The sequence below is a fragment of the Sphaeramia orbicularis genome, chromosome 13 (assembly GCF_902148855.1).
Source record: "Sphaeramia orbicularis chromosome 13, fSphaOr1.1, whole genome shotgun sequence".
Classification (NCBI taxonomy): Eukaryota; Metazoa; Chordata; class Actinopteri; order Kurtiformes; family Apogonidae; genus Sphaeramia; species Sphaeramia orbicularis.
The window spans coordinates 44,705,670-44,820,646 of NC_043969.1; the positions used below are offsets into that span (position 1 = coordinate 44,705,670).

Sequence of the window (114,977 nt, forward strand, 5' to 3'; positions counted from 1 at the left end):
TCTGTTTACACGACCATAAAAGTCTGATCACTGGGAGTAATCAGATAATTGTACTAATCAGATCTGACGCGTTTATGTACGCTTAAGGAGTGCGATAATCAAAAACCCTGGTTTAGACGCTCCAGTCCATTATCGGATTTCTTTCGGAGTACGAACGCACATAGTGGTGGTAGACTCAAACTTCCTGTTATTGTCTTCGCTCATGTTTGACTAACTTCAGTTTTCTATGATTTTAATTGGTTTTATACATGTTCAGATGTAAAATAATGAAATAAATCAGATTAACCTGTATACATGCATGAAGACGTCAGACATCAGAGTAATGGTGAGAAATCCAGGTGTGTTAATCTGATTACTCATAATCAGATTATCTTGTTTAATCATCCAGCATTCAGATAATGATCAGAGTATCGGTGTGAATGTAAACGGGCTCATTGTTTCTGCTTTGATGTGTTCATCCTCAGTATCAGGATAAAACAAAAGACCTGAAACAGCAGAATCACTATTTCCTGGTTTATCCTTCAGTTTACTGATGGGGACAGTGAACGCATCACCACTGATAGGGACAGTGAATGCATCACCACTGACAGGTTTATTTCATGTGGGTTTAACTGTTTACATGTCATACATGTTCGTCAACTAACCATCACACTGACAAACGGTTTTCTTTGTTCCTTTTACATTTTTTAACTTTGGTAAAAAGGTGAAACAAAAGCTGGATAATAATCATGTTTATTTTTTTCTGTATATTTTATATTTACAAACCAAATTCCATTTGTTAATAAATCACATGACCTGTGCAAAACACATTTTCTTGATGTGTCTTTCTTTAATCCTTAAATTTAATCTCACTGGTTAGTTTTAAATCACGTTTAAAAAAACAAGTTTGATTTGTTGAAAAAGCCAATTTTCATCAGACTATAACACAGGATTCTCATATTTATAGGTAGAATTTCACTTGATTCTACAAAGTAGTGAAATTAAATTGGAAAAGTCATGTAATTTAATTCCATGTGTAGTGAAATTCACAACAGATCAAACCTACAAAATTACATGAAGACACACGGGAGATATTTATAAATTAAGTAAAAATGTCATTAAAAATAAATGCTTTTTCTAATTTCAACAACTTCCAATTTTCAGTTTCATGAAATCTCTGTATTGTTTAATAGTAATAGTGTCTTTTCTCTGCAGGGAAGAAAAAAAAAGTCATTTTATACATGAAGGTGATTCAATGTGCTTTAGATGAATAAAAAATCCACGGGGAAATAAAGAGTTTTAACGATAAAAGATATTTTTAAATATGTAGTTAAGATAAAGTAGATGATAAAATCATCATAAAAGATAACAATTAAAACCTATTAAAGTGATTAAAAGAGCACAGTGTTCTCCAGACATCGGTTCATCCTGGTTTAAAGGGCTGTAATCTCCACTTTAAAGCTGCTTCTCTGTGTTTAGTTTGGACTCTGGACTCGACTAAACCCGGGTCTACAGACCACCTACTCCGTTTGCGTTCCTTAAACATACAGATTCACTCTGAGTGTGAATCATTCAGTGATTTGTCGACAGGTACAAACATCTGTTCTGTAACTGAGTAGAAACCAGAGTAAAGACTTTGGATCTGGTCTAATGTGTTCTGGTCTGTTAGTCCTGGTTCTGAATGATGTAGGGAGTCCTGTTAGATGACCTTTACAGAACTAGATAGATAGATAGATAATTTGTTTACCTAGTCAAATGGAATCAAAGGTTTTGTTCATAAATTCATAAGAAAATCAAGTTCATACAGCAAATAAGTGAAATTCACCACAGACTGAGATGATCCTCATTAAACTGTGTTAACAGTCAGATTTACAGGGTGGGGAAGCAAAATTTACAATATTTTGAGGCAGGGATTGAAAGACAGTGTATGACCAATTAGTTTATTGAAAGTCATGAGAATTTATTTGCCACAAGAAAATGTACATAATAGAAAATGTTTTTATTCTATGTGTCCTCCTTCTTTCTCAATAACTGCCTTCACACGCTTCCTGAAACTTGCGCAAGTGTTCCTCAAATATTCGGGTGACAACTTCTCCCATTCTTCTTTAATAGTATCTTCCAGACTTTCTCGTAATAGTTTTGCTCATAGTCATTCTCTTCTTTCCATTATAAACAGTCTTTATGGACACTCCAACTATTTTTGAAATCTCCTTTGGTGTGACGAGTGCATTGAGCAAATCACACACTCTTTGACGTTTGCTTTCCTGATTACTCATATGGGCAAAAGTTTCTGAAAAGGTATGGATAATAGTGTTAGGTATGATTATGACATCAATATATGTTTGGTTTCAAAACAACTGACGTAGTGCCTGCTGAGAAAAAAACAACTAAATGTTCATTGTAAATTTTGCTTCCCCACCCTGTAGTTTTTCTGAAAACCCAGAATTGGTTGAAGTATTTCTGTAACAGATGACATGACTGTTATTATTCTGAGTATTTTAATTAATTCAGAAAATAACATTATTAGAGGATGGATGATGTTTAATATTGAAGTTGACATGTGTTCAAGTGTTAAAAGGTTTTGAACAATCATGGAAATGATGTCAGTCTTTGTGAAATCAAAATAAGTTTTGTGCTTCTTTCTGTAAAATGTGTTGAACCCTGATTAAAGACCCGTTCTTTTTTATTTTATTTTTATAACCTTTATTTAACCAGGAAAAAAGCTAATTGAGATTAAAAATCTATTTGTCTTTTTCTATCTGCACAGACTTCATCCATGGTCTAGTCTGATCTCAAACACGGACTTTTTTTTTTTTATCTGTAAAACTTAAATTTTGTGACTTTTTTCATCACAGAAACAGGTCACATAACACTTCCATCAGGATTCAAATGTAATTTCAACATATGTTTTATATACATCATTCCTCGAGTGTTTTTACATGTTTTGTTTTTTTGATGTTTACTTCCCAAAAAACCCCTAATTTTTCAGATGTTTAAAACTGCGTTGCAAATACTGACATTTTACAAAATGTAATAAAAAACAAGCTGTAAGAAATAGAACAAACAAACATTTAAAGACATTTCTTTTGTGTAAATCATGTGATTTATTAAAAATGGAATCTGTTTGCAAATATAAAATATACAGCAAAAGAAAAAAACATTTCTTAATTCTTTGGAGACAAAATAACAAATATGTTCACAAATATATCAATTTTAGCATTTATTTCACCTTTTTGACAAAGATTAAAAATATGACAGTAAATGGATGTAGCTGCTGTTCATACATGTACGACATGTAGTTAAACCCACATGAAATAAACCAGTCAAAGGTGATATGTTCACTGTCCCTATCAGTAAACTGAAGGATAAACCAGGAAACAATGATTCTGTTGTTTCAGGTCTTTTGTTTTTAAGGTTCAAGGTTCCTTTATTTATACCTGTGAGTAGATTTGCTTTGCAGAAAACATGATTGCATTTGGCATTCTATTATAAAACACAGACTGAATCTGACAGGCAGGGACTTGATCGAGTGTCAAGATAAAAAACACTCGTTTTATCCTGATAGTGAAGATGAAGACGTCAGAGCAGGAACAGTGAGCCCGTTTACATTCACACCAATACTCTGATCATTATCTGATTTCTGGATTATTAAAGTGATCATATAAACAGTGTAATCTGATTGGTTTTATCAAATAACAGCATGTATATATACAGGTTCATCTGATTTATTTCATTCTTTTACATCTGTGCATGTGTAAAAACAAGTAAAATCTGATAAAACTGAAGTTAAAGTCAAACGTGAGCGGAAGACAATAACAGGAAGTTCTAACGTACCTACTCCAAAAGAAATCTGATAATGGACTGGAGCGTCTAAACCAGGGTTTTTGATTATCACATTTCTTAAAGGAGTGATATTTTGCTTTTTTTTTTAATGGAATTATACATTTTCAAACATTTCCCTGTGAACTACATAAACTGTAAATGCTATACTTGGGTCTGAATTCTTCATTAATTCAACTCCACAGGTCCATCTTCAACCCTATTTCTGAGTAATGACACCAGAAAGGTGGTTTTGAGCACTGGCCCTTTAAAATGCAAATAAGCCACTTCAGGCCCCGCCCCCTCCCCCTATTTGTTGACTTTCTGTCCTGTTCAACCACTCGTGTTCGTTAATACAACCAACAACTAAACATTTTAGGTAATCGCCTCAAAGTCTGGACATATTTTCAGTTTTTCCTACAACCGCTGCTGTTGCACTGGAAAAAAATCTAAATCATACCAAGTGTATTTTTCTCTTTTCTGTCAAAATATCTCATCACATTTAAAATCAGACACAATCACCTACAGAGTAACTTTTCAGTGAGATATAAGAACTTATTTTTAGACAATAGATTTTGAAAAAATTATTTCAAGAAATCTTACCAAGATAATTTTCACTTGTTCCATTGGCAGATTTTTTTTTTTTTTTGCTTAATTCGATTAAATTTTGCTTAATTCGAGTAAAAAAATCTACCAATGAAACAAGTGAAAATTATCTTGGTAAGATTTAGATTTTTTCCAGTGTGATAAACAATTATGGCGTACTCTGAGAAATGTTCGTCGGAAGTCTGGACCTTATATGTGCAAATGTTGTGATGTAACTCGTTATAAAAAATTAAGCAGGAATTAAAACAGGTTGTAGAAATCCACTTGATTTTTGCCCAAATGAATATAAAGATAGCTTTGCAGCACCTGGAGGGTTCAAATTCAAACTGTATGAACTATTAGGGTCCAAATACACAAATAAATGAACCACAGACTAATAAAAGTGGGTTTAGATAAAGATGACCCATTTAAATACATGTAAAGGCGTCAGATCTGATGAATACAGTTATCAGGTTTTTCTAATCATGTAAACAGGCTCAGTGGTTCAATCATGTCACTGGTCGGTTCATGTTTGGTTCTCGTGTCGCAGACAGAAAAACGACACCAAACACACATTCAGAGAAGATCTGGAGAACATTCAGTCACGGAGGAAGTTTTACAAACTGGAAAAATACATTCAACATCGGCCCAAATGATCGTCCATATTAGTGCAAAACTCACAGTAGATCAGACGACACCAGGGTCAGAGTTTAATTCACCTCTGACAGAACCACAGAAGCAGGAATCACACACACACACACACACTCTCACACACACACACACACACACACACACACACTCTCACACACACACAGATGTTTAGGTCTCATCTCTCCTCTGAAGTGCACAGATACGTGTCGTCGTCCTCTTCTTCGGAGTAGACGTCCACGGTCTGGGCGACGTCGGGCACCGCTGGGCTGGTCTGGGCGTCGGCCTGAGGAAAAGGAGAAGACGCCACGTCAGCGTTGACTCACTCATGTGTACAGGACGGTGGGTGGGTGGTAGAGCTGCACAATGTATCGTCTGAGCATCGTCATCACAACGTACGTGTGCGCAATAGTCACATCGCAGGTTCTGCAGTGTAGGAGGCAAATGAACTCAGTGTGTTCTCATCTAAGTTCAGCCTGGGTACCTGACACACACTGCACACAGCGATCCACCAATCACAATCGTTCTTCATCAGTTTGCCGAAGCAGACCACGCCCCTGCACATGGAGTGAGTCGCTGGTAACAACATTGAAAAATGAGCAACGAACAAGAGAAAATCACCGAAAACGAAGACTTGGAGCCGAAAAGAAAAGCAACATCAGTTATCTGGAATTATTTCGGCTACAAGAAGGATGAAACTGAAACGTGTTCTGTCACCACAACGACAGGAAACACAACTCATTTATTCAACCATTTACGTCGGCACCACACAGCTATTTTATCCTCCTGAATAGTTTTTCATATCGCAATATGGTTAATGGTGGTTAGGGTTAAAAAAAAAAAAAAAAAATCACAATATCAGTTTTTTTCCAATATCGTGCAGCCCTAGTGTGTGTGTGTGTGTGTGTGTGTGTGTGTGTGTGTGTGTGTGTGTGTGTGTATTAGGGCTGCACGATTCTTTTGCTTAGAATTGAGATCACGATTCTCTGGCACGATTTTTGTCGCAAAATGTTTCCTGCACCGCTGTCAAGGAAAATGGGTTCTTTTTCCTCTGGTTTGTGTCGTTCATGTCACTCTGCCAGTAGTCTTATGCAGTGTTCGCTGTTTTCTGTTGGTGTGGCTGTGTGTAATGGGGGGGAGGGGTTTGCACGTGCGTGGTTCGGCGGGGGGTGCATGCGTGTGCGTTTCAGCCGGTTACCCGCACGTATGTCGGTTAATAGTGGTACGGGGCGGTGCGGTCCGTGCCCCCACAGAAGTGAAAGTGAAACTTTATGTTCATTTACCTTTTTCCTGCACTTATGGTCCTGGTTGCTAAGCGACATCAGCTGATCTGAGAAAGTTTGCAGCGCAAAGAAATTTGGCAGCAGCACAATAGAATATTTTTAATATAAAATTTTTGTCGAGCACAAGACTTTTGATTCTTGGTTAAAGGCCGAGTCCTCCTCACCCGCAAAGAAAAGAAAAGGAGAAGAAGAACAGCAGCAGAAGTCAGAGAAGTGAAAATGAAAACACACTCGGATCTGGACGACAGAAAACAAGACCGACATGAGATCAACACCGCCGAAAGTGAACCTTAATTGGGCAGAAGTTCAGGTGGGTGACTCCCCACTCCCACTGGGGTTTTCATCCATTTCCCTCTCTTTACCGCAGACGTTCCTCTGCTGTAATTCACTCTTTCTTCACTCACCTGCAGCCGACAGCAGCAGCATGTGTTGTAAAGACGCTTTACCATTGGTTGAGGGAAGAGGTGGAGGCGGTTCTGCGTTTGTGGGCATTTATTTGTGATGCAGCCGTGAAGTAAAAAGCTTAAGAATCGTCCGTGTTTAGAAATGAGATCGCATTCATGTGTGAATCGAGATCGCCATCTTTTAACGATTAATTATGCAGCCCTAGTGTGTGTGTGTGTGTGTGTGTGTGTGTGTGTGTGTGTGTGTGTGTGTGTGTGTGTGTGTGCGTGTGTGTGTGTGTGTGCACTGACCCCCTGCAGCAGCTGCAGTCTCTCCTGGTTCAGCAGGTTGCTCTGTCTCAGCTGGTTCACCGTGTTCTCCAGGCCCAGGAGCTTCTCCAGGTGCCGGCGGTGTCTCTGCTGCAGGACCTTCACCTTCTTCTGCAGCTCCGACACGATGGCCTCCAGCTGACGACGACTCACACTGTTCCTGTGGTAGCTGAGGACGGAACACCAACCGTGAGGAGATACCACTAAGGCATCCACAGTTCAAGTGTTTAACCCAGGCGTGTCCAAAGTCCGGCCCGGGGGCCAATCACGGCCCGCGGTCAGATTTTATACAGCCCACAGCTTGGGTTTTATAATGTATTATTTATGGCCCGCTTGGACTGTTGAACCGAGTACATGAATCATAAAAGGTTCAAAATGCAGTTCCTCCTTTCACCTCATGGTGGCAGCACCACTCTAACTCTATCAGGATCTGTGACTTTGCCGTGACCCTTTTTCGCTAATTTCAAACCACGGCGCCTGTAAATAAAAAAAACGGAAGTTGACAGTGAGGGCCGCCGCTTCCAGGAGAGATGGGAATTACAATTTTTTTTCACTGAAAATCGAGGTGATTGTGTTTCCCTAATTTGTCAACAGACTGTTGTCTTGTTTAAGGAATTCAACGTAAAGAGACACGAGCAGACAAAACATGCTAACGCATACAACAAGCTAGCAGGGAGTGAGCACTCCGAAAAAGTGAAGCAAATTCAAGCTGCTTTAAACTCACAACAGTGGCTCTTCATGTGAACCTGGGAGTTCAATGAATTCACCACCAAGGCAGGATACCAAGTTGCCAGGTTAGTTGCCTATAATTGCTGGTGTTATGTACTTGTAGATGTGACACAAAATATTACTTTCTGAATGATTTTGTGAAAGACAAGAGTAAGAGTCATATGTTTTCATCTTAAACGTTAACAGACTTTGCATTACTGAGTAATATATGAGTAATAATTACTCATATAAGTCATGTTTAAAATGAATGTGGGGTTAAGATTTTTATCAACTTCTTGGACGTTTAAGATACTCCACATGGTTTGTTCTATGTTATCTGACTCCATATGTGAAAGGAAGGCAGAAATGTTTTTTTTTTTTTTTTTTTAATTTGTTCACACCTGAGTGGCTTAGATTTGGTTACATTGCCATTTAAAAAAAATGATATTTTGACAATGAAAATAAAGTTGTTTTTAAAATTATCGCTTTTATATGTAATTTTTACTGTTTAAAAAATGTCCGAAGGGACCACTGGCCCCTGGCAATCTCCACATTATCAGATCTGGCCCTCTTTAAAAAAAGTTTGGACACCCCTGGTTTAACCCTTTATCAGGCAAGTGACTATTTTTGGTCATTTCAGAATGCAGTGCAAGACAGTTCCAGAGAGGACAGTGAGTCAACAATCTCAGGTCCAATGTGGTCTCCAGGGTCTGTAAGGTCCACCTCTACATGAACAGTGAGTGGACCTGCTTTGTTCAGTACCATGAAGTAATGGTACTAATGTAAGGAAGGATGTTCAAAGGGATCATGTGGATGTGGACAGGGGGCGGGATCAGCACTGATGTTGGTCAGATGTTCTAAAATACATGTTCCTTTCACCTTATGTGTTTTTCTTGGATTTTTTAAATATTTACTTCTTGGATTTTTTGTAAGGAATCAAATATGGTAACTTCATTGACCTTGATTTTCTATATAACATAAAGAAAATTTGAAATTTTTCACAAAAGTAATACAGTCTTGTTCTGTCCTCAACAAAATGAAAAAAATGACTAAAAAAAATTCAAGAAACTGATCAAAAATGACTAAAACAATCAGCAAAATGAACAAAACTGATCAAAATAATCAATAAAATAAACAAAATAATCTAGAAACTGAAAACAATGACCAAAATAATCAAGAAAATGACCAAAATTATCAGCAAAATAAACACAAATGATCAAAATAATTAACAAAATAAACAATAAAATGAAGACCCCCCCCCAAAAAAATAATCAGCAAAATGAACAAAAATGATCAAAATAATCAATAAAATAAACAAAATAATCAACAAAATGAAAAGAATTACCAGAACAACCAAGAAAATGACCAAAATAATCAACCAACTGAAACACACCAATAACTCACTAAGGTTGAAGTGTTGAATTTCACAGTATTTCTGTGACTGAACCATAAAGGGTTAAACATGAAAACACTGCAGAACCACTGGTCTGGACTTGGACTGTGGGTCACACTGTGTCTGAACCATCAGGGCTGGTCTGGGTCCATGGTCCTCCATGAACCCGGGTCTGGACTCACCAGTGCTCCTCCAGCTGCCGACCCGGACACTCAAAGCCACTGTCCTCCTCCTCTTCCTCCTCCTCCTCCTCCTCCTCCTCTTCCTCCTCTGCGTCCACTCTCTTCACCTTCATCTTGAGGGACGTGGGTGAAGGTGGGACGTGTTTGGACACGATGGGCAGCGTGGACGTGATGGGCTCGGAGCTCAGGGAAGACGACACCACCGTCTCCGGGGAGAAGACCACCTGCGCTTCACACGGTAACACGTTGGGGATGGTCTCGAAGTAGGCGATGACTCGGGGCCGCTCGTCTGGGTGGGCGGCGGCCAACTCGTCTGCGGTGACATCTTCAGCCGTGGACCCGTGGACCTGCGTTAAAATGGCGGCGGTGATCCCGTCCACCAGCTGGTCCTCCTGTCCTTCAGACATCAGCACCACCTCGTACTCGTCTCCGTCACTGAAATCCTCCACAGTCTGGAATAAAGTCAACGGGAGCTCCGCCTCCATCCAGCGTCCGTCTGCTGACTACAAGTGGAGGAAAATATCAGTTCTGTGATATATCGCGATATTTCATTTCACGATACTGTGTCGATATTTTTATGATTTTTTTGTTTTTTTTCTAACATTCTTTTTATTAAACATTTTCAAAATTATCCAGTCCAGCGCAGTACATACAGGTTGTATGAAATGTAAGGCAGATCCAACATATGTCCACAGCAATGATCTCAAAAGTTCCTATTAAGTCTATTTCAGGTAGTTGCAGTCTGAGTTCCCAGATATTCCAACACTTTTCCCAACTTTGCTGTAAAGACGTCCTTCTGATCGTTAATATAAAATCTTAGTCTTTCCAGAGAAATATAGTCTGATATCAAAGACTTCCACAGATGGATTGAAGGAGGTTCCTCTCCAACCCATTTGGTCAGAACAGCCTTTCGGCCCAACATTAACAAAAACTGAACAGTATACTTATGTTTTCTCAATGATTCAGGGATACATCCAAAGATATTTTTAGGTATTTATTCAAACACAAATATGGAGGGGTTCATTTTTGGGTTTTTTTTGTTTATCATTCTCTTTACTTCTATATTCACATGGGTACTTTACTCTTTTATGTCTATATTTACAGGGGTGTTTTACTCTGTTGTTTGTACTACAGGTAGTAAGATATTGCAGGTCATACATGTGTTTTTTTTTTTTTTTTAATTGCTAACGCTATTTTGTTAAATAACGGTTATTTCAAACTTCCTAAAACCACTTTTTATCGTCTGAAAGAAGCAGATGTTAGTTCAGTTGTTGGAATCACATAAAAATACTGAATATGAACATTTGACCAGGATCTTAAACTATCATGTCTGTAAAACATAATTTTATTTATTCATTTTGTGTTTTTTTGTACAGGTAAAGCTGTATGTTATAGTATTTTTTTATCCAAATCCTGCACTTGAAGTTTTTACAGAGGAAAGTTTTGTGATTAAAGCATTAAATCGTGTTCTGATCAAATAAAAATGTGTTTAGTATTTGTGCATATTTCTGGTGTAATTTAATTTTTCCAGGAAATAATCATTTAAAAAAAGAAACAAAATAAACTAAAATATGGCCTTAACAGTATCGTGATACATCGTATTGGGATTTGTGTGGTATCTCCACATTCTTGCCAGTACACACCCCCACTCCTGACGCCTGGACACAGTCGTCCCACTCTGCTGCTTCACTCGGCTCCAGGAGTCCGGTCGGGTTCTGCTCCGATGGGGCCACGGTGACCTCATACAGGTGGAGCGCCGCCGCCGTCCGGTCATGTGACGCCGTTACGCTTTGGTTCCCGTCGGCCCGGAACCGCTTGGCTTTTCTTTCACCGTGTTCAGACGCTTTTCGTTTCTAGAAGGAAAGAGGAACATGAGGATTAGAGTTCAAGTCCATCAGGTCTGATCCGGATCGGCCTGTGGAGGCAGAGACCCACTTTAAACACAGAGAATCTACAGACCATCACATTCACACATTTATGTTCAGGTTCCACATTCAGCCCAAAAGGATCGATTAACAGGCCGGACCAGAAAAGAAAAACAGGAAAACAAACAAATATTGACAACGTTTTAGTACAAAATAGTAAAATTACATCATGAACAGGTTTAGAATTATAAAGTATTCTTTCACAAAATAAATGTGAACCTCAAATTTCTTCGAACAATATTATGTCTCAGTTTTATCGTTTACACATGTGGATTATAACTCAGATCACAGTGGATCTACAAATACACAAAACATTTAGTAACAGGCAGAATATTGATCAAATTACACTCATTTATCTTTAGAAATTTCAGGTTCATCAGTCGTTTGCATTTTTATTGAAAGGATAGTTTGTAAATGTAAACACTTTCATAATGTGATTTTACTTTTACAATTTTTCACATTAAAACAAAGAGAATAAATTGGATTTATCATTATTTTTATGTTTTTATTTTTTATTTTTTTTTATTTTACTGGTCCAACCTACTGCAGATCCTACTGGTCTGTATTTGGACCCTGAACTTAAACCAGTTCAACATCCTCCACTGTTCATTTCTTCAGCGTCATTGTTTCACTTTGGGACCAAATTGGACCCTTCAATGGGCCGGTTTTGGTCCACAGGCCTTATGTTTGACACCCCTGACATTAAAACCCATCATCAGAAAGTGATATACTGTGTGAAAACTATGAAATAAGAACATTTTTTCATGCAGCTAATCTGATGTTTTCTCACATATTAACATACTCTAATATTAGTTATTACTCACTTTATGAAGATAATATGCAAAAAAAAAAAAAAAAAAAACTTTTAGATTAAGAAAACTGTTAATTACAGTCTAATAACAATCACCAACTGATTTACACTCAAACATGTTAGTGCAGATCAGGTTTATCAAGAACAGCAAATTTGCAGTAATTGTCTGAATTACAGTCTATAGGATGATGCACATGCCTCCACTGTGTCGGCTGAAATGCAAATAAAACAAAACCCATGAATATACAAGAGAACAGCGGGAGAAGAACTGTAGTCACCAGTGTGCACGAAAGGGTTAAAGACAAAGGTACAATTTGTGGCATTTGCTTTAAAATGTGAGTGAATGTGAGTCCAGGGTCCGTGTGTTCAGATCCACATGGGTTGGGTCCAGATGAGGCCTTCTCTGGTCCATGTGTTCCGTTGGGTTCTTACCTCTCCCTCCTGGAAAAGCGTGGGCACGGCGTCGTTCTCCAGGTACCGGATCCCCCATCGCACCTTGAAGCTGGACGGTCCAAAATGTTTGTGGCAGATGTACTGGTGTCGAGACGGGGTCCAGTTCTGGCGGCCCATGTTCCTCAGCCACAGCTGCAGCCGGTCCGGGTCGTGGAGGGGGAACCTGGGACACCGAGACCACATGTGGGACCAGATCAGAGACTGTGGATCCAACACCAAACAACTACACAAGAACTGGACCCGAGTCTGAACTGAATCTACTGAGGGATTTCTGTGACCACATCAGACCTAAACCAGATCAAACAGACCCTGGTGGATTTCCTGGACACCGTGGGTTCAGTCTACGTCACTAAATCTACAGAGAAGCGTTAAATCCAGTTTGTTAAAGCTGAACTCGGAGTCTGTTCTGCGTTCCAGGCGCTTTTATTTCCATAGAAACTGGAGACGCGTCCTGAGCGTCCACAGCCGTCCACCTCCAACCACATCACTCAGGACTCAGGTCAGTTCAGGGTCTGAATCTGAACAGGACCACGGTCTCAGAAACTCAACCAGGTCATGGGTTGGGTTTACTCTGGAGGCTGAGGACCGGTTCTGGAGTCCATCTGAGTCCAGTGGTGGACGTTCATAAACCTGTTAAACCTGTACTTTGTGTCTCTGAACCCGTCCCCGTCCTCAGTCCTGGATTCTGGTTCAGTCTGATCATGAAGCGGTCCTAGAGGATCACATTTAACACAGAAACCTGATCCTGGATCTGTGTTCCATCCAAGGTTCTAATAGTTTTGGATTTTTTATTATAGTTTAGTTTTATTGAGTTTAGAATTTTTTTCTCTAATTAAGTTAGTTTTAATTCATTTTTAGAGCAGGTTTGCTAGTTTTTATTAGCATTTGTTATTTTCTAAATGCTTAGTTTTAGTTTTTTCATGTCTTTTCTCTTCTTCACCGTCGTATTCAAATAAATCCCAGACAGGACTCTGCTGCTTTCTCCCAACTTTAGTCTCATGTTTCCAGGTAGAGTGAGGACCAGAAGACGACTAGAAACGACAAATGACCAGAAGTGACGGACCGTTAAATGTCATATGGTGCCAGCAGCTAAAATTATTCGAGGGAAATAAATCGATTTCATAGCAATCCGATACTGACAAAGATGAAAACGAAGGGACTTTTATCCATAATTTTTATACGTTTTAGTTTTATAAGCACACAATGCAGTTTCAGTTAGTTATCATTTTTTCTTTTAATTATAGTTTTTATTTATTTCAGTTAACAAAAATGTTTTTTACAATACTAGTTTATGTCATTTCGTTAGTTTTCATTAACGATAATAACCTTGGTTCCATCGTGTGAAGGTTAAAATGGAAAAGCATCGACTGTTAAATCTGATGTTTTATCAGGTTCTAAAAACTAAATGTGCTTTTGTCAGAATCAAGATTCAACCAGAATAAACAGAAAACAGAATTAAAGCAAACATTTCAGACCAAAACGTCAAATACGGTTGTGGAAAAAATTATTAGACCATCCTTGTTTTCTTCAATTTCTTGTTCATTTTAATGCCTGGTACAACTAAAGGTACACTTGTTTGGACAAATATAATGATAACAACAAAAATAGCTCATAGTAGTTTAATTTCAGAGCTGATATCTATCCATGTTCCATGTTTTCTTGATAATAACCAAAATCACTTCAGTTCTTACATCAATATCTATGGCATTGTACTGACAAAAACAGTGCTTTTAGGCATTCCATGTTTTCTTTTCTGTCTGTTTTAGTCACATGATACACACAGGAGTTAGTACTGGATTGCATAACTATTGTTTTTGATGACTTTTGATGGTCTAATCATTTTTTCTGCGACTCTATTAACTGTGACCTCCCTCTGAACATGTCTAGACCTGTTTTATTACATTAGATTTACTGGAATAATCCTGTGTTTGTTAAATGTGACACTGAACATTGATTTTTACAGGTAGAAGACATTTAATTCTCATTTTTGTTTTTGGATCTGAATAAAGAGCCTGAGAAATTAATAAATACAAATAAATATATTTATTAAACATTGGACTTAGACTTCTGCTCAGGTCTGTCTGAGTCCGTCTCTACTGTCTTTAATGTTTTTGTCCAGTTTCCAAGTTTAAATTCTGATCATATCACTGGTCAACAACATATTTATTGTTTAAGTTTTTTGAGCTGATTTAGGATAATTTTGGTGTGCTGAATCCAAAAATCACATTAATTTTGCTCAATCAGGTCAACTTTCTGAACTATGCTACATATTGGCTTTTTAACATTTTTGCTTACATTTATGGGCATTTTCACATCATATGATACAAAATTCTTTCATATTTCTCGCAATAAATGAGTTCAGAAGATTTTACTTTTGCCAATTTATGATTAATGTTTTTTTTAATATTACAGGTGAATGAAATGACTTCGACTAGAACAGGGGTGTCAAACTCATTTTAGTTCAGGGGCCACATGCAGCCAAATTTGATCTCCAGTGGGCTGGACCAGTAAAATAATACCATAAAAGCCTATAAATAATGACAACTCCAAATTTTTTAGTGCAAAAAATAACATTAAATGATGAAACTATTTCTATCCAAAACAAAAAAGATGTGAATAACTGAAAAAACCCTGAAATTTCTGAAGAAAAGTAAGTACAATTTGATCAGTATTATGCCTCAACTTATGATTTCTACATGTGCATTACGGATCAGATCTACAAAGACACTAAACAGGCAGAATATTGTTAAAATTACACTTATTTTTCTTTAGACATTTCAGGTTGTTCATATTCGTTCAGGTTATTGACATTTTATTATTAAAAAATATCAGAATTTAATGTTCTTGGCAATAAATCAAAGAGAAAAAAATGGTGTTGCCATTATTTAGAGGCAAAATATCATGATTTTTCTCACATTACACCAAGAAGAACTTTTGGGACTCATTACTTCTAGGTTTTTATGCTGTTATTTTTGAGTTTAATGCCCTTGACTGTTAATATCTTCAGGGTAATTTTTGCATTTTGCACTTTGTAAATTCATCCCGCGGGCCAGATTGGATCCTTTGGCGGGCCAGATTTGGCCCCCGGGCTGCCTGTTTGACACCTGTGGACTAGAAGATCTTGTAAAAATAAGCCTGACATATTCTGCTACATCTGCGGTGAATACACCATTGTACCTAACAGGAATCCTGTTAGAAATTTTTTTTTCTCTTAAAACCTATTTTGGGTGAGAACTACAGGGTGGGGAAGCAAAATTTACAATATTTTGAGGCAGGGATTGAAAGACAGTGTATGACCAATTAGTTTATTGAAAGTCATGAGAATTTATTTGCCACAAGAAAATGTACATAATAGAAAATGTTTTTATTCCATGTGTCCTCCTTCTTTCTCAATAATTGCCTTCACACGCTTCCTGAAACTTGCGCAAGTGTTCCTCAAATATTCGGGTGACAACTTCTCCCATTCTTCTTTAATAGTATCTTTAAGAAAGTCGACATTGCTGTGTGATGTTCTATTGGTAGCATGTTCTAAAACGCCCCAAATAGCAGAATCCAGAGGGTTTAGATCTGGGCTAGAAGGCGGCCATAAACATGATTCCCAAAAATTGCTAAAGTTGGATTTGTTGCTGTTGTCAACAAGTGTTTTGGTGTTCTTGTGTAAGATTTTAACTCCAAATCATATTTTACTGCATTTCTAACGCTCTTGTTGTCTACCTCAAGTTCAATTGCCATTTTTCTCATGGATTTGGTTGGATCCTTTAGGATTTTGGATTTGAGAGCTTTAATAAAAGCTTTGGTGCATTTTTTGTTGCTTCCTCCACTTCCAGACTTTCTCCTAATAGTTTTGCTCATAGTCATTCTCTTCTTTCCATTATAAACAGTCTTTATGGACACTCCAACTATTTCTGAAATCTCCTTTGGTGTGACGAGTGCATTCAGCAAATCACACACTCTTTGACGTTCGCTTTCCTGATTACTCATATGGGCAAAAGTTTCTGAAAAGGTATGGATAATAGTGTTAGGTATGATTATGACATCAATATATGTTTGGTTTCAAAACAACTGACGTAGTGCCTGCTGAGAAAAAACAACTAAAATGTCCACTGTAAATTTTGCTTCCCCACCCTGTATATAAAAAAAATCAACTGATAAAGTCACAAAAATGTAATCAATTTTGTGAGAAGATCAAATTTTTCAAAATCAAATTAGCAAAAAAAAAACCTGACCTGATTGAGAAAAACAGATGTCATTTTTGGATTTAGCGTTGCAAAATGGTCCTAATTCAGTTGAAAAAACCTAGACAACTTGCAAAAAACATTTTTTTGTAACCCAGTGTTTAATAAAACTTTTGTGTCAGTTTTTTTTCTGTTGCTGATTCTCACTGCATAATGAGATCAAGTCAGTCTGTTTTCATGTTCACTGACAAACCATGACTCATCAAAACACTAAATCCAACTCAAATGTGATTCAGATCAGGTTTTGACATTTGATGTAGTGAAATAATTCAGTGTAAATGTGATGTGGGTTCAGTCTGAACCTGGTTTTTTGCTGAAAACTAAAACACGAACTCCTGTCGTCGGTCAAACCTGTAGTAGAAAAGCCTGTTTATGTAAATGTAGTGAACTCCTGCAGACTCAGTTTCATCACAGTTACTTTTCTTACTGATCTTAAACCCTCTTACTTGTAGAAGCTCTTCCTGGTCCCGGTCCCAGATCCGGACCCGGACTCGGTCCTGCAGTTCGGGACACAGCAGTATTTGGGCATGTCGGCTCGGTCTGGTGGATCCTGATGTGGTCTACGGGTCCAGGTAGCTCACAACAAGGTGAAACGCGTGTTTTATTTGTCATCGCTCGGCGCATTACTGACGCGGGGGACGATCAGCTGTTGACAGTGGTGACGTCATATGAGCGCGACGCAGACACGAGGAGGAAATAACACGAGAATTTTTTTTAAAAATCACTTTTTCAGTGATGATATTTTTAGAGCCACATTATGACAGTGTTTTTGGATCACGCTGAGGGACAAACACATGATATTTATGCGATAAAATTGTTGTCGTATAGAACAAAAACGGTCATTCACAAATACTGACACGTTTAAAGCGACTCGGAATTTTGAAGATTCTTGCAATCATTTCCGTAGCTCTTTCGCAATCCCCGACTCTTGTTTACTACTAAAACTTTTAATGGCATAATTACAGCTGATTTCCTGTTTAAACCTAAGCTAAATGTCATCCATGAAAAGCTTCTTTTACGTTTGTGTCAAATGAGTGTTTTGCTTATTATAACAGGAACCCTTATTCAGAGTAAACACTTTCAGACTCAGACTCAGACTTCCTTTATTGTCATTTAATAATGCACCATCAGTACCTTATCAAACAAAATTTCAGGTGCTTAGCTCACTAGTGTAAGTTATAAAAATAAATAAAAACACACTCACGAAATATAAAAATAATTTAAATACTGTAAACACGTCTATATGTATAAAAATTTAGATAAATTCTTTTTTAAAAGACTAAAAGACTAAAAACTAAAGTGCATAGTGCAATAAAGTGTTTCAGATTTATTGCACTAAAGGGGCAGCAGCAGATTTGGAACAAGTCCTGTTTCCTTTGGCTGTTCAACAGTCTGATGGCCAGGGGGAAGAAACTGTCTCTGAATCTTACTTTATTTTTATGACTTTTTTTTCCTCAAGACATTTCAGCTTCATACTTTATACCTATAATAGTTTGACGCTATTCTTATTATGTATATTTGTATTTATATATATATATGTGTATATATATGTGTATATATGTGTATTTTCCCTAAAAAAATCTGTGAGTTTACACACTCACAACATAAAGATATAAAGGATATAAAACAGATCGATAACTTCTGGTCTCGTCCTTATAATGAAATGAGGCCATTTTGATGTTATTTAATGAATATGTGGAAAAATTAAAAAGATGTTAAAGTCAAGTGAAGTTAATATTTAGAGGGTAATTAAAGACAGTGTCATTATGATAAAATTGTGAAATCTTTTTTTGAAATCCCTTTGATCCATGTAAACACAATATTTATATATAGAATAAATTAATTTATCAAATTCTGACATTAAGGTCACTTTAATTTTTCATCACAAAAACTAAAACAAAATTCTTCTTGTCATCATTATTATTATTATTATTATTATTATTATTATTATTATTATTATTATTATTATTATTACTGTTATTATTATTATTATCCACGTCATTTTCATATATAGATGCTCCCTCCTACTGTCGCTTATTTCCAGGATACCGGACCATTCGGTGTTTATTTATTTATTTATTTATTCGTTATAAGATGCACATATGATACTTTTCAGAAGAAACGCATTAATTATAAAATAAATAAATAAATTAATTAATTAAAAAAAAAAAAAAAAAAAGGATATCAACATACACAGAAAAAAATTTACCTGTGCCGTCAATCACGTCATGACCTTTGACCTAAGGTGAGGTCAGGCCCTCGTGGAAGTTTCTCGAAATTTGTAAATTTGACAAATTTCAGCTCGATTAGTTCGTTTTTTTCGTCATTATGTGCGAGAGCGAGTGTTTAGAGTATTTTACGAGACGAAACGAGCTGCTCCTTTGAGTAAAACTGAGCCTTTTGACCTGCGTTTGGACTTTTACTGGTGAGTTTTTCATGAACATTATTCAGATTATTTCAGATGAAGATGTTTTTTATTCGTTTTGTGTAAAAGAGGGCGGTTCAGTTCAATGTAGTTTCAGTTGAGTCTTCTAAACCGTAGATGCACATACTAATTAAAATGTGTGTTTCCTTTTCTAGGTTTTTTTATTCACAAGGAACAACATGAAAGACGTTTAATTTTTCTGTGGTAAGTCATTATTATTGGGAAATATATTGACTACATTGACTTTATGGAGGAACATACTGTAGGTTATTTTAGATGATGCTGCCAATATCTATCTATCTATCTATCTATCTATCTATCTATCTATCTATCTATCTATCTATCTATCTATCTATCTATCTATGTGTAAAAGTTAAGCATTAGGTTTGTTGGTTTAATGAAGTTCTAATCCACACATATGTATTTGTCTCTGTATTAACCCATAAAGACCCAGTACCACTTTAGTGTCAAATGTCCCAAATAAATTTTTCTCTCTAGTTAACCTTTCTTAAGTAATTTATCACCATTTATTACAATATTATCTTCTGTATTTTGCATTTTTTTCAGTCAAAATCAGGTATTCTCCACTATTTAATTTGTTGATCATTAAATTGTTCATAAAAGCTTAAATCAAACTTGAGGTTTATTACATTAAAAAAAAAGAAAGAAAGAAAGAAAACTGAAGAAAAAGTGACTTTTTCATTTAAATACATCAATAACTTAACATAAACCCAGTATCTCCATCCACTGTCATTGATCTAACGCCATGAGTTTTACTGGTGAATCAATGTTGTAGAAGATGACGATGTTTCCACGTTCACTACGGAGCCTCTGAACGTCCAAATTGGTCATATCTGATGACCATGAAAAGGCGCCAAACTGCATTTTACACTGATTATTTGTAGCAGGGGTGTCAAACTCATTTTAGTTCAGGGGCCACATTCAGCCCAATTCGATCTCAAGCGGGCCAAACCATTAAAATGATAGCATAAAAATCTATAAATAATGACAACTCCAAGTTTTTCTCTTCATTTTTTGTGCAATAAAAACATTATATTATGAAAATATTTACATTTACAAACTATCTTTTCACAAAAAAGATGTGAATAATCAGAAAAAAAATTTAATTTCTTAAGAAAAATAAGCTAAATTTTAACAATATTATGCCTCAACTAATCACTTGTACATGTGCATCACACACAATGTTACACAAACATAATATTGTTGAAATTTTGAAGTTTGGAATGTGTAACTAAAATAAGAATGCCTACAATATTATGTATCAACTTATTAACACAACTTACAAATCAGATCTACAAATCCACAAAACATTTAGTAACAGGCAGAATATTGTTAAAATTGTACTTAATTTTTAGGTTGTTCACATTTTATTGTAAGGGTTATTAGACTGTTACTTTACTTTAGATCACATTGGGCTAAAACCAGTTCAATACCCTTGACTGTTAATATCTTCAGTATAATTTTTGCACTCCATAAATTCATCCCGCGGGCCAGATTGGACCCTTTGGCGGGCTGGTTTTGGCCCCCGGGCTGCATGTTTGACACCTGTGATTTATAGAATCATAGAATTGGTGGATCAACAGGTATTAGACAGTTTACATCAGTAGATGTTTTGGGTCTCTATGAGTTAAGATCTAATCTGGATATATGTGAAATATATAAACACTAGTAACAACAGGAGATTCAGTTAAAAACAGCTTCTATAAACCAAAGTGGTCGTATTTATGACCTCTGCTTTGCACTTAACATGTCTTTTGCCCTTTTGTTTAGATAATATGAGATTTTTTGCATAAATTTTCTGATTTTTTTTTTATACCAGGTTTCATTCAACACGTCAGATGTTTCTATTTTGTTGTGCCACTTTTTCCTATGAGGTCAGAGGTCACAATATATAGTGACTTAAACCTTTACAATCCATTTAGTTTCATTTTTGTGTGTGTCTTTTAGGCTTTGCACATAGTTCCTGTATATTCTTGTTGTATGTGGAAAAAAAGATAATATGTGGTAATGTTTGTGCCCAGATGACAAAAACAAACATTTAAATGCAGGTTAGATCTCCCTAAAGCTCAGAAAGAACAGTCTATCTTCAAGTCAGTTACCAAGTCTGTGTTGAAAAATTGAATAGTCATTTTTAACAAATGCTGTTTTTAGTTTGACCACTTGAGGGCAGTGTAATTATTTATCTCTGACCTCCAAGTGACACATGACAAAAGTCCACACAATGTTCACTGCAGTAGAATAACAGATAATCTAGTGGAAACACATAAATCATAGTAAAATCATCAGGAAATACCTATTTAAAAGGACTGAAAAGAAAAGAGAAACAGGAAAATGCAGTAGATTGTTATTAGAGGACGTGAGGTTTTAATTCCTAGTGTAGGGAATAAAATGAATACTCATGTAAAGTACAGATACATGATCCAGTATTGAAGAATTCAGTTACATATTTCAGGTTCTCTTGCTGTTCTATAATTGGTCATAGTCTGACATGGACTGTAGATTACAAAAAGATGGAAAGGGAGTATATGAAGCCTCCAGAACCCTCCTTAAATCTAACATCAGTGGTTTAATTCTCTGTTTTCTTCAGAATTTGTTGTTGTTTCAGAATAAATGAGGCCTTCAGCTTCACCCCGTGCCCTTAAACTAACTTCAACTGTATTAACTGCACAGAGGAATGTAAGGGAGGGATCGGCTCCTTTCTTAGAACCACACTTTTATCAGCAGCTCCGGTGGTTCATATCTGGAAACATTTTTACTAAAAAGCACACAGAGTGATGTTTCAGGTACATTCTGACCTGAGTGATCCAGCGTACGTTCTGCTCTGGAAACGGCCGTTAATGTTGAAGAGATTTAATCAGAGTTGGATAAAGAGCGCACATTCTTTAGTCAAGATGATACTTGGACTAAAATCAGGTCAAAGTTGAAACTCTTTATTTATAAAGGTTGTTTTTAGGTGAAGTGAGCTTAACCTCAAGTCATATTAACCCTTTAAGTACCAAAGTCACAATACTGAGACAAGTAACATAACAGACTGAAACAGACCATAGCTCCAGATAGAAATGGTAAATGTTGTTGCCACCTCCCACCGATAGAGGGCGGACATGTGCCCCTTCAATCATAACGCCATTTCAGAGCATGTTTTTATTCAAAGTGAAGAAGAAAATCTAGTTTGAAAGGTGTGGTCCTGTGTTTGTTTAGTAAGTAAGTAAAGTTTATTTAGTTTTAGTTTGGATAGATAAGGATAGATTTATCTACTCTGCTGCTTGGATTAAAAGATACTACATTTTACTTTCTACTAATGTTTAAGTTAATTGATTTTAAGGATAACATGACAAAAAAACAAGAACTCAAAGAAAATTTCCATGTAAATGTATTCAATTTTTACTAAAACTTACGCTATCCAATATGGCCGCCGCCATTTGACGTCACCATATGCATTATAAACTTTGCATCATGCCCAATATTTTTCTCATTTACAACATGACTTTATCTCTAAACACTTCCAAGATACAGCTTTTTGAAATCTTGATATCAAAATTGAATATTTAAATAAAAAATAAAAACTCAGGGTTAATATATTATACAGAACAGACATGATATAAAGACTCTCCTCAGTTTTAGTCTCACTTTACTGTTTTGGTCTTTTACGGAATTTTCATCATTTTGCATCTTTCACGTAATTTTTTTTGTCTTGTTCTGTCATTTTTGCTTCAATTCCATTTGTCATATGTGCTTTTTTTGTCGTTTTGCATCTTTTACACCATATTCAACTATTACACGTAACTGTGTGTTATTTTGTATTGTTTACTTCATTTTATTCTCGGATTAATAGCCCAACAGTTTTTTTGGAGGTGTACCTATAATGTCATGTTTTTGGATGAGGTTACTATGTCAAAACTGATGTAGATGATGCGTCATGAACACTGTGCTCATTAGAGACACGTGTTACATTTTACACACCTGACCTTTAAATAAACGTCTCATTTAGTCGACTGAAGTCCTGTTAAGTTTCCAAACTCAACAACACAAGTTAACAGTATGTTGTTGTTTTTTGGTGAATTACAAAAGCGTTCCCATATGATCCCGTACTTTTTGATCTACAGATAGACGTTTTTGGGTGAATAGATTCGTTGTGGTCGGTGGTTTAGATTTGGATTTAGATTTCCCATGGCCGGTTTCTGTTCCCACTGACTGGACACTGTAGGCCTGTGTTGTTTTCAGGAGGAGGGGGTTGCTTTCTGTTTCTGACTCAGGTACTAGGCAACCTCTCTGCCCTTCACATTCCCCAGTATCGGTCACATGACCCGCATTTGGCCAGTGCTGCCGGAGCGTGACCACGGAGACTCGCTCAGAGCCGTTTTCTTTCCTTTTTTCACTCAGCCATGGTTAAATATTTGATTAGATTAAAGCAACTCCCGTCTCATTTTCTCAGGACGCACTTTGTTTCATACATCGTCTACGTATATGTCAACCTCTGTGAGACTTTTTGAGCAGAAACTAGATGTTTGATCTGTCGCCCTTTGGGGGAAGAGGCAACAATTGTAGTTTTTTTGTGGCTGTGAAGTAAACCAGTACAAGAAACAACAATGATTAGCTTATCAGGGACCGAACACGCCTGAGGGCTTCAGACAAGTCAGTGGAACAGCACACAGGAAGAGCTTCTCACTGGAAAAGGAGACAATCCGTCAAACTGTCAGGAAAGAGTCCGGATCTGAATCCAGGGTTTCATCGTCTGGTTGTGTCCATGACCTGTTTGTCACTGTATAGATTACACCATTTAGTCAGAGAATAAAAATAAGAAGGTAAATCACAGAAAAGGAAAAGGAGTGCTTATAACGAAAGTCTTTAAATAAGGAATAAAATTGTCAATCAGAGCAAAATTAAATAACACACAAGAAACACTCCCAAGACTGGTTAAACAGACTGTAGAATAATGTAGAAAGTAAAACATCCACTAAATGTTACGTCCAAAATATGAAGTAATCTGTTTGTGTTAAAGTGACATATGAAGGACTGTACATGTACACTATATGGACAAAAATATGTTGACATGTTGAATTATGGTATTTCTTTTCTAACAGGGGTCTGAGATACAAAACAATAATGATAAATGTCATAATATATATTTATATCTCAAATCAGCATAAACAATGGCCATGATGTGTCAAAATATTTTTGTCCATATAGTTTGTATTTATCGATATTTCCTTAAAGTTTAAAAAGTTTAAGTGAGATGTGAAGAAAGTGGATGGTTAGCCGTGGTTGAAAATTATTTACAGTCAGACCATGAAAATGTTTTAGAAATTTAGAGATAGAATATTTAAAATAATAGTCATGATTTCAAAGCAAACAAACAAACAAACAATCTTGAGAGGAATTAAGTAAAGAAACACCTGAACTCAATGTGTTCCAGTACTGTTGTCCATATTGTGCATTTGTGTGAATGACTCAAATCTTTAAGCCTGTAGACTGATACTCTATGTTTGTGTGCAACCAAAAGACAAGGACCTCAGTCCAGTTGATACTATCTTAAGTTGTAATATGCCCAAGAAGCCCTGGCTCCCACAGACTCACACTGAACATCCTTGTAAAAAAGTCAGTAATTTCAAAAAGGGGAGGTAGATTAAATGGAGCCAATGCTAAAGTATCTTAAGGTGTAATAATGTGTAATTTTAATGTGTAATGTGTCGACCGCCACATACACTCCATGCATACATGGCTCCCATAGACTTCCACTGAACTTCTCTCTAAAAATACTAAGGCAGTAATTTGTTTCCAGGACTTCAGTCTCATCCATTTTACTTAGAGGCTCTACTAAAAGAACTCCAATATCAGATCTCAGGTCAAATGAAAGCTTTAATATCTGCCACCAGGCTTTAATTGACAGTTTTGTATGTCAGCTCATTCACTTGCTGAGTTGGACTAATAGTTTTTTTACTGAATAAAATTCATTATTTTCCTGATGAACAACTCTACGATAGTTGTGGTCAATAGCTTCCACTAACAACAGTGTAAAATGACTTTGTTACACAGTGCTTGATGAAATTTACTGTTTTACTGAGTCCAGCTAACCTCTCACCCCCCAGGCTCCTGCAGCCACACCCATTTTTATCCAAATTTGGTCATTTCTGGCTCCAAATAACCCACCATGGCAACAGCTAAAACACAGCTACTGGCTCTAAACAGCAGTTCAGAAACAAATGGGTTATGTCACAGGTGACTCATGCTAATGCGCTAGTTGTCATTAGCATCTTAATGTAACACAATACAACTTGATGAAGCAGCACTAATTACAGAGAGTTTCAGTTCCTTATCCTGTCCTGTTGCATCAAACATATAACATATTGACCTGACATATTAGTCAAATGCGGACACCGATATCACAACCTGATGGTGAAATGTTTTAAATGTTCAATTTTCCATCTATGTTTTATGTGTGTTGTTGATTGTCCAGACCAATTGACATGTGTTTAAAGCCCCTGAAATGCCATCTTCTCCGTTACTCATTACAATGTGAGACATGTCTGATCTGTAATTAGAGCTCTAATCGGTCAATTATCGTGACCAGATGTCGAGCAGTTCCTGTTGTTAGAGGCGGCAATGATACGGGCGTGAAAGCCAACGGTTGGACTGTAAACTGATCCGACTCCCATATTTACTATGAGATGTTCATGAATTTTTAAAGTCACTGGCTTTGTCAGGTGTGACTTCATGTGTTTTTTAAGAACAGGAGTCAAAAGGCGTAACACACACCGATCAACCGGACTACGGCAGACCCAAACGTGCTGCTGTTCACATAACTCACCTGTCTTATCCTTAACCCTTAGGTGTGTAAGTGGGTCAAAAATGACCCACATTCATCTGAACCTTTGATTTATTGTGCAGCAAAACCAAACCATACTTTGCTTTTCAAATTTTCGAAATAGTTTTAAAAATTTTATAAAATTGTTAAAAAATGTGAAATAAAAATGTTTGAAACATGAAACAATTCTTTTGTGGACTAAAAATGATTATTATTAACAATACAAAATGGCAAAACTGGCATAAAAATGCACAGATTTTAACACAGGTCATTTTTGACCCATTTATTGAAGAGTGTAGGGTCCAGTCACTCATGTATCTAAGGCCCAGATGTCAAACATATGGCCCATGGGCCAAAACCGGCCCATCTGAGAGTCTAATCCGGCCCCTGGGATAAATTGGTGAATTAAAAATATTACACTGAAGATATTAACAATGATTTGACTTCAGGTTCCACATTCAGCCTAATTTGATCTCAAGTGGGTCAGACCAATAAAATATGATTATAATACCCTATAATTAATGACGACTCCAAATTCTTCTCTTTGTTCTAATGTAAGAAAGTAACATTACATGAAAATGTTTGTATTTACAAATTATTCTTTCACAAAAAATGTGAATGAACTGAACAAATATGAACAACCTAAAATGTATTAAGAGAAATAAGTGCAGTTTTACCAATGTTCTGCCTGTTTCTAAATGTTTTGTGTATTTGTAGAGCCACTGTGATCTGAAAGTTGTAATATATGTTTGTAAATTATAAGCAAAAGCATGAAACTGTCAAAATTGCACTTATTTTTCTTAATAAATTTCAGTTTTTTCCTGGTTGTTCATGTTACTTAAAATTTTTAAAGGATAGTTTGTACATGTAAACATTTTCATTTTGTAATTTTACTTTTTCCACTCTAAAACATTACATAACATTATTTATACATTATTACGTTATTAGGTTACTTCAGATCATGTTGGGCTGTATGTAGCCCACAGATTAAGATCAGTTTGACACTCCTAATCTGAGGTTTAAATAACATTCACAGGAATACTCCAACTACCGGGAAGGTTTTCATTCTGAAACTAAAGTCCTGTGTTGACACAAAGCAGCTCCTGCACATGACTGTATGTAACTGTATAAATATGCAGCGGGGTGTCTGAAAGGTGCCAAATGATAACCGGAGGGTAAAAGGCCAGAGCAAAGCGATAAATCATGTAACCTGTCTGGACTCCACTCCTCTGTTTTCACACTTCTCACCTCTGCCCGTTAACTGATCCCGTGGCTAATTGTTCACAGCATGCGTGTGCTGAAGTCGGCAGCTCCAGGTAACGAAGCTCCGGGCGTTGAATGTCAGGGTTCTCTTACAAAGGTTTGGTTGCACACGTCATCTTTTGGTCACAGCTTTACTGACTCAGGGTGGAGTGAGTGTTGGACGACAGGGTAAAATGAGGTACCGCCTTATGTAATGGTCAGGAAAAAAAAACAATCTGACCACAAATGAACGCTGTTGACAAGCGTGGATCTATCTCATACTCATGTACAGCGTTATTAGAATGGTGTGAGGGTAGTTAAATGTGCAAAAAGTATATTAACTATCACGTGTAGGGTCATAACTAAAAGAATGTTCAGTAAATCAGCTTTGTATCTTTGTAAATTAGATACATATTATTAATTTAAGTCAAGTAGAGCTATAAATTAAGATCTTAAATGAACCATAATTGTAATTTTTGTCACTGTGTTTATTATGACTCAGTTCTTTTGCAGATTCATTGTATTTAAAAACCTCTTAACATCCATTTTAGAGTTAGTAAATTAGATACATTTTGTTAATTTAAGTCAGTTAAAGCTATAAATTAAGATCTTAAATGAACCATAATTGTGATTTTTGTCACTATATTTATTATGACTCGGTTTTTGCAGATTCATTGTATTTAAAATCCTCTTAACATCCATTTTAGAGTTAGTAGAGTTAGTAAATTAGATACATTTTGTTAATTTAAGGCAGTTAAAGCTATAAATTAAGATCTTAAATGAACGATAATTGTGATTTATTGTCACTATATTTATTATGACTCAGTTCTTTTGCAGATTCATTGTATTTAAAATCCACTTAACATCCATTTTAGAGTTAAGGTTGGGGTTACAGGGTTATCTTTGTGCCATGTTTAGGTTGTTTCATGTTAAACACAGAAACTAAAAGATGTTCCTGTTTACATGAAGTCTAACACTGTCCTAATGTTGGCTTTATACTCCTTCAAATGTGACCCTAACTGATGAAAAGAGCAGATGTTAAAATGTTTATATGTATAATACAAAATCAACCAGTGAATGATGCATTATTAGTGATATTAGTGATGATTTCCCACAGTGAATGACAGTAACCATGACGACCTGAGTCTTTTGGCTCAAGACGTGAAACTAGTTATAGGCCGAGTAATTCATTATGAACTATTATAACGTCAAATTTTTCATTAACTGGGAGTTGATCTACATATAGTATTTTCTGTGTCTTAAAATGTAAAACTTGTAATATGTATAAGGCTGAAGACTGAAGCATGTCTTTCACAGCTTTGAATCAGAACAAACTAATAGCATTGGATGAACAAAAAATGACCATAATAATCAAGAAAATGAGCTAATATGGACCAAAAAAAAAAAAAAAATGAATGGACAACATAATAAAAAATGGATAAATATTAATACAGTTATTACAAAAGGGACAAAAATGAACAAAATAATAATGAAAAAGGATAAAAATGATCAAATTATTCAGAAAAATGAACAGAAACCAACAACATATTTAAAATAATTAATAAATAAACAAGACCATGATCAAAGGTGAACAAGAAAACCAAGATAATGAACAAAATAATCCAAAATAAACAAAAAGAAGGCATCCCTTATAAGGCGTAGGGACATTTTGGATGCCACCGAAATGAAAATACAGTTAAATGAAAGTAGAGAGAATCATAATTAACTACTTGACTTTTCCAAGATCTAATGGTTGGTTTCCAGTGGAAGTCTTTAGCAGGGTTTGTTTTTTTGTCCATTTATTGTTTGTTGTAGCTTTACCAAATTTTTTTAGACAAACATGTCATAATTATCACTGAGAATGATGGGAAATTGATTTTTTTTTTTTAATTGAAAACTCTCAGCCTTGTATCTTATTCCTATTCAAAAACTTTCATTGCTTTGGATTTACAGTGGTTTTACTTTTGTCAAATCTTGTAAAATTCTTTTGTACAGTATTATATCTACTGTTTGTACAGCACTTGGATTGGAATTTTTAAGGATTAATGATAAGATGGAGTTTCAGCTTTCTCCATGAGTAGAGCACACATGTAGAGCAGTTTCAGAGAACCTTCATTTCTGTGTAACCAAGGCTCAATTGACCCTGAAATTATGCTAATTATACCCTAACCTTGGGTCAATTTGTGCCTGAGGACACACCATTTATATGCATCATTGTTTCAAAACCATAGAATTTAGTTAACTCACTAAATTCCATGGTTAAACATCAACATGAGGTATACATTCATGGAACAGCTGCTTTTCTTTTGCATAAAATCAGCACAATGACCCATGTTAACCCCTTCTCCTTTAACCCATAAAGACCCAAACAGCCACTGGCAACTCAAATTATCTACTGATGTAAAATATTTAATACCTGTTCATCCATTAATCCTATCAATACATGTAAATAATTGATGTAAAATACAGTTTGTCATCTTTTCATGGTCATCAGGTATGACCCATTTGGATGTGCAGTGGCTTCGTAGTTACCATGGAAACACTGTCATCTTCTTGAACACTGATTCACCAGTAAAACCCATAGACTTCAATAAAGGACAGTTGTTGGAGATTCTTGTTTTTGCATCCAGTTAATAATATATTTTACTAGAAAAGTCAGTTTTTCTTAAATTTTCTTTGTTTTTGGTATAATAACCCTCAAATGTAATATCAGAATGATGATTAAAGTACATGATCTGTAAATTACATGGAGGAAAATTTAGATTTTCACTGAAAAAGTCCAAAAATACAGATTATAATATCATAATAAATGGTGATAAATCACTTAAGAAAGGTTAAATAGAAAGAAAAATTCAGTTGGGAACTGCCACAAAAGTATCACTGGGTCTTTATGGGTTAAGCCAATTGTTAAAATCTTAAGTGTAAGTTGTGTTTGAGACAAAACAAGACATGCAGTATCTTAAAAAAACATGTATTTATTAAAAAACACTTGTGACATACACTGCTGGTGTGTAATACAGAGAAAAAAAAAACAGGTGCTTTTATCCTGCGTCACACTGTGAAGCATTCAGAGCATCCACCCCCACCTTTACCACACCACACTAAAAACTGTTAAATATCATCCGTCATACCTTGTACACTTGATTATCAATAATGCTACCGTATTTACAGCACATAACCCTGTTGTAACCAAAACAGATAAGGATGGATATTAGGAGTGATGGCAGTTTTCTTAAAAACATTGAATGGCAAAAACAAAGCCACGACTGTATAAAAAGTACAGAGTGATACATTAGTGCACTGATCTTACAAAATGCCATGACAATAGGAAAATAATCGCTTTAATTTTTGCTCAAATGACTCCTTCTGTAGTCATTTTTGTCAAGCTTATTTTCAGAGATACTTAACGTTAAAGGCAAATCAACAACATCCTTCACTGTGGAGTCTCCTCGTTCCCTTCAGCTCTTTCCCTCACTTTGCGTGGAGAGCCGGTCTGAGGTTGAAAAATGTCTTTTTTCTTAATTTTTTCCCCCCACTTTTATCAAACGTAGTCTTTCCTCTCCAACCCAGGACCACCTGCAGACCGCGGTGCAGAGTAAGCCATCCGCGAAGGGTTATATCTGGTCTCACGTGGCGGGCAGGAGCAGCAGAGCAGCCCGCCGCCCAGAATCAGGAGGGCAGCCGCCGCCCATCCGATGTAGAGCGCGGCGCCCAGCTCCCGCCGCTGGGCGTCGGTGAGTAACGGGTTGTAGAAGTCCCTGATGATGGTGTTGGCCGACCAGGACACGGGAATGAGCTGCATGACCCCGGACACGATGAAGAAGACCCCGGATATGATCATCACCTTGGCCTTGGATGCTTCGTCTTCGATGCAGTTGGTGCACTTGGCTCCAGCGATGGCGATGAGCACGGCGAGGATGGCCAAGAGGATGGAGATGACGGTGAGGGCGCGGGCAGCCTGGAGGTCCTGAGAGAGGGCCAGCATGGAGTCGTAGACCTTACACTGCATCTGGCCCGTGCTCTGGACCACGCAGGTCATCCACAGGCCCTCCCAGATGATCTGAGCCGTCACGATGTTGCTGCCGATGAAGGCCGTCACCCTCCACATCGGGAGGGCGCACGCCACGATCGCAATAATCCATCCCAGAATGCATAAAGAAATGCCCATCAACTCCAGACCTATAGACATTGTGAAAAGTCTTCCTCTCGTGCAGCGTCTGAAAGTATGTCACACCTCAGAGGAAGGGGAAAAAAAAAATCTGTGACGGGGAGGGAATAAAAAGTCAACCAGAAAGAGCCAACAGGTAATTAAGTTAATTTCAGGTTATGCATCTGTGAGTGTGTGATGATCTGTCGCCTGGAACTCAGCAGTATCCTTTATAAGGGGGATCAGGTGGAGGGGAGGAGTCCTCTAAGGAGCTGACATCACCAAAAGGGGAGGAAGGACCTGGACACTCAGGAGAGAAGACTGTCCTATCAGCTTACATGGCCAGCTTCACAATGGGCCTGGTCACAAAGAGGCCTTTTACAGCTGAAAGGCCATGCACGCAATGTGTTTTTGTAATGATGGGAGCAATTTTGAAGTGCATTAGGGCTTTTGGTGTGACTGAAAATGAGGATACTGACGAGTGATTGAACTCTTTGTCGTACTCAAGAAATGAAAACAAATATTGAACATATTTAAAGGTCCAGTGCATTAGATTTTGTCAGATTTATTGAGGATGTAAGTGCAGAAAATACATGTAAACAATCTGAAATGTTATGTTTTTGTTGCCTTCAAATGACTCACTGTTCAGATTTCAACATGTTGCATCTTCATGGTTCTACAGTATCTCTGAATGGGCTTCTTCTTTCTTTATTTTTCTTATTCTGTCTCATTCATCATTAAGGTGCTTTACCATCATCTACAGCACAGGTGTCAAACATGCGGCCCGGGGACCAAATCCAGCCCACCAAAGGGTCCAATCCGGCCCGCGGGATGAATTTGTGAAATACAAAAATTACACTGAAGATATTAACAATCAAGGATGTCAAAACCATTTTAGTTCAGGTTCCACACACAGACACATACAGACCAAATAGATTTCAAGTGGGTCAGAACCAGTAAAATATTATTAAAATAAGCTATAAATAGTGACAACCCCAAATTTTCTTTCTGTTTTTTTGGTGTAAAAAAGGAAAATTACATGAAAATATTCACATTACCAAAACTATACTTTTATAAAAAATGTGAATAACCTGAACAGATATGAAGAAACGGAAATGTCTAATGAAAAGTAAATGCAATTTTACCAATTTTCTGCCTGTTACTAAATGTTTTTTTGTGATTGTAATGCACATGTATAAATGATAACCTGATAAACCGAGGCAGAATATTGTTAAAATTGCACTTGTTTTTCTAAAGACAATTCAAGTTGTTCATGTTAATCAGATTTTTAAGGAAATTTGTAGATGTAAACCTGATCATAATATAATTTTACTTTTTTCACTGGTATTATTTTACTGGTCCGGCCCACTGGAGATCATACTGGGGTGAAAGTGGCCCCTGAACTAAAATGAGTTTGACACCCCTGATCTACAGTGTCTAGAGTATGGACCAGAATTACTATCCCCTGAATTTAAAAAATCCATAATGGACTGAATGAACACACAAAATGAGGTATGTCTGTTTTATAGCAGCTGGCAGAGAGGTGCAATCCCTAACTTTAACACTAGATATCACTAAATAATACACATCAAACCTTAAAGCTGCAAATGTAAAAAAATAAATGGACACAAATGGTACTTAAACTCTGTTTGCATGTGGATGGGACGCCCAACTTTAGCGAAAACTGTTTTACAAAATATTGTTAGTGTGGACAGGATATGAAACTTTGCACAATCAAGATCATTCAACAGAAAGTGAAAAGAATAATCAAGAACGTTATCAAAATGAACAAAGGTAACGAGAAAAGGAACAAATGTATCAAGAACATGAAAAAAAAAAGTAAAATAATGAAGAAAATGAAGAAAAGCTAACAAAATAATCAAGAAAATTAACAAAATTGTCCAGAAAATGAGCAGACAAAAACAAAATAATCAAGGAAATGAACAAAAGCTAACAAAATAATCAAGAAAACAAAGAAAATCTAACAAAATAATCAAGAAAATTACCATAATTGTCCAGAAAAATAGCAGACAAGAACAAAATAATCAAGGAAATGAACAAAAGCTAACAAAGTAATCAAGAAAATGAAGAAGATCAAACAAAATAATCAAGAAAATTAACATAATTGTCCAGAAAAGGAGCACACATAAACAAAATAATCAAGGAAATAAACAAAAGCTATCAAAATCATCAAAAAAATTAACATAATTGTCCAGAAAATGAGCAGACATTAACAAAATAATCAAGGAAATGAACTAAAGCTTATATAATGATCAAGAAAGTGAACAAATGTAAATGCCATTGTATCGTAATCTCTTGGTTTTCTATTTAAATAACCAAAAAGCAGAGTTTTTAATATTAACTTTGGAGTGAGCTTAAAAAAACTCTCCATTTATTACCTAAAACTCTGTTTACACGTGGACGATGGATCTAAATTTAGAGAAAAGTGTTTGTTTTGCAGATTGTCCGTATCAGTGTGAACAGGACATTAAACTTTACGGTGTCCACATTCCTTGAGTTGAAGTCGGAGCAGAGTTGGAGTGGGGAGACTTTCACCTGACAGCACTGTGCGCTTTGATGGGCTTTAATGACTTTGTCTGTCTGCAGAATGCCCTTGGAATTCTTCGGGGATGGGACAGTCTCCCTAGAAATACCCCCTCCCCCCTCTGCATTCTGTAACCTGGTGCTGACAACCACACCACCCCCCACCCCACCCCTCCGGCCCCCCTCCGACATGAAACGGGCCCATTGTTCAGGTGGGCAGCTCAGTGAGTGTGGGGAAGCTGACAAAGTAGCGCTTCTTGTTTTCATGGAGACATATGGGAGACAGCCAGGTGGACAGAGACTTCCCGTCGTCAGCCTAATAACAGGGAATGAGGGGAGGAATCCCACATGTCCTCTGCACCTGTTGATACCAAGATTCAACATTTTATTGACTCCGTTGTGTTCAGAAATGTAGGGTTTATGTACAGCTGATTACTCTACAATGACCTAAAGGCTCGTGGAAAGATAAACCCAGGACATGTGGACATATGGACATATGGACATGTTCATCCATGTGGGCTTTTGAATGACGTCCAGTATCTCCATCATGGATTATATCAGAAACTAGTCGCATAACAAGACAGAACCAGCTGCTTTTTATATCCATTTTGTAAAAGTTTAGACTGTGAGGCTCCAGATAAGTAATGTCTAACCAAAAACATATTAAAATACAGTTTCACACAGGTGTAATATTTATATACGTACAGCATAAGAACTGAAAAATACCTAAAAATAAATAGATTTAAATAATTAGCTATTTGATTATGGGTTAAAAGGGACTGGTTTTCCACAACAAAATTTTATTTTTAGGGCTTATCTGTCTAGTTTAATTCATTTCATGCTCTTATGATCAACAAATAACCGCCTAAAGTAAGAATATTAAACCCATATGACTATATTTTGACAGTTCTCTCATTCATTCATTCTTCTTCTGAACTGTTTTGTCCTGGAGGGTTGCCTATCCCAGCTATATTTTGGGCGAAGGTGGGGTTCACCCTAGATGTGTCACCAGTTCACCCAGGTCTGACATATAAAGATGAACAACTACACTCTCACATTCACACCTATGAGCAATTTCGTTTAGCTAATTAAACTATTAGTGCATGTCTTTGGACTGTGGAAGTTCCCGGAGTACCTCAAGAGAACCCGTGCAAATACACAGTGCAAACATACAAATCCACGTCTTAACCAAAATTGAGTAATTTTATGCATCGTGGTGACTATAATATGTCTTTGTAATGAATTAGATCAGACGACTAGACTAGACTAGATTAGATAAGATTAGATTAGACCACATTAACTAGACATAAATTTACTAAACTGACCTGAGCATTTTCCCACAGCTCATTCAAAGAATGTACAACCACATATTTCAGTACATCATTATGTCAGAAATGTCAGATATGTGTTAAACAAAGTCTTAAATGATCTAATATAATAACTCTGTCAGCTTTAACATGTCTTTACTCTAGATCTTTGGTAATTTACTGCTCTGTTGCAACAGATTTTATAATCAAACTAGAAGAAAACATCACAATATCACATTTTTTTCTATTCTACTTTCAGGTGACTGGACTGAATAAAGAGTTTGCACATTCCATTTCATTACTTTAAGTTTCATTTCACATGTTTATTTCAAACCTGCTACCACAGTTAAACACTTAACAGATGACAACTGGACAGCTTTATTTAAAATACTCACAAGTCTGAAAGATTAAAGCAATGTATGTAAAAAAACAAACAGAACAGATGAACACATTCAGAAAATAAAATATACATCATGAAGAATTGCAGGACAAACAGTCAATACATTGTAGACGTATAAATTCAGCTCTTCCTGTTTTCTAGAATTGCATCAGAATACAGTATAAAAATACAGAGGTCATCATTTCAGTAAAACATGGATAATGATAGTGCATCCAACAGCCACAGAGTTACATCCACAGAGAGTGAACAAAGGGTCATGGAGATACGTCACGAACACTTCCACCTCAGCACAAACGCACAGTTCAGACATAGTCCCTCCTGTCGTGGCCACTGGTGGCGACCGACCTGGCCTGGGAGTACACCATCCGTGAAGGGGGCTCGAATCGTTTCTCAGGCTCGGGGGGGCAGCTGGAACAGAGTATCCCCCCTCCGATGAGCAGGAAGGCGGCTGCAGCCCAGCCCAGGTACAACGCCGCCCCTATCTCCCTCTTCTGTGCCTCGGGCGTCATGGGATTATAGAACTCCATGATGATGCTGTGGGCGGTCCACGACACCGGGATCATCTCCAACAATGAGGCCAAGAGGAAGGTGGCCCCCGCTGCTATCATCACCCGGGCCTTGGTGGACTCCTCGTCAACACAGTTGGTGCACTTTGCCCCCATGACGGCCACCAGGAGTCCCACGACCCCAACCACGATGGCGATGATGGTGAGGGCCCGGGCCGCCTGGAGGTCAGCGCTCAGAGCCAGCATGGAGTCGTGGAGTTTGCACTGCATGTGACCCGTGCTCTGGACCACACAGTGCATCCATATCCCCTCCCAGGTGATCTGCGCCGTGATGAGGTTCACCCCGATGAACGCCGACACCCTCCACATGGGTAGAGCGCAGGAGACGATGGCTGAGATCCATCCCAGGACGGCCAGGCTCACCCCGAGGATCTCCAGTCCAGCTGAAGGCATGTCAACGCTCTGCGGTATCCTCTTATCTGAGCAGCCAGAGGTTTGTGGAGCGAGTTTACTCTCCAGTCTCACAAAGGCTGATATAAGCAGTACATTTCTATAAAGCAGAAGGTGGAGTCACTTGGTTATTGGCCAGGGAAGTTCAAATTATCTCCTGCTCCACCTCATTTGAACATACCCCCCCTCAAAAAAGAAAAAAAGCCAGCCTTGGCATGTGAACCGTCCCAGTTTAATCATTGAACTTCCGAAAACCCCAGTAGCTCTCCCACCTGTTTGGGTGAGCAAAGCGCAAACACAGCGTCTGTATATCTCAGGTCTGGGGTAGTTAAAGGGTAACAGACGTGGTGAAGATAAAGGACGATGAATGATTACAAGTGAGAAAGAATATCAACTCCTGCAGGTTCCTGTGGATTCCTGAAAAAAGGTTCATCACTCAGTGGTTTTTGTGACTCCAAGTTGTACATGGGTGTGAATCATGAGTCATTTTAGTTGATTCATGTGCTATTATCTTTTATTCAGAAAACCTCCTAACGCCAAAAGTGACCAGTTTTACGGTCATTTAGGTTACATTTGAGTGACTGTTAAAATCGTGGAGTTCAGAGTGTGTTTCACTTACATGTCAAACAACACAGAAACTAAAAGATATCTCCTGTCAGTTGAAACCTAATAACATACATATTGGACTGAATCCCAACTCTAGCTTAGAAAAACACATAAAATGGTGTTTTATTGATTGTGACAGTTAATCAAATGTACTTTATGCAACCTAAATGTTTGGTAAAAACATAAGAAGACTCCATCAGAACTTAAATATCTGTCAAAAGCTTTATTTTATTGAGTTTTTTATTGTATCAATCATAACTGTACGATTGAATGTACATAAAATATAACAACATAGTTATGTACCCCCACTCTGATGTACCTCATACTCCAACAAAAATATGTAAACGTACATATCCAAAATGAATACATAAAGTAAAATGAGTTAATTAAAATAAATATATATATATATATATATATCCTTAGTTAAAATGAGAAATTGTTAAATATCTGTCAAAAATTTAGTCAGATTTACCAAATATTTCGCAAACTTCATTTAGATTCGTACCATAAAGCTTAGGATAGTATAGGACCATGAGAGCTGTAGAAATAGTTTGGCATTTTCATCTATAACAGTATGTTTTTGGTCTGATGCATAATGTCTGCAGTGAACACAAGCTTGTTTTGTTCTTCCGATTGTGTTGCCCTCTTGGAAACTAATCACTCAGTAGCTCAGGTCACACCAAGAGGAAATGTTTTTGTAGCAGATGTAGACACATGGAATATAAATTAGCGGCTCTATGTAATTGTGGCAGTGATTTTAATGTCATGACAATTTGTAAATACTTTATCTTGTGAAATAAGTTTTTTCCGTTACTGAAGATCATATTGAAGCCATAGATGTTTGTTTGCTATGGACACTATTTTCGGCTGTAATCCAAAAATCAGTAGAAAGTTCCACTGGCTTTTTTGTCAGTGTAAACAGAAGGATGCTAAGGGGAGGTGTTAGTTTAAAAAATACATCATCCTTGAAGCACTCTGTTGCAGAAATAAATCTCTCCAGCTTGACACCACACAGAAATCATGCTTAAAGATAACAATGTGTTTATATTTTATTCACTGTGCCTTCACATAACATCATTTCATGCTAACGAAATAAGAAAAGAAAACATGAGGTAATGTTAAATACTAACATTACGTATTAGCTCATATGCTAGTATGCAGTGTGGCAAAAAACAGCTTATGTTGTGCTTCTGATATTTTATCTACATACCTTTGTAGTCCAAACATCATTTCATCATATTTGGGCCAACAAAAGTTAGCCCTTTAACCCCTGACGTGTCTGTGGTGCTCGTTCTGAATGTATGATTTGTTTTAAACATTCATAAAAATCAACCGTTTGCTCAATAAGAAACATTTCAAAACGTGCTGATAGAATAGAGCTTGTTCTTTACATAGACATCTGAGCATGCTCAGTGCACCTCCTGCCATCTGTGGAATGGTGGTCAAAACACAGAGCAGTGAAAGAGACTGACTCACTATAAAAACACACGGTTTGGCCTTTATTTTCCACCATCTTCTTGTCGTTTTTTGTTTTTACTTTTGTTTGCAGCATTGTGGTGATTTTCCTTTATTTTTCTTTCCTGTGTTTTTTTTTTTTTTTGAGTTTTGACTGCGTAACTGCTTTTTGGAGGTCAGCCAGGTGCCAAAAAGCAGCTGGACTAATTTACAGTCACGAAAAAAATGATTAGACCATCAAAAGTCGTCAAAAACAATGGTTATGCAATCAAGTACTAACTCCTGTGTGTGTCATGTGACTAAAACAGACAGAAAAGAAAACATGGACTATGTAAAAGCACTGTTTTTGTCAGTACAATGCCATAGATATTGATGTAAGAACTGAAGTGATTTTGGTTAAGAAGAAATCAAGAAAACATGGAAAATGGATAGATACCAGCTCTGAAATTAAACCACTATGAGCTATTTTTGTTGTTATTATTATATTTCTTCAAACAAATGTACCTTTAGTTGTACCAGACATTAAAATGAACAGGAAATTAAAGAAAACAAGGGTGGTCTCATAATTTTTTCAGCGGCTGTAATGTCTATTACAATAGCCACAGTTCTGTTTGGATAAGGGATAAAAATAAGATGGTTAATGTTAGGAAAATGGGGTTAAGGGAATGGCTAAAAAGCAGAAATCACAGCATTGCAATGGGACATGTACCCTGGTCCCTGGTCTTGTGTTTACGTCCACAGTCTTTGGTGCTCTATCTCCAAACTCCGCATTGTGATGTTTTTGCGACTTTATGTAATCTCAAGGTCTACGTCGCCACTTTCTGACATCTGAAAGCTCACACTGACTTCTATCTGGTTCTCCGGGCATCTACTTTGACACTGTAGCAAGAGCATATGACGACTTTGGAGCGACAGCATGCTTGTTTTAACTGTTTCCATATAAAAGGTACACTTTGCACTTGAGGAGCAACCAAATGAAACAGACCGTTACATTGAACAAAATGTCAGATTCCTCCTGCACATTATTGAAAACACTTGAAACAATTTAAGATGGCAAGTTAACAAAACACAGAGCATGTTGAACATTATACCTGTAAGCCAATGTCTGCTAATATTGGCTGATCTGGCATCACAGTGGATTTCATAATTTCTTTGGAAATAGACGAACGTGGAAAAGAATGAAGGAGGAGATGAGTTGTGGATGTTTGGGCAAAACAGTAACGGACGGGGCGACAGTTCTGTGGAAATGTGGGAGTGTTAGGACCGTTTGAGAAGGAATAGCTGCGTCTTCTGTCCTATTTCATCAGTAAATTTGTAATCACTAATGCCAAGGTCCATGGAAGCTTTAGATAGGAACGGATTTATTTTCTCAGCCCAGAGTGTGTGTGCGAAATCTATTTTTCCATTTACTCCACGTGCTTCAGGAAACCACCTCTGTGTCAACAAATATAGAGAAAAACAACTTTTACCAAGTCTTGATAAGAGTTGGCAGTTCAATTCCCTGGACCCCCAGTTTGCTTATGGGCATCTAAAATGGCCACTCACTGCTCCTAGTCTGCAGTGTGTGGTGTGTTCCTGCATGTTCAATTAGTGATGGGTTAAAAATGGAGTTAAAAGTAGAGTTTTTGGGGGGAGTTGCATATCCTAATATAAAACATATACTGACAAAGATTCTTAGTTCTTATCTACATGGAAGTGATGTAATAGGAAAGAAGTTTGTCACTAGTCGCTTTTCCATTAGACTTACATGCAAAACTTTACCGATATTTACTAAATGTCGACAAAACAGAAGTGCGTAATGTCTGTTTTTCCATTAAATCACAAATGCAATGATGTATTTATTATCGCGAGATGACACGAGAAGTCATTCCATAAACATGGGGACGAACATAAATATCGTGTTGATTTACAGATATATTCATTATTATTATATATTATCCCGTTCCAAAATTAAAAAATGATTCAGTTTCCTGCTGTGTTCACACATATCGCGCCATGTTTCTTTTAAAACTCTTCTTCTTTGCTTGTTGTAACGTCCGTCAACATCCGGTCTTTTGTATTAACAGGACTCTAGTTGCGGAAAAAGGTCTTTCCATTGTAGTTTTGTGTGGTATACCAATTGTGCTACGCCCGAAAAACCACTTCTTGCCAGAGCAAAAACTTTTAATCGAAAAACGAGAGGTTGGCGAAATTGTTGTTTTTCCATTAGGTAAATTTTTATGCTCAAGTTATATTCACGCAATTTTAGGGTCAATGGAAAAGCAACTATTGTCCATTTTCCAGCAGCCAATAAAAACAAGAACACACACACTTCTGTATCTACAATAAATGTAAAATCTATAAAAAAGCTATAGAAAAAGTAAAAGACTTACAAAAAACCCACACATAGCATACCAAATAAGGTGCCAGACATTGAAGTGTTGAGATAAATCACCTATATGAATATTAAATGGTAGTTTCTATGTTTTTCTTTATGTCCTTATTGTTTCATTTCTGCTTCTTATGCTGTCTCGTAGCCAGGTCATTATTGTAAATGGGAATTGACTCTTTTTTTTTTTTTAATTTTTATTGAAGAAAACAAAATAAAACAAAAAAAAACAATGTACAGAGTAACAATGTTTGTCCTGAGATTGGGCCCAAGATTACAATATAAAGTATTTGGTTACAATGAAGAAAAGGAGAGGAAAAAAAAAGAAAAAAAAACAAAACAATCCAGGCTTAAATATCCATTCCAATAAGACTGAATACTGGTCTCCATCTTCTTTCAAAGATCGGAGTCTTCAGCTGTAGCTGTGCTGTTAACTGTTCCATTGGACAAACTTGTTTAATTTTTTGTATCCATTGTCCAATTGTAGGTGATTCAGGTTTCAACCATAAAATTATCATTTTTCTCGCAGTCATCAGAAGATGTAGTATGAATTTTTGGTCGTGGGACAGACCATCAGGGAATATTTCCAGTAAAAATAATAATGGGTCCATAGAGAGGTTCACTTTAAGTAAACTATCCAATATGCCTTTACATTAATCCAGAAGTGTTTCACAATGGGGCACTCCCAAAATATATGGGAACTGACTCTTATGCTGCCTTCACGTGCTATGGAGATTATGGTAAATACTACTTACAAACTTCAAAATTGCACATGAATTTCCCCTCATGTCGTATTTTCCACTTGAGAACAGGGAAAGAATTTTGATACATGAGTTGCCGAGGTGAAAATAACCTTTGACCTTTTCAACAATGGCAGAGAGCAACTAGGGATTAATCATGAATGATAAACACTGCTTTCGTTACTGTTTTGCTGCTGTTAGCTGATGATTTTGCACATTTATATTATACACAATTTGCAAAAAAAAAAAAAAAAAACAGTGGAGTTTGCACTTTCTCTGTGTGTGTGTGTTTTCTCCAGGTACTTTGACTTCCAAAAACATGCATTAATAAGTTAATTGTTTAAGCTAATTTCCCCATTGGAGTGAATGTGAGAGTGATTGGTTGTTTGTCTCTATATATGTTAGTGTGTGTATTTAAACAGTCGCGGAAAAAATTATTAGACCATCAAAGTCAGCAAAAACCATGGTTATGCAATCGAGTACTAACTCCTGTGTGTATCATGTGACTAAAACAGACAGAAAAGAAAACATGGAATGCCTAAAAGCACTGTTTTTGTCAGTACAATGCCATAGATAGTGATGTAAGAACTGAAGTGATTTTGGTTATTATCAAGAAAACATGGAAAATGCATAGATATCAGCTCTGAAATTAAACTACTATGAGCTATTTTTGTTGTTTTCATTATATTTATCCAAACAAATGTACCTTTAGTTGTACCAGGCATTAAAATGAACAAAAAATTGAAGAAAACAAGGAGTGGTGTAATAATTTTTTCCACAACTGTATGTCCCTGCAGCTCTTTCGAGGTTAAATTTCAGAAGATGAATGAAAAAAATGTTTTAAAAATGCTGTTGCAAGGCAAGTTTATTTGTATAGCACATTTCATCTACAGGACAATTTGAAGTGCCTTACATAAAACATAAAAGTATCACAGGAGAGGCATAAAAATACATTTAACATGTAAAAACATTAAATTAAAATGACATTAAAATCATCAGCAATAAAATGGGATTTTAAAGTTCGTTTAAAAGACATTATTTAAGAGTTTAAGGGAAAGCTGCAGTAAACAATAGCAGATGAATTAACTCATCCAAAACTCTTTTACCCAAATAGCAGGTCACCATAAATTGTGTTTCCGCCATTTTTAATTTTGCTATGACCACAAAAGGACTTGAACACAACACGCTGGTAATTTTGAATTTACTAGTGGAAAGGATCATCTTCCCAATAGCACGTGAAGGCAGCATTAAGTGACCTGTAGTAGTGTAGTAGTAGTTTTATTTTGAGCATGTAGAATCATCAGATAACAAAGAATCATACAACATGGTAAAAAATAAATAAATAAAAATTTTCTGCGCTCGAAAAGGAGTAGGAAGAAATCTAACTTACTGACTCCCACTTAGGGATGTAACGATTACCGGTATAACGATAAACCGTGGAAAAATTGCAGACAGTTAGTATTACCGTTTAAATTCTAATTATCATGATAACCGTGTTTGATTACTGCACTTTTAGTGGAAAAAAACGCCTATGTAAAGATCTGCTTTTATGTCAAATATTTCAGTATAGTTTTAATTTATGACAATTTTAATTGTATATACCTAATATTTGGAACTAATATTCACTTTTAAAGTCTCTGAAAAGGTTTGTTAAGCATTTTTGTGTTATTTATGCAATAACGTATATACATTTTTCAAATGGGATTTTATATTTTTTTGTATGTTTTTTTTGTCCTTTTATGTTGATATAGTAGGTTACAGTGAAAAAATAATAGACAGATGATATAGATGAAGTTGTGCTGAAAAAAAAGATACCAAACATGGGTATAGTAAACATTTGTTTATATAGTATATAAAGGTAAAATCAAAAGTACTGAAAAACGGACAAACTAGGCTCAGACGACTAAGGGTTAATATTTGAATGTTTCTGCAACAGAAAGTGCATTGTGCCAATTATTTTATTTTATTATTATTTTTAAGTACAACTTGGTTAAATTATTTCAGTGTGTGTATAAGTACTTCTTGAACATTTTGAGCACAATTTCAATAATACCGCAATAATAATGATAACTGTGATAATTTTGGTCACAATAACCGTGATATGAAATTTTCATATCGTTACATCCCTACTCCCACTCCCTTTTTACAAACTAATAATCAAACTAGAGCCGCTTCCTTTGCTTTGTTAACACACATTTTCTTCCGTATATTTCTACAGTAATACAAAACATCCATACAAACCATTCATATACACTTTTATAGTCGCCTCACACACAATCAGCTTTGCATAATCAACCGTTTTTAATAGACTATAATATTTATATGCACTTTAAATATTTACTCCAAATACAATGATCAATCAATGTGACAATATTTTCTTATCATGATAACCAATTAACTACAATAATATCTTATTTATGCATACTTCTATAATGTTCTATATTTTGTTATTATAGTGGATTTATAGATCCTTTTAAATGCACAAATTGAAGAAGACATTTTAAAGTTTTAAGTTTTGCCCATCTGATTTTAAAAAAAAAAAAAAAAAAAAAAAAGGAATCGTAAGGTAACAAGTCTTTCAGAAAATAAAACACATTGAACCCTGAGCAGCTCATGTTAAACAGGATGTAGATGGACTACGTGTTCTTCGTCTGTTCCCCTCACAGCGTACGTTTCACCACTGAATGTAACAACAGGATGTGAAATATTTCATAAAGATGTGGAGGCAGGAGCTGCTGCACTAAAGTGACACTAAAAACAGCTCCTTAACGGTCTTTACAGGTGACTAATCTCTTACCAGTCTCTGTGGGAAGTCAATAACTCAGACCACATGCTTCAACCGCGAACACACAACCCCTGTAAACACTCAGCAGCTGTGTGAGGGTGGCTGATGGAAACACTATGAATAACATGCATTTTTGTCAGCTATAGGACGCGTTTCTAGTAATAATCAATCACACCAGTCCCATAAAGAGGAAGTGGGTGTTAGTTGTCCAAGGCTGGGTAAAAGGATGGGGGGGGGGGGGTTATCAGTGTTGTTGTTTCTGAAGGTTATTATGCATCAGTGGTTTTAACCTGAGTTTAACAGCTGCTCCTACGAATCTTCTAAATATACACCGTGACTTCCAGGCCTCATGATCCATTATCACACTTTCTCTGTGCTGATTCAGTACAGATTCAGTACAGTCATCTTCTGCAGGAAAAATAGTATCCTCCTCTCAGATACAGTATGTAGTTATGTCACTCCACAAACCAGATGGATTACTGTGTTTCATATGTACTGAAGGAGTTTTATAAACGTACCAGGTGTATTTTTGGTGGCTGTATTGATGTCGTCACTGAAAGACAGGAATTTTGTGTCAAATAATGGACAGAAAATCAACAACAACATGAAAATGTAGTAAGATATAACAAGATAAAAACATCTTAAAAATTGCAACAAGATACCTCATACTGTGCATCACCCTGTCTGTTTAAAATGTTCAAAATGTTCTATAAATAAAAGGATTTTCATCTTCTTGTGTCCTTTGTGTTTTCGTCTTCTCACGTCTTTTCGGACATTTTCATCTTGTTGCAACTTTTTTTTTTTTAAACTTTATTTATTTATTTGTAATTTATTTTTTATTGACATTCAGTATCAGACATTTACATATAGTATAACACATAAACATATTGCACATTTCTGTTGTCTGCTCTAAATGCCAGAACAATTAAAAAAAAAATAAAATATATATATATATATATATATATATATATATATATATACACACATACATACATACACATATACATACAGGGTGGGGAAGCAAAATTTACAATGAACATTTAGTTGTTTTTTCTCAGCAGGCACTACATCAATTGTTTTGAAACCAAACATATATTGATGTCATAATCATACCTAACACTATTATCCATACCTTTTCAGAAACTTTTGCCCATATGAGTAATCAGGAAAGCAAACGTCAAAGAGTGTGTGATTTGCTGAATACACTCATCACACCAAAGGAGATTTCAAAAAATAGTTGGAGTGTCCATAAAGACTGTTTATAATGGAAAGAAGAGAATGACTATGAGCAAAACTATTACGAGAAAGTCTGGAAGATACTATTAAAGAAGAATGGGAGAAGCTGTCACCTGAATATTTGAGGAACACTTGCGCAAGTTTCAGGAAGCGTGTGAAGGCAGTTATTGAGAAAGAAGGAGGACACATAGAATAAAAACATTTTCTATTATGTCAATTTTCTTGTGGCAAATAAATTCTCATGACTTTCAATAAACTAATTGGTCATACACTGTCTTTCAATCCCTGCCTCAAAATATTGTAAATTTTGCTTCCCCACCCTGTAAATAAATAAATAAATATATATATATATGTATATGTATATATATATATATATATATATATATATATATATATATATATATCGGGCCGCATGTTTGACACCTGTGGCATAGTGTACGTATAATAAGTCTAATGCGACGGTGGTGATTTTTTTTTTTTTTTTTTTTTGTATGAAATGTATGGTGCGGTGGCAAGGATTAACCTATACCAGCAGAAACACTGTGTACGTAAGTGAAGTTTTATACAACTCACCTGTTTAGATTACATTAAGACCAGTGGTGGCTGCTCGTCTTTCAGACAGGAGAAGCTCATTGTCGGCTTACATAAAAAAAATAAAATAAAAAAATAAAAAAAAAAATTGTCAAGTTATTTAAACATAAATTCAGCCCTCCGTTCCTTTTTAAGAAAATGCTCAGTGACCTTATCGCACCAACTCTGCGTCTTTTCCAGGACTGGACCAGTGTCCTCTGAATGTCCAGCAGAGCTGGGCTGCTTAGATTGCCTTGGCCCAGTGTGTTGTGGGTGTAAGACTTCAGCCTTTTTAAACAACAGATGCTCCTTTCACTCCGACCTAGCCGACAGTTTGATTGATTTAACTATCTACAAAACGATATTAAACTCGAACAAGAAATGATTAAATTATGTAACTGAAACAAGAAAACGCTGAAATTATGTTCAATTGAAACAAAGAAGTCCAATGAGTGTGTTTTATTTACAGTGCAAGAAATGAACAAGTAATTTCGTAGTGGTTTCTCTCTTGATTTCACAGCAGAATATGCAGCGGTATTAAACTGAACTGTGTCAGTAAAGGAGTAGATCTCAAAATAGCTGTCAATCAAACGGGATTCAGCCTTTCAGCTGATCCTCCAATCAGCACTTGGGATTCTGGCGTCCAGCCCGGCCGAGCTCCGCCCACAGCCCCATTCACCCCCAGAGACACCCGGCGTCCAGGGGCGGGACAACATCGTGGCATTTATCCAATTACCGTCCAGTTTTGAGGCAATGAAAAAAACTGTTCCACTCAGTCCCACTGAAGCCCAGAGACGCCCGGTGTCTACGGACAAATGCACTGAGCAGAGATGGAGGAGAAAACAGCACAACGGGAATGGAGGAGAAGTGAACGACATCGCGTCCGTTGGTTTGTGATAAAGCTGATTCTGAACGAACTCATCTTTGAGATGAACGTGTTCTAACACATTTGTAGTCAATAAAATGTCAGCACAACCAAACATATTTAACCATTTAGTTTGAGTAATTTTAGGGGAAGCCGGGCTTCCACTGCAGTCTATGAGAAATCACCACTGATTAAGACAATATGCTCTGACTAGCATTAGCTCAGCTGCTGAATTGGCCATTTAAAGCTCTTTTACTGAATTAAAGTTGTTTTTCTCAGTGACAGCTCAGTTGAAGTTGTGTTTCAGGAGTTTGACTAACAAGAACATCATCAAGTTGACTGGTAGTTAATATTTGGTTCCCACATCAAATTAATTAGTTTCCGTTTAAACTATTTTGCCATTTAGATCTCAAGCCCTTCAACTGTCATTTGAGTATTTAGAGACACTGCTTTTTTTTTTTTTTTGCTTTTTTTTTTTTTTTACAGTAATCTCTACCAGGAAGGGAAGCAGCTGATCAATAAGAGCCTTTGTGGTCTGTGTTTGACTCATGCTCATTGTGGTTCAGTCCCTTTTCCAGACTCAGACTTTTATCTCAGACTGGGTTTCGACATGTGACGGTGAAAGGAAACCTATAAGGTGCACCGCTAAAAAACAAGCCACCCATTGTTTCTCGTCTCCATTTGCATTGAAATCAAATACCTAATTGTAGCGAAGACTGTCGGGTTCTTATTAGTGAGACTCTGTTGATCTCCACATGCACCGCTGCCTCTGCATACCATACAGGTTATCAGAGCAGGTTGTTATGTTACACCACAATTTTAGCGAAATGCAAACATCTTTTCTTCACAATACACAAAGAAAGCTACTGTTTTGGCTAATTATACCAGGCATTTTGTCATTTGTACCTTTATATCTTTAGTTTACAGGGGTTTTTTTTTTATGAATGAGAACTGATTAAAAACAAGTAAAAACTACAAAAATCTTCCTTTTTCATGTGGGTTTAAGAATAACAGATGAAAATCTTTGTGCAACACGTCAGATTTTATGCCTTTCATGAGGTGTGCTAAACATATAGTGTAATAAACAAACAAGTATTTTCATCCTTTTATTAAATATCATCAGTTGAAAATACTCTAATCCATACCTGATCCAAAAGAGATAAAAACCTAATCAGAAATACTCTGTTGATGCAGTAGATGGATTTGTGTAAAGATCAAACCAAGACAAACTATCAGTAAATGTACATGTCATAATATAAAAGGGAACATAGGAGCCACTCAAGTAGAACAGTAACAACAAATACATCAGCTGTCGTTCATTTATAACAGTTTAAGCAGTGTTAGATTCAGGACTGTTACAGAGAATGGAAATAGATCCAGACTGTTCTACACAAGGTTTATGTCATAACAAGACATTTTACCGTCATAACATACAATCTTATGCTATAAATTGTATCTTGTTGCTTAATCTTATAACACAAAGCATGTCATGTTATAATGTATGCTGTTACAACGCAAAAACTGTCTTGTAAAAGTATGAAAAAGATCTTGTAATAACATATAAATGTCGTGGTACACTGTAACCTAATACTAATCTACTTTTCTTCCTTTGGCCTGGCAGTAATACATATGATATGAAAGAGGATTTTACATTTTAGCCACGACTCAGAAGATACAGCTATTTTCAGTCGTTTTTATTTTTGTAGATAAGTTACAAACCATGTCGGATAATCCAGATTGTTTTTCTATCAGAAATCACAGTAAATTAGTTTGGATTATCTGTTTCCAGAGCTGCCCAGGTCATCGTTCATCCTTAGTAGTTTTTGGAAGTTTTTTCAACTGGACTGGTTTTGTTCTTGAAAACGTTTTGTCTCTGATTCAAGACATTGATGGAGTTAAAGCTTCAAAAAAACTACTAAGGATGTTTTCAGAGTTAGCATAAATCACTGCTGGAGCTCAGTGCTACATTCCAGGTCACAGTAGACGTCCCACTCTGCTTAAACTCACCGACCCACATCACAAACGTAGATCCACTTCCGGTCCCTGTCACTGTTGGTAAAACAGTCGCTGCTTAAACTCATTAACGTCAACCAACGGCTTTCACTGCCTCTTCCATCCCTCCGGTCGTCCATATGTTGAACACCTACTGTCTCACACTCGTCCCTCTGTCCTCATCCTGCCTCGTGTTCATACGTAGTCCCGTTTGGTGTACCCGTTGACGGACATGGTCTTGATGGCTGAGTAGTCTCTCCGTGGCGGCGCTGAACCGCTCAGCGTCGTCGCTGCCTTTGGAGGACAGGAGCAGCACAGCAGCGCCCCCCCCACCACCAGCAAGCAGGAGGACGCCCAACCGAAGTACAGAGCGTTCCCGAACTCCCTCTTCCCCGTCTCCTCCAGCATGGGGTCGTAGAAGCCCATGACGATGGCGTGGGCCGTCCAGGACACGGCCACCAGCAGCAGCATTCCGGCCACAATGAACGTCACCCCCGCTGCCACCATGAGCCGGGGTTTACTGCTCACGTCCCGGCTGCAGTTGGTGCACTTTGCCCCGGCGACCGACAGACCGATACCCACAATGCACAGCACCATGGAGACGATGACCAGGGCCCGGGCCGCCTGCAGGTCTACCGGCAGCCCCAGCATGGAGTCGTGCACCTTACAGTGCATCTGGCCCGTGCTCTGGACCGAACAGTTCATCCACAAACCCTCCCAGATCACCTGGGAGATGACGATGTTCTGGCCAATGTAGGCGGCCACTCGCCACATGGGCAGACCGCACGCCACCATCACCCCGAGCCATCCGGCCACCGCCAGGATCATCCCCAGGACTTCCACGCCGGTAGAGTACATCTGTGAGGATGAAGGAGCTGAACGCCAGCGCTCCTCTGTGGGATAGAAGGCCCTCTGTGTCGGCTCAATCCTCCCGAGATGAAGCTGATATCGGATCTCGTTGGCTCCAAGTCCTGACTAAGACTTTTAGAGAGAGGGAAGGAGAGAGAGAAACAGATTCTTTATACAGCTAAGACCACTGAAGGTGGAGTCAGCTGAAGGTGGCATCATGTTTACCTTCAAACTATGCATGGGATATTGTATTTAGGGCCAAAGTTTCAAGGGGACAGAGGCTTTGGCCCTGAATACAACAGGTTTTTTATAGTCCCACTGATAAAACCACTGACCACCAGGAAAAAAACTAAAAACTTCAAACAAGAATCATCATTCTAAATCTCAAGATACAAGATACTGGAGACGATGTGGTGAAAAGAAAGCCAATCATTTTCATATATTTTGGGATTGCCCTTATTTTGAACCAATTTCCATTCACATTTGAATCTGTATACTTGGGAAAAGAGACCCAGGGGATAACAAACTCACAGGATGAATATCTGTTCAGAATATTGTCGGTGGCAGGTAAAAAAAAGCCATCACTAGGACGTGGCTAAAAAAGGATACACCAAAAATGGAGGACTGGATAGAGGTTATAGATGACATCTATAGGATGGAGATGTTGATTTTCTCTGTCAGACTTGATTCAGACAAATTCACCAATATCTGGAAAAACTGGGTTGATTTTATGACATTATTAAGAGCTGATTTTATTAACGACAGCGCATTATTCTCCTGCGGTGGAATCCATCAGTCACAGGACCTGCCATGTTGATGATATGACACATTTTGGAGTCAGTGTGAGCTGTGGAGGTGCTGAGATGTGATGTCCAGAAGCCTGATTGGTTTGTAACTGTGCATCTGACAGATTCTATGCTGCGGTTGGTCATTACAGCTGTCAGTCACTCATGTTTATAGCATCCAGTACTTCATTACATATAAAGAGGTCAGAAAGGTGAGTCAATCTCATGAAATCTGCCTAAAAAGACCCAAAAAATGACTGAATGCGTACTAGTTTTTGGTTTGATTTATGTGTTGTACTATCACTGGCCACTAGGGGGAAATTCATGTTTTCAATCCAAAACATTCATTCAGAGATTTTTTTAAAATTCTCAATTCACTAGATGCACGGGACATACAGAGAATTGAGATGCCATTTCTCTCTCACCTTATTAAAAAATGGGTAAAAATAGAATAAGAATAAATAAGAGGTATAAAGAATCCAATCCAACCCAATCCAACTTTATGTAGAAAGCGCTTTAAAACAACCACAATGGACAAAAGTGTTGTACAGAAGACAAAAAGCACATTAAAAATTAATAAAAGCATAAAAAAACCAAGACATTAAAATTAAATAAAAATAGATGAATAAAACAAGTTAAAATATAAAAACAGAAACAAAATGTCAACATTGCACGAGTGTTAAAAGGCCAAGGAGAACAGGTGGGTTTTAAGAAGAGATTTAAAAACAGGCAAGGAGGAAAGAATGAAATATAATACAATATAAAGTGTATACATCAGTCTTATGTACAAGCGGTGGTAGTGCAATACAGTGACTGTTAGGAGGTGGATAATGGATTAAAACAGCAGCAGATTTGGGAATAGTGCAGTGTTCACTTTTGAGAAGTTTTCACTACACACTGATTAAATGACAGCTTCTTGTGTGTAACTACTTAAATTCTTAAATAAGTCTCTGTTCTCAAATATAGTTATATTAAATCTCATAAATCTCAAATATAACTCATTTGCTGTTATTTCTTTTTTATTCTGAAATGCTAGTACAATGCTTCTAACTCTTTGGGTTTGAGATAAAGACTGTGCACAGTGACACGTAACAGCCTTGAAGGAAAATGCTGAATCACCGACTGAATTTGAGCTCCACGCGAGAAAAAGAGCAACAATGACAGGCCTTGTTGTTGTATTGGTTACTACATAATCCGGGTGGAGAGGAAAAAAAAAAAACAGTTTAAGAAAGCAGGGAGCAGCAAGAGAAAAAAGTGACTTTTTCAACAAAATATGTCATTAACTGAACATTAAACACGTGTGTCCATCCACTGTCATTGGTCCAACTCCATGGGTTTTACCAGTGAATCAATTATTTACATGCACTGACAGGATTAGTAGATCAACAGGTATTAAACATTTTAGATCAGTGGATGCTTTTGGTGACTGACTGTTTATGTCTTAGATGGTTAAGTATCAATAACTGGCTCCATATTGTATGTATTACAACATTAAAACAAGACTGAGGATCAGTGTCCCAAATGGATGCTAAATAAATAAAGCAAAAAAAGTAAATAAATAAAGATGCCCCTCCTCATCACTGCCTGTCAGTACTAGTCCAAATTTAAAGGTTCAATATGTAGGCAAGGCACATTTATTTGTATAGCACAATTAATACACAGGACAATTCACAGTGCTTTACAAAAATGAAAAAGACACAAGTTAAAAACACACAATTACAATTAAAACATAATCAATAAAACATACGTAATTAAAATAAAGTAAAAGAGAAGAGTGCAGATAGAACGTTTTCAGTTGTTATGTAAAATTCATGAACTCAATCAAGGCCCAAACACACAACTTTATACATCCCGTCTTATTTATATTCTCCAAACCAAAGGTATAAAGAACCAAACTCATCACATATGTTGCTATTTTCTTTGAACTTTAGCTAAAAAAAAATGTCCCTTGCTGACCTGTACTTACTGTCAAATGCCGCTAGAGATGTAACGATTACCGGTATAACAATAAACCGTGGTAAAATTCCCAATGGTTAGTATTACTGTTTAAATTGTAGTTATCATAATAACCGTGTTTGATTACCACACTTTGAAAACTCACAGTGCTGCTCATTTCCTAGAGAAGCAGCAGCATTCCAGGTGCGCATGCCAGTGTGCAATGTTTGGCCTCTGAAAAGATGGCTGAAGGAAACTGCATGGAGAGCACTGCAGAGACTCAGGGATAGCATGGTCCTGCACAGACCCAGAGAGAGAGAGACTGTGCTGTCCTTGGCTGATGTTCTGTGATGCTGCGCTCCCATTGGCTGACGTTCTGTGACGCTACGCTCCCATTGGCTGACGTTCTGTGACGCTGCGCTCCCATTGGCTGTCGTCCTGTGACGCTGCGCTCTCATTGGCTGCCATTCTGTGACGGTTCGCTCCCATTGGCTGACGTTCTGTGACGCTGCGCTCCCATTGGCTGACATTCTGTGACGCTGCGCTCCCGTTGGCTGCCGTTCTGTGACGGTTCGCTCCCATTGGCTGTCGTCCTGTGACGCTGCGCTCTCATTGGCTGCCATTCTGTGACGGTTCGCTCCCATTGGCTGACGTTCTGTGACGCTGCGCTCCCATTGGCAGACGTTCTGTGACGTTGCGCTCTCATTGACTGACGTTCTGTGACGCTGTGCTCCCATTGGCTGATGTTTTGTGACGCTGCGCTCACATTGGCTGATGTTCTGTGACGTTCTGTGACGCTGTGCTGACGTTTGGTGACGCTGCGCTGTCATTGGCTGACGCTCTGTGACGGTTCGCTCCCATTGGCTGACGTTATGTGACGCTGCGCTCCCATTGGCTGACGTTCTGTGACGTTGCGCTCTCATTGGCTGACGTTCTGTGACGCTGTGCTCCCATTGGCTGATGTTTTGTGACGCTGCGCTCCCATTGGCTGATGTTCTGTGACGTTCTGTGACGCTGTGCTGACGTTTGGTGACGCTGCGCTGTCATTGGCTGATGCTCTGTGACGCTGCGCTGTCATTGGCTGACGTTATGTGATGCTGCGCTCCCATTGGCTGACGTTCTGTGACGCTGTGCTGTCATTGGTTGACGTTCTGTGATGCTGCACTCTCATTGGCTGATGTTTTGTGACAGTTTGCTCACATTGGCTGATGTACTGTGACGCTGCGCTGTCATTGGCTGACGTTTTGTGACGCTGAGCTCTCATTGGCTGATGTTCTGTGACGCTGTGCTCCCATTGGCTGATGTTCTGTGACGCTGTGCTGTCATTGGCTGACGTTTTGTGACGCTGAGCTCTCATTGGCTGACGTTCTGTGATGCTGCGCTCCCATTGGCTGATGTTCTGTGACGCTGCGCTGCCATTGGCTGATGTTCTGTGACGCTGCGCTGCCATTGGCTGACGTTCTGTGACGCTGCGCTCCCATTGGCTGATGTTCTGTGACGCTGCGCTGCCATTGGCTGACGTTCTGTGACGCTGCGCTCCTATTGGCTGACGTTCTGTGACGGCACTCCCGTTGTCTCCTGAAAAAGCCTTGCATCCATGTGGCACAGGCTCACCTTATCAACTGAAGCACTCAATTTCAGCGGTCAAGGCAGCAACGGAACAAAGTGCAAGAAAAAATGTGCATGCATGAAGATCGTGCAAAAGACGAACAATATGAAATAATAATGGTAATAAATAATAAACTCTAACAGCTACATACATATTTACAACAGAGTGGAATTGCATTATGTCATTCTTTTGCATCCGTACTTTAAGTCAGATTTTTACTTGTCATGGAATATTTCTACTTAAATTAAAGCTCTCAGTGCATTTAAGAACTGGTGGATCTCTTCAGGACACACCACAGTAATCATCAAACCATAAATACACACCAGCGCCTTAATGATAGGCTTTATGTGTAAACAATCCTCACAGTAAATCCCCTTCTTTATATATGGTCATTATTCAGGAACCTCAGAAGATGAAGAGTATGTTTAGTTGTGAAGGTTTTCTTGGGGGGAAAAAACATGGAAACACAAAAGTTAAACAACAGTGATCATTTATTTAACCCATAAAGACCCAAACATCCACAGTCGACCAAAACCATCTACTGATCTGAACTGTTAAATACCTGTTAATCCACTAATTCTATCAATCCATGTAAAGAATAGGTGTAAAATACAGTTTGTCATCTTTTCATGGTCATCAGATATGACCCATTTGGATGTTCAAAGGCTCCGTAGTTACCATGGAAACACCGTCATCTTCTACAACATAGATTCACCAGTGAAACCCATTGAATATGATAAACAACACTGAATGGAAACACTTATATTATATTCAGTTAAAGATATATTGTGTTTTCTCTGTTTCTGAAAGAATAACCTTTGGATTTCCTCGAGTTTTAATGTTTTAATTTACACAATCAGTAAATGAAATATAGGAAAATTCATGATTTATACTGAAAAATGCAAAATATAGGGGAGAATATTACAATAACTAGTAATAAATTGCTTGAGAATTGTTGTTTTTATTTGGGAACTGACACAGAACTAACACTGGGTCTTTATGGGTTTATATATTATTCCAATTAATGTCACTATAAACAGAAAATCACATCAAGGCCCCAAACTGTGTGAAAACCTTTTCATTGATACATGTTTTTTTTTTAATGCTTTTGACTCATTTCTGTGTTCTCTCTTTATCTGAGTGGACATTTCTTTTCTTTGACATCAGACTGAACATTAACTGAATCAACCTGAACAGCCCTGAGTATCTGCTCTGACAGATAATGGGCCGTTGAGGTCGACTGATGGGTCAGCGCCGCGTCATTACAGACTTTAGTCTGATTAACCCGGGTCACCTGGGGTCAGCGGTCAGGATCAGTGTGTCTGCGTTGTCGTGGTCAACCCCCCCTCGCACAAACACACACACACACTCTGCTATACCAATACAGACACACAAACACAACTATTCTGTAGCCCATCAGTTACAACTAGGGGTGTGTATTAGCAAGAATCTGGTAATACGATACAAATCACAATACTAAGATCATGATGTGATATATCACGGTATATCATGATACTAGGGCTGTACGATTTTGGCAAAAAATAAAATCCCGATTTTTTTCCCCTAAAAACTCAATTTTTGGGTAAAACTACAAAAGACAACAGAAGTCAGCATGTCGTTTTTGTGAGCAGCCCGCAATGCAAGCCACTGCTACGACCTCAAATCTGTGACGGTATCACGTGATGAACCCACAGAAGTTTTTTTTTTCTTCATTGAATCTATATTGAATGAAGTACAGTATACAAACAGTGTATACAACAAGAAAATAACATAAGTTTGCCAGTGGGAATGCGCGACAATAAAATGTCATCAGAGCAAATACTGATGGTTTTTATAGCCTCTTTGTTTCCAGATTTATCTAACAGCTTTAGCTAAAGTTCAGCATCTTTTAAAAAATAAATAATATTTGGTTTTGTGTTCCAGAACGTACATTTGTGAATGAAAAATTTAGCAAGTAAGATGAAATCGATTTGACAATTTCCCGTTTTTAAAAATCGTCCTTATTAAAAAATCCGATTTCGATTTAAAATCGATTAATCGTGCAGCCCTACATGATACTGTTAAAAAAGCTTTTTTTTTGTTTGTTTCTTCTTTTTTTTAAGATTATTTCCTGGAAGAATTGAATTGCACCCGAAATATGTACAAATACTAAACATTTTTATTTGATCAGAACAGGATCTAATGCTATATCACAAAATTTTTCTAATTCTCCTACTTTCCAAAGGAGCTAAAATCTGCCTCTCAGACAGTAAAAAGTGTTTTTAGGATGCTTCAAATAACTATTATTTAATAAAACGGGGTTAAATAATAATAATAAATAAAATATAAACAAAAAACAAAAATGAACCCCCGCCATATCTGCATTTGAATAAATACCTAAAAATTTCGATACAGTACTTTTTAATGTCGATACAGTATCGTGAAATGGAATATCGAGATATATTGCAGAACCGATATTTTCTTACACCCCTAGTTACAACTATGGATTTTAGTATTTCTGCTACTCAAAAAGAACCTAAAAGTGTGATTAGAGTGTGTAAAGATGTGTAAAATGTACATTACTGTGAAAAGTCTGGGACAGCTTTTAGATTTGTTGTTTTTGCAGGAGCGAAATGGGCGTGTGTCTTTATTTCTAGCAAGAAATATGCAGGAAATATGTCCAGAGTAGGAAAAATCTGAATTAAACGGCTGTAAATTCAGTAAATCAGATTCAATATATGTACAACTCTGTTAAGTCAACTGTTTGGCTATTTTCTTAATAATCTTGTGTTTTTATTACACATCTTCAGAATGTCCCAAAGGCTTTCATGGTCTTTTTATATGTTTCTCAGTCCAGATGATTCCATATAACAATAAGATAATAGAAGATAAGAGCAGAGTGAAATGTATTTTTGTGCCTGCAGCCAATAGTAATTGTAAACTAGTAAGATTAAAAAATATATATAAATGTGTTGGTAAAAAATAAGTAAATAAATAAAATTACATTATTGCATCTATGTTAATAATGTTAATGATACAGTGATAATAATCTACACATATGTATTTCCCTGTCTTTGTAGTAAAATGAGCACAACCTGAATATACAGCGAATATGTGAACAGTATTAAAAACAAAAAAAATGCATTTCAGAAAAATTACCCATAATCCTCCCCCATGAATTGAATTGAATGTTGTCAGTGCATGTTCAGATACAATGAAATTAGTTGTATCACATTAAATAAAACTGTTTATTCATCCGCTCACACAGTTACTAATATAAATTTTAAAATCTAAATAAATAGATCACAAACAAATAATAAAAAACTATAAAACAGTAATTTTTTAATTTTTTTTTTTATTTTTAAAGCTGGTTATACTCAATCTTGACTCTTATTTTCAACCTTCATGAAGCGTATCAGGTTACGTACACACCTCTGTTTGATGATGTACAACACATGTTTCCAATTTTTTTGGGAATAAACTGAACGGAACAAATGGATTTTGTAAATAAATACTGTTATATTGTTGAATTAATGTAGTTCAACTGCTTTTGGCCAAAGATCAGGAACAGTGGAACCTGTTGCTTCTTTCTCTTCATGTTGTTTTGTGTTCTTACAGGTAGGGGGAGCTATGATCATATTCAGTAGCATTTTGTAAAAGTCTTAGTCCAATATTGTGCTTGTTGGTTTAGTACAGTTCTAATATCCACACATAAGCATTTGTCTCAGTATTTAGATCCAATCTGATGTATGTGAAGTATGTACAGCAGGAAAAGCAGAAGTTTCAATAAAAAAAAAAAAACAGCTTCTATTAACTAAAGTGGTAAAATTAATGTGACCTTTACACTTAACATGTTTTTAACCTTTTTGTTCAGACAACAGCAGATTTATGACATTCATTTCCTGATGTTTTTTACCAGTAACAAATTGAATGAAAAAACGCCAAATTAAGCAAAAATAGACAGAATAAAAAATTTTAAATGAACAAAATAATAATAATAATTAAAAAAAAGAATCCTGATGAACAATATAATCAACAAAATAAAACAAATTAACGACCTCCCTTTACATTTAAGTTATCTTTAACCCTTTTGCTCAGATAATGTGAGATTTATGGCATTATAACAGGTTTCATTCATCACATGTCAGATGTTTCTAATTGTTTGTGCCGTTTCTTGTCATGGGGTCAGAGGTCACCATAAATAGAGGCTTTAACCTTTACAACACATTTAGTTCAGTTTTTGTGTATGTCTTTTAAGGCTGTGCACATATTACCTGTATTTTGTTGATGCATCTGAAGAAAATAGAGTGAGAAATAAATATGTATGATCATTTCAACCCTGAAAAACAACAAAGCTAAAGGTGGAATAAGACTTTTACACAGTGTCTCTGTCCGTGTCTCACACAACAAACTCCATCAACTGAATTTTATCTGTATTTTTCGTTGGCAGTTCTGAACCAGTGCTGAGTCTGAACCTCCACATTCAGCGTTTGGAAACCAGTGTGAGCAGACAGACTCAGGTAAGGCCAGACTCAGTTTGAATAAATACACCTCCTGTGATTGGCTGATGGGTGGCTGAAGCCTCCTGTGTTTGGTGGAAAGAGAGGCGCTGTTTCTGAAAGTCTCTGTGCATCACCGATTAACTCAGCAGTTTATTTACCGCAGTAAAACCGCTCCAGGACATTCAGTAGCTACATGACCTTTACTATGGCAAACACCTGCATCCTGCACTACCTATGACATTGAAATTTGGCAACATAAATGCACTTTGAGGCCAAACATATCTGGATAATGATAAATGAAAATACAAGTATACAGGGTGTATAAAAAATAAAAAAAAACCTAAATATTTTTAAAAATTATCCCCAGTTCCGCATTTGATAATTTTTGAAATTTTCTTTTATCGACATCGGTATGTTGGGGATTGGTGAAAATTTGTCCAAATTTACAGACCCAGGTTTTCATTCATGAGTGAGCAGGGGCAAATTGTGCAATCCAAGTTATAACTGGTTTGCGGGAAGTAGCGGTGGGATTTAAATCCAATCAAAGGTCATAGGAAGGGCAGTGGGCATCCATCTTTGAAAATTGCCAGGTTACAGCATTAACACTTCGGCTAGGGTTAACCTAACCCTAACCCTAACCCTAAACCCTAACTTGGCCTGTCCGCAGTGACATTTTCAGGCATAAACAAGTTGAACTAGAAAAGCACTCGGAGAGCGCAGACCTCCGCCAAGCGCAAAAATTCCCCACATAATCGGTGATACAAATCCTACATTTATTTTTTAAAATAAAATCCGCCTTCTGGATCAGATCCGGATCAGCCTTTGAAATGTGATAGAGGACCCCATTGTCAATTCCTGAGTTAAATTTCATGAGTTTTGGTCAATAATTAAGCGAGATATTGGGAAACGAAAATTTTGGCCCCATTTACCACAATGTTAACGAAAATTTCAAAGTGATCCAGAATCCAGGATTTCTTCCGGATCACCCCCAAAAGTTAATCATTTCTTCCTTATCCCATTTCCAACAAACCCTGAAAATTTCATCAAAATCTGTCCATAACTTTTTGAGTTATGTTGCACACTAACGGACAGACAAACAAACAGACAGACAAACAAACGCTGGCAAAAACAGAACCTCCTTGGCGGAGGTAATTAACTTTGAAAGGCAGGACCAGCTGCCATGGGTAAAGAAGTGAAATGGACGTGGTGGCCAAAGTGTTAATGCTGTAACCTGGCAATTTTGTGGAAAACAAGATGGATGCCCAATGTCCCCTCGCATGGCCTTTGATTGGATTTAAATCCCACCGCTATTTCCCGCAAACCAGTTTTAACTTGGATTGCGCAATTTGCCCCTGCTCACTCATGCATGAAAACCTGGGTCTGTAAATTTGGACAAATTTCCACCAATCCCCTACCTACTGACAGCCATAAAAGAAAATTCCAAAAATTATCAAATGCGGAACTGGGGATAATTTTTAAGAATGTATAGTTTTTTTTTTTTATACACCCTGTATAAGCAATATAATATATGAACCTAGTAATTATTAATAAATGAAACTGCCATAGACAGTGCGTTTGCAGGAGGCCTATGACAGAGAACTCTGGCCTATATTTTCCCATTTTATAATCTGATACTAGTCGTTTTTCTGCAAAATTGAGGGAGTTATGGTCAAAAATTGGGTATTTTCAAAATCATGACCTTGAGTTTGACCTTTCAAGGTCATCAAAAGTCAACAAAATTGGTACCAAATGAAAGACCATATCTGACCTCCTGTAAGTCAATAATACAAAGTTAGTCAATATCTCAGTTTTCAAGATAGAAGCTGTTTTGTGAATATGCAAATTAGGCGCTTGAGCCCTGGTCACTTCAGATACCAGTAACTCAAAATCTGTTTATACACATGTGACAAATGAGGAAGGTAATGGATAGAGAACTGAATTTCCAATAATGTGGCATTAGTGTGAAATCGCCGCAACAAACAGAAGGGAAGTTATTAACGACAAACTAATTTTCATACGTTATCACCTTGAGTTGTGAAATTTGGCGTATGAGAAAGGATTTGTACAGAGATGATGCCTGTTAAATTTTGGTGTGATCAGATGAATATTGACGATATTACAGCCATTTGAATTTTCATAAAACTGAGTTTACTGACCCCCCCTGTTATTTATCCCGGGGCGCTAATGAGGGCGTGACCCTTATGAAGTCATGATGCATACCACCAGATGCAGAATGAAAAAATGATACTCACTAACAACAGGCCTAATAAAAATAAGTAAATGAAAAGAACACCTCAAAACAAACAGAGTAAGATTAATAAAAATACACAGACAAAAATATTAAGGAAAAATAAGCTTAATTCGTCTTAGAATATTTTCAGTTTCGCTTTAAAAAGTGATTCAGGGATTTTAATGTGATCAGCAATTTAAACATAAAAACTGAAAAAACAAGCCTTCCTGCACCTTATTAAATGCTTTTTACCTTTTTATGACACATCTGTAAAACTGTAAAAGCCTGTGCAGGAGGTGTTGGTTGGACTTTATATTACACAGAAACTTCATTATTTTTTGTAAATTCAGACGAGATCGACATTTCTGCAAAAATCCTCCACTTTTTTTCATGCAGGTTCTCTTTTGCACTCGTCTACTAAAACAGATGCACACATTTCCTGATGTTCCTATCCACACTAACACCTCCATTATTTTAGGGAGTTGACTGCATTTCCAACAGGTGCATTTTCATGTTGAGTCGTACATGTAGATACTTGCAGAAAACTGTGCAAAACATCCACCTGTCATCATGGGAGCGGGAGCGAGTCGGACCGGTTTCACACTTTCTACTGTTTCTAAGCGTCTTATGATGAATGATTGAAAAACACATCGACTCAGAGGTTAAACAATTGGAAACATACAATTTATTCTGAGGGTTTTTTTTTTTCCATTTAGTTGAAGCACAAACATGTACTGAAGAGGATTAGGGCCACTGGAAAAAGAAAAATTAGGGTCAATATATTTTTTTTAATTGTTATTCTGAGGAAAAAAGTCTGTATTTTGACTTTAATCTTAGAATTCTGTTTAATTTTTTTTTTTTTCTGTATTTTATTTTTGTTCTGAGATTAAAGTCAGAATTCTGAGGAAAAAAAAGACTGTATTCAGACTTTTTTCTCAGAATTCTGACGTTAATCTCAGAATTCTGACTGTTTGAAATAGTCTTTTTATTATTGTTCTGAGATTAAAGTCAGAATTCTGAGAAAAAAGTAATAATTCTGAGATTAAAGTCATAATTCTGAGAAAAAAAAGACTAAATTCTGACTTTTTTTTCTCAGAATTCTGACTTTTTTTTCTCAGAATCCTGACTTTTTTCCTCAGAATCCTGACTTTTTCTCAGAATCCTGACTTTTTTCTCAGAATTATGACTTTTTTTTCTCAGAATTATGACTTTATTCTCAGAATTATGACTTTAATCTCAGAATTATTACTTTTTCTCAGAATAATAATAAAATATATATATATTGGACCTTAATTTAATTTATTTTTTTTCCAATGGCCCTAATCTTCTTCTGTATATGAGGGAAGGAACGTTTCTCAAAGTTAAATCCAATAGTTTCAGATCACAGCAGTTCTGTTGGTTCATAGCTGTTAAAGTGTATTGATGTAGTTTGACTGTAATATGAATGGAAAGAGCAGCTGCTGTTGTTAATTCAGAGGCTAAAGGTGATCCAAATAATCAGAAACATTAGTATTTTATCACAGTCATACTTGTATATTGTACTTGAAATACAGTGCTATACAAAAGTTTTATTCCACCTTTACCTTAATTGTGTTTTTAGGGTTGAAATGAACATACGTATTTATTTTTTATTCTCTTTTCTTCACATACAAGAACAAAATACAGGAATCTTGTTACTTTTTCTTAAACTTGAAGGGAGCAACTGTAACACACAATAATTTCCTCCTAGTATTTAGAAAGTATTCTGATTCTGATTAGAGTGACCTCTGACCCCATGACAACAACCAACATAAACAATGAGAAACATCTGACGTGTTGAATGAAACCTGGTATAAAACATCAGAAAATTAATGCAATAAATCTCATATTGTCTGAACAAAAGGGTTAAAGACATGTTAAGGACAAAGTCACAATGAAACCAGATTATTTTGTTCATTTTTGCTCAATTTATTGATTAGTTTGTTTGATTTGTTTATTATTTTTTGTTCATTATTTGGGTCTTTTTTGTTTATCTTATTCATTTTGTGATTAATTTGTAAATTTTTTTATTATTGAATATTATTATATTATATGTTCATTTTTTCAATGTTTTTTGTTCATTTTTGCTTCATTTGACTTCTGTTTTTTCAATATGTTACTTGTATAAACCATCAGAAAATTAATGTAATAAATCTTGTATTTTCTGAACAAAAGGGTTAAAGGCATGTTAAGTACAAAGTCACAATGAAACCAGATTATTTTGTTCATTTTTGCTCAATTTATTGATTAGTTTGTTTGATTTGTTTATTATTTTGTTACTTATTTTTGGTCTTTTTTTACTCATTTTGTTTGTTATTCATTTTGTGATGAATTTGTAAAAATTTTTATTGATGGATATTATTATATTATTCAATATTTTGTTCATTTTTGCTTCATTTTACTTCTTTTTTCAATGTGTTACTGGTATAAAACATATAAAAAATAATGCCATAGATGTCATATTGTTTGAAGAATGAAGGCTAAGACTTTTACACAGGACTGTACTCATTTCCAGTGTACTGTACAAACATACTTGTTCTTGTAAAATACTTCCAGCTGATTTCTCATCCACCTGAAAAATAAAAACAAACAAAAAGAGAAATTAGTCCAAATAAAAGCTGTTTTTATATGAATATGTTTTACTCTGTTCTTCTCTCCAGACTCCTGTGGACTTCAGTTTCCTGTTTTTGTCATGTGACATGTGTCATGTCCAAACACGCATGACTCACTGTAGATGCAGCAGCGAGTGTCTTAAATTACCCACTGAAACTGTGACTGTACCTGAACAACAGCCTCAGGCCTCACGGTGATGACATCACATGCCAAATACGGACCAGACCCGCCCACAAAGGTAGACGCACATTTCCCACAGTCACACATGAAACTCCAGCTGCACTTTTATCCTGGAAAAAAAAACCCAAACAGTGTAACTAAGGACATTTCATGACATCACGTTTAGTAGTGAAACTCAGTAGATGAATTCAACCCCATTCTTCACATTCCAACCAGTGTCACAAAGTCACAGATATTATAAACTAAAATGAATGACATTTAAGTTCAGCTTATTCACATCAGAAATACATTTGTTTATATGAGCTACTATGGTAGAAACTCATTTTTCACACAAGACGAGACAAAAACTCAAGAATACAGCATGATTTTGTGAAGATTTACCAACATTAATAATCTGAAGAGACTTATTTTACCAGAAAGAGAAAAAAATCAAACTAAAGCCACAAAAACATATTTATATTTTTATATTTACACTATGGTCGTCTATTTAAGAGAATTTGAGCTTTAGTTTTGCATTTCAACTCTGTCAATGATTAAAAACCAATTGAGATAACAGGCAGCTGGGGTGCCATAAAGGGGGGGTAAACAAGACAAATTCATGGGGCCCAGCATTTGCAGGGGGCCCAGTGGATATAGGTTTGAAGTTGTGAAAATTTTGTGTAAGTTCCGCAGTAAATAGAAGCTGGGAGTCAAATGTTCAAAGTTAAGGTTTCAGTTGTAACGGCACTTATGAAACGCACCCCTATACCTGCAGTTGTTTCATTACATTTAACAACCACCACCACTCCAATGACAGATATACAGAAACTTTACTAAAGGGCCCACAACGTTTACCTTCCATGGGGTCTACAATCGGTAGCGGTGCCCCAGGTCAGACGTATTCGAGGCGGACCCAAAGCAGACGCAGAGTCCACGCTGCCCACAGTAGCCCATGTGCACAGTGTCCCTGACTCTGTGGGAGTCTTAACTTTCACCTGAACCCAACTGTCAGCAATCTCGGAATTTGCGAACGTCCCCATACGCATAAATCCTTTGTATACCGTCCCTATCTCTCTCCGTAGCCTATGTATCAGTAGTCACTTTTCCTTTGACCCTCGAATTGCACAAATATAACTTGCGCATAAATGTTTACCTAATGAAAAAACAACAATTTCGCTAAAAGTCTCATTTTTCGATTCAGAGTTTTTGTGCTGGCAAGAGGGGATTTCTTGGGTGTAGCGCAAATGTATACCACGCAAAACTGCAATGGAAAGACCTTTTTTCGCAACTAGAGTCAGGTGAATTAAAAAAACGGATGTTGACGGACGTTACAAGTGAAGAAGAAGTAACATGTTGCGGTATGTGTGGACACACCAGGAAACCCAATCATTTTTTGATTTAGTACGAGATAGAGGGGTAATATATAATAATAATGAATATATCTGTAAATCAACACCATATTTACGTTCGTCGCCATGTTTATGGAATGACTTCTTGTGTCATGTCCCGATAATAATAAAACAAATTATCACATTTGTGATTTAATGGAAAAACCGACATTATGCACTTCTGTTTTTTCAACATTTAGTAAATCTCAGTGAAGTTTTGCGCAGATGTCCAATGGAAAAGTGACTAGTGTCTCTCTCTCTGTGTGTGAAAGTGACATTTTTTTGACCCGCAGCTAACCCACTAATCCACTCATCACTAGTACGAACGTATGTCTGCAGGCACTAATTTACATGTTCAACTGCATCTTAATCGATTAGGTTTTATGTTCCGTTTTACAGTCCAATTGAGTTGCTTGTTCACCATAAATCATCTCCCATGTTGGTGTGATCGGCCCTTATCCATGATCCTGAAACTTAACGAGGCCATCTCCCACATCGCAGGTGTGGCCGTCACAGAAAGTTTAGTTTGCATTATAGATAAATGTTCAACTGTTCGACATATAATAGGGCCTACCGTTAACTTAAAAAAGATTTAGGTCTGTTGATTGCTTGTTTTTTCATGACTTTAAAAAAAAAAAAAAAAAAAAAACCCTTCCTCTGGTTTTTTGACATATCGCACCCTGTAAATAAGTGTGTTTGAGGAAGTTGCTGCCGTGGTAGGCGCCATCTTGGAGTGAGTTCACATGAACATTAACATTCCACTATGATTCTGGATTAAACTGGTTTCATGTAAACAGTTTATTCTGCTCGCTTGCTTTTTCTGAATGGAACATTTTCAGATTCAAACATGTGGAACATGCTGAAATTTTTCTGGTTTTATTAGGATTCTTTAGACATGTTGGAAAAATAATTTAATTTGCACATTTTGCTGCAGGTTTCAACACAATGCAATGGACCCTGTTAGCTGAGGTAACGACAAAGAGCCTCTCTGATACAAAGGAAAAGGCCTTATTAATGAAACACACCTACTCATAAACACTGACAGAGGAGATCAACAGGTTTATGGATATTAGTGAATATCAAACAGCCCACCCTTTTCCAGAAGGCAATAAAAAAACAAAGTAGTACATTTGAGTTCCACGGAAAGCTCCTTTTAATGGGGTATGAAAGGCTCCATGTAAACAGGAATGTTCATTGTCATTACAGGTTATTCATAGTATTGTACTGTTCAGAATTAGACAGAAAACAGAACGCTGTGTACATGTAAACTCAGTGTTCTCCTTAAAGCTGAATAGTTTATACATGCACCCTTCCCTTTAAGGCCCATCCTTCATATTGGGCTTTATATTCATATTCATGATGCCGGAGCCGGTTCTAAAGGCAGCCGTTACTGTGAAGCCTGGACTTGCCTCTTCGTTACCTGCTGACACTTGTCACTTCAGCTCCTGGAGGCGTTTTCTCACGGCTGCTTCAGTCGGGTGTAGAGAGCCGACCTATTTCTGCAGAGTTCAGACTGGTCCTTTTTCCAACATTATTCAGTCTGTCTTTATATTCAGCTACATATATTCCCCAGTAACTGGGTTATTATTACCAGTCTGGCACTTTATTGCTCAGTATACCTAGTCTTATTCAATAAAATGCCAATGTTCAAGTATTGGCGTCCAAATGGGAGGTTAATCAGTATTTGGTTTGTGTTGCTTGTTATCATTTCTAAGCTAGCCTGAACTAATGTTGTTGCTATAGCGACATAGAAAATACAGGAGTGAGTATTAGGGCTGCACGATACTGGAAAAAACTGACATTGCAATTTTTTTTTTTTTTAATCCTGCGACTTATATTGCAACACGAAAAAATACTCAGGAGGATTTAATAGCTGCGCGGTGCCAATGTAAATGGTCCAACAAATTAATTGTGTTGCCTCGTTGTGGCAACAGGTGCAAGGCACTGTCGACACAGAACGTGTTTCAGTATCATCCTTCTTGTACTTCAATTCCTTGTTCATTTTAATGCCTGGTACAACTAAAGGTACATTTGTTTGGACAAATATAATGAGAACAACAAAAATAGCCCATAGTAGTTTAATTTCAGAGCTGATATCTATCCATTTTCCATGTTTTCTTGATAAAAACCAAAATCACTTCAGTTCTTACATCAATATCTATGGCAGTGTACTGACAAAAACAGTGCTTTTAGGCATTCCATGTTTTCTTTTCTGTGTGTTTTAGTCACATGATACACACACGAGTTAGTACTTGATTGCATAACCGTTGTTTTTGATGCTCTAATAATTTTTTCCGTGACTTTATGATTAGAAAAGATAGAAATAATTTTGTATGCGCATCTCAATCCTGCCAAAACAACAAAGGTAAAGGTGGAGTAAGACTTTTGCACAGGATTGTATGACCTGCTGCCAACACCGTTACGTAACCACATGACAACACTACATGTTGAATGTTTGTCTATGTAATTCAGAATATGTTCCTCGTCGTTGCTCATTATGTACAGTTTATATTTTTGTGTTTTGTTCCATACACATTCTCATTCCAAACTCATCACATACTGATTTTGGTGCAAAGGGTAGAATAAATGGACATTTTTCAAAAGGGTGGGGTTGTCCCAAAGTTGTCTAAACAATACCATAGTTACGGATCTGTAAAGTTTAGGCATAAAAACAACTTGGTTCAGGTTAGATAAAGCCAGGAGAAGGGCTAAAATAAGAAAGACAAAGACTGAAAACTAGAACAGATGCCAAGGACTGATTCCAAAGCAGCAGAATGTGATGACCTGGGAGTGGAAACAGGATCTTGCATAACAACAGAACAGTAATTAGGAGATTATTAAAGTTAAACTGGTAGTTAAAGTCCTGGTAGGTGTAGTTTAGGTTCAACAATTCATAAGAAATTAAAGGTTCGATATACTCGATGAGCATATGTTTTGGTGAAGTTTCTGTCGGAGTGTTTTTTTGTACTGCTTGTAATTTCTTTATTTCTACATTCATGATATCAGCCTGTTGCTGATCTCTACATACAAGACTCAGGTCTGTTTTTTGTGGAAATCCTTAAACTCACTTCCGAGATTTTCAGTGCATCCCTTCTGCTCTTCTACAGCAGCAGCAGTGTGCAACGATAGCCCTAAAAGTGGAATTAGCTAAAGACTCCGATACAAAAATCATATAAACATGAAGACGCACAAATTCTACATTTTAATAAAGGTTTAAAGTGACTAAAATTATCCAATATCTTAACAATTAATACAGTTGTGGACAAAAGTTTTGGCAGTGACACAAATAGGCTCCTTCCATAAATTTGATTATTTGCAGTAAAAGTCTTTGAAACTTAAAAATGCTTATAATTGTTCTTCAGTGTATATCAGTGACATATGGAAAAAAATACAATAAAGTTTAAGTGGCAAAACAAACTTTGTGTTACGGCCAAAACTGCCACTTTTTCAGTGAACCCTTTCTGCTCATCTACAGCAGCAGCAGTGTGCAACGATAGCCTTAAAAGTGGAATTAGCTAACAGCTCCGATATGAACATCATATAAGCACAAATACGCACAAATTCTACATTTTGATAAAGGTTTAAAGTGACTAAAATTGTCCAATATCTTAATAATTAATGCAGTTGTGAACAAAAATTTTGGCAGTGACACAAATAGGCTCCTTCCATAAATTTGATTATTTGTAGTAAAAGTCTTTGAAACTTAAAAATGCTTATAATTGTTCTTCAGTGTATATCAGTGATATATGGAAAAAATGCAACAAAGTTTGTGGCAAAACAAACTTTGTCTTACTGCTGTGTGCAGTGATAGCCTTTAAAGTGGAATTAGATAAAGGTTCTGATACGAACATCACATAAGCACGAAGATGCACAAATTGTACATTTTACTAAAGGTTTAAAGTGACTAAAACTATCCAATATCTCAACAATTAATACAGTTGTGGACAAAAGTTTTGGCAGTGACGGCCTTCTTACATAAATGTGATTTATTTGCAGTAAAAGTGTTCGAAACTTAAAAATACTTATAATTGTTCTTCAGTGTACAACAGCGATTGAAAAAAATTATTGAAAAAAAATGCTATAAATTTTAAGTGGCTAAACAAACTTTGTGTTACTGCCAAAACTACTACTTTTTCAGTGAACCCTTTCAGCTCATCTACAGCAGCAGCAGTGTGCAACGATACCTTTTAAAATGGCTTAGACTTAGACGAACTTTATAGATCCGCAAGGGAAATTACTTGGTCACAATCGCTCGGATGCGTACAAAAACACTCTTGCTGAGATATTTTAATTTCAGTTATATATATGTATTGTGTACAAGCATATCAATATGTCAACAGTGTAGAGACGTAACAGAAAGCAAGGTGAGAAGGATAAACTTCTTACCCAAAAAACAAAACAAAGAATGGAAAAACAGTCAGTGTGCGAGGTCATCACAGACAATTACATAAAGTACTTGGTGGAAGAGATGTACCGATATGATCTAAAAATGGCTTCCAAATTTTCAAAAAGGTGTATCATTTTCTGAGACAGTAAGTGATTTTTTTTTCAGGGGGTGTTGAGCCGCATTATGTAATAAATTCCCAATATGTAATAAAAGTTCAAAATGTAATAAGAATGTCCCGTCATCTTGTAATAAAGCCGCATTATGTAATAAGTTGACGCATTTTGTAATAAACTACGACAACGCATTATGTAGTAAATTTTTTTCACATTATGTAGTAAGTTATTACAGTTTGAGAAATTTATTACAAAATGCACTTGACACATTTTTATTTTAAAAAAATTTAATAACATGGTTCATTATGTAATAACAATCCAAATTAATATAATTTCAGAGCAATTTAGAAGAAATTAGTCACAGGAGCTACAGGTAATGGAATCAGAACTTTAACCACACAGTTTAAAGATTAATTTAGCACATTACATTTTCCTGAAAATAAAAATGTGTCAAGCACAATTTATTACATACTGCGGCTCAACAGGGGGATGCAACTATTCATCTTAAAAGACCACCAATCAATAAGAAGAGGGCAATCAGATTTCCACGACACCCCAATGCACTTCCTGGCCACACATACAGCAACTTCCATAAATTTGAGTTGAGCATTGTTTAGAGAACCACAAACACTTGTAAAGTTCCCAAGTAAACAAAAGTTCAGGATCCACTGGAACTTTAACCCCTGTGATCCTGGTTAAGGCGGAGCAGATGCATACAAAAACACTCTTGAAAAAACACTAGCAACAAAGTGAAAAAAGGAAAGTAAGTGTGAAGAGATAAAAGCAATAAATAATATAAATAGAATACACTAATAAAGCAGAAAAGAATATTACAGGATTTCCATATGTACAAATATGAACAGCATCTAACCATGAAGATGCACAAATTGTGCATTTTAATAAACCTTTAAATAATAATAAACCTTTCAGAATAAAATCAGCTGCACTTCATTTCCAGACCAGATCACTAAAAAAGTCAAATGCCGTTGTGGCTGTGCCGAGGCCGATATCAGGACCTTCACACCAACACTAATCTGAGCCTGAAACCATCTCTCCTCAGAGTCTTAATTGTAAAAATTCCTCCCTGTCTCCTCCTCCTCCTCCTCGTGTGTGGAACCCAATCTCCATAGCCAGGCCGAAGCAGCTTTAATGATCCTACCTGGGATAAAATAGAGGCATTATAGTCCTAACGGTACTTTTTGGCTCTTAAACACAGCTTCTATTCATTTCTGAAACAATCCGATACTCCCTCTACCTTTCTTTACCCCCTCTCGCTATTCCCTCTTTTTGCAACAGTCTGTCAGCTGGAATCATTTGGCATGCTGTTTGCCATTTCCCCAACATCTCCCCTTCTGATGTCTTCTCACTGCTGCGCACGACTATCGACAAATCAGAAGGGATCCCCCTGAAGTCCTGGAGTCCACGTTCTTCTGCCCGGACGAGCTACGGGAGACGCTGCGACTCTTCAACCTGAAGGACTGACATCACTGCAAGGTCAGCATTCAGCTTTTAGCATCCTCTTCACACAGTCTGTCAGATGGTGCGGAAGTAGTTTAATTAGGATGGGCTGTTTCTAGCACTCCAGAGCCAATTTGGATTAAAACATAAAAGTTAATAATGCATCGGGGTTAAAGGAGGTATATTTTTACATATGCAAAGATATATTGAGACGACAGATTGTACGTCCAGAGTCTGTCCTGCTGCTGCCTCCCTAGTATAAAAGTACCAGGGTTTTGAAACACTGGGTCATCACCATGAAAGGTCAAATGTCAGTGGCTGGTTATACTTTTCACTTATCAGAATCAGAATCCTGTTTATTGCCATGTAAGTATTCACATTATTAGGAATTTGCTTCAGTGGTTTGGTGCATACATAGAACATGGAGTAGGTAAGAAGCATGCAGTAAAACATAGAAGAATAAAATAAATAAACAAGTAAGATAGAGTTATAATGGACTATCAAATCTTTCAAAATGCACAGTATAGGGTTTGAGTTTAGTTTGTTTATTTGTTCCTTTCATGAAAGTGGACAACAGAATGTGTGCAGAAATGCACACTATATTTTCAAATCAACACCTCCATGACTGGAAAGAAACAGCAAGAAGAAAACATTTCTTACATTCGTCTGCACCCTAATTGAACAATTAAAAGAAAAAGAAAAGATGGTCAGCTATCACCTACAACCGATTTTCAACAGCCTACACCAACAACATTTTGATTCTAAGAGCAACACAACAAACAACAAAAACAACAAAAATCTACAAGCTCAAAGCAATTGATCATTGACATCCAGTTTACGTTTCGAATGCATATTGACAATTTTTTCTGAGTGAGGTATAACAGTACTGTGTAGTTCTGTGCATATAGTGCAAGTAATTAATCATGTAGTCTTATTCAGCAGGTGGATGAAGTGACAATGCAGTGTATTTGGTGTGTATTTGGTGTTGGTGTTATGTACAACACAACAGTATAACCCAGTCCTGTATGTGTCACAACTGTACTGTCTGACATTTTGCAATTTCAACTCCACTGTGCTTTAAATATGTGTACAGTTCTTATTACTTTTATTATTTATATTATTTTTTTTGCACTATCTTTATGCACACACACTTTTTCCTCCACTTTATTCTGTTGCTACCTTGACTGTTGAATTTCCCCCTTGTGGGATCAATGAAATCTAATCTAATTATAATTTTTTACAGTGAGGGTACATTGATCACAACAGGTAGTATGTTAAAATGAGGACCTTAACATGTAATATGGTGTATTTTCCTTGTCAGATGTCAGCTGACTGCACCAAAAAACAGATGTATGATTCAAGATTCAAAGATTTTTAATTCTCCATTCACTAGATGCAAAGGACATACATAGATTTGAGGAACCATTTCTCCTTCACCTTGTTATTAAATGCCATGCACTTTTTAAAATAAGAGGTAAAAATAGAAGAAGAGTAAAAGATAGATAGATAGATAGATAGATAGATAGATAGATAGATAGATAGATAGACAGACAGACAGACAGACAGACAGACAGACAGACAGACAGACAGACAGACAGACAGACAGACAGACAGACAGACAGACAGACAGACAGATAGATAGATAGATAGATAGATAGATAGATAGATAGATAGATAGATAGATAGATAGATAGATAGATAGATAGATAGATAGATAGATAGATAGATAGATAGATACTTTATTAATCCTAAGGGGAAAAAACACTGTAATCCATCTGCATTATGGTTATTTCATATGGTATTAGTGGTATTTTTTCCAGTAAAAGCTCAAATTCAGGGCTTTTCCTCTTGACAAACTTGTTTTATTTCACGTATTTTTATACATGAGCAGAAATATTGAAATCCTAATTTCTGATCGTGCAACTGTGGACAAAAGTGTGCGCTCTGGGTTTATCTGACGAACCTGAAACCCCCCTAGAGGTAAAAAAAAATCAGAGACTAAAGGTCAGAGGTCAACAGACTACATTGGTTCTGTTGCAACGTCCTGACAAAAGTGTGTTTTTTTTTTCCTTGTGTTCGTACAATTGATACTTTATTCTTTTATGCAGAGACTTCCCCTCAGTTCATTGATATGGAAGTCTATGAAGGGAAATGACTAAAACCTCAAACCATTGTTGTTATAATTATTGGCGGGAAGCATCCGTGACAGTAAAAAGCTCAAAGTGTGTGGAAATATTAATGTAAAAGAATGCAACACTTCAGAAGCCAAAACATCAGTGTGTGAAATGAATGTAATGGACTTTGGTGTCATGGTGGTTTATTAGTGTCATGAATTCTTTATGTTTACAGATATTTATGCCTGAAACAAAGAAATGATCCATCAAGCTTCTTTCCAAGCCTTTTAGCTCAGTCTTAGTGGAAGGAAACAGGAAAGAGGGGAGAGAGAAAAATGGATGATAATCAGTGGTTTCTACTAGGTGAGCATTCCTGAATGTAAGGACCACCAGCACAAACATCATGAACACAAACGACCATCAATGAATGTGACAGATTGAACCTTTAAACAGGGTGCAATTTGTCAAAAAAACAGAGGGGGGGATGTTTTATGTATTTTTTATTTTTTTATTGGCAAAGAGGGACAGTAGTTATTTACGTGGGAGTGTGGTCCATAACTAACGTAACTAGGGATGCACCGATACCACTTTTTTCCAGACCGAGTACGAGTGCTTACATTTGAGTACTTGCCGATACCAAGTACCGATACGAGTACTCAATAATCCCATTCCAGTTCTTAGTTCCTTTTGTAAATGTGCTTTATTGTCGTTGTCATTAGTCTGACTGGAACAAAGTGCTGCTACTGACATTTAATGTGTTGGAATGAGCATTTCTCAATTAATCCACCAGGGGGCGCCGTTCTTAATTAACCATACTGGACAAAGACCATGAAGAAGAGTAAAGTTTTTTGAGAAGAAGAAGAAAGTCAGTAATAACAAACATGGAGACGACAGAGGCAACACTAATGTGATACTAATATTGCAGCATTTTCGCCAGTAAGGTTTAACAGCTTAGCTTCAGCAGGAAGAGAAAAGAGAAATGAGTGATAAGTTTTGTTTTCACTTCTGCTGGCGGCGGTCTGCACCGCTCCGTACTCCCGCTGGTATTCTCCATTTAGGTACGCATCCGCCAGCACCTGGAAAACGGATGGAATGTACGAAGAGGACGGACAGAACGCTGCGTCCGTATCTGTCTGTGTCTGTAACTTTACCGTCAGTCAGCGTTACTTTTATCACCGTCATTTATTTGGTTAAATCTCCACACTCTTCACACTCCACACACATTATTCCTCCTCCTCGTACCTGCTGCACTGAGCTGTGAATGTCACACGGCCGTAAGTGGTATCGGTGCATTTGTATTGGATATCTTTTATGAGTAGGAGTACACACACTAAGTATCGGAGCCGATGCCCGATACTCGTATCGGAGCATCGCTAAACGTAACTAACGCTGACGTGAAACGAAACTGAAACTTTACAAACTTTCAACATCCATCTCCCAGGTTCTATTCCTCTATTAAACAGCCGATCTTACATGAAAGTTTCACAACTTCTAACCTGTATCTACTGGACACACAAATGCTGGGCCCCATGAATTTGTCATGTTTAGCCCCCCCCCCCCCCCCCCCCCCCCCCCCCCCCCTTTACGGTGCCCCAGTGCATGGGGACGTTCGCGAATTCTGAGACTGCTGACAGTTCGGTTCAGGTGACCGTTCGTGCCAGTAATGTAGGATATAGGTGGAAGAAAACTGTCACGACCTGCCTGTTGTTTCAGTTAGTTGGTTGCCCCCCCCCCCCCCCCCCCCCCCGAAGGATGAAGTTCATTGAGCAGAAGTAGCGATCTAAAAACCAGAGGAGGGGTTGATCCCCCCCACCCCCACCCCCACTCCCAACAAATGGCATCCTGCCTTTAAATATGTGAGAATGGTACAAAATAGTTTTTAGTCTACAGTTGTTTTCTACTGCAGACATCTCCTCATGGTTACCGCTGTGAGTGGAATGTATCGAATGATTTGAGTGTTTTGTATCGACATAAAAAAGGGGAAAACCACCTGTTCACTTATTTACCCTGAAACAGTTAATGTTTGACAGTGCGGTTCATTTCTTTTCATTGCAGACACATTCAGTTCATTCAGTTATTATTATCTCCTTAACAATGCAATCTTTAATTATAGGAATCAGCCTTAAATCATGTAATTTTCTCAGACAACAGCTGAGCAGTGTATTTAGTCACTTCTACCACAACAACATAACAGACAAACATGTAAAACAGAGAAAAACAGGAACAAAACGCTGCCTAATGGTCCAGACCAGAAAGGTTTAAAGGTGTGGTCGATGATGTGACTCAGTAACTCTGACTCACAATGTGGCTCTTCCACCTGTAACGAAAAACTGACAGGATGAAACATGTCTGGGTACATGGGAGTGTGTGTGTGTGTGTGTGGGGGGGGTAGTTATCACGTCACAGCGTCGTTTGACCGTGTGTGTGTCAAGCCCAGCCCTATTGAAGTGTATAAAAGACCCACTCCACCTGCACCCACACATTCACTCCTGAGGACCTCTCAAGGAACAAACCTACCCGACTTCTACAGACGCAACTTTTGGATCGATTTTACTTATTTTTTTTGACGACCGTGCAAGAAGAAGACATGGTGGCCGCCGGTTTCCAGATGATGGGCATTGCCCTGTGCATTATCGGCTGGATCGGAGCCATTGTGGTTTGCGCTTTACCTCAGTGGAAGGTCTCAGCCTTCGTCGGGAACAACATCGTCACGGCTCAGACGACGTGGGAGGGGATCTGGATGAGCTGCGTGGTCCAGAGCACGGGTCAGATGCAGTGTAAGGTCTATGACTCCATGCTGGCCCTCTCCCAGGACCTCCAGGCCGCCCGCGCCCTCCTCATCATCTCCATCCTCATCGGCATCGTCGGCATCCTCCTCGCCATCGCCGGAGGGAAGTGCACCAACTGCGTGGAGGACGAGAGCTCCAAAGCCAAAGTCAGCATCGCGGCCGGTGCTATCTTCATCATCAGCGGCATCATGTGCATCATCCCCGTTTCCTGGACGGCCAGCAACATCATCAGGGAATTCTACAACCCCATGCTGGGCTCTCAGAAGAAGGAGCTGGGGGCTGCACTCTTCATCGGCTGGGGGGCGTCAGCTCTCCTCATCCTGGGCGGGGCTCTCCTCTGTGCAAACTGCCCCCCCAAGGACAACTACTCTGCAAAGTACACAGCGGCACGCTCCAACGGACCCAGGGACTATGTCTGAGGAGAAAGAAACCAGAGACTGAGAGACTGTAAAGACACTGGTCCGTCAAACGTATTCAGAGAAAACATGATTTCACAGATTGTTTTCAGATTGGATTTCATCTGTGCAGAGAAAACAGGAACGTGCACCACGCCCAAACAACCGTCAACGTGGACTGAGTGACAAGAGACGCCAAAGACAAATTATGTGTTAAAAATGTTAAATGTGTTACCTTTATTATTTTGGAAATGTCTTTGTTTTCATCCATTTCTGCCTTTTTACATATCATTTCATTGTAAAGTGTTTGAAACTGTAAATAAATCCTTTGTATTAACAAGTTTACAAGGATTGTGCGATATTTTTGCAACTTAACAAGTAATAAGAAATGGTCGACAGTATTTAGAATACAAGAGAGATTATTTCAAAAGGGATATAACTTACAATAAAACACATAATACACTATTACATGTAGTCCACTGGAAAAAATCTAAATCTTACCAAGTGTATTTTTCTCATTTCTTGTCAAAATATCTCATCACACTTAAAATAAGACATAATCACCTAAAGAGTGACTTTTCAGTGAGATATAAGAACTTATTTTTAGACAGTAGATCTGGAAAATTTTATGTCAAGAAATCTTACCAAGATCATTTTCACTTGTTCTATTGGCAGATTTTTTTTTTTTTTTTTTTGCTTAATTTAAACAAAAATATCTTGCATTAAATGTTTGTTTTTTTTGCTTGTTTTTAGATGGGCGTTTTTCCCAGTGTCTGAGTTTTTGCAGAACCATTATGGATTATAAGAGGCACTATTTTCTGTCAGCAAGTAATAAGAAATGGTCGACAGTACTTAAAACACAACAAAGATTATTTTAAAAGGGATATAACTCACAATAAAACACATAAAGCACACCATTACTACATGTTGTCTGAGTTTTTGCAGAACCATTGCTGATTATAAGAGGCATTTTTTTCTGCATTAACATGTCTAAAAACAGATTATATTTATTTTCCTAAAATATAAGCACCAAAATGTAGTTAGTTTGTCATTGAAACAGTGGTAGAATATAACTTTAAGTGGCTGTATTCAACTATTAAAGAGCAATTTGGCCATACGTGCACTTTATTTAACTATTTCTATTTTAGCTGCTTTATGCTTGCATTCCACTACATTTACTTTCACACTTATAATAGAATGATGAGGTATTTCAATCTGTTCTACCCATTAGCACATTAAGTGTCTCCAACTGGCTCCATAAAACATATAAAATAATATTCTACGATAACTGAAACAGATTAAAAGGAGTTGTTTTGCTGATAATATTTCTGTATTTTTATTATTTTGTGTTGTGTGTTCATGACTTGTAGTGAAATCTGTAATGAAGTGTTTTTACTGTTACTTTTAGTCCAGGTTCTTCCATTTCTGAATGTTCACCGTCTGATTCATGACTGGTCCAACACTGCCCCTTACTGTAAAAAAAGAAAAAGTGCTTTTACACTTTCTCATCTGCTCTTCTTTTACAGTAACAAGTAGTAACGTGTGGGCGCTTTTAAGCATAATGTTACTTAAATGTTCAGTAGTTTTATCCCTTTTCCTGCTCTGAGGTATACTCCACATTTATTTGACTAGTCTACAATTATTTATTTCACAGTAAACCCATAAAGACCCAAACATTCACCATTGACCAAAACCATCTACTGATCTAAACTGGTTAATACCTGTTGAACCTTTAATCTTATCAATACATGTAAATAACTGGTGTAAAATACAGTTTGTCATCTTTTCATGGTCATCAGATATGACCTACTTGGATGTTCAGAGGCTCCTTAGTTACCATGGAAACATTGTCATCGTCTACAACATTGATTCACCAGTAAAACCCCTGGAGTTGGATCAATGACAGTGGGTGGAGACGCTTAGTTTTTGTTCAGTTAATTGTATATTTTGCTGAAAAAGTCACTTTTTCTTCAGTTTTCTCTGTTTTGATATAACAACCTTTAAATTTACTCCAAGTTTGAATGAACATGACCAGTGAATTAAATATAGGAAAACACCTGATTTTCACTGAAAAAAAAAGCAAAATACAGAGGATAATGTTATAATAAATGGTGATAAATTGCTTAAGAAAGGTTAAAATAGAGAAAATTTGATTTGGGAACTACTTTGGGAAGTAGCACTGGCTGTTTATGGGTTAATAAAATGAATTGGAAAATAGATGATGTTTTTAATGTATATAAAGTGTTATTTCACATGTATATCGTTTATGTCCATTTAATACAATAGATTTCTAAATGTCCCAGTATAAAGACCTTCGAAAGTGAATGTATTGTAATGTACAGACAGTGTTTTGCTCTGAGATAAACATTCCTTTGGACTAAAACCCATTCTGTCATTAATTCTCACTATTTCACATTTTGATGCAGGATTGTATCTTAGAAACCACAGCCAACCACCATTTGGACTGAATATTCCTTTTTTAGTGAGTCAAACTTGGTAAAAATTTATTTCTTTTATTTTGGAGGTTTTTACCTCCGCCACGGAGGTTATGTTTTTGCCAGGGTTTGTTTGTATGTTTGTCTGTTTGTTTGTTTGTTTGTCTGTCCGTTAGTGTGCAACATACCTCAAAAAGTTATGGACAGATTTGGATGAAATTTTCAGGGTTTGTTGGAAATGGGATAAGGAAGAAATGATTAAATTTTGGTGGTGATCGGGGGTGGGGGGGCCCACGGGGGGGCCACTGATCAGCCTTGGCGGAGGTCTGCGCTCTCCGAGTGCTTCTAGTTTGATTTGTTTTTACTTTATGTGTACTGAACAGTGAGTGTGGTTTTGATTAACTCACACCTGCCTGTGCTGAACTTGGAGAAAAGGTCAGATTCTACGTAAAAGATCTAATTTGACATCTTTGGAAAGTAATTATGGTAAAGAGAGTCAAGCAGAAAAACCAGATTATGAACCAAGGGATTTTTTGTGGTTAAGAAATGCTAGCCTAATTACCTCCGCCAAGGAGGTTATGTTTTTGCCAGGGTTTGTTTGTTTGTCTGTCTGTTAGTGTGCAACATAACTGAAAAAGTTATGGACAGATTTTGATGAAATTTTCAGGGTTTGTTGGAAATGGGATAAGGAAGAAATTATTAACTTTTGGGGGTGATTGGGGGTGGGGGGGCCCACGGGGGGGCCCACTGATCAGCCTTGGCGGAGGTCTGCGCTCTCCGAGTGCTTCTAGTTTACTCATGCACAAGTCTTATTAACATCATTAAGAAATATCTTTTTTCTCTATATTCTTATAGAAAGGGGAGTTAATTCTCCTAGACCCACATGTTTAAAATGACCAAATCTGACCAGGAAATATTCAAGTAACTGCTGCCTGTTTCTCATTCTCTATGATAGATAGATAGATAGATAGATAGATAGATAGATAGATAGATAGATAGATAGATAGATAGATAGATAGATAGATAGATAGATAGATGGATGGATGGATGGATGGATGGATGGATGGATGGATGGATGGATGGATGGATGGATGGATGGATGGATGGAGGGACGGACGGACGGACTTTATTTACCCCAAACTGGGAAATTACAGTATAGCAGCACCATGGCACACATTCAACAACAATATAATACTAGAAGCACTCGGAGAGCGCAGACCTCCGCCAAGGCTGATCAGTGCCCCCCCCCGTGGGCCCCCCCACCCCCGATCACCACCAAAATTTAATCATTTCTTCCTTATCCCATTTCCAACAAACCCTGAAAATTTCATCAAAATCTGTCCTTAAGTTTTTGAGTTATGTTGCACACTAACAGACAGACAAACAAACCCTGGCAAAAACATAACCTCCTTGGCGAAGGTAATGAATGAATGAATTTATTTTGGTTTGTACATCAATCATTGCACTTAGTACAATAATCGTAATAAACATAAAAACCAAAACAGGAATACGCTAGAAGCAAAAGCTTTTTTTTTTTTTTTTACCTATCCTTTTCACCTGATACACTGCTTACATTAAATTAAATGTGTACAGCATCAAGTGTTCAGGCTATGAAAACATCATCAACAACAAAAACATATCTGCCATCTCAATTCCATATTCCAAAATGGTTTTAAACTTCAGGCTTTTTTTTTTTTTTTTTAGTTTGTCAAAGGAGTGAATAACTTAAATTCATCATCAGGTCCATTCAGTAATGCAAATTCCAAGTGCAAAACAGAAACAAGACAAGAGTTAAAAAAAAAAAAAAAAAAAACATTAAGAGAAAAATGAAAAAACACCACAAGAAAAGTTTTGGCTCTAGTGGATCAGAAGAATAAAACACTTTTTTTAATCACTTTTGGTCAATTTAATATTTGTTTCAGTGCTTTGAGGAGCATATGGACATGTATTTTTTGGTAACATCTTAAGTGTAGATCCACCCATGAGTATAATTCAATACCTGCTTCTGTTACTGCATGATTTGGATGTTTTAATGAACTAATTCTGATACAAACCCAAAAAAGTAGCAGATCGAGGCAGCATTAACAGACATACAACAACAATACACTGAAATGTGTACAGCATCGAGTATTCACACCATTAAAAAAAAAATCAACAACAAAAACATATCTACGATCTCAATTCCATATTCTAAAATGGTTTTAAAATTAAGTTTTTTTGTTTTGTTTTTTTTTAACTTTGTCAAAGGATAGAATAACTTAAATTCATCATCAGGTCCATTCCGTGATGCAAATTCCAAGTGCATGTTTTAACAAAGTAATTCTGATACAAACCCAAAAAAGTAGCAGATCAAGTTAGCATTAACAGACATACAACAACAATACACTGATGGATTCAGTCACCTGTTGGAAAAAAAAGTCACTTTTCCATGAAAAGCAGATTTATACTCTTTTTGGTACAAATTTCTAAACTTGGAATAATTACAACTGTGTCATCCTGAGTGTTTTTCACCTTTAAGTGCAGATTTTTAAATGCGATACAAACAGAGTTGATGAGTTTGGTCATAAGTGAGTGTTACTAGTCAGTTTCGATCTCCAAAAGCAGGTTTTAAAGTCAGTATCGGTTTCAAAGAGTCGGAACACTGACCTTGGACCTTCATGTTCCTGCAGTTCAGCATTATTAAAGGTCACTGTGCCTGTGTTTATGTGTAAACTCCTTCCAGCCAATAGGAACACAGACCTGAGGCGCCCTCATGTTTGTGTCCTGGTTCTCACACAACAGCCTTTAAATACCACCACACATCCGTCCTTTTGTTTTTCTATTTTCTGGATTCGGATGCGTGCGGAGCAAAACCGGCAGCATGGTCTCTCAGGGGATTCAGCTAATGGGCATTTCCATGTCCGTGATTGGCTGGTTGATGACGGTGATAGTGTGCGCGCTGCCCATGTGGAAGGTCACGGCCTTCATCGGCGCCAACATCATCACGGCTCAGACCATCTGGCAGGGCTTGTGGATGAACTGTGTGGTGCAGAGTACGGGGCAGATGCAGTGTAAGGTCTACGACTCCATGCTGGCGCTGCCCCAGGACCTGCAGGCCGCCCGCGCCATGATCATCATCTCCATCCTGGCCGGGATCTTCGGGGTCATCATGTCCATCGCCGGCGCCAAATGCACAAACTGCATCGAGAACGAGCGCTCCAAAGCCAGGACGTGCATCCTGTCTGGAGTTCTGTTCATCGTCTCGGGGCTCCTGTGTCTCATCCCCGTCTCCTGGACCGCCAACACCGTCGTCTCTAACTTTTACAACCCGCTGGTGCTCTCGGCGCAGAGGTACGAGTTGGGGGCGTCGCTGTACATCGGATGGGCGGCCGCTGCGCTGCTGTTCATGGGAGGGGGGCTGCTGTGTTGGAACTGTCCACCCAAAGAGGAATACCGCCACTATGCGCCCAAATACACGCCGCCAAAGACCTCCTCCACGTCCAGAGAGTATGTGTAAGACTGTAGGGGAGGAGCGCCGCCGTGATGTCATGACCTTATGATCAGTTAGAGTTCAGCCTATTTAATTCAGTTACTGTTTCTAATCAAAACGCTGTGATTTCAAAGGAGCTACGTCTTAATATGTTCATTTCTGTAAACAGCCTGTATGGAGAATAACATAAAACTAGGATGAGGTGCCTTTGAGTCCAAACTAGTGCAGATATTTGACAAACACATGTTTTTCTTCTATATTGGTTCCTCTCGTCCACACTTTAAAGTCATTTTAGGACATAAAACAGAGATTTTGAAAAGTATTTCCATGGTGTATATTTTATATTAGTTGGTGTTTATCCGTATGTTCAGGGAAAATGTAGAGATTGTTAAACGGTGGCGTCTTACCACATTTAACTCATGCCTGTTAATTCTTTGTATAATGAATCAGAATCAGAATAATTTATTAATCCGAGTTACTCCATTCAGTTATAAAGTAGCAGAAAAGAAATGATCAAAACAACAAAAAGAAAAAAAATGTGTATATACATATTTATATAAAGCTCTAAATATGCAAACATATATATATAGCTCTGAATATATATCAAATATACATATTAAACCACTCTATTAAGACACAGTAAGACACAATTAGAACAGAAATTTGTACAATATCCTCCTGAGACACAGCAATGCATTTTTGTCCTCTGTAGTGGACAAGAGCTTCACAGCCTTACTTTAAAATAAAAAATTACATAATGTCCACTGAAAATGACATTATATAAAAAAACAAACAAACAAACATATATATATATATATATATATATATATATATATATATATATATATATATATATATATATATATATATATATATATATATATACATGCAGGGTGGGGAAGCAAAATTTACAATATTTTGAGGCAGGGATTGAAAGACAGTGTATGACCAATTAGTTTATTGAAAGTCATGACAATTTATTTGCCACAAGAAAATGTACATAATAGAAAATGTTTTTATTCTATGTGTCCTCCTTCTTTCTCAATAACTGCCTTCACACGCTTCCTGAAACTTGCGCAAGTGTTCCTCAAATATTCGGGTGACAACTTCTCCCATTCTTCTTTAATAGTATCTTCCAGACTTTCTCGTAATAGTTTTGCTCATAGTCATTCTCTTCTTTCCATTATAAACAGTCTTTATGGACACTCCAACTATTTTTGAAATCTCCTTTGGTGTGACGAGTGCATTCAGCAAATCACACACTCTTTGACGTTTGCTTTCCTGATTACTCATATGGGCAAAAGTTTCTGAAAAGGTATGGATAATAGTGTTAGGTATGATTATGACATCAATATATGTTTGGTTTCAAAACAATTGACGTAGTGCCTGCTGAGAAAAAAAAAACTAAATGTTCATTGTAAATTTTGCTTCCCCACCCTGTATATCTGAAAAAACTTGCATCATGCTTTTTCCAATTAAGGCAATTATTTCATGTAAAATGGCGAAAATGTTTTCTTACTGGGTGTCAAGAGGATATGTACTAGTCAATATATTATCAAGATGATAATTAAATAAATATACTTTAAATAAATGTGCACTGATAAAATGTTGCAATAATAACGTGAATTATGAAGTAAAATCCAGAGTTTCCACAACTAAAAGTCCCTACACGCAGCCTAATGCCCCGTTCACACTAATGCAGCTGTTTTGCAAAAGTAATATTTGTGTCTCTCGTCCACATATAAATACTTTTTTTGACATTGTTGCAGATTTTCTAGACTTTGGTTTGTGTGAATCTGTTCAGAGCAAACATAGATGTGGATCTGCACCTGAAACATCAGATCCAGGTGTGTAAGTCTGTGTATGACCTGCAGTAGATGGAGGTCAGTTTTAATACCTTTGGGAGATGGACCAGCGTTATGGAAAAATCCACATCATATACATAATACACTTCCACAACCAACACTTAACTTAGTCTGGAGTTGATTTGAGTTGCCATGTGGGGAGAAATTTACTAAAAAGTGTGAGGAAGAAAGTATGTGTTTGTAAAAGTGTCCATGTTAGTGTGGACGGGACATTAACCAGAAAAGGCTTTGAGCTTTACTGTGAAGCACTGGTTTAACTTTTAACATCAACTTTAAGTGAAAGTTCACTTAGGTAAGTTTAGGGTTACATTTATGCAACCCTAACAACAAAAACACCTGAAACTATGGCTAGTTTAGGCTGACATCAGAGTAAATGTGTAAAATGCACGTATCATCTCCATTTAAAAGTGAATGTATTGAACTGGAATTAAACGTAAAATTGGATAAGGATATCTGGGGAAATGTTTGCTCTGGTTGTCACAGGGGGGTGGGGAGTCAGGAAGGAATTTGACTGGAAGGTTAAAATCCGATTTTTCAGAACCCCATTAAAATCTTTTCTCTCTAAAAGTGGTGTTAGCAACAAGTGTTGGAGAAACTGTGGTTTTGTCGGTGATCAGACACACATATTTTGGGAGTGCCCCATTGTGAAACACTTCTGGACTAATGTAAAAGGCACATTGGATAGTTTACTTAAAGTGAACCTCTCTATGGACCCATTATTATTTTTACTGGACATATTCCCTGATGGTCTGTCCCATGACCAAGAATTCATACTACATCTTCTTCTGATGACTGCGAGAAAAATGATAACAATGTTATGGCTGAAACCTGAATCACCTACAATTGGACAATGGATACAAAAAATTAAACAAGTTTGTCTAATAGAACAGTTAACAGCACATCTACAGCTGAAGATTCTGACCTTTAAAAGAAGATGGAGACCAGTATTCAGTCTTATTGGAATGGATATTTAAGCCTGGATTGTTTTTTTGTTTTTTTTCCTCTCCTTTTCTTCATTGTAACCAAATATTTTATATTGTAATCTTGGGCCCAATCTCAGGACAAACGTTGTTACTCTGTACATTGTTTTTTTTTGTTTGTTTGTTTTCTTTTGTTTTCTTCAATAAAAGTTAAAAAAAAAAAAAGTGAATGTATCAGTTTAAATGTCATTTCCTTTTCACTATACCCATAGTCGAGCTTTTGCTGAGGGTTAAAATTATATGTGAATAAGTGGACGGCTGAAATGCATGTATTCGACTGCATTTAAAGCAGACGTTTCTGCTTCTGTTGTGTAGCATGTGGCTAAAACAACCTAAACTACGCCAGTTGAAAATACATTTAACCAACCCTAACCCTAAGAAAAAAACACCCAACAGAAGATAAGGTTTTAACCCATTCATGCATGAATTATGAGAACCTTAATCAAGATTTTTTTTCCTAAGTGTTTTTATTCCTCTTTAATTCAATTCAATTCAATTCAACTTTATTTGTATAGCCCAATATCACAACAAGGTTATCTCAAAGGGCTTTACAGAGTCAGTTAGAGTAAACAACAGTCAAATGAACAGCAAGAAAATGAGTAGTGTCCAGGGCATCCCCCGTCCTTAGACCCTCCTTCTCGGCAAGGAAAAACTCAAAACCCAGTGGGAAAAGGGAGAAACCTCGGGGAGAACCACAGTGAAGGAGAGATCCACTCCCATGGACGGACAGGCTATAGATGCACCAGGACTGATGGACGTCCATTTGCAGATGTAGTTCTAGTCTACAAGGATGCAGTAGGGTGGACACATGGGGGGTCCATCCCGCTGGATGAGACAGGCAGGGGCGAGGAGGCCCATCCACAGTGGTGAGGCCGAGGACGTCCATCCAGACAGGTGGGGGAGGGGGTCAGGACACAGGACAGGGCAGGACACAGATGGGTCAGCGCAGATCCTGCCATCATTGGCTCCCAAGTGGTTACAACTGAAAAAGTAGCCACTCCCCCGGAGGGGAGTGGGGAAAGGGGACATCAGGTGAATAGCACTGCACAAACTAAGTTGGCTAAATATTAAAAATATAAGTGCAGACCAGAATGGTACGTAGAACCAGAAACAGGAGAGGCATGAAAAAAAAAAAACAATGTGATGGAATTTTTTTTTTTTTAAATCAACCTGTTTTTCATGGAGTTACAAAAATGTCCACTTAGCTACACCATGAATTTTATTCTTGAAGCAAAGAAACATGTATTTAAAACTCAATATCATAAAGTGATATGAAAACAGTGAAATGAAACCATGTTTAATGCAGCTGATCTGATGTTTTCTCACATTTTAACATATTCTAATACTAGTTATTACTCACTTCATGGAGATAATATGCAAAAAATAAATATTAACAATTGATTTCCACTCAAGAACCAATCAAGAACAGCAAAGTTACAATAATGGTATGAATTGCAGTTTATGAGATGATGCATAAGTGTCCACTGTGTTGGTTGATATGGAACTAAAACAACAAAACCCATGAATATACAAGAGTAAAGCTGTAGAGTAACTGTCCACTGTAGTGACCACTATGCATGAAAGGGTTAATAAATGAACTGGGAGATAAAAAGGCAGGTTGTGGACTTCACTTCTCATATTTAGCATTTGGTTAAAACAAAACCTAAAATATATGAGTTCAAACATCATTCAAATGCAACTCTAATTTTAACCCTTAAATAGGTTTAGGTTAGAAAATGATAAGAAAATGTATTCTGTGCTGGCACTAGAATCTATACTTTAAATATAACTCAATGTTAAGATAATGGATGTAAATCAGAAGGAAAAAAATAAGAAATAGGTTTGGGGTTAAAGGAGTGGATGTGAAAAGTTTAAAATGTTTTTTGAATGGTTGTTTTATAAATTAATCCAATGTATAAAGTTACATTAGTTTGATAAAATATTTAAGATACTTCCTTTAGTTCCTTTTTTTTCTGCTGTTAATTCATAACCTGGAACTTTTCTAAAGGAACTTTCACCGACATTGAAGACATGTATGACATGAACCTACAGTCACACAGACATTGTGGTTACTTCAATATTTATTCACTGCTGTGTACATACGAATTTTAACATGTTTTTCTTGTCAGAGGTGTTGAATAATGCTCACATTCCATTTTATGTGTCAGCTTATACTTATATGTAATTATGTAAAAGCAAAATGTCTAATAAGCAGGATTTGGATCATTATTGTAATTTTTTTGGTGTGTGTATTTATTAGGTTATATGTAAATGTACATGCAGGTCGGTGTTAAATGAAAGGAAAAACCTGATGGCAGTGGTTTCATAGAAAGGTCTGATAACTATGAAAAATGACTTCTATATCATATAAATATATACATTTTACATCAAAAAGTCACACAGGATAACTGCTTAAATGAGATTTTTTTTAACCTAAAATCTGCCCCAAAAACAGGATTATTTTATTGTTAGGTAAAGCATTGATGAAGTTGGTGTTTTTGTAAGATTAAGCGAAGTCATAAAACAAAAGAACACGTGGAGTTTAACAGGATGATGAAAAATGACCAAATAAATCAGGCCAAAAAATATTCTTTTCTAAAACACAACAGTATGATATTTCAACAAATGTGAAAATATCAATGATTCTTTTGTTAATCTACTGTTAGAGGCTGAAATGAACAAAATGACTAAAATATGTGTTTAAAGGTGGGGTACGAGATCTTAGAAAAACGGTTCGAGCAAGCTACATTTTGAAAATACTCAATTCAAAAGTCCGAACCCTAACGTTACATTTCCTAGTGATTTATGTTGGTGATAAAACAGTTTGCCGGTGAACTTTCCATCCTAAAATAGCTAATATAGTCAAGCTCTGACTCTGGCTCTGTTTCCTGTACAGTTACCCCAAGCCTTTGAGAACACACGATTCATGTACGAAGAGGGGTACGCACTGAGGGGGGAGGGACAAATGGCAATTGAGTTTGATAGACATATCACTAGTCGCTTTTCCATTAACCCTCAAATTGCGCATAAAAATTTGCCTAATGGAAAAACAACAATTTCACCAAAAGTCTCATTTTTCGATTAAAAGTTTTTGCGCTGGCAAGACGTGGTTTTTCAAGCGTAGTGCAAAGGGTATATCACACAAAACTGCAATGGAAAGACCTTTTGCAACTAGAGTCAGGTGAATTAAAAAAAGCGGATGTTGACGAACATCACAACAAGCGGAGAAGAAGAAGAAACATGTCGCGGTATGTGCGGACACACCAGGAAACCCAATCTTTTTTTAATTTAGTACAAGATAGAGGAGTAATATATAATAATAATGAATATATCTGTAAATCAACACCATATTTACATTCGTTGCCATGTTTGTGGAATGACTTCTCGTGTCATCTCGCGATAATGAATAAATAAATCATCGCATTTGCGATTTAATGGAAAAACCGACATTACGCACTTCTGTTTTTTCGACATTTAGCAAATATGGGTAAAGTTTTGCGCAGATGTCCAATGGAAAAGGGACTAGAGTTCAATAATTTCGATTGGGCGCTCAAAATGATTGGATGGTGTTTTTTCAGTCCTGTCCGTTCCACAGGTGACTACATTTTTTTATTTTTGTGTTAGAGCATTTAATTAATTGGTCGTAATTGGGGTGTGAAGGGAATTTTAAGCAATATAATAAAAAATGCTCCAAGAAAACATGTCACACCCCACCTATAAGTACAGTAGTGTTAGCTTATCAGTCATATCATACCATACCAGTGTGAACATCATCGATAAAGCCTACTATAAAAATACAAATAAAAGCACATAAAATAAAATAAATAGGTAAACTAGAAAAGCATTCGGAGAGCGCAGACCTCCACCAAGGCAAATCCCCCCCCAGCACCACCAAAATTTAATCACTTCTTCCTTATGCCAGTATCAACATTTCCTGAAAATTTCATCAAAATCATCCCCCCGTCCTTCCCGATCAACACCAAAATTTAATCATTTGTTCCTTGTGCCATTATCAACATTTCCTGAAAACTTCATGAAAATCCATCCACAACTTTTTTCGTTATCTTGCTAACAGACAAACAGACAAACAGACAGACGAACCCCGATGAAAACATAACCTTCGCCGTTACACTGGGCAGAGGTTAAAAAAAAACAAAACAAACAGAACCCCATCCCTCACACACAAGCATACATCCTGTTGTCGCACTGATCCCTTTCCAACCTCGTGCACATCAGACGTGTTTTTCTGTTTTATACGTGCTGACTGCAGTTGGGTAGAAACTGGTCTTAAATCAGTTTGTCCTTGTCGAGTTCCCTGATGTTTAAATCAACAATGTTCTCAGACCCTGATGTGAGCAGGTCTTGGTTCCAGACCACTTTGGAACCGGTTTTCTGTCGCTGTCGTAACAAAGACCTGGTTCCAGATCAGGGGCCTTTGTGGGTTTATGATGGTTTTTCCTTTCATTTGGGACTCGTCTGTGTTTGGTTTCAAACAGAACAAAAACTAATAGATGGAAAACACCAGTGTGTGAATGTTTTTCTTTCATATCTTTTGGAAAAATGTACTAATTTGTTCTTTAATTTGTTGTCTTCTCATTCTGGTGTGACCTAATAACTGTTCTCTGCACCTCTGAACATTTTGTATTTCCATTTTTGACGACTGTAATGTTCTGTTCCTGTAAATAAAATATATTCTTACTGGATAATTACTGTCTTTTTTTCAGTCTGGGTGTAGTTTTATTTTTATTTTTTTATTAGACCTTTATTTAACCAGATAAATCCCATTGAAATCGAGATCTCTTTTACAAGGGTGACCTGGCCAAGAGGTCAGCAGCACACGGCAAGAGAGAAAACAGGTTTTACTGACAGGTAATAACAATAAATTAAAACAAAAAGTAACAATATTGTAATAACAGAAAAATGAGACAGTTTTTTTTTAAAGTGCAAAAATTTACTTGAGGTCACAGCAATTTAACCCTTTCATGCATGAATTATGAGAGCCTTAAACAAGAGTGTTTTTATTCTTCTTTAGGCATTTAAAAAAACAATGTGATTGAAAATTGTTTATGAACCTATTTTTCATGGAGTTGCAGCTGCACACCATGGGTTTAATTTTTGAAGCAAAGAAACATGTATTTATTGATACACTGTGTGAAATCTATGACATAAAGAGTTTTTTAAAGCTGCTAATCTGATGTTTTCTCACATTTTAACATACTCTAATTCTAGTCATTACTCACTTCATGGTGATAATATGCAAAAAGAAACACATTTTGTTTAACCCTTTCATGCACACTGGTCACTACAGTGGACAGCTATTCTACAGCTGTTCTCTTGTATATTCATGGATTTTGTTATTCTTTTCATTGTTGTTGTTCTTGTTGTTGTTGTTTTTTTACACATATCTTTATTAAAGTTTTAAGACACTACATATCTTTTCTGGCATGAATTGGTAACATTATGTAGATCTCTCCTGAGCATAAAGCCCCAGAATCACAAGCCCTCCCCATAGTTTTCACACAATTTATCAGTTAATACATATTTCTGTGTGTCAAAAATTAAATGTGTGGTGTCCAGCTGAGTGGACATTTTTGCAACTTCATGAAAAATAGGTTCATAAGAATTTTTTTTTTTTTTTCATTATTATTTTTTTAATGTATTTTTAAAATTTTTTAAATTATTATTGTTATTTTTTAAAATTATTATTTATTTTTCAGAAGAAAATTTTTAATCGCATTGTTTTTTTTTTTCATACCTAAAGAGGAATAAAAACACTCAGGAAAAAATTTTGATTAAGGTTCTCATAATTTGTGCATGAAAGGGTTAACCCTTTCATGCATAGTGGTCACTACAGTGGACAGCTATTCTACTGATGTTCTCTTGTTTACTGAACAACAAAAGAAATGCAAGTTTTGGTCATTAATTTAGGCAAGAGTTCAGCTGTCCTGTTGAGTTGTCAACTGAGATACACATTACAATAAGTGAGTTGTAACCACTGGAGCGTGTGTTTGCAGGTAAACACGATCATGAGTGGTGTTGAGCACGTGTACAAAGTATTGGAGGTGCGGTACGTTTTGAGGGATATGGTAGTGGGAGCAACAAATGGGAGTGGCAATTCCCTTTGTTTATCCGGGGGCTATAAAAAGAAATGGTACGATTCAAAAGTTACTGCATTACCACGATGCCTCGCCTTAACGATAATCTGAGAGAACGCGCCATTGGTATGCTTGATGCTGGTTTAACAGCTCACAACGTTGCCAGACGTCTGCAAGTGCACGAGTCCACCATCAGTAGGCTGAGGACACGATTCCGTGACACAGGGACCACTCGGGACAGACCAAGATCCGGAAGACCACATGTGACCACCCGTAATCAGGATCACTATATTCGCTTGGCCCATCTCCGTGACCGTCAACTCAGTGCTACAAGGACAGCAAGAGAGACCCACTGTAAAGTTCACAGCTGGATATAAATATCTCATATGAAACCAATATTCATAATAAAACTCCCATATAAACCAATACCGAAACATACTTGCGTTTCTTTTGTTGTTCAGTACATATTCATGGATTTTGTTGTTTTAGTTCTGTGTCAGCCAACATGCATCATCCCATACACTGCGATTCATACCATTACTGTAACTTTGCTGTTCTCAATAAACCTGATCTGCACTAAAATGTTTGAGTGTAAATCAAATGCTTGTTATTGTTACTAGACTGCAATTTTTTAAAAACACAGGCACTGTCCAATTGACTCCCGCCGTCTTGTCCATAAGATGGAGTGAAAAGCTTGAAATGACATTAGTGCTGGCATTTTCAGCTCTACTTGAAGTGTGTTCCAGGCAAAGGGGGTGGCAAAGCTAAAAGCTCACTTCCCCAATTCACTTCCCCAACTTTGGGTACATTCAGATAATACCGATCACAAGACCGTAAAGAATATTGACTGATTGATGTTTGGAGAAAAGAGGATAGATATGACGGTACCATACCTAGAAGAGCTTTGTAGGTTAAGGTTAACCAATGGGTCAACCTGCATAGTGTCATGTATCTAATCCTTGTGGAGGTTTTCTGTGTCTGTGTGTAACCGGTGGTGTCGGACTCTGCGTTGTGTTCTTTTTCTCTTAATGACGAGACCCGCATGTATGTCTTTGGAGGTAGTCTCCGTTTATTGATCTGACAAAATGATAAAACATAACCTCCGGTCAGCGTTCCCCATGTAAAACACTCCTCTCCCACAGAAAACCGGAACAAAAGGGCACAAAATACATTGAATTATTAAAACAAAATACAACATACCTGACAAAATGATAAAACATAACCTCCGGTCAGCATTCCCCATGTAAACACAACACGGACAGCTGTGTCCTTCAGAAGTTCTCTGATGACTCTGCCATCATCGGACTCATCACGGACGACGATGACGCAGAGTACAGAGGACTAACGCAGGACTTTGTAGACTGGTGTCAGCAGAACTATCTTCTCCTCAACGCCGGGAAGACCAAGGAGATGGTGGTGGACTTCCGTCGACGCCACTCTACTCCACCCGCACCAGTGAACATCCAGGGAAGGGACATTGAGAGAGTGGACTCATACAAGTACCTGGGTGTTCATCTGAACAATAAGCTGGACTGGACTCACAACACAGACGCACTGTACAAAAGGGGCCAGAGTCGTCTCTACCTCCTGAGGAGGCTTAGGTCTTTTGGAGTGAGAGGGCCACTCCTGAGGACCTTCTATGACTCTGTGGTGGCATCAGCGGTACTGTACGGTGTGGTCTGCTGGAGCAGCAGCATCACGGAGAGGGAGAGGAAGAAGCTGGACAAGATCATCAGGAAATCCAGCTCAGTCCTGGGCTGTTCTCTGGACTCGGTTCGGGAGGTGGGGGACAGGAGGGTCCTGGCCAAACTCAGGTCAATGCTGGACCATGAGTCCCACCCCCTGCAGGAGACTCTGTCAGCTCTGGAGAGCAGCTTCAGTGACAGACTGATCCGCCCTCGCTGTGTGAAAGAGAGGTTTCGCACATCTTTCCTTCCTGCTGCTGTTAGACTCTACAATGAACACTTTTAACCTGGTGCAAGAATCCCATTTGCAATATACAAAACGGACACTTATATTTATCTGTATCCATATTGTACATATTTTTAATGCATGCACATCTTTATTTATTTTTTAAAACCTTCTGTGTGAACTTTTTCTGCACTGTCCTATAATGAGTGTTGCAACACTGGAATTTCCCCATTGTGGGACAAATAAAGGATTTCTTATCTTATCTTAAAACACTCCTGCACAAACCAAATAATAAAGAAATATGTTTAAATACATTATAAGTGCCTAATACAGCCTAAACTAGCTGGTTCATGTAAAAAAAAATTAAATTAACAAAGGTTAAACCAAAAGTTTCTATGAACTACACGGCTGCTTACCTCTCCCACAGAAAACCGGAACAAAAGGGAGGAGGCAAAGGCGCGAAAACTCAAGTTATAGTGCGCAGCGTTACACTGTAAACGGCTCGATGGGGAACAGACCAAAACAAAAAGTTCCACACACACTGATCCGGAGGCCCACAATGTCAGGTACTAAACCAAAAGAAATTAAAATAAAATGAACAGATTTTGTGTAATTATAACAATACACAATACAATATACATACCTACAGTGCTGCTAAATAATTGACCCTGTTACATGTGATGGGGTGTGTTACTTTTAATTGATGATGATGATGATGATGATGATGATGATGAAATTCTTTAGTCAGTCATCACATAATAATACAACCAGTGTCAACAACAACACTACAAACATTACAAACATCACCAACAGGTTAGTGACTGAAAAGGCCCAAGCAGAAGCAGGATGCTTATATTAATGCCTGTCCTACATAATAAATTCAGCTACCCAGCATTCAATATAGGAAAAAGAAAAAAAAACAACAATGCATACAACCAAACAAACAAGCAAACATAAAAAGGTGAAAATAAACCAGAAAAATAGAAAACTTAACCCACCAAATTAATGATAATTTAATGTAGAATCAAAAATAAATTATTTACCTATTACTTATCAGAGCTTAACAATTGTATCCTTCAAAAATTGCCTTACGTACCATTTTTTTAAAAATATCAAAAACGGGCGACACATTCTTAAATCCATGCTGGCCTCATTCCAAAGGTTCTTCTCAACACGAGTCTAAATATGATTTGAGAGATGTTTGTAAATTTATTGTACAAAAAGCTAAAAAAAAGAGACAAAAGAAGATGTACATCTGTTGTTGGAGTTACTTTTAATTGTGTTTTACTATCTCCGACCTCTGTTATCGCTTCATCAGTGTAATTGTTTTCAGAGATGAAACACATCTTCTCTGCTCCTCGGGGCTGATTATCTGAGCTGATCGGTCGTATCTGCTTTTACTTTATGGCTTTCACTTCCTTTAAACTGATAACTATGTGGCTGCTGAACAGGTTAACATCACCAGTTACTCGCTTTGTAACTAGTTCATAAAACACCTCACTCTGTTTATTATGTCTCATCTAGTTTTGGATTGGACTATGTTGGTTTCGGACTTTTTTTCGTTGCCATGTGTCATAAACCTGTTTATTAATGCACTTCTGTTTATTCTAATGTTGATATATTCTTGTAGTTGAACAAACTGAATCTAAAGGAATGTTTGGTTTCCTTTGTGTGAAATACTGGACTGAAATACAAGGTTAAAACAGGGTTTTAATACTGAGAGAAAACTAAAACTGACAGTGAAAGATACTTTGACCAAAATAAACCTGAAATAACATTAAAATGAATTCAGTTGCAAATACAAACACAGTTGCTTTGCTGATCATGTACTTTAATCATCATGCTGAGATTACATTTGAGGGTTATTAGAACAGAAAAAAACTGAAGAAAAAGTGACTTTTTCAGCAAAATATATCATTAACTAAACATAAACCCAGTGTGTCCATCCACTGTCATTGATCCAGCTCCACTGGTGAATCAATGCTGTAGAAGATGACTGTGTTTCCACGGTAACTACAGAGCCTCTGAACGTCCAAATGGGTCATATCTGATGACCATGAAAACATGATAAACTGTATTTTACAATAATTATTTACATTACTGGAACCGAAAAAACTGGACATTTTAGTTTGGTAGATGATTTTGGTCAAATCTGACAATGAAAAATAATGCTAAAAAAATTAGCAATGTCACATGAAGTAAAAAAAAACAACAACAAACCTGCAGGTAAATTCACCTGACAAAAATAGCAAGGACTTCCAAATGAATTCTTCTCTACATTTTACCTTTCTTTATTTTATTAAAATTTATTATAATATTATCATCTGCATTTTGCATTTTTCAGTGAAATTTCATTTCAGCCACAGGGGTCCACTGATCTGCCTTGGCGGAGGTGTGCACTCTCCAAGTGCTCTTCTAGAAAAGACAGTGCAGACCTCCACCAAGGCAGAGCCCCCCCCCCCCCCGATCACCACCAAAATTTAATCATCTGTTCCTTGTGCCAGTATCAGCATTTCCTGAAATTTTCATCCAAATCCGGGGCACTGATCTGCCGTGGCGGAGGTCTGCGCTCTCCGAGTGCTTCTAGTTATAATATTATCCTCTATATTTTGCTTTTTTTCAGTGAACATCAGGTATTTTCCTATATGTAGATCACTGATCGTGTAGATATTCATAAAAGCTCAGATTAAAGTTGAGGGTTATTATATCAAAAACAGAGAAAACTGAAAAAAGTGTCTTTTTCAGCAAAATACATCATTTACTGAACATAAACTAAGTGTGTCCATCCACTGTCATTGATCCAACTCCATGGGTTTTACTGGTGAATCAATGTTGTAGAAGATGACAGTGTTTCCATGTTAACTATGAATTTATCAGCATTTATTATAATATTATCCTCTATATTTTGCATTTTTTTCAGTGAACAGCAGGTATTTGCCTATATTTGAATCTCTGATCATGTAGATGTTCATAAAAGCTGAGATTAAAGTTGAGGGTTATTATATCAGAAAAAGGGAAAACTGAAAAAAGTGGCTTTTTGAATAAAATGTATCATTAACTGAACATAAACCAAGTGTCTCCATCCACTGTCACTGATCCAACTCTTTGGGTTTTACTGGTGAATCAATGTTGTAGAAGATGACGGTGTTTCCATGGTAACTACGGAGCCTCTGAACATCTAAATGGGTCGTATCTAATGACTATGAAAAGACGAATAACTGTATTTTACAATAATTATTTACATGGATTGATAGGATTAGTGGATCTGAAATTATTGAACATTTTAGTTTGGTAGATGATTTTGGTCACCAGTGGCTGTTTGGGTCTTTATGGGTTAAATTTAACTTGTAGAAACCCTGTTATTACCAAAGACAAACACGAGGCCTTGTTTATTGACGGGCGCCACTCCTCCAGCTCTGGGAAGTAGAAGAAGAAGCAGCAGAATCTTGTTTGACCAGATGAACCCGCTTGACGATGGGACGGCCCTCCTCGTCCACATTCTCTGACAAACCACATACGAACGAGCTGTGTCATTCTGCTTGAGACCTGAACTCCGAAGAACTCTTCTCCGGTCGCGGTCAAAGCCTCGTCGCCATGGGGAGGATCGGCAAGGAGACGGCGGGTCAGGTCATCAGCTTTATTGGCCTGGTGGGGGTGGCGGTGACCTGCGGCATCCCCATGTGGAGGGTGACGTCCTTCATCGGGGCCAACATCGTGACGGGCCAGATCGTGTGGGACGGCCTGTGGATGAACTGCGTGATGCAGAGCACGGGCCAGATGCAATGCAGACTTAACGAGTCGGTGATGCGACTGACCCGGGACCTGCAGGCCGCCAGAGCCCTCGTCATCATCTCCCTGGTCTTCGGCTTCATCGGCTTCATCATCTCCTTCATCGGCGCCAAATGCACCGGGTGCCTGAAGTCGGACTCGTCCAAGGCCAAGGTGGTGATCATCTCGGGCTGCCTCATCATCGTGTCGGCCATCTTGGTTCTGATTCCGGTCTGCTGGTCGGCCGCCTTCACCATCGCCGACTTCCAGAACCCGTTGACCATCGAGACACAGCGGCGGGAGCTCGGGGCGTCCATCTACATCGGCTGGGCTTCGGCAGCGTTGCTCCTGATCGGCGGGATCATCCTGACCACTTCCTGCCCTCCTCAAAAACAGTTGTACGGATACCCATCATACCCTCCTGCGCCCGTGTACCCCTACTCGGGCCCGGCGACATACGGCCCCGTCTACGCCCCTGCATCCAGCCGGCCGTACACAGCAACGGGGTCGTACGCTCCCACCAAACCATACGCGGTACCCAGCGGATACTCCCCTGCACAATACCTCTGAAAACTGACATCTGAACTCTTTATTACCACGAAAAACTGCACCAATATCAACTCTGTTTTGATGGTATGTACTCCAGTGTCGCGGTGAAATCAACCCTTTCTTTCTTTACATTTTCCTCAGCTGGAGTTGATATTTGTACTTAAAGAAAACACCTTGAATGTGTGAGAGCTTCAGGATGTTGTGTATTTATTTCCTTGTTATAATGAACTGATTGTGTAAATACTGATGATTTGTGATATTTCTGTAAATGACACTTTATGCTGGAGACTTCTAGAGAGAATTTCAATAAAATGTTTATACTGAACCCTCTTACATGCTTTTTACTGTCATATATTATTAATATGAGGTGGTGTTTTATATGGATGTTCTTAATTTAGTGTTTTATGTATGGTTTAGTGTGGATGTATGGCTGTGATTTAATCTTAATGAGCTTTTTACCTTGTTAAATAACAATAATAATAATAATAATAATAATAATAATAATAATACTAATAATAATAATAATAATAATAATAATAATAATAATATGGACTTAAAAGTTTTTCAGGATGGTATCTTAAAAGCAAATATAAACAGAACTGTGACATTTTATGCATTTAGTCAGGCTGTGTTAAAAGCTTATTTTAAAAGACATTTAACAATAAAACCTGAAAGAAATAATGAATGTTTTATTTCAGATGTATAAAAAACACAATAGAACTGCCAACAAAGTAAATCCCCAAAACAAATGATCAACTAAAAACAACCAAAGCAAAAAATTATCCTAGTATACAAAAGAAATACAAAAAACATTTTTACTTTCAGATGTTTTTTTTTCTTCTTTGTAGTTGGATGGACAGTGGCTGAATGTATAAAGCCTCAGAACTCTGGTTAATGCAGTTAATTTATGTTAAAAATAACCAATTAAATATGGAGTTCTGCAATTTAATGACTGAGAATTACATCAAAAACCTTTCAAAAGTACTTGTCTATTATAATTTTGTCTTCTATCACTTTAATTCTTTATCAAAACCTTATAAACTTGGTGGGAATTAAAACATAGGTCTGGGTTTGTGAGGGGTTTGGTCATGAAATAGATCATATTTAGGTAAAAAAAACAAAAAAAACAATATAAAGTCAGTGTATTGGTGTCTGACATCCGGTGATACTCCTTCCAGTGTTAGTGTTTTTGTGTTTTTTCCACCTGAAACCACTGACCACACCTGGTCTTCCGGGGGCCGGGCCAATCCAACAGCAGAGCATTGTTTGATTATGAGGCTCATTTACATAACGATGTTTGACTGTGATGTTCATCTCACCGAAACTACTCCCCTTCCAAGTGCAGATAATGCAAAGAATCTGGTCGGGCTAGTCAGCCACCCACTGCACTGGTTTCAGGTCGGAGGGAAGGACTTGGTGACTCCGCCTCACGACAAATGTCCTTAAAACCAAAGGAAATGAGCCTCGGACTTTATTCAACGAAGCTTCTCCGGTTGAACTTTGACTTTTTGTTTGTACTCAACTGAACTCAAACCAGACCTCATCATGGTGTCAATGGGACGACAGATGCTGGGCTTCGTCCTGGCCTTCATCGGCTTCCTGGGGACCATCATCGTGTGCGCGTTGCCCATGTGGAAGGTCACGGCCTTCATCGGAGCCAACATCGTGACGGCGCAGACCATCTGGGAAGGCTTATGGATGAACTGTGTGATGCAAAGCACCGGTCAGATGCAGTGTAAGATCTACGACTCGCTGCTGATCCTTCCTCAGGACCTCCAGGCCGCCAGAGCCCTCGTGGTCATCGCCATCATCGTGGCCGCCTTTGGGATCCTCCTGAGCATCGCCGGGGGGAAGTGCACTAACTTTGTAGAGGATCCACGTGCCAAAGCTAAGGTGGCCATCGCCGCCGGGATCGTCTTCATCTGCGCTGGCGTTCTGGTCCTTATTCCCGTGTGCTGGTCCGCCAACACCATCATCAGGGATTTCTACAACCCCGTCCTGACCAATGCCCAGAGGAGGGAGCTGGGGGCGGCCCTGTACATCGGCTGGGGCACCGCCGCGCTGCTGCTTCTGGGAGGCGGCCTCCTGTGCAGCTCATGCCCGCCCAAAGACAGTCCAGAGTACCCCGTGAAGTACGCCGGAGCCAGATCTACGGCCGACAGTCGGGCCTACGTCTGAGACAACTGTCACCCCGATTAAAAGACTATAAATCATGTCACTTCGTCTTCCATAATCGTCCTTCTTTGTGAGAGATCCGAAGGCTTGGTCTGTCACGCTGGGTACAAATGATCTGAGAAGTCACAGAATTCTTTGGAGTCGAGAGAGAGAAAGAAGATCCTCCAGTGGTTTTACAACTGGACTGAACGAGTTTGATGTTGAGGATGTTTTGTACCAGTCGACTGTAGAAGATCTATGATGGAAGAGATTTTGTACATTACTGATTTATGTATATTGAATGTATTGTATAGAATATTTTTTGCAAATACCTCTGTTCAGAGGTAATATCATGATGCAATGTGTGAATGAAAATTGCAGATTTTTAATAAAACTTTGACTTAATTGATTCTTTTGTGTGAAACTGATATTTTATAGAGCTAAGTATAACTACATGGCTTAAGGACTCATCTTTTCTTTATTTTTTGTCAGTCAAATGACATTATTGCTTTACAGTAATCAGTCTTCTTAAATAGTCAACACAAAGGCATATTTATAGAGAGGGCGATGTGATTTCCAGAAGAATTATTGGGTGTTTTTTATTGAGACTCTTTAAAATTAATCCATAAAATCTGTTAAAATGAAGTAGTGGACAATAGGATGAGTAACACTAATATGCATTGGTACAGCTGTTAAGAGCTGGATGTATTAATTTGTCTAAAATAGTTCAAATGTATTGCAGTTGGTTGTGTAACTGTGCCATCTACCACGTGATTTTAAGGAACTTTTGGTTTTTCTTCATCCTTTATCTTGTTGTGAAGGTTGAGGAATATGATGCGGTTTTTCTCCCAGACAAATTGCATTTTTTTTTTATTTTTTTTTTTTTTTACATATTCAGCTGATGCAAGGCTTATTTCCCATTGTAAATAATCAAACTGCTCACATACAAGAGGAACAAGAAAGCAGAATAGAAACAATACCAGTGTGTGTTTGCTTTGGTTAAACCAGTCGAACTAGTCCAGCAGCTTTGGAGGCCAAGCCTTTTCACAGAAAGCACTACGGTCTTATTTTTACATCACACCTGCCAAAGCCATGCCTGTACACCCATACAGCTAAAAACAACAGAATGTCCTTAGAGAAAGGACATAATACTGAGAGATGAGTGAAAGAAGTCATAAAAGACAGGATTGAGTCATAAATTGAGGTGTTAGACGACTATTACTGTGTATCAGACATGCTGAAATAGACATTAAATACAACATAAAACACCTATAAACTGAAAAAAACTACATTTATCTCCAGAAAAAAGGCCTTCTTCATGTAATATGTACTAAAACAGCCTTGAAGCTCCTTAAAGTTCTCAGTAATTGTCTTATTTCTGATCCAACATGACCACGTGTTTCATAGAAAATATGTGACTTTTTTTTGTGGAAATTTCCTGCATATTTATTTTTATTTAATTGTTTTCCATAAACAACTCATGATACATGTGATTTAAGGGTAGTGTTTCAGAGTGTTTCATCAGAGCAGACACACCCTGTTCGCTCGGTATCACATTCCAACACCGTGAGAATCTACCGGAACCAGTTACAGAAACTGGAACTAATGGGTGAAATTATCTGTCCCGTGTTGTTCATACTAATACAGTTTTTGCTCAGTCATGCTTTATTTTCAGCAGCTTTGTGAATCCTTTCATATATATTGTTTGTTTCAGATAATTAAAGCAATGTAAATCACTTTAAAGGAATATATAAAATACAATTTTTAAATAAATAGCGGTTAAATCCAGGTCAGTAATGTCAGTCTTTAACCCATAAAGAGCCACCAGCAACCAAAACTTCTACTGATCTAAAATGTTAAATAACTTCTGATCCACTAATCCTATCAATACATGTAAATAATTGGTGTAAAATGCAGTTCATCATCTTTTCATGGTCATCAGATATGACCCATTTGGACGTTCAGAGGCTCCGTAGTTACCATGGAAACACTGTCATCTTCTACAACATTGATTCACCAGTAAAACCCGTGCAATTTGATAAATGACAGCAGTTTTCATTATTTATTGGTTATTATAATAGTATTTTACTGATCTGACCCAGCTGAGATCTAATTGGTCTGTATGTGGAACCTGAATTAAAATGATTTTTACACCATTGATTGATAATATCTCAGTGTAATTCATCCTATGGGCTGGATTGGACCCTTTGGCGGGCCGGGTTTGGCCCCTGGACCGCATGTTTGACAGCTGTGGCTTAGGGTCTATAGAGACTGCCCCCATGTGATTTGGAGAATATTACCTTTATAACCCTCTGGAAAGTGAGATTCAACTATGTGTCCACAAATATGGACATCATGCATGAAAGGGTTAAACGCATTCTTTCATTTCTGCTTTCATTTTTTATTTTTTTTATTTATGAGGTACAGTGCCTACTAATGAACATCTACAACAACTGCAGCTGTAAATATGCCAGGTTGTAGCAGCAGTGCTCATTTCCATCTGTAGTCCCTTTTATGAACATCTACATCATCAGGGAAACAAAAATTGGGAAATAACTGGTTTTCACTGAAAAATGCAAAATGCAGATGATAACATTAGAATAAATTTGAATAAAATAAAGAAAAATAAAATGTAGAGAAAACTTCATTTGGAAGTCAGTGCTGTTTTTGTTCAGTTTTTCTTCATTTTTAATCTTCCTCCAGTCGTCCGTTCTTTCTTCACTGCTAGTTTTAGTTTTAGTTCACATAACCCTGTCACAACCAGAGACGACTTTACAGGCGGTGTATCTGTGTGTCTCTGTTTTTTTGGACACTCCCTTTGCATCTTCAGCCAGTAGGTTTGAAACTCTCCTCGACCTGTGATCCAATGAAAACCTCCGAAAAGTCTGATCTGTGGTGGGTGGTCTGTCTCTGTCCTCGAAAACAAAGCAGGGTTGTTTTCTGACAAAGACAGGATTTTTCATTCAGTCCATGTTTATACAAAGTAGCTTGTATTTAGGTCTTTCTTTTTTTTAAACCATATATTTAATGACATTTTTCTTATATACACACATACACTTGTAAATATAGTCACAATTCTAGCTAGTATGTAGACCTGTGCCTCACTAACAAAAGCCCCTGCTGTGGCACAAAAAACAAAAATTACAAACAAATAATACACATACACATCACAAACTTCTCAGCCATAAACATTTGTGCACAATTTCATGCCCTATTATAATTATGGGTATTTGAACTCATTAACCCTGTTAGAACTGAATACTTATTCCTCCTCGCTGTCATTTGCTAAATCGATTCTTTTAACAAACACCTTAAAGCAGGGGTGTTTTTTAGTTTAGTTTATTTTAGTTCAGGGGCCACATTCAGCCAAATTTGATCTGCAGTGGACCGGACCAGTGAAATAATAACATAATAATAGATAAATAATGTCAACTCCAAACTTTCCTCTATGTTTTAGAGCGAAAAAAGTAAATTATGCGATGTAAATATTTACATCTACCAACTATGCTTTAAAACAATGTGAATAACATGAACAAACTGGAATTTCTTAAGAAAACTAAGTGCAATTTTAACAATATTATGTCTCAGTTTATCATTTGCACATGTAAATTACAACTTACAGATCACAGTGGATCAACAAATACATAAAACATTGAATAACAGGCAGAATATTAGTAAACTAGCACTTCAGACATTTTGAAATGTTCATATTTGTTCAGGTTATACGTGTTTCTGTGAAATGATAGTTTGTTTTCGTGTAAATACAGTAAAATGACATGAAAATGTTTACATTTACAAAGAGAAAAATTTGGAATTGTGAGTATTTGTGGGTTATTATGATAGTATTTGACTGATCTGACCCACTTTAGATTAAACTGGTCTGTATGTGGAACCTGAACTAAAATGATTAATATCTTCAGTGTAATTTTTGCATTTCACAAATTCATCCCAGGGCCCAGACTGGACCCTTTGGAGGGCCGGATTTGGCATGTTTGACACGTGTGCCTTAAAGGGTTCCCATAATTTTTCAAACATATCCTGCCCTCCTTATCGTATGTGCATCACTCTCTCCAGAGGAAAAGTTGTCAGCATTTACCCACCCAGTAACACTTGGCCAGCTGATCTTTAGCTAAAACACTGCCAAGGATCTTTTCATGTGTAAAAGACACATCATCTTTAGGTCTTTTTTAGAGTTTATTTATTTAATTTATAACCTTTATTTAACCAGGAAAAAGCTCTTTGAGATTAAACATCTCTTTTTCTACAGTGCAAGACAGCAGCAGAAGTTACACAAAATAGAAATCCCAGCCACACATCCTCATTAAAAATATACAAAAACACAATTAAAGTCAGTTCTAAAACCATACATAAAACACTAAAATAAGAACATACATATCAAACACCACCATTATTTTAAAAGGTACTAAAAGTAAAACAATAATGTTCCTTAAAAACATCTTAAAGTAGAACCCGACCCCATTAGAAACACACCTACATCCAGATTTATTTTTTTCCCATTCTCTTAAAAGGACTTTGAATTTAAAAAGTGAAACCCTCATGAAATAAAGGCTTTTTACAGTTTCTAATTTTCCAACCAAGTGAGTGCCTGGATTTTAGTCTTTTTCCTATTAATCCTCTTAAGCAGTGGTTCCCAACCTTTTTCGTCCCCTGACCACATTTTAACATCACAAATTTCTGGCATCCCCTGACATTCAAAACAGAGACTTTTCTTTTTTTTGCTAAAATTAATTTGTTTTTGATCATGTAATAGTTTGCTATACTATGTTTCAAATAAATGTTAATTTTAGACAATGTTTAGTCTATATAATATATATTATTATGGACAGAGGCAGTAAAGCCAGGTGTAGATTACTGCACAAAGTGAGAATTTGATTTTCCTCGGTCAGGATATGTACAGTCAGTCCAGCTGTGATGTACAAGGCTGACAATTAATACTGAACAAACAAGAACTCAAACTGTGAATTATGAAAGAGCTGCAGCATCTGAAACTGACCACAATGAACATTTGACAGATAAACAGAACCACAGTGCTTCAGTTTCAGACTCACAGTTTGTCATGTCATTTAAATATTGTGATTGTCTCTCTCAACTCTCCATATATATTTTTTTTTTATCAATTACTAGAAATTTCAGGCGACACCACATGGGGTCCTGACCCCAAGGTTGAAAACCACTGCTCTTAAGAATTCCATTTATTTTAAGAATGCACTTGTATTCTGACTTAAAGGTGTGGTACCAGATCTTAGAAAAACGGTTCAAGCAAACTACATTTTGAAAACACTGAATTCAAACGTCCAAACCCCTTTCTTCAGACAACCCCCCAAAGCCACGCCTCCAGAGTACTGGAACGCACAATACTTGTTCCTGAGGGTTCATGAGTGCTGCACAATTCGCCCTGCTCCAGCCCTGGCCCCGTGTACCTCATCCATGTGTTCCTCATTCAGTCTCCTCCAGCACCCCCGCTCTTACAGAACAGCCCCAGTTCAGACCTATCTGACTAACGTTACGTTTCCTTCATTTATGTTCTTGACTAAACAGTTTGCCAGTGAACTTTCCATCCTCATATAACTAATATAGCCAAGCTCTGACTCTGGCTTCGTTCCCTGTACCAGTTGCTCCAAGCTTTTGAGAACGCACGATTCATGCACGAAGAGGGTATGCACAGAGAGGGGAGGGACAAATGGTAGTAGAGTTTGATAGACATATCACCGTTCAATCATTTCGATTGGGCGCTCGAAATGATTGGATGGTGTTTTTTCAGTCCTGTCCGTTCCACAGGTGACTACATTTTTTTTTTTTTTTTTGTTAGAACATTTAATTAATTAGTTGTAATCAGGGTGTGAAGGGGATTTTAAACAATGTAGTAAAAAATGCTCCAGGAAAACATCTCCTACCCCACCTTTAAGTATTTCATTTATTTTAAGAATGCACTTGTATTCTGACTTAAATACACATATATTTCATCCTTTAAATGCACGTATTCCACTGCACTTAAATCTCTTTCCCTCTTGAGAATAACAGCAAAACCCAGCGTAACACAATCTCCAGAAAACGGGGAACTGAAGCCCTGAGCTTCATTGTCCCACGAACAAAGAATCCTGCACAGCTGGTATTCTTTGGCAGGGCCTCTACTGTGTCTTTATTAGTTTGGCTTTCACGCCTCTCATTCTTCGTGCGTTTTCGTCTGCTCATAAAGCACCTGCTCGTCTCTTAATAGCGTCTCAGAAACTCCTGGCGAGCGTCGGCGATGGGTTCCATGGGGTTACAGATGCTGGGCAGCGCCCTGGCCCTGTTCGGCTGGATCGGGGTGCTCATCACGTGCGGGGCCCCCATGTGGCGAGTCACCGCCTTCATCGGGAACAACATCGTGACCTCGCAGACGATGTGGGAGGGCATTTGGATGAGCTGCGTGGTCCAGAGCACGGGCCAGATGCAGTGTAAGGTCTACGACTCCATGCTGGCCCTCAGCACAGACCTGCAGGGGGCCCGGGCCCTCGTGGTGGTCTCCATCATCACGGGCATCGTGGGGATCCTCATCGCGTTTGCCGGCGGGAAATGCACCAACTTCATCCCAGAGGAGAGGGCCAAGGCCAAGGCCTTGGTGGCGGCCGGTGTGGTGCTCATCATCAGCGGACTCCTGTGCCTCATCCCGGTGTCGTGGACCGCCAGCATCATCATCAGAGACTTCTACAACCCTATACTGGTGGACGCGCAGAAAAGAGAACTCGGGGCCTCTCTGTACGTGGGCTGGGGGGCCGGGGCCCTGCTGGTCCTGGGAGGGGGGCTCCTCTGCGCTAACTGCCCCCGAGACGAAGATAATAAAGCCCCGTCTGTGAAATACCTGCTGAACAAGACCTCAGGAGCAAGTAAAGTGGACTCGGTCCGGTCGTCAACGCCGACCAAGACGTACATTTGAGTTTTTAACCCTTTAACCCCCAAGACATGATTCCAGGTGAAGGCGCTGCGGTGAATTAGCGTCTGTTTCAGGTTCATAAAAGCTGCAGTGAGTATGTGTTTGTGTTCCTGTTGTTCACTGGTTTTGTTTTACTGTGTGTTTAAGGTCAAAACAGGTGGAATAACAGAAAAAGACAAAGAAGAACTGAAGTTTGAGAGGTTTTTTACTAAATAAGGCACTCAGAATGTACATCAGTAAGAGATTTAAGATGTTGAACATGAACTGTGAACTGGAACACACTGAACAACAAGGATTTGAATTTTGTCCCAATAGTTTTTGTTTTGGGCTTTTTTTTTTTTTTTTATACAGTCGTGGAAAAAATTATTAGACCACCCTTGTTTTCTTCAATTTCTTGTTCATTTTAATGCCTGGTACAACTAAAGGTACATTTGTTTGGACAAATATAATGATAACAACAAAAATAGCTTGTAGTAGTTTAATTTCAGAGCTGATATCTATCCATGATCCATGTTTTCTTGATAATAACCAAAATCACTTCAGTTCTTACATCAATATCTATGGCATTGTACTGACAAAAACAGTGCTTTTAGGCATTCCATGTTTTCTGTGTGTTTTAGTCACATGATACACACAGGAGTTAGTACTTGATTGCATAACTATTGTTTTTGATGACTTTTGATGGTGTAATCATTTTTTTTCCGCGACTGTAAATCAGTCCAGCTGCTTTTGGGCACCTGGTTGAACTCCAAAAAGCAGTTACACAGTCAAAACTCGGTAAAAACTCAGTAAAAAAAAAAATTAAGGACAACACGATAAACAATAGTAAAAACAAAAAACGACAAGAAAACGGTGTAAAAAAAAAAAAAAAAAAAAAAAAAAGCCCAAACCATCTATTTTTAAAGCGAGTCGTCTCATTCACTGCTCTGTTTTGACCCACATTCCACAGACAGTGGGGGGTGCACTGAGCATGCTCAGATGTCTATGGAAAGAACAAGCTCTATTCTATCAGCACGTTTTCAAATGTTTCTTATTGAGCGAACGGTCGATTTTTATGAATATTTAAAACAAATCATACATTCAGAACGATCATCGCAGACACGTCAGGGGTTAAAGGGTTAAACTCTTGGAACTTTTTCTCCTTTTTATTTTTATATTTTTGTATTTTTGAGACTCTACCAGCTCAAGAATCCAGACGGACGCACACAAAGCGGCAATGAAGGACATACTGGTTTGCACTTTTGGATGTATGAAGGTCTTTTTCTACTGTTGTTATTCTGAAAATGGGCTTAGTTTACCTGTTTTTAAAGGTGTGTTTTGTATTTGCACTGTGTCTTATTGTTTCCTGATTTACAGCATATGATTCTGTGTTGCGACAATAAATATCTGACTTCTTCTCTTGCTGCTCTTGTTTATATGCACTGGAAAGAAAAAGCACTAGTGGTTATTTAAACCTGACACAAAAGACGGCGAACCGGTCTGTCAGGTTGGGAACACAGATAAACATGGTGACTCAGGGACTCACAATCCTGTTGGCTGATGAGGATGATAACAACATGACCTGACGGAGTTTCATTTAACACTGACAGCATTTGCACAATGAATAATCTGGTTCACAAGGAAAATATTTGACACTAACTCAGCTTTTTTCCCTCTACTGAAAGTGTACATTGTTAAAATATACTGTTGGATCATTTAAATTGGACTTTTTCTCAGATTCCATTGGTTTTGAAAGTTTTGTTTTGGTGTTTTCTGGCGTTATCCGACTCCAAATCAGGGATGACGGAGGCTCACGTTACTCAGGTGTCACAGGAAGTGTCAAAAATGTTGAAAAGTCCCTGTGAGAATGTCACGCCACAAGGAAGTTATTCCAGAAATCAGCTGGACATGCACTTCCTACAGTGGGTTTTGCAAATACTCACCTGGTTTCTGTCACATTTAGTCCCTTTTTTGTTTTATTTTATGTGTAAAACTGTGATTCTTTCCACTTACGTTGAGTTTATGCATGTTTCAGTTCCAATAATTAATCTGTTTCATTTTGTCCGGACATAAATTGGCATAAATTTGATTCAGAATAAGGTTTTTTTTTGGCAGATATAGATCCCATGATATGAAGATGTGAAGACGCAAACAAGAAATAGAGAAAACATGACATAATTGCTGGCCAATAGATGGGAAGAAATAAATATTAAAGGCAAAAATATGAAATTAGGAGTCATAAAAAGACAAAAACTTGTGAAATTATAAACAAAAATGAATGACGCCCATTACAGTTAAGAGGATATAAAAATAACAGGAAAGATCTATTCAATATTGGCAATATTTCTGTTTGATGCATGAATCATGATGAAGAAGATGAACTCTTTACGGTGTTCAATTAAAGTCAGATTAATAATGAGACTTTTATGCCCCCTAGTGGTGTTTTACTTTCATTACATGAAAATACCCAAATGTTTATCCTCTGACATCAGTTTTGACAAATATCTGAAGCTCAACAGAAAACACCCTGCTGTTTCAGTTCTAATGGTATGAATCAGTCTCTGGGTTTATGGGGTTTTTCCAGGGTTTTCAGACAGATATGAGTCCGTCTGGTTTCTACTGGATGACTAAACATGATGACGTAGATGGAAAATGAACTTTTTAGACTCAGATTCTTCTGATCTGTTCTAATCCCTCCCACAGTCTGTCAATGTAAACATACATGTACGTTTACACTGTTTACACCGTTACATCTGCACATTTTTATACTACTTATATATTTTTAAAATGTTTCCCTTTCATTTAGTATATCTCTAATTTGCACATATTTCAATTGCACACTCTTTTATATTTTATATGTTTTTTTTTTTTAATATATGTCCGTATCTTATTGTGTTGTTGTTATTTGCCAGTGCAGTCACTGGTAGACACCACCTGCAGTTTCATTACACAACTGTTGTAATGACAATAAAGCCTATTCTATTCTATTCTATTCTATTCTATTCTATTCTATTCTATTCTATTCTATTCTATTCTATTCTATTCTATTCTATTCTATTTTTATTCTATTCTATTCTGTTTTATTTTATTCTATTCTACTCTATTTTACTTTATTCTATTCTACTCTTTTCTATTTTATTCTATTCTGTTCTATTTTATTCTATTCTATTCTACTCTTTTCTATTTTATTATATTCTATTTTATTTTATTTTATTCTATTCTGTTCTATTTTATTTTATTCTATTCTGTTCTATTTTATTTTATTCTATGCTGTTCTATTCTATTTTATTCTTTTCTATTCTATTCTACTCTATTCTATTTTTATTCTATTCTGTTGTATTTTATTCTATTCTGTTCTATTTTATTCTATTCTACTCTATTTTACTTTATTATATTCTTCTCATTTCTATTCTATTCTATTCTATTCTATTTTATTCTCTTCTTTTCTATTCTATTCTACTCTATTCTATGTTTATTCTATTCTGTTATATTTTATTCTATTCTATTCTACTCTATTTTACTTTATTCTATTCTATTCTATTCTTTTCTTTTCTTTTCTACTCTGTTTCACTTTATTCTATTCTATTCTATTCTATTCTATTCTATTCTAGGTCCATACTCATCCATTACCCTAATCTGGCCTAAACAGGCAATTCATTTTTTCAGTGTCGTTAAAAATTGCAGAAATCCTTTTATTTTAATCCTGAACTAATTTTATCTGCTGTTGTAAAGTGTGAGTCAGCCTGTAGTCATACTCCCACATACAATATAATAACCCGTCTATCATAGATTTCATAGCAGCATTCTGAAAGGTCTCCATTATATTATATATTACACTGTGTACATTGTATATCATAACACATTATTTGTAATCAGATGATACAATACACATTACAGTTGCAGAAAAAATAATTAGACCATTAAAAGTCATCAAAAACAATGGCTATGCAATCAAGTACTAACTGCTGTGTGGATCATGTGACTAAAACAGACAGAAAAGAAAACATGGAATGTCTAAAAGCACTGTTTTTGTCAGTACAATGCCATAGATATTGATATAAGAACTGAAGTGATTTTGGTTATTATCAAGAAAACATGGAAAATGGATAGATATCAGCTCTGAAATTAAACTTATGAGCTATTTTTGTTCTTATCATTATGTTTGTCCAAACAAATGTACCTTTAGTTGTACCAGGCATTAAAATGAACAAGAAATTGAAGAAAACAAGGGTGGTGTAATAAGTTTTTCCACAATTGTTTATACATGATATATTAATACATTATACAACGTTATAACAACATTGTATAATAATACACATTATTTTACTTTTTCTTTTTTTTCTTAAATAATCTTTTTTTTATTAGGATACGTTTTCAGTATACATATCCTCTCAGCACAGGTATAAGCATGTCCAGTTTTCCAGTTTTCCAAAAACCAACTAACAACGAACAAAACCTAAACTAAAAAAAAAAGAAAAAAAAAGAGAAAAGTAGTACCCCTCCACCACCGCCCACCCACCCACATTGGTCCACATTCACTTAATTACCTCTGTTACAGCTATTCTATTCAGTTATGTTTTACATTATAATGCATTATTTAGAATCATGTAATATAATGCATTTTAATACATTTAATAAACTTCAAATCACTACTCAAAACTCACCTGTTGAAACTTGCATTTTCTTGAGCCCCTTTGTTCTTTTTGTTTTGTTTGTGAAGCGTCTTTGAGTGTCCAAAAAAGCACTATATAAGTGGGATGTATTATTATTATTATTATTATTATTATTATTATTATTATTATTAAAATACTGTCATCATATTTCCTTGACATATTGGTTTAGATTGTTTTTTAATGTATTATTTGATTTAGTTGTTTTAGTTTTGTTCATTTTTTATTATTTTTGGACCGTGCTACATGTTTTATTCCACGTCCGTCTGTCTTCCAGGGTGTAACGGCGTCTATCAGTCCCATGGGTGTGCAGGAGCTGGGTATCAGTGTGTCCATGGTGGGCGTGGCAGGGACCATCCTGATCTGCGCTCTGCCCATGTGGAAGGTGACGGCGTTCATCGGGACCCACCTGGTGGTCATGCAGGTGTTCTGGGAGGGTCTGTGGATGACCTGCGTCAGCGAGTACACGGGGCAGATGCAGTGTAAACTCTACGACGCCATCCTGGACCTGTCCCCGGACCTGCAGGCGGCGCGGGGCCTCGTCTGCATCAGCCTGTTCCTGGGGTGCCTGGGGTTCCTGATCTTCCTCCTGGGGGCCCGCTGCACCAACTGCCTGAGCCACCCCCAGATAAAGAACCGGGTCGTGATCAGCTCCGGGGCCATTTTCTGCCTGTCGGCCCTCACCTCGGTGGTCGCTGTGGCGTGGACGGCCAACTCCATCATCAATGACTTCTACAACCCCCGCGTCCCTGAGGTTCTGAAGAGGGAACTGGGCGCCGCCATTTACGTGGGCTTTGTGACGTCCGGGCTGCTGTTCATCGGAGGAGCCTTTCTGTGTATGAGTTGTCCTCCACAGAAGCCCAGGTTCTCCTCGAGTGGGTACACACGAGGCAGGACGCCCACGCAAAGCAGCTACGCCATCAAGAACTATGTATGAAGTCAACACACACATCTACCAGAGCTGATGATGCATCACACAGACGTTAACGCCTCAGTCTGAGAGATCCACTATACAGACAAAAGTATGTGGACACGTTGAATTCAGGGGTTTCTTTTCTAACAGGGGTCTGGGACACAAAACAAGGTTATTATCGTAAACGGAAACTAACAAAATGACGAAAACTAGAATTGAAAAAAAAACATTTTCGTTAACTGAAATAAATAAAAACTATAACTAAAAGAAAAAACGATAACTAACTGAAACTGTATTGTGTGCTTACAAAACTAACGAAAACGTGTAAAAAATTAAGGATAAAATTCCCTTCGTTTTTGTCTTTGTCAATGTCGGATTGATATGAAATTGATTTATTTTGCTTTAGCAATTTTAGCTAGCGGCACCATATGACACTCCATCGTTTGTCATCACTTGTGGTTTAGAGTCGTCTTCTCGTCTCCACTCTCCCTGGAAACATGGAGACTAATGTTGGGAGAAAGCAGCAGAGTCCTGTCTGGGATTTATTTGAATACGACGGTGAAGATAAGAAAAGATATAAAGAAACTAAAACTAAGCATTTAGAAAATAACGAAAACTAATAAAAACTAGCAAACCTGCTCTAAAAACAAATTAAAAGTAACTGAATTAGAGAAAAAAAAGTCAAAACTAAATAAAACTAAACTATAATGAAAAATCCAAAACTATTAGAACCTTGATACAAAACAATAATGATAAATGACATAATATAGTTTTATATTGGGATAAATATCATTACATTGGTTAGTTTGGTTTAAATTGTTATCCTTGCTTGTTGTTACCACGCCCCCCAAAAGGGAGGCAAGGGGTATTATTTTTTTGGTTTGGTTTGTTTATTTGTTTGTTAACACTCTAGCAGCAAAACTATTGGTTGAATTCATACCAAATTTGGTTTATAGATTGCCAGTGACCCAGAATAGATGTGATTACATTTTGGGAACAATAGGACAAAGTTCACAGCTTTTATGAATTTAAAAAAAAAAAAAATCCCCTTTTACTTACAATGTGTGAAATTTCAAATGTTTGTAGCAGCAAAACTATAGCTTGAATTCATACCAAATTGGGGTTTATAAATTGCCAGTGACCCAGAATAGATGTGATTACATTTTGGGGAAAGTAGGTCAAAGTTCAAATTTTTTATGATTTTTTTTTTTTTTTTCTCCCATTTACTCATAATGGGCGAAATTTCAGATGTCTACAAAAACATAAATTTTGTTTCAATTTACTTCAAACTTGGCACATATATAGAAGCAATTGATATACTGACATCAGCACATGCATAAACATAATGACTGGATCGATGCCAAAATAAGCTACAATACGTGTAAGGGGCGGGGTTTGTTGTGTCTGGCACCACTTGTCTTTTTACCTAATTTTTTTCAAGTTTGATTTTGTATTTATTTATTTTTTTATCCACGACTATGATTTTAAATGTTCTACCTCTAAATTTCTAAGACATTTTTCATGCTCTGACTGTAAATAATAATTTTCTGCCACAACTAACCACCTACTTTCTTCACATCTCACTTAAAAAGAAAAATCTCCCATTAAACTTTAAGGAAATATTAATGTTTGTAAGATGTTCAGGCTGATTTGAGATAAAAACATTAATATTTCCTTAAAGTTTAGTGGGAGATTTTTCTTCCTGAGTGAGATGTGAAGAAAGTAGATGGTTAGTTGTGGTAGAAAATTATTATTTACAGTCAGAGCATGAAAAATATTTTACAAATTTAGAGATAGAACATTTAAAATCATTGTCATGGATTAAAAAAACAAACAAAAACAAAATCAGTGTTGAGAGAAATTAAGTAAAAACCATCTCTGAGACATTTTGGAAGCAAAGATGATAATTTAAACCAAACTAACCCTTGCAATGATATTTATCCCAATTTGTCATTATTGTTTGTATCCCAGACCCCTGTCAGAAAAGAAACACCTGAACCCAACGTGTCCCAATACTTTTGTCTATATAGTGTATGACTAGCGCAGTGGTGTAGCCATACTTAAGGCTGTAGTGTTTGATAGTTTTTTTTGGCATTAATGGGAAAAAATTCCATTATGATTCCAGAGGTGTGACATAAAACAAGACTCCTACCCCTTCTCTGGACTCTGTTTTCTGGATTTATCCTCCTGAGACCCAGGAACATAAAACTTTTGGCTTTTTCATATCTTAAAATCTATAATGTTGATTGTAAACAGCATAATGCAGCAGTTTTTGCCGATACATAGTGTTTTTATGGAATGTCCTTTTTTTTTTTTTTTTTTTTTAATAAAGCTGTGAAACTCTTGTCTCAGACAGAGGACAAAAATGCATTACTGGGTCTCAAGAGGCTAGAACATGGGTGTGAAACCTACAGCCTGTGGGCCAAGATCAGCCCACCGAAGGTTCCAGTCAGACCCGAGGGATGAATTTGAGAACTGCAAAAGTTACTCTGAAGATATTAAAGGAGTGATTTTATAATTATGCATTTTAAATCATGCCCCTGTGGTCTACACAAACTGTAAATGCAATGCTTGGGTCTGAATTCTTCATTAATTCAACCCTGTTTTTAAGTAACGACACGAGAAGCTGGTCCTTTAAATGCAAATGGCCCCGCCCCCTCCAGGTTGTTGATGATTTTGTCGTTTTCTGTCCCGTTCAGCCACTTGTGTTTGTTAATACAACCAACAACTGAACATT

At 37.2% G+C, this 114,977-nt stretch overlaps 10 protein-coding genes across 12 annotated transcripts; 6 read left to right on the forward strand and 4 right to left on the reverse strand.

Annotated features, from left to right (window-relative positions):
* Nucleotides 1-4,704: 4,704 nt before the first annotated feature.
* Nucleotides 4,705-17,384, reverse strand: LOC115430994 (THAP domain-containing protein 5-like). Of its 3 annotated transcripts, XM_030151218.1 has the most exons (7): nucleotides 17,181-17,384; nucleotides 12,479-12,662; nucleotides 10,954-11,163; nucleotides 9,311-9,813; nucleotides 7,010-7,196; nucleotides 5,165-5,317; nucleotides 4,705-5,102 (listed from the first exon to the last, which is right to left on the reverse strand). In XM_030151218.1, exons 1-6 carry the CDS (start codon nucleotides 17,261-17,263, stop codon nucleotides 5,210-5,212), a joined length of 1,275 nt encoding a protein of 424 aa, XP_030007078.1. In that variant the 5' UTR covers nucleotides 17,264-17,384; the 3' UTR covers nucleotides 4,705-5,102; nucleotides 5,165-5,209. The 3 variants fall into 3 exon arrangements, with proteins under 3 accessions (XP_030007078.1, XP_030007079.1, XP_030007077.1); XM_030151219.1 differs by having other exon boundaries at nucleotides 4,705-5,317; nucleotides 9,311-9,808; nucleotides 10,961-11,163; XM_030151217.1 differs by having other exon boundaries at nucleotides 4,705-5,317.
* Nucleotides 17,385-30,191: 12,807 nt separating this feature from the next.
* Nucleotides 30,192-31,564, reverse strand: LOC115430969 (claudin-3-like). Its single transcript, XM_030151184.1, has one exon. It carries the CDS (start codon nucleotides 31,411-31,413, stop codon nucleotides 30,766-30,768), a length of 648 nt encoding a protein of 215 aa, XP_030007044.1. The 5' UTR covers nucleotides 31,414-31,564; the 3' UTR covers nucleotides 30,192-30,765.
* Nucleotides 31,565-35,924: 4,360 nt separating this feature from the next.
* On the reverse strand, nucleotides 35,925-36,581 carry LOC115431648 (claudin-4-like). The gene has a single exon (XM_030152208.1). It carries the CDS (start codon nucleotides 36,579-36,581, stop codon nucleotides 35,925-35,927), a length of 657 nt encoding a protein of 218 aa, XP_030008068.1.
* Nucleotides 36,582-49,390: 12,809 nt separating this feature from the next.
* On the reverse strand, nucleotides 49,391-63,649 carry LOC115432176 (claudin-4). Its single transcript, XM_030153041.1, has 2 exons — nucleotides 63,636-63,649; nucleotides 49,391-50,176 (listed from the first exon to the last, which is right to left on the reverse strand). Exon 2 carries the CDS (start codon nucleotides 50,051-50,053, stop codon nucleotides 49,391-49,393), a length of 663 nt encoding a protein of 220 aa, XP_030008901.1. The 5' UTR covers nucleotides 50,054-50,176; nucleotides 63,636-63,649.
* Nucleotides 63,650-75,826: 12,177 nt separating this feature from the next.
* Nucleotides 75,827-76,861, forward strand: cldna (claudin a). The gene has a single exon (XM_030153042.1). It carries the CDS (start codon nucleotides 75,922-75,924, stop codon nucleotides 76,540-76,542), a length of 621 nt encoding a protein of 206 aa, XP_030008902.1. The 5' UTR covers nucleotides 75,827-75,921; the 3' UTR covers nucleotides 76,543-76,861.
* A 4,902-nt stretch (nucleotides 76,862-81,763) lies between these two features.
* Nucleotides 81,764-83,052, forward strand: LOC115430974 (claudin-4-like). The gene has a single exon (XM_030151191.1). The coding sequence runs from the start codon at nucleotides 81,814-81,816 to the stop codon at nucleotides 82,447-82,449; it is 636 nt and encodes a 211-aa protein (XP_030007051.1). The 5' UTR covers nucleotides 81,764-81,813; the 3' UTR covers nucleotides 82,450-83,052.
* A 13,690-nt stretch (nucleotides 83,053-96,742) lies between these two features.
* cldnf (claudin f) lies at nucleotides 96,743-97,920 on the forward strand. The gene has a single exon (XM_030152948.1). The coding sequence runs from the start codon at nucleotides 96,868-96,870 to the stop codon at nucleotides 97,609-97,611; it is 744 nt and encodes a 247-aa protein (XP_030008808.1). The 5' UTR covers nucleotides 96,743-96,867; the 3' UTR covers nucleotides 97,612-97,920.
* A 1,131-nt stretch (nucleotides 97,921-99,051) lies between these two features.
* On the forward strand, nucleotides 99,052-100,153 carry LOC115432123 (claudin-4-like). Its single transcript, XM_030152949.1, has one exon. The coding sequence runs from the start codon at nucleotides 99,136-99,138 to the stop codon at nucleotides 99,766-99,768; it is 633 nt and encodes a 210-aa protein (XP_030008809.1). The 5' UTR covers nucleotides 99,052-99,135; the 3' UTR covers nucleotides 99,769-100,153.
* Nucleotides 100,154-105,969: 5,816 nt separating this feature from the next.
* Nucleotides 105,970-106,856, forward strand: LOC115430996 (claudin-4-like). Its single transcript, XM_030151221.1, has one exon. The coding sequence runs from the start codon at nucleotides 106,013-106,015 to the stop codon at nucleotides 106,679-106,681; it is 669 nt and encodes a 222-aa protein (XP_030007081.1). The 5' UTR covers nucleotides 105,970-106,012; the 3' UTR covers nucleotides 106,682-106,856.
* A 4,769-nt stretch (nucleotides 106,857-111,625) lies between these two features.
* cldnj (claudin j) lies at nucleotides 111,626-112,264 on the forward strand. Its single transcript, XM_030152559.1, has one exon. It carries the CDS (start codon nucleotides 111,629-111,631, stop codon nucleotides 112,262-112,264), a length of 636 nt encoding a protein of 211 aa, XP_030008419.1. The 5' UTR covers nucleotides 111,626-111,628.
* The last annotated feature ends 2,713 nt before the right edge of the window (nucleotides 112,265-114,977 follow it).

Bases quoted from the DNA above. Each gene is read 5' to 3' on its own strand.
- LOC115430994 (XM_030151218.1), bottom strand. From the start codon at position 17,263: ATGCCCAAATACTGCTGTGTCCCGAACTGCAGGACCGAGTCCGGGTCC. The intron at 11,164-12,478 runs GTAAGAACCCAA...CTTTCCTTCTAG, and splicing joins CGCTTTTCCAGGAGGGAGAG to AAACGAAAAGCGTCTGAACA. The intron at 5,318-7,009 runs GTCAGTGCACAC...CCTTTTCCTCAG, and splicing joins GACTGCAGCTGCTGCAGGGG to GCCGACGCCCAGACCAGCCC.
- LOC115430969 (XM_030151184.1), bottom strand. From the start codon at position 31,413: ATGTCTATAGGTCTGGAGTTGATGGGCATTTCTTTATGCATTCTGGGA.
- LOC115431648 (XM_030152208.1), bottom strand. From the start codon at position 36,581: ATGCCTTCAGCTGGACTGGAGATCCTCGGGGTGAGCCTGGCCGTCCTG.
- LOC115432176 (XM_030153041.1), bottom strand. From the start codon at position 50,053: ATGTACTCTACCGGCGTGGAAGTCCTGGGGATGATCCTGGCGGTGGCC.
- cldna (XM_030153042.1), top strand. From the start codon at position 75,922: ATGGTGGCCGCCGGTTTCCAGATGATGGGCATTGCCCTGTGCATTATC.
- LOC115430974 (XM_030151191.1), top strand. From the start codon at position 81,814: ATGGTCTCTCAGGGGATTCAGCTAATGGGCATTTCCATGTCCGTGATT.
- cldnf (XM_030152948.1), top strand. From the start codon at position 96,868: ATGGGGAGGATCGGCAAGGAGACGGCGGGTCAGGTCATCAGCTTTATT.
- LOC115432123 (XM_030152949.1), top strand. From the start codon at position 99,136: ATGGTGTCAATGGGACGACAGATGCTGGGCTTCGTCCTGGCCTTCATC.
- LOC115430996 (XM_030151221.1), top strand. From the start codon at position 106,013: ATGGGTTCCATGGGGTTACAGATGCTGGGCAGCGCCCTGGCCCTGTTC.
- cldnj (XM_030152559.1), top strand. From the start codon at position 111,629: ATGGGTGTGCAGGAGCTGGGTATCAGTGTGTCCATGGTGGGCGTGGCA.